We start from the raw sequence: 108,486 nt of genomic DNA on the forward strand, positions 1-108,486 counted from the left end.
AGGAGACAGTATGGCGTCATGTAACCACAGGCAAATACTATTGCTTTTGTTTATCTGCATTTTAAATTTTTCTGACGGACTTCTATGGCACGGACAATCAAATATATCTAGCACAACACCAAGTCAACATGGAAACAATCCTGATTCATTCCTTATCCATCAGCTGTTTGCCACCGAATTATCAAATCTGAAATCTACAATTAATGAACTGACAGAAAAAGTGACGTCATTGGAGCGGAATCGCACGCAATCCGAGGTTCACATCAAGGATCTTCAGCAAGAAATAAATCAAATCAAATCGCAACAAATCTTATGTTAACAAAACTTTCAGACGGCCAAACAAGACATAAGTAATTTGAAGAGTTCAAATGCATATTTGAACAGTTCAAATGCATATTTGAACAGCTCAAATGCATTATGCTTGAAAAGGATAGAGAGTATGGAAGAATTGGTGAAAATGGTGAAAAACGATTCAACTAAATGGAACGATATTGAGAACATTTTGAATGACCTCAAAGTCCAAATTCGATATACAAGTTTGTCTCTACTAGACGTGAATGCTGAAACCAATTCATCTCTACTTCACATCAACCGTCTTTTGTCCAGCTTTCAAAATTCTTCAAAGAGTCAAATTTCCATACTTCAGAGGAATATGACCTCAATACACAAGATTATTTCCGATCTTTCTATTGATGTGAGAGAAATATCGAGCAACATTACCAGAAGACAAGCTGAAGGCAAGTCAAATGTCTTAATGCTATTATAAAAGGAACCCTTCAAATAATGTGATTATTTGTTCTGCATCATTGAAACATATCAACTTCAAATTTCCTTGTATTCACAGACATGTATTATTCTGGTTTTTATTTACCGTATAAACATAATTCTTAGCAAGGATCCAATATTAGCTTTATCAAGAGAGCGAAAATTGCATAACACTAACTATTCATACCGTTATTTTATTGAAGAGAAATTATTCATCATTTTTTTGAATTGCAAGCACTGATTTTAAAAAAAAAAAACTGCAAAAGAATCTATAGAGCCTCGTTCAATTTCAATACTAAAAGATGCAAATATTTTTTATTTTATTTCGTAAACAGTAAATAGAAATTGATTTCATCGCGCAAGGATTCGCTTAGCAACATACCGACGAAGTGTCGACCGTAGAGGAAGCCATTGTGGTTCTTCGCACCTCGGAGCACACTACTTTATCAAATTTGAAAACGTATGGTGGAGTTTGTAACAAATTTTGATAACAGAAGACATGCGTAGGTTACACATATTTGTAGGTTATGTAGGCCTGATATTTCTTCTCAGTGCAAGATCAACTTTGAAGTCGGTCCTACCAGGGGTGCTTGATTCATTAGACCTCGTAAGCTACATGTACATGTACACGTCGTGCCAAGCACAAGAAAATGCAATATAGGCCTAATGTGCTATTTTTGATTTAATAAAAGATTTAAACTACAATATAAATTACCATAGCATGCAGCATTATCGCCAATACGCTAGTTTCAAGATAAGAGCTCTCCTGTGTAGGAGGTAAATTTAGTAGAACCTTGAGTGCCTAAGTGGGACAGAGTGAACCTACAGTCAGTGAGGAAGACGATAAAATGTATTAAAAGCGGTATATCTTTAAATGTGTAAATGTAGGAAATACAAAATACTATCAAAAGAAATGTTTTACTAAAGTTGAAACATAAAAACAATGTCATATTGTATTGCTTATGGTATATTTGAGATTGGTCACTGTTAGTTATCTTCACCTTTCATTTGAAAATAATATCCTGGATATGATACCTATGACCAACGAAATCGTGTGATATAATAAGAATTACATCTATTTAATTACTTAGTTTGTGTATCAGTTGAATTTGGGTGATGAAATGACGTATGAGAAACTTACTAAGCACATTCACTTATGCAGTAATGAATATTCGCCCCACTCCCGCATGTAAACAAGTTGTTTCGCGCCTTACTATGTACGAGATTTCTTCAAAGGGAAATAACTCGAACGCATCGCGAAACCGGTGTATCAAATCCGACGCACTAAATTACGTAAGCAATATTCACAGATAGCGATTTACATATTAATCGATGAGACATGACGTCATCTGTTAATTCATGACACATATTATGCTCAATAGGCGGATCAAGCAATCCCCCACCCCTAGTAAAACATAGTGAAACGGCAATTTTGCAAACACTTGATATACCGTTTATTATTTCAGATTTGACATCGTTGTACATATCGGAATTTGTTTTTTTTTAATTTTTACCGTTAATGTTTTATGTAACTTTAGGCCTACTTGTACAAACAAAGACTGTAGGCTACATATGTACGTTTCGTTAGTAAATAATGGGGGGGTGTGTGTCAGACAAAACAGTATTTCATTGTGCAAATCTAATTTCATTGATTATCAGTTTCATATTCCAATCAACATAACAGTGCTCCATCGTGCAATGTAAATTTAGAAAAGAAAAAGTAGTGCTGTCTTGGTTGTCAAGGGGGTGTGTCCCCATACCAAGTTACATTTATACAATATAAACGATTTTTTTTTCAACGTGCTCAGCCAATCAAATTGTGTTTACACGTAAAATTAAATTATTAAAGAAATAAATTTCATTTTAAAAATACTAGTATGTATAAGGGAAAAGAGTACCAATTCATTTCCCATAGACCTCAATGTTAACCTTTGGCCCTCTCACTAATTAACTATATCGATTTTAAACAAATGACCGCAAACATTTCAAAGTTCATTCCAAGTGTTGATAAAAAATGACAAAAAATATATAGGGTCCCGTGCCTTTTATAGGTCATATTTGTACTTTTTTACAACACATAGCAATCTGCAGTAAATTACACACTTCATTTTAAGCACACCCCTACCATGGTAATTTCCTCAGTCATTTCTCGATTTTGTGCGATAATTTTTCATCCTGACAATTAATTTGAACCTCTATAATATTTCTTTCAATTCCAAATAATTTCACTCTTGATATTAGCCAATCACGCAACACCTAGACATTTATACCTCCGCTCAATCTTGGGGTAAACTGCGTCCGGGTTACGCATACGGGGGTTTGGTACTCTCATTCCTATACTCATAATGTTAACGACCTTAAAATAAGGCAAATTTGTTATTTTCAAAGACTTTACAAACTGAAGTGTATATGGATGAAAATTTAGTTCTGTAACTTCCATGTGAATGATTCTGACACCTGTCCCAAGTTCGCCATCTAGCTGACGACTGTAATAAATATTATATCTGTAAATCGCATGTGATTTGTTTGTTGTGGAATATACAATCATTTTAAGATAAAATTTTGTTCATATCTTCATCAGGGTGGATTCTACCCGGAATTTGAGAATGACCCTAAATTTCCTGAAAATTCCACAAAAATTGCTGAAATATACTCTTATATTAAGTAGTAAATGGAGAATTCTGGATACTTTTACTATATTATGAAACTTACACTATATAGGTACCCAATAAATAAAATGGCTATTACCTGGTTTCCTGCAGATTAGATTATATGATAAAACTTGTACCCCACCCCCTTCCGTAGAAATCTGCCTCCGAGACAAAGCAGGATCTCCAGGCCGATACACAGCCTTTAATGACAGAAATGGTTGATATGTAAGATACTAATTCATTTCCCATAGACCTCAATGTTAACCTTTGGCCCTCTCACTAATTAACTATATCGATTTTAAACAAATGACCGCAAACATTTGATCACGTACCAACTTCATGTCATATCCCAATAATAATATTTTATTTCTTATATTTTCTCTTTTGATTTGTGTTCTTACCGAGCTTCCATGATTATGTAGCAGATGACCGAAATAACGATCGTAGAACACAAGATATAGTTCGTTAAAGTTTTATCGAATAAAAAATTAGGAACAATATCAAAGAGAATATAAGATATAGATCTCTAGATATTTAATTGAAAAGGTTAAAAAAAAAAAAAAGACGAAACAGGTGTAAATTAAAGGTAATTTAGAGCGTAAAGTTAACTGAAATGAAGACAAGAAGAGCAGAGTAAACTACATTCGTGATGTGATTTGGTCGCGATCAGCGATGGAGAAACTGGCGTTGGTCTAGCCTACTAAGTTGAAAACCCAATTGTTGAACACAGATTTCGACAGAAATTCAAAGAATCTGAGAGAATTGATGGAGGATATGATGGGTTAAGTTAACGTTAAGCTCTTAGTCAGGTTTTTTTTTAAAAAGAAACAACGGCATGTTCATCGTTAGGACTCGCGGTTGTAGCCATGCAGGAGACGATTCGAGACAGTAGGACAGATTTAGACAAAGAGCAGGTAGGTTGCTTCTTTTATTTACCTTCAGTGTGTGTAAGAGAAAATAAAAACGAACTGACGGAGTTTTTGTTCACTTGAGAGATTTCTGTTGTAGGATTTTAATGAAGACTCGCACCGGTACCCTGACATGAACATAATTTTTCGAGCCTCGAAACCAGCCTCGCTTATGATCATGCCGAGTCATAGCCGTGATGGCAGTTGCCAGGAAACAACAGGTTAACTTTTCAACATAAAGTAAATGGGTTTATAACTCTGCCTACATTTTTTTCGCTTCCAATATCATAGAACTTTATTTCATAAATTCGCCATGCAGAAGTTGCAGACGGTATTTAAAACTGTATAAAATGAAACAACAGAACGGTTTTATAAATTGATGAAATTCTTGTTTGTTTACAAAATAAACTCTGTATAAATATCCTGCTGCGTTTGTTTCTGTTATGATGCCATTGCTGTGGTGGATCCAGGGTTTACGAAAGGAAATGTGTGAAAGTCAAGTATTAGCCAACATACTCGGCCAATTTGGGTGCCAATCTGGAATTTTACTCACAATATATCTATTATTTAGATTTGTGGCAAAATGGAAGGGGTCTAATCCCCACTGCATTGCACAAGCAAGAAGCCAGGTGAAAGTACAGGAACTGACTTTTGAAGCGGTGGTTGTATTCATACGCAAGAACAAACTGATCACATGACCAAATTCATGTTACACGAAATTGAACATCGATTTCATTAGTACTGTCATATAAGGAAGTGTATTGTCAAATGTAAATATTGCAATATAACAGGATTTTTTTTTCCTCAACAATTAATGAAGCTCTTATTCATTGGTGTGTAGGCAATAGAAGAGTTGCATGTTATTGTATGACATATTAAGAGTACAGCCATCCATTAAACTGTGAGATGAATAAATTAGAGAATAACTATCATCTTCTCATTTGCTGTATGCGACCGTTAATGCTGATTTGTTGCAAAGGTCAAAAGAATGCTGGTATCATTATTCTACGATGATTATAAGAACATTGATAACCATCTCGCTTGCACTTCGAGTTTTGCTAATGCAACCATAAAGTTTATGACTGATAATTCAATTTTGTTATCACAAACATCAGTCAATATATTTTGTAAAACAAAATAAATGACGAGAACATTTGTGATTCAGTATAAACAATCGCCTGCATTCCGAAAGCGATGCATATGTAAACATGGCGATGCACGGACAAGTTTTTCTTCAACTGTATTCAAAGCAATTGCTATAATCCGTTAACATCAAACTAGATACTTGAATTTTTTGAAATAGATTTAAAATACCCCTACCATCTCACCTTTTTCGTCAGCAAAATAAAAAAAGCAATATGTGGGCCGTTTCGGAAACTGCCAAGACATCACAGTGACCTAATTCGTGGCTGTATATAGAAAAACGATTGGCTGTATATTTCTGAGCCGTAGTAGATTTCGTTTTCGAGACAACTTAATCTCCATCAAAAAATGTCAAATTTGCACAGCAGTGTCCGTTTCATTCATCAATAGTATACCCCATGCACATAGCGATCGGAGCAAGATAACTGACGTAACTGGTGATTTACTTCCCCTTGGGACTGTCGTGATTTCTGCCTGTTCCATCAGTGAAATATGAGGCGCGTGTGGTACTTCTTAAATTGAAATAACTTTGTAGAAAATCAAGATATTTCCGCAAAAATGGTTTCATTAGAAAGAAGAATGATGAAATTTGATATTTCAATCACTTATTAATCCTAAATTAATTTATAAAAAAATAAATAAATTGATAATTATTTCAAATTTCATGTGAGTGAGATCTTTGGTTTTGTGAAAATATTCAATTTTCGGTACTATAATGGAATCTGCATCTGGTCAATTTGGTATCCTAGAAGACGCTTAACAGATTAATCCAAGTTGATATTCACGGGTGATTAGTGTTTCAAATAATGGCCCCCTGATCTGCCAGGGGTTGTGCGTACATGTATTTAGCTTTTCTTCCAAGCAGGGGTAACACATTAAAAAGACTAAATACTGGTTAAAGCAAATAAATAAGACTAAAATCTGGCTGGATAATATGACGTTTTAAAACGTGTACATAAATCATACAGAAATCATCCATGCAACATTTCATTACAAAACATTTAAGCTAAAACATTTCCTAAATTTTGGTTCTAAAGAAGATGTAAGTCAAATATCAAGGGCGCCAAGTATAGTGACACTGAATTGCAAGTGTTCAAAATGCTCAAAACGGTAAGAATATTTCGTGACAAACTTAATATGCAGGACAGAACACAAATTTTTGGTCAAGGCTTTAGAAGCCAGCAATAGAATTATGGCCTACGCCGTCAAAGCCTTGATATCCTGCTACGGAAATCATGCCAGAAATATTACTTCGCGTGTTGGGCCCTTAAAACAAATAATTTGACATCTCCTGTGTTAAGGAGACATTTTGATGTTCATATGAGTGACCTTGACGAGCATTTACCATGAATTATCTGAATTCCTCTTTAGGACATAAAATTAAAAATAAAATAAAAGAGGTGTTGCACGTCTCATGTTAATTTCCCTAAAGGTGTTGCATGGAAAATAGAAAAAATTAAGTTATTCAAATATATGATAAAACTAATTGGAACGTATCTCTTGATTCAATAATTTTTGAAAATAAGTTTTAAAAACGTGTATTGACTAAATTAGCCAAAATATTTCGAGTTTAAATCAAGCAATAAGCGATTTATATGATTTTAGCGTTAAAATGAAGGGGTATCTCCGAATTTCAGAAAAACTGCCCCCGTGAAACAAAATAAATTTAGCATGAACATGTTCTTCGAGTTTTCCTCTAAAAAACTGTCGCTTTGAAATTTTGTTTCACGAGGGCATTTTTTTTTTGTAAATTTAAAAAAATCGAAACGACTTCATTGGTATTATTTTCAACTTCACCTATACATTAATTTTCCTTAGTAATGTATGGTCTACGGCGTGGTCCAGTGGGTAAGGTCGTTGACTCTTATAGGTAAAGGTATATTCTATTTTTAAACGACCGGGTTCGACTCCCTCAAGAACACATTTGTTTTTCATATTACGTTTTCCATCTAGATTTTTTTTCTTAATTGAAACACGCTTCTAGTTTTTATATATGTTTCATGTCAAATCTCTGTTTATTACCATTTGCCGAGTTTGAAATAAGCTTCCAACCAGGACACTGTTTAGTTTGTGAATAGGACTCTCAACAAACACGCTGAATACAGCATGCAATACCTGTGTTTTAATAGTCAAGGTTTCTAACGAGAACTTGTATGTTTTTCTGAATGAAAGTTGTTGACAAAGGCATGGTGCCTTTTACGAAAAACCGTTGTGAACTATGCAAAGCTTCGGAAGAAAAACTTTAAGGCCAAACAAGGTAAATAACCGTTAAACAGTTTGAGTTTATATGTATTCCAGTAGCAAATTGCTATATTGAATCATTTTTTTTTACAGGTGCATGTACTTCGAATAATGTTGGACTTTATTAATGCGTATTAAATTCCCATATTTTGTTTTGTGGTCAGAGTCATGTACAGTTGCCAATTGTTGGTTGTAGAAAATAATACATACGAGTATAAGAGCTTCTGGACTGTAGTAGAATAGAATATTAAATATTTGATACACTCGTAACATGTAACTGTATACATTGTATCTGATATTCAGAAAAAAAGAAGACAATTTTAATTTTCACGATTTCAAAAATTATCTTTAGACTACATGTATAATGTATTGACACATAACATGTTTTAGGTATTCAGGTATTTAAATGGCAAATACGCAATGAGTATAAATATGAATGAAGGTCAGTTCTACGTCACGAGTGCTGGCACAGAGCTCCGATTTGGGAAAATTTCCGCTTCGGTGCAACACCCTCTTTCTAAACTCTACGCAGAAATATGAAATTTCTTAATTGGGTTAATTTACAATAAGGACATTGAATCAGGAAGTCATAGAGTCATGTATGATGCTAATGAATGTCAAGAAAAGTCCATCTAACGGTTGCGCAAGGCAGGAGGAGGGGTGGGAGTTATTGTGCAATATGCGTATTGTAAAATCGATGTGAAATTTTGATACGTCTTTTGGATGTGTTAAGTGTTAAAACCGCCGGTGTATGATATGTAGATGGGTGTTTATACAAAAATTTACGATTTTCTAGCTGTATAAGGCAAAAAATACGTTGTTCATACGTATTTAGATGTAATTGAAATTTCGCATTGTGTATTGCGTCATGTTTCTTGAATGACCTATTAAAACACCGTTTTGTTTTTCAAACCTCGTATTTTGATATCCAGTGCTGATTTTGAGCTGATGAAAAGGGAAAGAACTGAGAAAAACGGGAAATTGTGAAATTCACAACTTCCTTCAAGGTACCACACCGGTAATTATTTTCACTATATATTACTATAGAGGGGAAAAAAATCATTAAAAATCAGTTTACAGAATTGATGCCGAATAACGCAATCAGACGCGTTCTATGTAATCTATCTCGTCTGCCGACACCAGAAAAACAACACCCTACGTGGCATTTTCGAAAAAAAAAATTGCCCGCAAACAAGACTACCCTCAAATCCACTTGTTTTTCACATGTGTGTAAACAGCCGAAGTGCACCTCAGGAAGTAGCCTCAGCTACTAACAGCAAATAGTTCCTTTGTATACACTTGGTTATTTCTACAAATTACACAAAATTTCCTAATCAGGGGTACAAAAATTAAGAGAAAAGAAGAAGAGAAAATGAGAAAAATTGCGCAAGGAAAAAAATATTTCTTTAGATATATGGAACTACAATTGACTTAAGTTCATTTTGATTGGACAATTACCGGTGTGATACCGTCATGCATGTTGCAAAATAACCTCCCTGGTCTCGAATTGTCTCAGCTTTTATATTTCAAATCAACATTTCTCGACCTCGGAGGTTATCCTGCAACATACACGAAAACGCGATAATTATTTCTTTTAAAATGAGAAAGGATCATTCCCATTCTAATGCAATTTCGCATTAGCTTGATGTTTACGTCTTATTTCAGTGAATTGTACTAATTTGTATCGCAAGCCCTTTTACTATAGCTATTTATTCGAAAATAAGATCTCTTTGAATTATCTTTCACGAAGAGAGATATCTCTTTCACTTAGAGAAATTTCACTTTCACTTTCAGAGATATCTCTTTTACTTTGAAATCTATCTCTTTTGCTTAGAGAAATATATCTTACACTTACCGAGATATCTTTTTCAATTAGAGAGATATCTCTCTCACTTTGAGAGATATCTCTTTCACTTAAAGAGATATCTCTTTTACTCTGAGAGATATCTCTTTTACTCTGAGAGATATCTCTTTACTTTGAGAGAGAAATGTAATATCTCTTTCAGTTAAATAGATGTCTCTTTTTGAAAATTTAAAGAGATATCTCTCTAACTTAAAGAGGTATCTCTATTTACATTGATAGAGAGATATATTTTTACACTATGGAGATATCTCTTTCTATTTGAGAGATATTAGATATCTCTTTCTATTTGAGAGATATCTCTTAAAGCTAAAAAGATGTCTCTCAAAGAGAAAGAGATATCTCCCTAGCGTAAAAAGATATCTCGTTCGTTTGAAAAGATATCTTTTTACTTAAAGAGATACTGTATCTCTTTTGTTTAGAGAGATATTTCTATTGGTTAAAGAGATATCTCCCTAGCCTAAAAAGATATTTCTCTAACTTACAGAGATATCTCTACAACCAATAGAGATATCTCTGTAGTGTAAAGAGATATATCTCTTATTTAAAGAGATATCTTATTTTACGAATAAATAGTAAACGGACTTGTCATAATTTTGTTTTATGAAATACGTTACGAAATGCCTACGTTTGACACACTGGCACTCGACATTTTAAATATCTATATCAAAAAATTGTCTTACTATAAATAAACTGTTCACAAGGTATAGCACGCCGTCATCTTGGTTTTCTTTTGTACCAGCTGCATGGCTTGCAATTTTCGGCGAAACGTTCGATATAATATGATAATTAGACCCCTACCGTTTCTTAGCAACTCTGTCAAGGTCTTATCGTTCGCATCATCATGGTGAACTGGAAATAAAGTTCATTTATCGGCTATAATCAACCGTCAAACATCGTCTACTGCTTCTCAAATGCGAAAAATCGGTGAAAAGGGGACAGAAGTTCACATAATTATGCAAATGAGAATTCCCTTGCCAACATACCCTCTGACGCTTGTACGGGGGCGGGGGGGGGGGGGGGTCGGCACTGAATGTAGGGTAGTGTGCAGTCCTGCAAACAATTGTGTGGTTTCGGGAAAGGCTGGTACGGGAACATTCGTAAATCTATCGCAATGCCAAGACAACATTGGAAATGCTCATGACACCCGAACACCCCCCCCCCCCCCCCCACACACACCTTTTGCTTCGACTCCAACTCACCACGTTTTCTTGACAACACTAAAACTTTACTGACATAAAATACGGGGAAAACCATAATACAAAGAACTGACAGGCCGTGTAACTGTTATAAAGATACATTTTATAAGTGAGTAGTGGTGCGTGGAATTGAATTGTGTTAATTTGAAGAAGAGTAAATATCTTTGAAATGATGTTTGACGTCATGTATCGTCGGAAGAAAGTGATAAATTGCTCCGTGAACTACACCTGTAGCAACCTGCCGTGTAAACGTATATCAATGTATCTTTTTATTTTGCCTAGATAAGCATGATATTTTGAATTCTAATCACTAATTGTTACAACTTACATAAAATAAAACCCACACTCCCATGCAACATTCATTTTCTCGTAATTTAAAGCGTTTGCAAACTTTTCAAACAGTACTCGTACACACTTTTACACTTGTATGTGTATGGTTATATTACATGTATAGTAGATTCTTCAGGACTTTGTAATTTTAAATACTGATAAGACTAAATTTTGTTTTGTTTTGTTTTGTTTTTATTTCTAGCCACATCACCAGAAAGAGAAACCATTCTTAGAATTATTTGTTTATGAAATATTCATTTCCAGACATGCTAAAAAAGGTGGCCTTTACTGCCTCCGTGCCATCCACAAGTCCTTCCTGGAACACAGGTACCTTGGTGTTTTCCGTGGTCATCACTAATGTGGGAAACGGATACAACCCCAGCAACGGAATATTTACCGCTCCTACCAACGGGAACTACGTGTTTTTCGTGAATGTGCAGAGTTATGGTACTAAAATCATTTGTGTAGATATTGTGTTAAATGGATCAACAAAAGTCAGAACTATGGCCTTTAATAATATTGGTAGTGGTGATTCTTATGACGCTGGCCCTAACTTGGTAGTCTTAACTCTTCAGAAGGGAGACTCGGTGTGGGTCAGATATTACGCTGGAAAAGGTTACTTCACCGACGGGTATATGACCACATTCTCCGGTTTTCTCATATGATTGAATTGTTAAAACAATTTTTCTGTACAGTGTAATCAATAATATAAACTATCCATTTCAGCATAATTGATCTTGTTATTTCTTGTAATTTGCCATCTATTTGTGTAAATGTGGCTATATACCGATAACAAACATCGTGTGTTAAACCTTTACAGGGCATGTTATGCTTCACTAGATTTGTATTATATCAACTATCGGTAGATGAAACACCGCGCAAGCGTGGTAAATCACAAGTAAATAATATTGCAGTTTTTAACGCGTGTTTGAATCGTTGTGCACATAAATCAAATGAACGATATCTTTAATTCAAATGAATTTAAGAACAATTTTATGAATACTTACGTGCATTAGTTCTGTTATATTTATTGATATCATATACAGTAAATAAAACGTGATTATTAGGAAGTCACTTGGACCTCCTTACATAAATGGTCTCTCTCCGTGTTGAAAATCAAATGATTTTACGAATGCAATGTAATCTGTCATGCCGAATAGTTGACAAAAGATAAAACGAACGGTCGTTCATAATTTCAAAATTTGAAACTCAATATTGCAAATGTGTTTATAATGGTAGTTTTTGTCCATTGCGAAACTTTAAGGGCAACATTATGAATACAAGTCGTTTCTTCTCGTCAAACACAATAATCAATTAAAATATAATGCACTATATGAATGACAAACAAAAAAACTGCTATATTGTAAACAGTGACCTGATTTCTTGGACATTGTCAGATAGTGTACAACCTAATTTCGGTAAAATCTCTTAACTTTAAAGTTATACGGCGCAAACTTCCCAGAACAGCCCCGGACCATAAGATATCTGGCATACTGTACAGTTCTTAACTTAATACTTACTTTCATGATATGTTTCATCAACAGCATGATCAATTAAAATAAGACTTTTTGTGTTGGTCCATGTGTTTGTATATTATATAAGTAACTGTTGTTAAATTATTACAAAAAGTCATAACAGTAACTTCTATAATCACGGGAAAAAATTAAGAACAACGAAAATATCGGATAAATATCGTATTTAAAAATCCATCGATGTAGTAGATCGTTGGTCTCGGAAGGGGAGGAGGCAGCGGCGGATTTATGGGGGGGGGGGGCGCAGCCTCACCCCCACCCCCACCCCCCCCCCCCCCCCCATGCATTTTCAAATTCAAGGTAAATCGTGGTCTCTCCTTTAGAACAATGCAAACGATAAAAGAAGCAATAATTTCTTTCACTCTCGGAGAAATAAATGACAAATTCTTTTGATATATTGAATTACTTTTTTGGGAGAACTTACTTTTTTTCCGAAACCCTTAAAATTCACGTCATTTTATTAATTTCACCTTATTAAAAGTGACAGAAAATAATAAAATTGACTACCTACGAGGCATATTTCAAGCCCAATAAAATCTGTAAAATCCTGGAGCTTCAGGGGGCTTCGCCCCCTGGGGGCCGCCTTGAGGTCCCCAGACCCCCTGCCTCGTAAAGTTGCACCCCTAACTGCCATTCCTGGACCCGGCCATGGGGTGCACGTCCTTCCTTTAAGTTTTTCATAAAAGGACAAATATGGGCCTAGTCAAAAGTATTGTAATGTAAAACTTATACGGTACCAATTTTGATGCACCAGATGCGCATTTCGACAAATAATGTCTCTTTAGTGATGCTCAACCGAAATTTTTGAAATCCGAAATAACAATAAACTTGTAAGAGCTATTTTAGGGGAAAGCAGAGTGCCAAAAAGTGGAGTCAAATTCGTCCAAGGATAAGAGCTATGCATGAGGGAGATAATCCTTAATTTTGAAAAGAATTTCTAAATTTTATCACAGCAATTAAATATACATCCGTATTTTCAAGCTAGTAACGAAGTACTTAGCTACTGGGCTGTAGAGACCCTCGGGGACTAACAGTCCACCAGCAGAGGCCTCGACTCAGGGGTCATAATGTCAAACTTATACGGTACCAAATTTGATGCACCAGATGACTAACACTGAACACTAACACAATTTTATGCTGATCATGTTGCAAACCAATCACAACTTCTCGGTTTGCCGGAAATACCCGAGAATGTGCAACTGCTTGTGATATATTGCCTCGTTCTTGGCGCTTCGTTCTGGAAATTTCCATAAGGCTGATTTCAGACTAAAATCACGGACTGAAGAATGAACAGGCATATTTTATTTATTCAAAAATTCTCGCACTTAATATTTTTAGCTAATAGAGAATTAGTGACCGCAGAACTCCAATCCTAAATAGGGAGGACTTCTGGCAGTTCATTTCTAAACTAAATACTTGTATGGCTTAACATTTAGATTAATAATGAGATGACTTAATTAATTCTATTCAAGCATAAATTCTGTGTTAGCATTTTAGCTATTTCATATATTATGAAATCAATCTGCTAATCCCTCTTACTATGGCTCGTAAACTTCACCCTAGTGAATATTGGTTCTGTTTCAATCTTTCTTTCCCGCTGTATTTCTTCAGTTTTGAACAACACTAATCCGCAGGATATCGGTATATGTTCGAACTTTCACATAGATTCATCCCAAATCAGGCAAACCTTTTTTCCACACCAGACTCGTTCGCTTTGAAATTTGATGAGATACATAAATGTATATTGTACCAGGTGTAGAACTAAATTCAAATTCAGTTATCTTAAACATATCTAGTTCAATTAAAAGCACTTTCGATTTAAAAAGGCTATGTTTGGGGGAAATTGTTCAAAAAAATATTTTATCTTTTACAATGTTGTTTTCGGGGGGGGGGGGGGGGGGGTACTTTTTATTCATTGGATAGGCTCATAAAATCTTTTCTTCAGGTAGCAGCTAGAATAAAGTAATAAAATTTGAAAGAGGTTCAATTATAATTCAAAGTCGTTTTCAGTATGTTTATCTTATTTTCTTCTTCATTTGTGAAACACCATATAGCTACAATCTCGGGGGGGGGGGGGGGGGGGGGGGGCAAAGCCGGTGAAAAGGATGGAACCAACAGGTGCTTGCTTAATATTCTTTTTTAGCGTTTTAGCAACACTCCGCATTTTCAGGGTAGTTCATCGAAAACGAAAGTAGTTTTTTGACAATAACTAATCAAGTAAGATTCTATTATAGCTTAAGGATCTCACCTCACATATGGAATAATATCAAAGGTGCAAGCAGTAATTCTGGAGAAAGCGTTTCGGTGTTTATTGGCAAAAATTGTTTCTTTACAAGTATCGATCAACTGAGCTTTCAGAATTTTACTCTGCATTTGTGCTATTACATGTTCCTTGGTAATAATATTCTTACCTACACAGGCTACTGAATACAAGGAAATATTCGCCCCCGTTTAATTTTCGTTCCTTTCACCTTTATCAGTGGATACATTAATAAGACTGGACGAAACTGATTTCTCTTTTAACACAACTGTGTCTGCACGAATTTAAAACAGGACGAAAGCGGTTATAAGTGTAGAAGGGCGAAAAAACGCGACGCGAAAATAACTTTGTATACAGTATATGTCGTTTTGTGAGTATGATACATATTTCATGACTATAGCAAGCCCTTATACTATTTATTCGAAAAATAAGATATCTCTTTAAATTAAAGCGATATCACTTATTTTAAAGAGATATCTCTTTAAAATGAGAGAGATATCTTAATCTTAAGAGATATGTCTCTAAAAAAAGGTATCTCTTTCACTTAAAGAGATATCTCTTTAAAATGAGAGAGATATCTTAATCTTAAGAGATATGTCTCTAAAAAAAGGTATCTCTTTCACTTAAAGAGATATCTCTTTCGCTTAGAGATATATCTCTTACACTTAAAGAGATATCTCTTTCACTTTAAGATATATCTCTTTCACTTAGAGAGATATCTCTTATACTTTAAGAGATGTCTCTTTCATTTAGAGAGATATCTCTTATATCTCTTTTACTCTGAGAGATATCTCTTTTACTTTGAGAGATATCTCCTTCACTTAAAGTGATATCTCTCTTAAAAATTCCGAAAGAGATATCTCTCAAAGTATAAGAGATATCTCTTTAATCGTTGAAAAAGAGATATCTCTCAAAGAGAAAGAGATATCTCTTTCCAATACTTTTATTAGTTTGAATACTAAGGGAATTCTCCCTAAAACGGAACCCCGCCAAAGCAAATCTTACCATGATGGCTGGGGTGTTGCCAAAACGCAGAACGGAAAATTGAACGGAAGACGGAACGGAACGGAAAACGGAAAATATATTATGCAGTAATGTTATGAGGAGGTCAACATTTTGCAAAATCTAAAGGCCTATTATGAACAAGGGATGCAGAAATTACAGAAAGAACAGGAAGTCATCCTCAGAATCCACCATTTCATGCATTATTATGTATTTTGTGGATGAATGTACCAACAGGCTCTTGCTTAATAATTTGCATAGTAAGTTTTAATAAAAATATCAAGCAAGCGCCTGTTGGCACCATCTTTTTTCCTGGCTTTGTCATCCCCCCACCCCCTCAGATTTTGACAGTATGTTGTTTCACAAATGAAGAAAAAATAAATAAGATAACATACTGAAAAAGACTTAAATTATAATTGAACCCCTTTCAAATCATATTACATTATTCTGACTGGTATCGTAAGAAAAGATTTTATGAGCCCATCCAATGAATAAAAGGTACACACACCCCGAAAACAACATTGTAAAAGATAAAATAAATTTTTTGAACAATTTCCCTCAAACATAGCCTTTTTAAATCGAAAGTGCTTTTAATAGAACTACATATGTTTAAGATAACTGAATTTGAATTTGAATTTAGTTCTACACCTGGTACAATATACATTTATGTATCAAATCAAATTCTAAAGCGAACGAGTCCGATGAAGAAAAAAGTTTTGCCTGATTTGGGATGAAACTATGTGAAAGTTCGTACATTTACCAATATCTTGCGGATTAGTGTTAAACCTGAAGAGATACAGCGGGAAAGAAAGATTGAAACAGAACCAATATTCACTAGGCTGAAGTTTACGACCAATAGTAAGAGGAATTAGCAGATTGATTTCAAAATATATGAAATAGCTAAAAAGCTAACACAGAATTTATGCTTGAATAGAATTAATTAAGTCATCTCATTATTAATCTAAATGTTAAGCCATACAAGTATTTAGTTTAGAAATGAACTGTCAGAAGCCCTACCTATTTAGGATTGGAGTGCTACAGTTACTAAGTCCCCTGTTAGTTAAAAAATAATAAATCAAACACAAGATGTTTAACTTGTTGACTAAATAAGATCATGAATTATTTTTGCTTTATACATATCACACTCCCTGTTGTAAGTACACACATACACGGTATTATGTGTAAATACATGTACATGTGCGTTAATGACGTTTTGCCACGGGGGGAGGGGGGTATAAACCACGTGTGTTCTTTTCATTCTTTACCCATAGGTATCACTGCTCGCTAACACCTCTGTCAATGCCGAAATTTCAAAAATCTCGTAAAATGCCTTGTAAATTCTTATACTAACGTTTAACTAAATTCGCTTAATCAACTTATGATGCAAAATTTTAAGATAAAGTTGTTTTATCGCTTGTAAACAATTCCCAAATTGTTGATTTTAATCAAAATGAATCACCCCCCCCCCCCCCCCCCCCCGATTTTTACCGTTATCTACATTAATCATTCTAATTCTTAAATTCCGTTCCACGTTTTAGCAATACCCTGATGGCTGCAATCCCGTGGGAAGATTTTGCTTTTACCGCAAGTGAAATGTATACAGGTAACAAATAACAAAGACAATAAATTGATGAATTATGCGAGCTAGACTAGATTCCGCCTCTCGGCAACTTGACAATGTCACCCCAACCACCTCTTCAACCTTTCCCGCCATTTGTACACTAGAAGTATTTTGCTTGGTTAAAAAAATAGGGTTACATCATTTCAATGACAATGCAACAGGGAGAAGTCATTATGATCACCGGGGGGGGGGGGAGGGGGGGGGGGGGCGGGCGGATCTAAAGAGATATCTTCTTAAGTTAAAAAGATATCTCTTTCAGAAAATTTAAAGAGATATCTCTCTAACTTAAAGATATCTCTTTTTGCATCGATAGAGAGATATCTCTTTACGCTAGAGAGATGTCTCTTTCTCTCTGAGAGATATCTCTCTAGCTTTGAGATATATCTCTCTCCAGCGTAAAGAGATATCTCTTTCACCAAAATGATATCTCTTTTGGTTAAAGAGATATATCTCTAGCGTAAAAAGATATCTCTCTAACTTACAGAGATATGTCTTTAACCAAAAGAGATATCTCTCTTATTTAAAGAGCTATCTTATTTTACGAATAAATAGTAAAAGGGCTTGCCATGCATGACCAATAGTTCTGAATTTGATTTTTGTAAACCATCTGTGTCATCGTACTCACGTGTGCTTATATTCGCTGTCGAGTTGACTCAAAATTATTCCCAGCTTTAAGTGCAGATTCATGATGACTCAGTGATATTTTCGTTTTCGTTTTATTATCGTTTACCTTGAAATGATCAATTCTGTTGCAGCTCGGTGTTGATGTTTTATAATGGTTAATTTAGTGCACTCATTGTTATATATCTATTCAACAATCTACCATAAGAATACATAAATTGTGTATCTTTAAAGCATTTTATCAGTTTTTTCATTACAATTTGTTAACATGTACTCCTATATTTTTTTCCTACATCGTACAAGTCTGTTAAATGAACTCTCATTGGAAATTTGATATAAAACAAAGCATGCATCTCTACCACAGAAGATTGATTGATTGTACATCGTTTAACGTCCCTCTCGAGAATTTTTCACTCATATGGAGACGTCACCATTGTCGTTGAAGGGCTGCAAAATTTAGGCTTATGATCGGCGCTTAAGGCCTTCCAGCAGTAAGGAAACCTATTTCAAGTTTTTATATCAGTTGGTATCAGTGGCGTAGCTTCCATTGTCGATATCTTCTGGGGGGCTGCGCCGCCCCCCCCCCCCCCCCCGCCCCCCCAGACCCCTTGCCTCGGTAATATTCGAACCCAAGCTACGCCTATGGGTATATTGATTGGGAAAATTCGGGGGAAATCGATAGTTCGGTCATGATTACTTACTTCTAAAACTTTGGTCTTAATCATGAGTTCTGTGAAACAGGAACCTGAAGGCGGGCTCCTTCCTTTTATTTGTTTGTTTGTTCTACGTCCTTTCGAGAAATGTTTGCGCTTATATTGAAAAGTCATCAGCTGTATGTGAAATACTTTTAAACCTAGGCTTAGAGCTTAGGGCCTTAGCAGTGAAGGTTCTTTGACATGTCAACGTTGGAGATTTGCAAACATTTAGCACATGGATGGACGCTGTTTCTAAGGAATAATATTGAATTTAAAAAATTCAACTGTATATAGCGCGAAATCAAATTTCTCTGGGTTGAAGATGATGCCATTATGTCAACATAGGTGAATTAATGACACAATTATTTATTGAATACTCTCCAGTAAAAGAACTAATGAAACAGTATTTATTGAATACTCCCCAATAAAAGAACTAATGATATTCATTCACTTTATTCTTTAAACCAACAGGTTCATCAGATTGACGGTATGTGTGTACATTTGAACACCATAGACAAGTAAGCCATGCAAGTAATACAAGTTATCAGTAATATTCAATCAATGCAGTACTTTGTAGCACTTTTCGTAGCAAAGTTGCTTTAGCTAAAAAGAATTCCCTAGGTTACATAATTTGTTCACACTTTGTATTCAGTAAATTGAATAATTTGAACGTGCTTGGTCTATGATGATAATATTTTTAATATACATGTGTATTCCTTTCTGATATCTGATTAAAATGGACATTTCAAACAAACAAAAAATACCTCATCTACTATGTCCTTATAAGCACATAGAGTACATATTATCGGGGGGGGGGGGGGGGGGGTATGTTCCTATAGCTATCAACTTCGAAATTTAACCTATGATTAGAAATTCTACACTTAATTATTTGAAATCAGTTGCTTTCGTCAAGTATGATTTCACCATATTGAAAAAGCTGCCCAATAGGAGAACGCAATACCATAGAAAAAAATGTTTTGTGTGTGTACATCAAATATCCTATATTGTGTAATATTGCATATAGAATTAAGATTACTTTTGTCGATATTATCCTATATGCAATACAATCCTAACTTTGACAACTCTTCCTTAAGCTTTATGTTCAAAATGCAGCTATCATTTCGTGAAATCAAACTCTCATAACAGGTTTTCAAAACACAATTAACTTCAATCAGTATTTAAACATTTTTAATGAATAATTGAGTTAGTGTGTGCTATAAATTGAACGACAGCGTGCTATAATTGCATTAGAGATATCTATCATATGATAAATTGAGTCCTTTGAACTAATTAAAACAAAGATTTATAAATGAAGTACTATTATAAGCAAGATATTTTAGTTATAAATGTACATGTATATCCTACTCTTGAGTATATACCTGTAAATATAGTGTAACCTAACACCCGGGGGGGGGGGGGGTATGAGGAGTGTTTTCTTGCTTTTACACTAAACACATAAAAATTAGTTTAATCTAAAAAGGAAACTTTCATACAGTGATAGGCAATTAATCAAATAGTGAATAGAGAACAACTTTTGAATTTTCAGCAAAGGTCGTAAACACCCCTCTGGATCCTCCATTACAATAAATTCTCCTAAAGTAATACTAAATGGCCAGGCATATAGTAGCTTTTCAGGAGGGGGAACCTACTGAGGGGTGGGTCTACTCTATGACACCAAGGGAGTCATCCCTTGCCCCCACCAGGGCTTAACCATGGACACACTAGAGTTGTAACAGCGGGCTCGTCAGACCCATTGCCTCTGAGGATTGGTCCACACACCCTCCCGTCCCCCACCCCTTGTATCCACTCCTGATTGCGGGCCATGATAGAATATCAGATTCCTTTAATCAACTTATGATCACATAGATTGGTTTTAATGTGACGTTTCAAAATGAGGCTGTTCATCGGATATCAAGAGTCAAGTTAAAATATGAAATATTCATTGTTAACACAACCCCGTGCACTGTCTGAGAAGTCATATCGACGAATATAAAATCGGACTTTTGAAAGGTACCTAATTTCTGGACATTACTTGTGGTAAACTATAAAAGAAACTATGCTTGTTTTTCAATAAACACATGTAAGTTATAGGGAAAAGAAATTGCTATATATCTAGATTTCCGGGGGGTCTCACTATAAGGCCAGTCTTCCGAGGGGAACTCACACTATATAGCCAGTCTTCTGAGGGAAAGTCACACTATATGGCCAGTCCTCCGAGGGGAAGTCACACTATATAGCCAGTCCTCTGAGGGGAAGTCGCACTATATAGCCAGTCTTCCGAGGGGAAGTCTCGCTATATAGCGCCGGTAAGATATTAGTTGGTTTGACTATATAGAATAGATATCAAGCTGAATTACCCACAAAATACTACTTTTCTCAAAAATAAATAAAATGTTTTTGTTTGGACTTAGACATTTTCAGCTAAATTGCCTATTACAAGACAGTAGAACTTAAACCAAGATAGAGAGTTGAAATGGTCGATTTCTCCTTTTCTTAAGCTTCCTTTGCGATAAGTTTTCTCCTATTTCTTATCTGGTGGAACTAAAAACAAGTACGTATTCTCTAATTGGATTCTTTGCAATATTTTGTCGAAAAATTAGTTCGCGACTGAAAACATCGCTATTAACAAATTCTGAATAATGAACAAATTCAGATTGTTCACATACTTAGTTTGTCGAAAAATTAATAACAAAAAGAAAATTCTGGGGTAAGAAATGGTTGAAGCTATATATGCCGTATTCTTTCCAAGGATTTTACCGTAGGAATAATCAAAGTACTGAAAGTACTGATGGGAGTTGATTTTATGTAGATTTGCACCACATGCTTCATAAAAGACTCTGCAAATATTTTTTTCTGATAATTTAAACAATTGTGTAAAAATAAGAAAACAAGTGAATTTGTACTTACCACTTGCGTTATTTTACGCTGTCTGAGATTAATATGTACGTCATGTTGGAATTCCCCTCATGCGCGCGGGGCTATTTATAGACGCATAGCAAACAATGCTTCGAATCGGCGAAAAATGACAGCAGTCCTTAAAGAACAGAACATACGTTGAACAACGTAGGAAGGAAAAAGTTGAGATATCAGAATTAACTGGATACGATCCATCTGTATACTGGACTCCATGCTTTTGTATTTGAATCGAATATGATACCCATACACAGAAGCTTCCACCAAGAGCAGCAAATGTATTTATGGGTTCTCACTATAGTTACAGTTACTTTTTAAATAATCTTCTTACTCTTTTCTTTTGCATGCAAATATTTTCAAGCATGTTATTAAGGGAAAGTTAATAACTTTAAAACTAGATCAGTTGCATTACAGTGGTTATGTACACTTTGAAATAAAATATAACAGGTGAACATCGGGTCATACAGTTTTAAAGGATTCCCCCCATCTGTGCTAAACAGTGAACACCTATTGTGCCCACAGTGGTCATGGTTAGAACGACTTTGTATTTCAAGTGTAAAAAAGAAGCATTCTTGCAAGTTTCGGCTTTTCTAATCAAGTGGTTTGCGAGAGATTATTGATATATCCATTTTATTTTAAGCATTTCTTGATTATCTCCCTTTGCAATAGGGCATGGGACTCATTTGAACTTGGGTCCACTTTACGTAAGAATGCTTGCTTGCATTGGGCCTAGTGGGTTCTTGAATACATGCTGCTATGAAATGTTTATAATGCTCGCGTAATTAAGTAAAAGAAACAAAACTCTATTGAACAGAAACGATTTTAATTGTCCACCTGCCCACTACATAACTCGTGTGTTTCAAAAGTGCCGTACGAAATAAGAATTCTCTCTTATAGAATGACAAATACTAATATGTTGCCTTGCCTTTCCATTCCTTGTTTCGAAGATTCTAAAGAATTTAGATGTTTCACTTATTTGTACAGTAACCGTATGTCCTACAAACGTTTGATAAATCATTACAATGCGACACATTTTAGACTATCTATTTAGCTAAATAAACATTTCAAGGAGACTGCATCAAGAAAGAAATCAAAGTACTGAAAGTACTCATGGGAGTTGAACATTGTGGAAATTCAGTTAGAACAGATAGCACTGGAAGGGTAGGAGGATAAATGACTGAATATTATCATGATTTTAGATATAAATTAACTGTTGTTGTTTTTCAAAGCGTTACAACAGCAAACATGGATAATGGAAGGCCCATGGGCCACAACGCTCCTCGAGTAACTGAAGTCGTGTTGTTGTTTTCTAGAATTTCACCCCTTTATATTCTCATGAAAAATGTGACCACATATTATGGCCCAAACATTCAAATAAATATGGTTATCAATGCCTTGCAGTTATGAAGAAGTTTTTTTCCCTGTATATATTCAAGTTTAATCCTAGTTGTAGCTAATTCTAAGGATTCATTACTTGAAAAGGTAGTCCAATATGCTAAACTGTCACCTGAGTATACTACAGTCCTGTAGAGGATCAATGGAATGGTAAGTAATTGTATAATAACTCAAAATAAATGAAATGCAAAAAAATTAAAAATCGTCCGGCATCGGAGATGCACAAGCCGAGTTGCACAAGGAATGGGCATAGAGGGAACCGGCAGAAAAGTTTGCAAGAATTATCAAGCAGGGAGCAAAATTTTGCGTACATAAATTTCAGCCGACTTAAATCCTTTGTGACCTTGACCTTTAACCCTTGACCAAAATCAATAGGCTTCTTTGTCTCATCAAGGGCGATAATCCATCTAAGTTTAATTGAGATCCTATAATTTGTTAAAAAATTATAGTGCAGAAAACAAAATTTTCTCCAAATTTCAGTCTATTTATAGCCACTGTGACTTTGACCTTGTGACCCCGGAATCGATAGGTTTCTTGTCTTACTGAGGGTGACAATCGATCTAAGTTTAATTGAGATCCTATAATTCGTTCAAGAGCTATGGTGTGGAAAACAAAATTTTCTCCAAATTTCAGTCTATTTATAGCCAGTGACCTTGACCTTTGACCTAGTGACCCCAGAATCGATAGACTTTCTGGTCTTACTGAGGGTGACAATCCATCTAAGTTTGATTGAGATCGTATGATTCGTTCAAGAGCTATGGTGCGGAAAACAAAATTTTCTCCAAATTTCAGTCTATTTATAGCCACTGTGACCTTGACCTTTGACCTAGTGACCCCAGAATCCATAGGCTTCCTCATCTGATTGAGGGTGACAATCCGTCTAAGTTTGAATTAGATCCTATAATTTGCTCAAGAGCTATGGTGCGGAAATGAAATGTTGATGCGTGCCTGCCCAAAGGCACTTCATCAGATCATAAGCCGAGTTCGACTTCATCGCAACTCCGCTAAAAATGAAACACTAGTCAAATAATGTTATTTATTGCCAAGGTATTTGGGATATTATACTGTGGCTCAAACTGGGGGTGAATGAACCTGACAGTATGGGAAGCATATAGTGGAATCAGACTTGTGATGCTGGAATCTATAGTGATTAATAAACTATACATGTACAAGATCCGTAACTTTTTTTTTTTTCAGTTTGTGAGGGAGAACCCTCATGTCTCTTTCATCTGTAGACAAATAAACTGTAGACAAATAAACAATGTGTTTTGACCAGAGCAATTTCCAATCCTTTTTGCAGCATAAATTCAACATTGTGGCAACTGGGTTAAACTTTGATAGTGAAGTAATACATGGCAGCACCTTATCCCATGCTCTTAAAATTTCTGTTTGACACACACTCATGACATCCACTCAAACATTACAGAGTGCAGCAAAATCCCATTGTAATAGGGGATTCAAAATGGATAACTGGTACAAAATATGGTACATACTATTCGAAAAGGATAATGAATTTGACATATTGATGTCTTGGAAAAGGAAATTCTGACATCGGGGCTCTAAGCGTTTTCAAACATTGTCATTTGATAAAAGTGTTCTACATTTTTAAAAATAGAGATTAATATGTCTTTACATACATAGGTGAGAAAGTTTCCATTATTCCTAGCCAAGACATACCATGTATGCGCAAAAAATTCATAAACAAATACCAAAATACTCACGTAGAAAATGTGGACCTTACCGTCATCTAGCGCTGCGAAACACGCCATTTCGAGATTTTCGCCGACGAAAGCTCGGTAACAGTAATGAATAAGGTACATTCATTTTGTATCTATTTTGTGACTTTCTTTATTAAAAGGAACAATTCTCTAATGTGTAACGTGCAATTACTACGTAATTCAATAACTTGAAGCATGAAGCAGTTTCACTTTGCAACCGGATATAAGAAATTTTATTTCGTATTCCGATCCCGATCGAAAGTTGTTGACTGGGAATGACGCGTTTTAATTCAATATACATGTAACATCAAGCATTTTTTATATCACATTTAAAAAAAACCAAATATATACACATACACAATGTTGTAGAGTTATTTCTTGTAAATTTTCTGAGGTTTCGCACCATATTCGATATTTCGCGCCACGGTGTCAATAGGTCTTGTGTGCAGTTGTCGTTCGTTTCCCTATCAATGTTTATAGGTGACGCTGCGCTACAAACGACAATTTTCAACCTTATCTTTTATTTTTCCATGTATGTCAGTATCAATTTGATCGAAATCTTGTATTCAAATTGAGTTGAATACAATATCATTGCATTTACTTACATGTCAATTATCAAAATTAGATTAATTCAGAAAAGTTACATGGATTATTTAATGGCGGATGTTTATAAAAGTTTATGTTGATTTACCTAGGAGTAAATCAGCTGACACAGAACCCCCGCTGACGACCACTATACAAATCAATACAAATTACTGCGCAGAAAAGTGCGTGATGATCAAGGGAGATTGAACATAGTTCAACTCCCAAAAACATACATGCTTGTATCTGCACAGCTCTGTTGACGATAACGGTATGACCTCACTTGTAAGAACGTGACATGCTTTTATTGTTCGTTTTGATGATTCAGAGATAGAGACAGACTTTTTGATGTCAGGAAGCAAATTTATTAGTCTGCACAAATACTACAACCATCCTTCATACCCTTATTTCCGGTAATCGGGTGTAAATTCAGCAATCATTATAGCACGTTTTATTAGTTCATTTTTAGTCTATTTACCATATCTGTGAACTGTATGATACCATCACTCTGAAGACAGTTCTCACAAAAATGAATCGGATATTTGATACCAGACAATAACAGTAAACAGTTACCTAGAATATAAAGACTGTTACAGGAATACACTGATAACAACAGAAATATCTCAAAGCATCAGAAAAAGTTATTATCTTTCTTCGTAACTAGAGAGTATATATAAGCACGCCCTTCTGTTACGGGATCAAAAAGAAATACGAAACTTAGGAGAACGTTCCCATGATGATTTGCCTCTGTCTCGTCGTATTGTGTCTTTTCTCTTACTTCTGTACATGTTGTGGGATTTTGATACATGGACCCTCTAACTCATCGCATGCAAACGGGATTACTTCTCATGAAAGTAGCACAGACTATTCATCAACTCAACAAAAGTTAGAACAAGAAGTGACTGAACTCCAAAATATAGTTGCTAAATTGTCGGCAAAAATATCAGCTGTGGAACAGAATAATATTGAAATGCAATCCTTGAAGGCACAACAAAACGAGTCAATCAAAAAATTGTCCGATTTGGAAAAAGAAAATATAGATATGTGATAAATGCGTCGAAGCAGATTATTCAGCATCTCAACCGTAGTTTTACGTTACAACAATATGAAAGTAGAATGTTAGCAATACAACTTGCCTCCATGGAATCTGACTTGAGAACATTGAATAACGCGTCAAATAAAACGAATAACGATGTGTCAAATTTATCCAACATAACATTAGATATCAGGCACACATTGGGGGAAAATAATGAACAGGGTCAAAACAGTACGGGACGTCTGATCGAAATCGAACGCATCATGAATAAAACGAACAATGATGTGTCAAATCTATTCCACATAACATTGGATATCAAGCACACATTAGGGAGAAATAATGAGCAGGATCAAAACAGTACGGGACGTCTGAACGAAATTGAACGTGTCATGAATTATCTGAAAGCTCAACTTCGGTCTTCTGCTGTATCGTTTATTGACATGGAGAGGAGAACAGACCAGATGAACAGTTCCATGGTATTACTGAATACAACACTTCTAAATTTCCAGAAAGGTTCGTATATTACAAGATTCAACTGTTCTTTTTATTTATTGTCATATTCTGAAAAGAAAGTAAAACTGAAGCACTTAATTAAACACGCATAGATGCAATACAACATACTAAAGTTTTGATTATGAAGAATACTAATGAAGCTGTTCTCTATTGATATGTAGGTGCAATTATATATTTACTTATATTAAGTCGCATGGGTCTGAAAGGACATATTGCAGTACCCAAGTATCACGCAATTTATCCCGATATCAGAGATGTTAAACTCGGAGAGGATGTCGATATTTGCGTCATTTCTTCATATTTTTCTCCATTAAAATAATATAGCCATGCCGGACAAACATTTTTAATTTCTTTATTATTAACTTAAATCTTGAATTGTATGTCTACTTTTCAAAACGTTAAGCACTATATTTATAGCTTATTGACTTGATGTTCAGAAAAATGTCCTTCCACGGTCATTGCGCAATAATGACCGATGTTGGAAAAATCAACATGTTATAGTCACCTGGAAGATACGTACGGAGAGGTGAAAATAGCATTTTTTCTAATGTACTGGAAAACTCAGTCAATCGGAACGCTTATATATATATATATATATATATATATAATATACTAAGTATATATATAATCACTAAGTTGTCGGATCCACAACGTCGATATAAGGTCAAATACAAAAATTATACAAAGCACTAATTTGGCCAACGACACGAACAAACCAAATTGTCAAATTTTCGGGACGACTTGTCTCTTATTCAGGACAAACGAAACGTTTTACATGATATGGCTAATAGTAACAGAGAATAGCAAAACAACAAAAAAGTACGCCTAGCACTAAAACTAAACTAAATCTACATACGTATTTACACCACAGACTACATGTTTTTAATTCTAGGTTTGTCGATCAATGTTAAGTACGGAGCGAATTAGGACATGTCCTATTAGGTAATAATAATAATAATTGGTTTTATATAGCGCCTTTTCCAGCGTATGCTGCTCAAAGCGCTTTACAATAATCAATATAATACCCCGGTATACCTTATATCAATCTAGAACTTTCTCAGCCTCCTGCAAGCTGCCATTACAAGCGCTAGAGCACTAACATTCTAACAATATCTTTCACTGTCTATAGCCAGGTACCCCTTTAAAACTTGGGTGGAGTGAGGAAATTCATGTAAAGTGCCTTTCCCAAGGACACAACGTCAGCTTGCCGCGGCCAGGACTCGAACCCACGACCTTTCGGTCGAGAGTCTGACGGCCTAACCACTCGGCCACCGACGCCACATTCACAATGTACGAAATAGTAATAATAGACTTAATTAATTTCAGGTGGAACGAGTTAACTAAGTACGTTAAAAAGTTAACTCGTATTAAGAATTAATAAATAATTTATAAATAAATGAAATTACTAATAATTGAATGGAATGAAAATGTGTAGCTACTGGCAAATATTTCTTGGTTCTGATAGAGGACCGGTGGTTGTTGATCCGTCTGCGAAGGTCTGTTGTTTCTCCTACATACTGTTTCTGGCAGACATCGCAACTGATGAGATAGATGCAGTTATTACATTTGCAGGAAAAGTTTTCCAATATTTTATAACTGCGACCTGCTAGAACCCTTAGTGTCTGAGCTATATTTGCATTATTGACATCTGAGGTATGAGCATGTTTTGAAACCTCCATAAGGTAAACGGTTATCCAGTCTAGTCCTTACAATTATGTCTTCAGGTTTCTGGGGCGTCTGAAGGATGCCATCGGGGGGTTCTTGAAAACGTCAGCCATTCATTTTCACTTTCTCATATGTCAATGTGAAATAATTTGTATTATTTTACCGTCTATATCAATTGTAGAATATTCCGTAAAAGTGGCCTTTACTGCAGGAATGCCGTCATCCAGCAGCACCTTTTCAGGCGGAACGTTGGTGTTTCCTTCCGTCATCACCAACATTGGAGGCGGGTATAACCCAAGCACCGGGATATTTTCAGCTCCCAATGACGGTCTCTACGTGTTTTATGTCAGTGGTCTTGAAAGTGGTTCAAGACATCTTGGATTAGACATACATGTAGTTTTGAACGGAGTATCTAAGGTTAGATTAGTCGATGATAGGGTAGCGTCTTACCAGACAGTCACCAACATGGTGGTGTTGAATCTCCAGCAGGGTAACAGAGTGTGGGTGAAACATATGAATGCTAACGGTTATTATTCTGAAAGTGTGCCTATTACGACATTCTCTGGCTTTCAGATACACGTATAACTGTTTAACATAGATGCTATCAGCAAATAACTTAGTAGCAAATGTTAATTTGACAATGTACCCTTTTCTGACTTTTTCCAAGTTGTACATATGTTTGGGTCTATTTTTTATATGCCAAATATGCGATAATTTGTCACTAGTCATAATATGTCAGATGACACATTTTTTGTTCTCAGGTGCTAATTTTGAGATGTGACAATTTGTCATTATACATTGTCTGTACATTTTACTTGTATGTAACTTTTACTTATACAAATGTATTTGAATCCTAGTTTGTGTTCCATTTACTGTCATTTATTGTATATGTATTAAATGACCTATTTTATTCTAAAGGGTGTGATGTTTTTATTTAGTACAAGCAGACAGGTATAAATGTATTTATGGTCAAATTTGATAATTAAGTTTGATAATTAATGAATTTTTAGTTGTTACGGTTGAAAAGTTTGTTCTGAACTAAGCTGCTTGTATAATGACAGTTTTGCACACGTCCTCTCACCTCTGCTCGGCACGGGTTCGAATCCCGCTCGCGCCGGTAAGTGAGAAAGTTTCCCAGTTTACATGCGGAAGGTCGGTGGTCTCTTTCCAGGTACATGTACATTGTAGGAGAAGAACCCGTAAGTTGCAAGGAACTTGTTTCTAATCCTTTTGTATATAGTATATACAATAAAATATGTTCAAAACAAAAACATTGTATCTGACATCTCTCTTCCACCAATAAAAACTTGGCGCCACTATATAACTGAAAAATTGTTGAGTATAGCGGAAAACATCAATCAATCAAGATTATTTATTGCTAGGAACTGCTGCTCAAGTGAGCGATATGGTCCATAGGCCTCTTGTTTTCAAACTCAAACATGAATTTAATTCAAATATTCCTTTAAAACAGGTTTTTAATTCAATATTTTTCTTTGGGTACTATCAGTTCTTTGATGATTTTCCCTAGCGACTGCTGGTTAGTGATTGCTAACTTCAACAAGGGCCACATCGCTCACCCGAGTTGTCTTGGCCCATGTCTTTAGACTTTCCATATATATTTGCATGTAAAACCTTAGTCCGTATTGCGGCCCCAACCTACCCCTGGAGGCCATGATTTTAACAAACGTGAATCTGCACTATGTTAGGAAGCTTTCATGTAAATTTCAGCTCTTCTGGCTCATTGGTTCTTGAGAAGATGATTTTCAAATATTTTCTCTATTTATTCTCAAGTAAAACTTTGATCTCTTATTGTAGCCCCATCCTACCCCCGGGGGCCATGATTTGAACAAACTTGACTCTGCACTATGTCAGGAAGCTTTCATATAAATTTCATCTCTTCTGGCTCATGGGATCTTGAGAAGAAGATTTTTAAAGATCTTCCCTATATATCTCTATGTAAAACTTTGATCCCCTATTGTGGCCCCAACCTACCCCCGAGAACCATGATTTGAACAAACTTGAATCTGCACTATGTCAGAAAGCTTTCATGAAAATTTCAGCTCCTCTGGCCCAGTGGTTCTTGAGAAGAAGATTTTTAAATGACCCCACCCTATTTTTGCATTTTTGTGATTATCTCCCCTTTGAAGGGGCATGGCCCTTTATTTGAACAAACTTGAAAGCCCTTTACCCAAGGATGCTTTTTGTCAAGTTTGGTTATAATTGACTACGTGTTTCTTGAGAAGAAGATGAAAATGTGAAAAGTTTACGACGACGACAGAAAACGGACAAATTTTGATCAGAAAAGCTCATTTGAGCCTTTGGCTCAAATGAGCTTTAAAAAAGACTTGAACTTTCAGGATAACCTGGATTCAAGAGTTAACAATAGTTGACTTCCATATGGGTGATATCTGAAAATCTATGGCATATCAAAATACCTTATATCACTCTTTGTCATATGGGCAATTGTAAGTTAGTAAGATATCTAATACAAACACAGTTTCTTTAGATATTTACGAAAAACTTGAAATTTCAGGTTACCAGCAATCAAAAGGTAAAAGTAGCTGACTTCCTTGAGAGTGATATCTGAAAATTTATGACATATCAAGATACCCAATATCTCTACTCGCCATACGTATTTTTGTAAGTTATGTTGCGATTATGATTTTCCTTCAAATAACTCGTCACTACTTTTTAGTTATATCCACATTTATTAGGGAATTCAAATTATTACAAGTGAACACTACAACTATAACTCTAAGACTCCTCACAAACTCATGCACATTGACTCATCTCATCTCCCTTAACTCCTCCCACATTTCTGAAGATAACCAATTAAAGAGTTCGAAACTGAAATTGCAACATCAACAGAAAACTGGTTGACATTAATTTGTAAAGAATTCTCAAGACAGGAAATGCTTTGATAAGGCTAAACCTTTTATCCTTGCGATGAATGTAAATCTTATAACACTGTCATTGAAACCGTGGGACAGGAGGGGGAGAGATGTCAATTTGAGAAATGTAACACAGATGCTAAAACATCAAAGCAAAAGTAGAATATACAAATTCACTCCTTGACAGTTAGTTAAATGTATAATATAAACACAGAGTTCCTTGTGGTATTCACACAGATTTTGAAATTTCTTTGTACCGCTCATCAAAATATATTATCATATTATTATAAGTAGCTGATTTCCATTAAAAAAAAGATATCTAAAAATTGGTGGTGTATCAAGATACCTGAAATCACTTCTTGTCATATGTATAGTCGTAAATTCAAATTGAAATTTCAGGGAAACTCGAATCAAATTGTGAAAGTAGCAGATATCTCAAAATGGATGGCATATCAAATGAATGAAGGTCTGAATTCAATCCGTATCATTTTCAAAGTAAACACTCAGCTGGAAAAAGTTTATTCGTATTTTCATTGCAAAGTTATATGTAACTGGAGAAAATTGAGCATGAAATTTCATACGACTCATCGTCATCTTTCGAAATAAACCTTATAGATAATAATTTTCAAACTCAGTAACCTTTATCTGGTAGCTGGCTATCAGTAATTAGACAGGCTCAGGTAAACCCATTGACAATGATAATTATGAATAAAGCTATTTTTGAATAGTCTGACAATATTACCAGTCTTGCGTAAAAGTCTGTTTCTTTTGTTCACTTATTGGACAGTGTCGGGTAAGTAATCTTGCACTGCAGGTTTTATATTCACTCTGTAGTGCTGAGCCATATCAACATGTCGTCTTGATGAGGAGAGCATTTTCTTTGCACAATCGATTTAAGGAATTTAATGAAAGTACTGCGAATATCATCTTAATGAGTGTTATATTCTGGATATGGAGGGTGAGAAAGTTATGGAGCCAAATTTTGATCCGAAAAGCATTGTTTTCTAATGTTTGGATGAAGAAATAATTAACGCCAACCAAAAGAACCCATTACGCCCATCTCGTGAAATGAAATTATTCATGAAAGCGAAAATAATAATTCAGAATTAGGATATGCTAGTAAAGAAAACATAAAATAGTGTTGTGAGGAAATGTCGGAATGTGCCTCTCGATCAAGCGAAATTCAAATACAGCATGGAAATATGTATGTCAAATTTTAAGTTTTGATGCGATATATTAATGGACAATGGAATTTTTAAAACTATGCGAATCTTAAAGTTGGAGCAGAGAATAAGTGTTTCAGTGATTTTTCCTATATCTGTGTTGATTCTTACTTGTAGGGAATTTAAGATTAAATTTGTGTCTCTTTGAAAAATGTAGTGTCTTTCTCTTATTTTCAGCCTACCTGTAGACGTCTAATAAGTTATTGGGTTTGTATGGCAAACCCTTTTACTATTTATTCGAAAAATAAGATATCTCTTTAAATTAAATATATCTTATTATACAGAGATATCTCTATAAAACTATATATATATCTCTAAAAAATAGATTTCTCTTTCACTTAGATATCTCTTTTACTTTTAGAGATTTAGAGATATCTCTTACACTTTGAGAGATATCTATTTCTCTTAGAGAGATATCTCTTTTATTTTTAGAGATATCTCTTACACTTTGAGAGATATCTCTTTCACTTAGATATCTCCTTCACTTTGCGAGATATCTCTTTCACTTATGACGATATCTCTTAAGTTATACTTTAAGAGATATCTCTTTCAATATCTTTTACTTTTAGAGATATATCCTTCACTTAAAGAGATATCTCTCTAAGAATTATTAGAGAGATTCGTTGAAAAAGAGAGATCTCAAAGAGAATGAGATATCTTTTTCCAATATTTTTTCATTAGTTTGATTACTTAAGAAATTCCGCCAAAGCAAATCTTACCATGGTGGCAGCCGGGCGAAGATTTTGCGTTTAACGCATGTGAAGTGCATAAAGATAACAAAAAAAACAAAGACAATAAATTGATAAGATATGTGAGCTAGACTGGATTTAGCTTCACAGCAACTTAATAACGTTACCCCAACCATGCACCTATTCAACCCTTTCCGCCATTTTTACACTAGAGGTATTTTGATTGGTTAAGAAATATGGGTGCAACAGGGAGAAGTCATCATGATAAAAATTCTGTTTAATTTAAAGAGATATCTCTCTAACCTAAAGAGATATCTCTTTTTACATTGATGGAGAGATATCTCTTTTTTCCTAGAGAGATATCTCTCTAGCTTTAAAAGATATCTCTCAAAGAGAAAGAGATATCTCCCTAACGTAAAGAGATATCTCTTTTGTTTAAAGAGATATCTTTACTAGTTTTAACCTTTAGAACAGGCCACCAAACTGGTCTAGAATGAAGAACAAGAACAATCATAGTACACCTAGATGAAATTTTCTCAAACTCAAGTAATTCAATAATGGTAAAAAAGGTGGAAACATGTAAGGCTATTTTTTCTTTCTCTATATCTATATAATTTTTTATTTTAATTATTTTGACTGTAGAGAGAGAGAGAGACAGACAGAGATGATAGATAGATAGATTGATAGGGTTTTGACATAAGGCATTCTATTTGATTTAGTTTAAGCAATACTTTTCACTGTAGTATATGAGTATCACCATACAGACAATGCGAATATATAAGATACAGAAACAAGTGACCAGGCTTATTTAAATCCTACTCTCTAAATTAATTACTTTGATTTATTCTACTGTGCTTTGTTGCATCTCATTTTTAGGAAATATTAGTTTGCACATATTGATTCATTGATCATATATTTTCGCAATACTTAATTATTATATCATACATGTATGTACTTGGATTTTGATTACATAATGTAAATAAATGACAATTTTCAATCCCACTAAGATTTCTGTTGTTCTTTGGCCAGAATAATCTAAGAACCACTCATGTGAGGTTGTTACAATAAATATATTTATATACAAAGTACAACGATCACAAATACTTCTTTTTTTATATAATTACATGTGTAACAAAATGCAGTTCAAATACATTTGCAATCAAATAGCAATACACAAATACCATAATATTTCTATAAAAGTTGATGAATTGTATCATTAATTATTTTCAAAAAAGTGCATTGCTTTGAATGCATGTATATCACAGGTCCATATTTTGCACTTAAGAAAGTCCAGCTTCTGTAATAAAAAAAAGGGGGGGGGGGGTATTCAATTGAGAAGTGCCTTTTTGATTAGGTCTTTCCTGTCTGGTGTCAAAGACGTGGGGAATTCAATGTCAAATTCTATCACTAAATCTCCCTTCTTCTTGGGGTCGGCTGAAATTGGCATTCCCTCCCCTGGAACAATTTTTGTATATCCTGGCCTGAAAGTGAAATGTTATACATGTAACTGTAATATACAATTTCTGGAAATATTCACAATATAATAATTAATAGATGGTATTATAAATGTTAATCCCAAAAGAAAATTTCATTCCTTTTAGAAAACTATCATTGAAATATATTCATTGAGTGTAAGGCATTGATGCAACCAGTTTTAACAGTGCCACATTATATCAATAATTAAACGCAATAATTAGCACCATCAACTAAAAATATTGCTGGGGAAGATTAATAAGCGAGTTATGTAAATGAAAATCACTCACTTGATGATATCATTGATGGGAATATGAAGCACCCGTTCGTCCAGAGTGATTATTTCCACTGTGCAACCAGTCAGAGATTTTCCCAGCGGAACCTTGGCAGTGTGGATCAGATTAATTCCCTGTCTGCGGAATCGGGGGTGAGGTTTATCTTTCACAATAAATACTATATCAGCTGTAATTGAGAATATAAAAAATTACAGACACTGTACATTGTACGTTAAAATACAATTACATCTATACTAGTCATTCAGTAGATATTTTTACCTGTATCAATTATGAGTAGAATGTTTGTAGAAATATTGAAAATACAGTTTGCTCCTTAATATGGATATCTGATTCAACAAGACATCAAATATTATAAAACGATATACTTTAGAATCTGCCGGTACATTTTCCACGTATACAAAGCGATTATACTTTATAAATCCCCATGATTAAAAATCAAATACATGTACAATGATATTTTTCACAGACTCAGAGGACATAATGTTGAATTGTGGGGTTTTTCCTCATTAATTGTACAGCCCTACACTATCATTACTGGTTTACCTGGAACATTGTTAGGACCCTGGTCACCCTCCTCTGGGAATGTGATCTTTGTTCCTGGCTTCCAACCTTTCTTGACTGTGATGGTTAAAATTTTCTCTCTTATACTTGATGTGTGACCATCCTCATTCATAACCTGTAACACAAATAATTACCATGTCTGATCTCCCAATAAAAATATCTTAATTGTCCAACACATACACATATTATCTCTTCTGTTAAATTTGTCACAGCCATTTCCTTATTGATTCATACTGTAAAATTTATTTTGTCAAACTCGGACATTTTATTTAAGAAAGGTATATGATGAAAATGTTTCGAGAAAAAGCAATCTGACACTATAACCAAATGATAATACTTGATATTAACATATTGTACTCATTTTATAGCATTCGAAATTTGGCACAATCAGATCTGATGCACTCTATGGTATAATCATAATTTAGCCCTTATTTTGTTTTTGATAATGGAACTCAAAGAAATTTTCATATTTAAGCGCAACCATAAATAAGCATTCTTACTTCACAACCAAAGGTGCTAAAATATGAATCCTGCTAACATAAGTATATTGTACAGTAATTCGTGAATTTGCTGTTGTGAAACGATGATAGATTAAGAACAAAGTGTTATGATTCTATCATACCCTCCTTGTAATTTTCATTTTCTTTGTGCATCCATGGAAAACTTCCTCTAAGGATAAGACAAGATCTCTCTCTATAGGAGGATCCTGCTTCTTTCTCCCTCTCCCTTGTAATCCTCCAAATCCCATGCTGAGATCACCATCGACTCGGTCATAAAATTCTGATAGAAAAAAAAACCATTGTAAAGCAAGAGATACTTTCATACAAATTTCAAAACCTGTCAACTCTGAAGCTGGAGTGGAACCAGAAATTTTCAAAATGTGGATGTGACCTGTCTATAAATTTCTCACTAAGATGGAGGTAAAAATTGTGGAACAAATACTCAAAAAGTTATGAATACAGCTACAATGTGAAATCAGTAAAAGAAATATGTGGAATTTTGTCAAAGTTAAATGAGATTGATATACTGCCCTGTATGTATTTTTCAAATCTGGGCATATTTGACATGCCAACCCTGTAAAAGGCGGGTTTTTTTTTCTACCTTGGAAGGGATTGTCACCACCGAAGAAATCTCTGAACACCTTTTCTGAATTTCCATGGAATGTGTATCCTTGCGTCCAAGCTCCTGCTTCCCCACTTCCCTGAGGGACACCATTTTTCAGACCTTCTTCCCCAAACTGATCATACGTTGCTCTTTTCCGAGCTATAAAAACATAACAGTGTTAAGTGCTACTGTACATCAAACATTAAACATATACATGAACAGTGTTACAACTGTTTAACGAATTAAACACATACAACAACAAATAAACAGTACTGTATGTTAGAATCTACAGTGTCTGCAGTTCACAAATTTCATTGAATACATAATCATGTAAGTGTACATGTACTGCAGTTTCTGCAAACTATAGCTGTGTTGTCTGAGTATGAAATTTGTGACATATAGACTATATGTCACAAATTTCATACTCAGACAACACAGCTATATATAGTTTGCAGAAACTGCAGTACATGTACACTTGTAAACATTATGTAGCAATGACAGGCAAAATTTTTAGTTACAGTACAATGAAAACAATATATGCAGCGGTCCTTTTATAAAGCCCGACCTCATCATTTATACCAAATACTCCAGTAAACTATAAAAATATCAATAACTTACGATCACTCAAAACATCATATGCTTCTGCACACTGTTTGAATTTATCTGAAGCATCTTGATCTCCTGGATTTCTATCAGGATGATATTTCAGTGATAATTTTCTGTAGCTGTAAATACACAAAAATATAACAGATCAATATGATATCTGTTATTTTGCATGACACCGATTCCTTCATCAGAGAATTCAAGTGATTTCAGCAATTTGAAGTGTCAAACAAGCTCGAAATATTAGAATGTGCTTTATAAAAAATTAATTCTTACTTTTTCTTTATATCTGCATCTGTTGCACTTCTCGTAAGCTTTAATATATCATAGTAATCGACTCCCATGTTTACAATCTCTTCGTGACTCCAACTTGTTTACGAAAAATGGCGGATCACATGGCAACATGACAGCTCAACAAAAAGAGCGTCATTTTCGTAAATAAGTCGTGATTGCTCTGTTATTATCAATGGTTATTTTATTTTTTATAAATAAATTTTAACGTATGAAAACTCATTTTCAATCCATCTGATTTATTGCATGCATATATTATGAAAAACCAAAATTCGAAAATACCACTAACTAAAGAGGGTTTGGAAATCTCCGAGCAACAGCGTCAAACAGTATGGCCGAGAATTGATACATTTTTCACGAGGAATTTTAAAGTCAAAAACAGAAAGGTCATATGCTGTAAAAAAACATTCTCGTTCACCATGGAGGGGGATGTTTCGGGGGTTAGAATATCCCCACCTGTTGTTGAATTTTACGACACAGAACCAAATAATGTGCATCAATTAAATGTGACCGTAAAAAACATTAGCAAAACAAGCAAGAGCATTCGATTCTATGGACCTAAAACCAAGGTAATGTTGAATGAATAATAAGCACATTCACAGCGGTGAATGCATATGAATATGCAACACAGGTCGTTGAAGTTTGTATTTGCATTTGAATTTTTCTTTTTGGTAGTATTTTCAACTGAGAGTGAAAAATCCCAACAAACCTATAGCTCCAGGGCTATGTGTACCTGCTGTTGTTGAATTTGAAACATCCGAGTCAAAGGAAGTGAAAGATAGGCTTGTAGTTACCATTGATGGTGATGTCTTAGAAATTCCTCTAATAGCGTAAGTGTTGACATATGTTATTCTTCCCATTCGAAATGAATTTATTAAGCCATCGATCAGTGTTTGCTTCAGTCGAAATACATATAACACTGATTTTGAATTCTAATGAGAATACATTATCACAAAACTATTTACACACCACTAAATGTTATGTGACTATCAATGCAAATGAAATGACAATTCTTAAATGCGAGATAGAAATCCTAAATTTAAAGTTGTGAAATTAATTCTTTCAGTAATATTTATAGTCTTCATTATTTCATTCCTGAAATTGAAACGTGCATTTGTGAAAATTTACATTAGTGATTATGTAAAATATGCAGCAAATGTGCATTTAAATAATGAAATATTACAAATATCTTAAAGTCTATCCTTAAGAGTCATTGCAGTTCAAATTTCAAAATCATTGGTATTCTTCCAGTTACCCATGTCAGCCTATTTTGGAAATTGAAGAGGAGGTATATTTCGGAAACCTTGTGGCCAACAGCAAAACAATATCAAAGGAGATATCACTGTTTAACCATGGATCCAAAGCAGGAGAGTTCAAGCTGAAGTACTCTGGTGACAAACCCATCGCTATAATGCCAACCAGTGGATCAGTGCCACCCAAAAGTGTACAACTCATCAAGGTATCTTCAAAATCTAGGGGTGGAGGAGATGTGTTCGAATTTTTTTTTTTTTTGCTACAAAACTTCACAAGGTGCAATATCAGAACTATTATTTTGTCTCTGATTCTGTTGTGGTTTTTTATATATAGTATGGCCAACAACATGTTTTTGGGTTAACTTGGGAAACTTTCCAGTGAACAAGCACATGAAACTAGATATATCAGATATATTGAGTTCAGGCACTTGTGTACGTCTTTGTTGAAAGTGGAAGGGTGGGGGCAGACCAAGAAAACAGTTGCTTTCATATTTGTCTGAAAATTCATAGTTAGCAAAACAAGTAGTTCTGCCTAAACCCCAATATTGTGGGGAGGGGGCGTTTATCCTTCAGTCAACTCAGCACAGGAGTTTCAAGTCATCAATCCAACCTTGCATTACCTCTACCATTTGCCACTACTGTAAAAAGTGACCAGCTAATAAATCGATATTTGCATGTAAAGTTAACATATCATGTGTATGATGATAATGGAAAAAGTACATTACATTAGGGGGGGGGGGGGGGGAGGTGGAGGTCCCCTCACTGCAATGTGCCTGAAGATTGATCCATGAAATGTTATCATTTATGATATCATTGCATAGCGGTCTGTTGTTATAATGACTCAAGAAAATCTAACAAACTGATTAAATATCCACATACAGTAGAGGAAATGCATGTGACTTTGCCTTATTTTTGAGTCGCCTTCCCCTACCAAACATCAGAAATTCAATCTAATATAACTCATGTCTTGTGGTACAAGTATATTCACTTACAACATTCTGCAAGATAATCTTCAAATCAGACAGATATTTTTGTATAAGAAATGAATCGTCTTTGTTTACAAGAGTTGCCCAAGTGAAGCATAAACTTTGTAACTTCATTTTCTGAGGAGTTCCAAAATTTTGAAGTTTCGATATTTCGTATTTCAGTGAGAAAATTTATGTTTTAATAGAGAAATTCAATGTAACTAACTGACATAAAACTTCTGAATGGCCCACTTGATGCACTCAGTCTTACTGGTAAATCTGCATGCTAAGGAAGCATGCTTAATATCACAACAAATTGCTTTTTCATTGCAGATTGAGTATGTTACAAAAGAAGCTGGAAAAATAGATGAAATAATAAAGTAAGTTCTTTCAATATTCTCTGTCATCTAAATTTTTAGTCAGTGCATAAGGGCTTAATATCACTAAAACAATAATTGTGAATTTTGGGGAAAAACATCACACTCAAGTGAAATAAACTGTGGAAGAATTTTCTCAGAGAGTTCATCTTGGACATCCATTGCTATGTTCAATGTTTACTTTTTTGTCTTTCTGCCACAACATGATTAAAAGATATAAATGCAGTGAAACTTGAAAAAACTGGACACATTTAGTTTTAAAACAATGTTTGGCACAGACAACATCAAGAGAACAGGACACGTTTAATAATCAGATGACTTTGGTATGAAGTGTATGCACATATTTTATGGTACAAGTATCATATTTCATACAACGACCAATCAGATATGTTATATCATGCTTTAATACAAAATATTTTAATACCGAATTAAAATACATAATTTATTGTTTAATAGGGTGAAATTAGAAAGGCAAGAGACAAAATCTCTGATGGTTCGAGGTGTCCTGGTGGACCGGGCGATTGAGGTTCTGTCCCTGGAGACGGAGGAACCCCTGGGCTGTGTCAAGTTTGGGGAGGCATACTACGGCTCAGATAAAACAGAGTGTGCAATTCTATACAATAACGGCCCAGAATCTGTCAACTTTGTAGCAGTATTAGACGAAGATGCTATTGCACAAGAAATGGTAATTTGTATTTTTCTCAAAATCACAATGAAAAATGTATTTTGTATAAAGTTGCTAGAGACTGATGGCTCCTTTGTTTCTGTTTGCAATGCAGTTACGCTGAGGCTATAAATGCTATGTTAGAAAACATTAATTGTGACTAAAAATGTATGAAATATGAAGTGTACACACATAATTTCTGAATGCCAGGGTGTGGACTTGACTCGCAGTACAAATGATGCCCTGGCTGACCAGTATACCGAGGGGGAGAAAGCCAAGGGTAGCACAAATGTCATCACTTCACTGATTACAGCCATTCCAAACCAAGGTGTGCTCAAACCTTTTGAGAAAATCCCTGTATTCTTCAGATTTAGTCCAAGGTGAGGACAAATTTAAAGTATTTTGAATTGTACATTCTGAAGAAAGCTTTTGCTTAGTTTGCATCTGTCCCATCCACTGTACAGCCAGTAAGTGTGAATGTCTTCCCAAGTGGGTGTTTTTGGTTTTTGTTTTTTGTTTTTTGGGGTTTTTTTGTTTTTTTAAATATTGCATTTTATTGAAATGTAAATTAAATGAAAAAAGCACCATGTCATTTGAAGACAGTTTCTCAGGGAGAAATGCAGAATTCTATGTTCATGATCACAATTTTGATTGCAGGTGGAATGCATCCAAAGAAGGATGGAAGAGCCAAGTGGCCCCTCCCCCCAGGAAGGACTTTGCCTTGTTTATGAGGATACAGATCATTGGATCAAGTAATTTATCAGACAGCAAGAGACCGGGATCAATGACTGCTAAAGATGGTATGTAGCTTTGTATCTTTGGGAAAAACACCTCTATCATTACAACAAATTTACTTAAAATGTGCATGCCCCTAATTGATGGTAATACCATAATATTGTATGTGTACCTATTTTAGCAGTACATCACTACATGTATATTTATTTTGGTGCCTTTCACACATTTAGAATTGCATTAATTACTAACTGACACCGAAACTTAAAAGTATTAATTAACTCAACACTGACAGTGCTATACATATAATTTATGACTGTGACAAATACAGTCCATGGTCAGAAAAACGCCCCCAAAATTTTGGTATTACACTGGGTACACATACAGATTATGTAGATAGATTTTGGACATTTTTTTATTCTTGTGTTACCTTTCTACCAACATACACTCTGGAAATCAATGTCTGATGCACAATGCAGAACTGTTTACTTGTAAGGATTGTCCTTATTTTCCACTGATTTTAAAGTCAAAATACGCTCTACAGATTCACGTTAAGAATCTATGATTTTCCACGAATCTGGAAAAAATTCAGTTTCCGAAATTTGTTGATCGGTATGATAAAAAAAACCTTGTCAATTGAATTAAACTAGTTCCTCGCTGATTAGTCCGAGGAGAGAAGCGAGGTCAATAGGGAACCAGTTTAGTCAATCAAAGTTACCATTGTTTAAAGCGCACCATTGATACTGATTTATGTCAAACTTTTAAAAAAGCATGGATGGCGAATGTCAGATTGACGAGAATGCAAACGAAACATCAAATCCCATTCAGAGGTTCAAAACAAGAAAAAAAATATGCCCTAATTCTAAAGACTCATACAGAGTGCTTTGGCCATGCCTCCAACAATCGAAGGAAGATCACATGGTGTTTTCATGGATATTTCTAACATTACTTCAATATATTTATTTTCGTTCCATATTTTATCAAGTTCAAATTGTTTTGAAATTAAGGGATAAATGGTATGGATGTAGGGAATATAATTTAAATGAAATTTATTGAACAAAGAGCAAGGTCAAAATTAATACAACCGGCAACCTTTAACCTCGTGGACTCTATAAAAAATTATTTTATCAAAATGCTGTGGTATTTTATAAAATATGACAGATTTAAAGAATGATGGAAAACCATGATAATTACACATTGCAAAATGTAAAATACAAAAGCAACAGTAAACAGCAACATCTTATTTATATGACAACAAGGAGTTGTTCATATAAAAAAAGGTTTAACAACCCGCGTAGCATTTTTTGCTATATTCAACTTTTATACTGACAAAGTGCTCAAAATACTGACAACTTGGTTCTAGAATACTGACATCAGTTGGACGGGGTAAACAGGTCTGACAATGGATGTGTAATAATGGTTACTCCTATTTCAGGATCAATGGTAGAAGTAGCCATGACAGGAACAGCTCTACCTGTCCTTCTTACCATCTCTCCATCCTATAAATTCAACTTCGGAGAATGTCCAGTGGGAGAACATGCAGATGTACTGTGCACCATCAGAAATGAGTCCAACGTTCTGCCGGCCATTTTTCAGTTCAGAAAGATTGCTCATTTTCTCACCCATCCCCCCAATGGTAAAATACCCCCAAGTCAGAGCCAGGATGTTATCTTCTCTTTCTCACCCAATCAGATAGGTAGGTCACGCAGTGAAATCTACCACTTAATCTCAGTGTACAGTGAAATAAACATTATACAGTAAAATATGCTTATAGTGAAGTGCTGGAGACAATCAATGATTCTGATCATTATATCCAATAAGTTCATATGTTTTAAAACTACAGGGAATGAAAATCACTTCACTGTAAGCAGGAATTCATTGTAAGGGTGTTCACTGTATCCATGTTTTACTGTTTATGTATATGATTTCTTATTTCATGTACATGTGTCTGTTATGAATTAGATATATTTTCACATGAAAATCATGTAAGAAGTAAACTCCGTATAGTTTGTTAGAAACTAGATCAAAACATGTATTTACAGAATATAAGAGTATACATAATATATATATCCTTCAGTCATTCAATATTTCAAAGCTTAAACAACTTTAGTGTTTGGATATTTATGAACTGTTCAGTTTGGTTTTCAAAAAATCCTAAAGCAAATTAAATGTCTGTGTCAAGTGATGAATTTTCACCAACCTTAAATTAATACCCAAAAATAACCCTTTTGTTGTAGGATCTTTCAAGCCCAAGCAACTGTTGGACGTCATCGGTCATGTAGCAGACAACCAAAACCCAACCATTGCTCATATGCAGGTCATCCATACGTACCCCATCCTGTTCTCCGGCCACAGTGACCCAATCCCCATAGAGAGGAAGGCCAGATTTAATCCAGGTAAACTTCGGTGAAATTTCCGTAAGATTTTGTCAAGTTGATAGTTAGATGTAATTTTTCGAACAAGTGGCTAGATGGTTAATTCTGAGAGCCACAAAGGTTGGCAGTTCAAATTCCAAACCACCACGGTGGTCTAGAGGTAGAGCGTTCGCCCCGCATGCGGAAGGCCGGGATTCGAATCCCGGCTGCGACAGACCTAAGTCGTTAAAAACAGGTAGTGACAGTTCCGTTGCCAAACACTCGGCATCGGGTGTGAATGTCACGGGTCCTCGGAAATGACCTTAAAAACGGATGTCCCAGTAGGTGTGGAACGCTAAAGATCATGTGTTTGTTTTTTTAATTGATATGATAATTTTTATAAACATTTCTTTCAGGACTTACTCCATACATAAGCAATGAGGTAGGAATGTTTGCCGACACCAAGATTTCAGACCTGCAGGGTGTCCCAAGGAATGCAGTGGCAGGTGGTCACAAAACTCAAATGCACAAAGTGGGTCACTATGAGGAGGATCCCGAGGCCAAAGTGGCATTTCCAAATGACCGGGCACAGAGTATTCGACCAGAACATGACAAGTACAAGTAAGTTTCAACAGGTGTTCACAAACTGAATAAAAAATACCTCAAATAAATGGGCAGTGGAATGATAACCTCAAATAAATGGGCAGTGGAACAGTCTTGTGCAGATTTAATGAAATTTCAGTGTTAACATGACTGAAGTATTCATACTACTTGATACATGTGTATACTTATAAATACATGACATTTTATTGTGTAATAAACTTAGATGTGTTGTTGGGGGGGGGGGGGGGGGGGGTGGCCATTGAAGACTGGAAGTTCCTTTTTATAACTCCCCGTAGAAGAGTTATGTGCCTTTAACGTCCAACTTTCTCTTTTTTTGTTTGTAGACTGTTCATGTGTTGTAAGACAAAAAAATTAGCTTGAATTAACCTGTATTGACAATCAATCAAAAATCCACTTAGATTTACTCTTCCATATTGATGAAATAAGCCTACCCTCTCTGCCTACCAAGTGATGGATTTCATCACTGATAATGAGGATGAATAGAATTGTGTTGTATGTTACAGGACAATTTTCACTCAGTCTAATAGACACGCCTACACTGATCCTGATTATATGATGACGGAGGAAGAAGGAAGAATTAAGCATTCACACCGCGACAGTTATGTCATGATGCTTAGAGAGATGAGGCAGAAACGACTGAACCGTATCAAAGCAAAGTAAGTTAGCCGTGACCAAAATTTACGTCTGTTGTGGATCATTGAATTTTTTGAGGTGTGTGGGACAGTAGTTGTTTTCAATTCTATGGTAGTATATTCTTATTGAATATTATAAGTAAGTGAGACTAAAATCATATTAAATCTTTTTTGCATATCAAAAGCTAAGCTTATAAAAAAAAACTGTGTCTAGACAAGGAATTTTTTCATCATAAACGCTATTTTTTGATAATATATATGATTAATTCATCTTTATGCTCAAGACAATATTTGTTCCATTCATTAATCATGACATATGCTCATCAACAGTAATGATTTAACATTGTTCTATAGGGAGTTCAAAGTGACCAACAACAGTGTTGATATCGGAATAAAATCTGCAGCAGGTCTGAGACCAAAAGTGCTCACTCAGCAAGAAATACAGCCAGACCCAGAAAGTTAGTGAAGTCATGCAATTCTGTTTTATTGTTACAAAAAAATTATCATAGCACACATTTTTATCGCATACAAAGGAAAAATAAAGTTTGTTCTTCTCTAAAATAACACAAGAAAAGATAAGTGCTTTACAACTATTTTATTCTTGTTAAAGCTCCACGACCTCCCAATGCCGAGTTCAGACTTCTAAGCTCCAAAGAACTAAGTGCAGCGGAACAAGAGACCACTGCCAAACAAGTTAGTAGAGTTATCTCTCTTTAATACAATGCTTCATGAAATATCACTCACTTATTCAGAGTTAAATGGTAACTATGTCAGGATACAAGACTATTGACTTTTATAATTCTTGATGAGAATATAGGTTGCTAACATTTGAATTATTTTTTCCCAGCATTTAATGTACCTGAGTTGATTTGTATAGTATGCATATATTTATCTCGTATTTGTGAAATATATCACCCAATTGTAAAGAATTATAATGGCTTTATCCAACATCTGTTGTAAGCACAAGGGAACATCCGTTGGATAATTGTACTTCATATTGTCACACAATGTAAGGAAAAGCATCACATAATCTTTTGTGAAATTTAATATATGTAACAAGGACAGAGGAAAAAATTAAAAAGTAGTTGATATGAGATAATTATAGAACCTCTATAACTGTACAAATTTGAATTTGTTTTATCCAACTCGTTTAAGTAGTGTATATACAGGTATTTGTCTAGCAAAACCTGGCAAATATATACACCATTTCAACTCATTGGATAAAACCAACATAAAATCAGACTAAATACTTTGTACTGCATTGATTATTCTTAAGTGACTATATATGGGGAAAAAATCCTCACTTGTACAGGGAAATATACTCAATGATAAACCTACTATAACCACTGGATTGTCATTAATCTAGGTGTGTGAGGGTCTTAATGCGGTGCCCACAACAAAGGTGGAGAAAGCGGACTGCACCAAGTGGCTCTCTCCACAGCAGCTCCAGCAGGTGGTGATCGGTCCCGCCACGCTGGACTTTGATAAAGTCTGTCTACGATCAGTGGTGAACAGAAACCTCAGCATCATTAATAACCTGAACCAGTACATACACATAGTGGCTGAGGTAGGTATAATCAGGGGAAAACATTTTAGAGTATCAAAATTGATTTACAGAATTCTTTTTGAAATTTTGCATTAGAGGTTAGTTCCTTTCACAAATTATTTTTATGTATTTCTTCATTTAATGGTTTTTTTATCATGATATAGATAATCTACAAGTTTAAGCATGGTAGCATATATATATATATATATACAGAAGATAATTTATTATTGATCATGAAAAGTTTGAATCTTTCTCTTTCTGTAAGAATCTGCACACATTATGACATACAATTATTTGCAATTTTTTGAGGGATACTTTAATCAATGATGTAAAAGATGTCATAAGATTTTCTTCTTCTTAGATTGATTGTCGTGAATTGCGTCAAAGCAGCCCACTTTCTCAGGTGGTGCCTCCTAAATCCAAGGCTCACCTGCCCATTGTGTTTGAATCCAATGTCAAAGGAAAATTCCAAAGGTAAGCCAATAAGCACACTGACAGCTCACCATATACTATCCACTATGATGAGTATTTTCTACCACTATGTCGAAAAAACCCAGAGACATAGTGTTTTTATTTTGTCAGTCTGTCTTCCTGTCTGTCCAAAACTTTAATCTTACTCATAACTTTTAAATGATGAATGGTTGGGTTGTCATAATTTGATTGTGACAAGGCCTTTCTTTTGGTGCCAAAGTTTTGTCATTGTGACCTTGACCTTGGAATTTGACTTACTTTTAAGAAAAGTTAAACTAGGCAATATCTCCTGAACTATTTCATGTAGGGATTTCATATTTTGTACATAGGTTCTTTTTGACAAGACTTTTCATTTGATATCATGAACTTTGATCTTGTGGACTTGACCTATGAGTTTCACCTAAATTTCAAAACTGTAATCAAAACTTTAACTTAGAAACATGAGTGATAGGGCAGCTCTCATATTTTGTGAGCAGTTCTTGTGACAGAACCTTTATTTTAGTAGTAAAGTTTTTTACCTTGTGACCTTGACTCTGGGGTGTTACTTTGTTGCCACAGGAGCATGGTGTTAAACAAACACATCTCGTTCACTATGAACTTTATAGAAGCAAAAAAGGAAAATTTCTGATATATTGGTATTCATCTTCAGCAAGTTTTACTACCCTTCCCTAATTTACAATGAAGAAAATTATACAGTGTGTTTCATTCCTGTGTTTGTAGGTCTGTGTCATATACAGTAAATGGATTTTACAAGCATCATGTTACCGTGGTAGCAGAAGTAGTTGCCGTGGCATTGGAACTCTCCACAGAAGAGCTTGTTCTGTACCCTTCCTATGGAATGCCAGCAGAAGCTGGTAAGTTTTCAATTTTGAAAAAGAATTTTGAAAAAAAAATTAGTGTATGCAGAGCAATGGTGCATGTTTTACATAAAATAAATGATTGCACCATTCTGCAGCATCCTTCCTAAGCTGATCACAGTTTTAGAAATGTATTAAATCATCTGGATCTTCCCCTCATGCCCCCCCACCCCACCTGATATTCGGAATGCACCATGTCAATGTTTCGGAGCTTTGAATACCATCCTTTTTTTTTTTCTCCAGGTCTGAGGGGAGTGATAACTCTGAAGAATACCCTGAACTACCCAGCAGAGTTCACCTGGGCCCCCAATCTGGGAGAGAAAGGAACAGCATTCTCCATCAGACCTGCTACAGGTAATAGTCTCTTCCTTTGATTTCACATTTCTGGTTGTAGAACTTTGCAGTTTTGTTCACTGGAGAATCATCATGTTGCTGTTCCTACATTTTTTTTAATGTCAGTCTGTTGGTCAAGTGGTTTATTGTTAATGCGTTTTGTTCACTGGAGAATCATCATGTTGCTGTTCCTACATCTTTTTTAACATCAGTCTGTTGGTTGTTAATGCGTTTTGTTCACTGGAGAATCATCATGTCGCTGTTCCTACATCTTTTTTAATGTCAGTCTGTTGGTTAAGTGGTTTATTGTTAATGCGTTTTGTGTTTCCCCCAGGAACTGTGGATTCATACAAAGAACTGGACTGTGAAGTGGTGTGGCACCCGTCGTATTTGGCTCCGGAGGACGGCTCCTTCTCCCTGATGATCCACGGAGGATCCACGCTACAGCTCCAGTGTCGAGCCGAGGTAAGGGAACGGGAGTCATTATAACTACATTCCAATTGGCAGTACTGTTCTGTTCTACTGCCGGGGGGGCGCTTCACGTTGCATTGCTCATATACACAAGTTAATTAGAATTTGTATATATCATACACATATACATGTATGGAGACCCAGGGATTTGGGAACATTTTGTGTGGTCAACTGTTATAAATCAAGGAGTCTTGGATAATTTGAGGCTTCCTAGTTTGTAACAGTGAATCTATGTATATTGTTTTACCTCCATGCACTGTATAAAGCACTTTTCTCATCACTAAATACTGCACCAGTACTGAAAATAAACAAAACTGTCTGAATGCATTTTGTTTAAAGAGAGTTGGTGATCTAAGTTCAGAAGTGATTTGTGTGTTTACTTGACAGTTGGGGTCAACAAATGTCCAGTTCGTGGAGAGAAGAATCATGTTTGGTCAGACCCCCATCAACATCACAACAACCAGAACAGCCCTGCTGGCCAACACTGGACAAACACACGCCTACTTCCAGGTTAGTGATGCATTTAATTATCAAATATCAACATAGTATCAGATCTTAATTTTGGACTTTTAGTAAGTGAAAATGTAAAATATATGTTAATTAGCTTAGATTTGTACCATCTGAAATGATAAAATGAAGTGTCATTTATCCCATGTATATACGCATGTTGTCTTCATTTGCACAATTTGATTTACTCCGCAGAATTTAAAACATTGCCAAGTCATGAATAAAGATGACAGATGATCTATTTCTGATTTTTCCAGGTTCTGGACCCCAACCCCTTCCCGGGTCTAGCCATAAGCCCCATCCACGGGGTAGTACCTGTGGGGGGACATGCTGAGCTGAAGGTCCAGCTGACCCCTAGTGCTATTCTGAAGTTTGACACCAAGATACAAGTAGCCATCAAAGGAGGACGGACCCTGGAGTTACGGATGGGCGGTAATGTGGAACCACCCACAGTGGATATTGATGTGGTGAGGACTGATGAAATCTTTATTACTAGAAATGTTAAAATTAAAGATTTTACTGAGATGAATTATTCATTTTTGATTGCTTCAAACTATAAACATCTGGTGACAATAATTCTTGTATTAGTCATCGACCCTCAATCTTGTTATTTATGCATTCTAAAGTAAAATACTAGCTCTTAAAATTTTTACATCTTTGACAAAGGGACCTTATGTATTTTAATGAGTTCTCCAGTTATGAGGTGTTTTAAGTTTGTCTTATATGTGGAGTAAAAGTTTTGATTCTGTAACTGAGTTTAAATTTTGAAATTTTTCTCTACAGGCCACTTTTGACTTCAGTGGAGTGTTTTGTGGATCAGGGTCCACCATTACTTTCAAACTGACAAATCGGGTAAGAGTTACTTCCCTTTATACAATTAATTCAGCCTATATGTTACATGTTATGCATAACCAGGAAGAAATTTTATTAAATGATCAATATTGGGCCAATGCTGCAGTAAATTTCAGAAACAGAATATTATTATGAGAACAATATGAGGTGTGAATAAATCAATATCTTTCTTTTATTTTTGTAGGATTTTATTAAATTTTTTCAAAATCTTGATATATGCTGAAATATATTTATCTTGTTACTTTTTTCAAGAAAATTTTCTTTATGTTTACATATGTTGCACATTCACAGAATTACATATTCTAGGAAAACACTCTTCAGAAAATCTACCCAATAGTCAATTCTGTTCGTGATTTCATCCTAACAGGCAGTGACAAAGTCTAGGTTGGAGTTCGACCTGACGAGGTTTCGTGACTTTACTCTCAACTTTCCCGGCTACCAGACACAAGATGACTACAGCTACCAGCTCCTCAATCCCGGAATGTTTACTGTAACCATGGCACCTGAAGAAACCATCGAAGGCGAACTGATATTTATGCCTACAGAGGTAAATGATAGATTTTATGTTTCATGACAATGGATCGGAAGCATGATTCATTTTCATCCTAATTTATTTGTTTTTTATGGAAAAGTGATTTAAGAATCTAATTTCAAGTATTTTCAAAAGTTAAGTAATCTAATCGAATATGTGCCAAGTAAAGCTTTGACCCGTACAAAAATTGACAGACCCATTCTTTTGGTTGATAAAAAGTTATTAATATTGTATAAATTAGGACGATCTGATTAAAATACAGATTTCTCAGACAGTATGCACAACATTGAAAGTGCTGTGTTCTCTTTGAGAGATCTGTATTTTAATCAGATTGGAGTTAGGGACATCTCTGCCTTTCATCTCTCAACAGGGAGACAGCACTAGTACTTTATCATACATCTTGTGATTGAAAATGGCCAGAATAATACCAGATTTGAAAAAAGAAAATTTCTCATCGTTATTGATTTTTTTGTATGTTCATTCATTGACATGTAAATATATTTACACTGGTATTGTTGGGTTATTATTGCCTTTTCATGTTTAAAAAAATATATATATTTATAGATCGTTAGGTTAGGCTGTGTATGTGTATACATGCACTTGTATAAATTGCAAATTGATGATGAAACTTTAAATAAATGCCTTTTTATAATAAAACTATAGTAAACATTTCAGGAAACTTTTCTCTGTAGTTATTGAATTCTCTTTCGTAGGTTGCTGCATATGACTTTGTGATGCCTGTTATCATCAATCAAATTGGTGCCCCCTCGCCGGCCCCCACACCTTTCCCACCCACTCCAGCCCCATCCAATAAGAACGGCCTGCAACATATCATAAATCCCCGCCCACAGCCTCCTCAAGTAGCAACGCCACGGAAACACGTCATCGCCACGGCGCTGAGACAGCCCCTTCAGTTGTCAACAAACAAGATAGAATTTTCTCTACCATCTACGTTTGAGGACCCCACTGCCTCAACAGGTCTTGGTGTCACAAAGGTACATTTGCCTGTTGCACTGATTCTTATTTAAGAATAAAGATTTTTTTTTTCTTTTTATGCATTTTATAGAGATGCATTACTAATTCACTGTGATTTGCAATTGAATGCCACAACTGTTTGTACAATAGTTATGCTATGATTTTATCTCACTTTAATTTTTTTTTTAAGTGGTAGAAAATTTCGGTTTCTTTCAGTGCACTGTAAACACATGTACTTATTTTTGTTTTCAGTTTAAGTTGATGCAGGTAAAAATGCCTTGATATACATAATCTTTATATATCCCTAGGCTTCCATCATATAATTCAATTATTCTGCTCTTCATACATATACCTCTATATTAGAAATACTTCAATACATATGTATTTCTCACATCAGCTGCTCTGTTCTGCAAAATAAAGCTTTCATGTATTACTGGTGTGTAGTTTTCTCCATATCAAAGGGAGAGAATCTGTTTTCTCCCTCCAACACATACTGTATTGAAATTGTCACGATTTGGAATAAGTAAAAACAAAAAAGATAAGCTTTGGGTATAGATAAGATTGTTCTTTATTCTGTTTTTGTTGTTGGGTTTATTTTATCATTATTATTTCTTATTATAATTTTTTTGTTCACTTTGTTAAAAAGCAAGCTGCAGTTATAAACTCATGCTGGTGATGGTAACATTAGTTTTTGCACTGAAAATGATCAAAGGCTGAATTCATTTGAACTTTTGACATCTTCTATCTGAATTGCTGAGATGTTTGTTTTGATTTTTCCTTTAGTTTTGAAAATACACTGATTCTAGATTTACCCTTAAATTAGCAGTTTTCCAGTTGCTGCCAAGGATAATAGCCAGTCTATGAATTAGTTTTATTTCCCGCTAAAACATTATAACTCTGTATCTGTTCTTTATTCCTGTAACTAACAAGATATACTTCATTGAAAACAACTTCATTATTTTCATGCAGTATTTTTGCATAAGCTGAAAATGTATATCAATTTTCATGTATACATGTAGCTCCATGTAATGAATATAGTAATTTGCAGTGTATATACGCACCTCAGTCGATTTCTTACAATTAAAGAGCCAGTTAAACTAGAATGTAACAAAGAAGACATCTTTCAACTTACTACATGTATATCTCTTTTATATTAATTACTAAACAAATTAACTAAATAGAATTTATTACTAGTGATAGACAATTATGTTCGAAAAGATTTCTTGTTTAACTTTATTTTGATTTTTCAGGGTACAATTCTTGTTAACAACAGTGACAAGCCTCTGAAATGGCTTTTCAATTTGACGGAAAAGAATGAGGCTCTAGAGGAAGGATTATTTAAATTTACACACCCCTCTGGGGTCCCCTTCAATGTAATGGGAGGATCAGATAACAAGGGAATTGAAGGTGTACTGGACCCTGGAAAAACTCAGCAGATTTCTGTGATATTTTGTCCAAGTAAGTGTTGTGAAGAATTCAACCTGCAGCTAATGAAATCAAATGTTCAACCCTCACCCCACCAAAGAAAGATGTGTTTTGTTCCATTTATATAATGACAAGAAAGGGTAATTAAAAATATGGAAATATGTTATCATAATTAAGTTTATGAATTTTAAAAAAGAGAGAAGTGAAAGTACTAGTATATAACCCAAATATTCTCCATTCTTTAATTTGTTCATTTTTATTATCACTTAATTTCACTTTCATTTCAGAGAAACCCGGAAAACACGAGTGTGTGATTCCTATCTACATTAATGACATTGAGGACAAACCTTACCAGTACCTCCAAGTGATAGGGGAAATGAAAGCACCCAAGGTCTGGTTTGACCCCCTCGCCATAGTAATGACCCCAGTTCCTCTCCTTACAGAGGTCACCACAGAGTTCACCGTCCTGGCTTCTCAGTACACAAAGTTAGTGTATACAATAGTCTTAATGAAAAGAAATGAATGATCTGTTTGCACATAATATGGGTACTCTGATTAAAGTCACAATTTAGAAATTGCCTCTGAATGTAGTGGTTAAAAAAATCTTGGATCTTCACTCATGATATCTTAAAAGAATATATAGTAAATAAGAAGACATGCAGTTGTCAAATATGTTACTATGGAATTAACCTTGACCTTTTAAAACAGGGCCAGCAATTTAACTGTGGAGGTACCAGAGGTTGAAAGTGAGGATGGCAGTATTATTACTCCGTTAACAGTCAGCTGGCCTGAGGGGTCGTGTAAGTCTCATCACCTCCATATCAGAAACTAAAAACAATGAATTTGAAGAATGTTTTTTTCAAAATACAAGAAGTTGCTTATCTGTCAGATTCCATTTGATATATGGTATACCAGACAATATTGTGTAGATATCAGACAAAATTTAGGGGATATCACACAAGATTTAGTTGATATCAGACAAGATTGAGTAGATATCAGATAAAATTTAGTAAATATCAGACAAGATTGAGTAGATATTAGACAAAATTTAGTTAATATCAGACAAGATTGAGTAGATATCAGACAAGATTGAGTAGATATCAGATAAAATTTAGTTAATATCAGACAAGATTGAGTAGATATCAGACAAGATTGAGTAGATATCAGATAAAATTTAGTTAATATCAGACAAGATTGAGTAGATATCAGACAAGATTGAGTAGATATCAGATAAAATTTAGTTAATATCAGACAAGATTGAGTTAATATCAGACAAGATTGAGTAGATATCAGATAAAATTTAGTTAATATCAGACAAGATTGAGTTAATATCAGATAAAATTTATTAGATATCACACAAACTTTAGATATCTGACAAGATTAGATATCAGACAAGATTTTATTGTAATAAATTTCATGTGCTACTTTTACAATCATGTATATTCCATGTTTTACAAACATTCCCTTGTTATTGATGTAGCTAAAGTAAATCTGTTTTATTTGATTCTGGTGTTACATTACCTGAAGGAAAATATCTCTTCTTGAACTCAGAGGTATCTCAGCAGCTTGTGTACATGAACAGGAATAATTCTGAGATATTTTCACCATTACAGCCGAGATCAAGCCCTGCAATGGAGATGATGGTCAGATTGAACCGTGTGCTCTCTCCTGTAAAGTTATCTTCTCTAGTCCTAAACCGGTCTCCTTCTGCCAGCCAATCAAGTTTATTGATGACAATGGGAAGATGTAAGTTGTAAACAATTTTTCTTAATTTGCTCATAACATCAACGATAATTGTCTGTCACATTACAGGTTCTGTATACAGCTTTAAATTTCACTTTTGGTCATATTCACGACTTTTTTGTTAAAATCCATTTCTGTTCCTTCTGCACAAATGTTGCAGCAAGGTTATGATCAATGCAGTTTTAAAATTTCATGCTTTTGGGCAACAGTAAGAATAGCAAAAATAAATTGCAACAAAAATAAGACTGTGCAATATCGGCATACATTTTTGCTTAAAGCATGATAGTTAGTTTGCACCTGTCAAAGAAAATACCTTGTGATAGGTTCTGATAGGTATATTAATATCTTTAAAATGTTATTTCCATTGTGCATTACAGCTTTAAGTTGATGGTGACAGCGACTGCTGACAACTGTCTACTAACATGCTATCCATTCTTGGCTCTCCATAGAACAGATTACCAGATAGTCTGTGAACAGGTTAGAAATCAAAGTACCACAAATACTAAAAGATGGTGAAGAAACTGTATCAGTGTTTTGTAGACTATAAGTAGAATGGAATGGAAACTTAGAAAATTGTAATATGCAGATCAGGAAATATATGGAAATTTCCTCCTGTCTTGGCTCTTTATGTAGCATTAAATTGACATTTAAAATTTTCAGGGAGCATCTCCAAAGGGGAGAAAAGTTTTGATTTCAAAAGAGAATCAAAATGGAGGAGAAGCTGTCTTCATTCCATGTGCCTCACCCCAGCACAACAGCCGACCCTCAACAAGTGCAACAAGTTCAAATTTTCAAATTTCATCCTCCAGTTATGAATCTTCAGCCAGTGTCACGGGTAAAATACGTTCTTACTGCTTTGAGTGTTGATCTATATGTTTTGTGTATATCTAGATTATATACTATATTTACCAAACATTTTCAGCATCTAAAAATCATCAGATTTTAAAAATCAATGATTTATCAAACCCTCCCTCCTTCTCTTTAGACTCAACTGATGACAGCACTCCACTGAACCGTGAAGGAGCTATGAACAAGCCTCCATCTGGATCAGAACAGAATGTTAGCCGGGGTCAAATGGACCTTGCTTCAAGGTCACTGGGCTCAGCAATGTTCCCTGATGAGGACACAGAAGAAGGAATTTTTCACATGGAGGTTCTTTTGGCAGTTCAGCGGTGGTTCTCCTCCCAGGGATGGCCAGGGGGTCAATTCCCGATTATAATCCCTCACTCTCTCCGCTGGTAATTACTGAACAGAAAAATTTCAAATATTTAGAACACACAATGTTTAGGAGAAAAGAAGAATTTCAAGGGAATTATCAAGTTTTAGAATTTTCTTGTACAAGTATATCCAAGTTCTGTTAAAAAAATGATTTGTAAACTAATGCACGTGATTCGGTAAATGTTCAGCCAAAAATGCATATATTAAAATTACACTATGTTTACATGGCAAATACTACAAGTTTAAAGTATTGTGCCTGACTATTTATCAAAGTTTTTCCCCCCTGTTTTTAAAGCAATATTTCACTAGAGAAGTTGTCTACAGAATTCTTCTACTGTATAATGTTTTACATATATGTAATCGAAGTAGTATTTTCACCACAGAAGAAAACAGATTTTGAGCTTTGTTATCTTGTCTGTTTTAGCGGAATAAGCAGGAAACCAATAACAGATGATGCACCAAGAGCAGCCAAGGCTGGGAGCTGGGACACCAACAACCTGAAAAAGGAATTTAAAACAATCTATGACATGGTCAACAACCTGAGTGGCCGTCCAGTCCCCGGGATTCCCATTAACTCCACCCTCCCTTCGGACCCTATAGAGAGGGTCAAACAAATCTACTGGCAGCATGCTACTCTGCTCACTTTTCTGAGGTAATTCATTTTAAGTGATCTTGATGGAGTTTTTTAGCATATTCTTTCTATAACCTTTTCATTATAACAAATTTTTATTTTTCATCATTAATTTTTAATTTTTGTCAGGAATCTCTGACTTTACAAAATAAAAGTAACTAACTATTTGAATAAAAAGTAATTTAAGAAATATGTTTAGTGAACAAGTTTAAGACTGAGAGTTCATGTAAGGTATGAATACAATGCACATAAGTTATTCTAGAAATATATACCAGTGTAATAAAAAAATAAAATGTTAAAGCAATTCCTAAGGCATCTTATAGCAGTGTTGATGTAAGCATTTTATTGTGCAGGTGCCAGGGAGCTTGTGTAGCCTCCATTAAACCTGAGTACCTGCTGGAACCCCGTGACTACCACCTGTGGAAGCAGATGCAGAAACAGCTCAAACTGGAGCTGACTAAACAAGGGGAAGTAACTCAAGCCAACAATATGGAGGAGGAGGAAGAGCTTGAGGAGGATGTTTTTGAGGCTGTGTCCAAGCGGGCATGGACGGACATCCTGTTACAGCTCCTCAAGGTGAGTACTGTAGTCAGTCAGGAAAGAGGTGAATACTGTAGTCAGTCAGGAAAGTGGTGAGTACTGTAGCCAGTCAGGAAAGTGGTGAATACTGTAACAGTCAGTCAGGAAAGAGGTGAATACTGTAGTCAGTCAGGAAAGAGGTGAGTACTGTAGTCAGTCAGGAAAGTGGTGAGTACTGCAGTCAGTCAAGAAAGAGGTGAGTATTGCAGTCAGTCAGGAAAGAGATGAATGCTGCAGTCAGTCAGGAAAGTGGTGAGTACTGTAGTCAGTCAGGAAAGAGGAAAATTACAGCCGAGAATCAACAGAGAGGGAATATGTGAACTCTGCAAAGATGAAAGTTCTTTTCAGGGATAGGAGGATGAAATAAAAAGATTGGAGGTTCTCTTTAGATTTTGGAGGAATTTGATATTCATGATTATATTTTGATGAAAATTTAAGGTTCAGAGATTATGTTATTTTTAATGAAAGGATTTTAAGGCACTGTAGCAAGGATAATCTCTATAAAATTTTAGTGATCCACATTTAAGGTTCTGATAATATAAAAAGATTTAAAGTTCTTTTGAGGAAATGGAGGGATAAAAAAATGTTTGCTGCAAAGATTTGTTTGAGGGACTGTTCATGTGGACCATTAGGTAATCTGATGATAAAGTACATTTTGAGTTTGATATTTCTTTTGCAGACCCTTATTTTGGCCAAGGTGACCCCACGGTCACTGAAGAATACTCCTTCACCAGATAAAAACATTGACCTACCCAGCATAAACCAGGACCCCCTGAGTTCCAACATTTATGGCGTGGGAGAGAGGATCATACTGTCCTGGTTGAATCATCATTACGAGACCTACAGAGAGCGCATCTGGACAGGGTGTACTAAAGGTAAATTTTACATCCAAGTTAAACAACGAAAATCCAGTTGTCATTGGGATATGGAGATAAATAATGATCCTTTGTTTAAATCGTTCAGATGTATGAAATATATATATTTGATTGGGTAATTCCACTCAAAGGATTTTATAAAATGACAAAAGTTCAAATAAAAGGAGATGGTCGTGGCTGTACATTATATTTAGATAAAAAGAATCTGATGCAACATAGTAACAATGACTCTTATTTTTGAAGGAAAAAAAGTGGTAAATGAGGTGTGTAACATGTAAATGAGGTGTGTAACATGTAAATGAGGTGTGTAAGGTTTTTTGCTGTACTGTAGGTGGAGTCCCTCCCTCCCGTTGGATTGTGAACTACGACTTTGACCTGTTAGACGGCTTGGTCATTGCCGCTGTGTTAGGGGCACATCTTCCCTTCCTGGTCAGTAAGATTAGAGATGATTAAAACTCTATTGTTCTAAGGATTTTCTTTGGCATGAATTTGTCTGAGTTTGTGTAAAATAGATTGTTTTCATTGTCCGTTTCATAGATCAGATCAGTCGTAGCATGAACAAATTTTGAACGATTTAACTGCACAGTGCACTTTGGAAACAGTTTACAGCAGGACATACAGTCAAACCTTGTTATCTTGAACTCAATGGAGTAGAGAGAAAACTTTGATATATGCGAGAGTTCAAAATATTAAGGTTAAAATACATTAAAAAATGTAGTTGGGATTTCCAACTCCCTTCGACATATCCATGGTATTTGAGATGTCGATGTCTGAGCTACTAAAGTTCAACTGTATGTTCAACCAATAATTTTGAAATTGTGTTCCTTAATGTTTCACCCTATTGTAGAAATTGATTAATTATCCCATTACTATAAATTTCTGTCGTTGATGCAGATTAAGACCCATCTTCAGGATATGTACACCCACCCCGCCACTGCTGAACAATGTTTACACAATGCTCTCAAGATCGTCAATGCCATGAGACATGTGGGGTTGGATTACGACATTCAGGTAAATAGAAGCTTGTCACACAAATCATAAAACACTCCCCTCTCTCTTCCATGTGAATTAGAAAAAGAAATCTTTCAATCTGACATAGGATAACATTTTCTTCATGTCACCATGATATTAGAATTAGATTCAATAAAGAGAGACTCGTTAATGCAGGGAGTTATTCATGTGACATCTTTTACAGGCTATAGACATGTGACATCTTTTACAGGCTATAAACATGTGACATCTTTTACAGGCTATAGACATGTGACATTTTTTACAGGCTATAGACATCACAGACCCTAACCCTATAGCGTTGCTGATGCTGTGTATATACCTGTACCAAAAGATTCCCCAGTATCTGCCAAAAGCCACCGTGGACTTCTCCGGCCGGCTCCACGCCACTGTGTGTAGACAGGTCAGTGTGTGAAAATCAAGGACAGGGGTCAAATTCAGATATTGACCAGTAGATGAGGTGACAGGCAGCGCCCACATCATAGCTACAACTGTTATTATGATCTTTCAGTTAATTGATCCCTTAGAATGGGAATGTTAGTATTTATATCATAGAAAGTGGTAAGGGGTGCTCATTTTAGCTCAATTGGATCACGCGCTTGTCCTTTTCCGTAACCAGTAAGAAGACTCAGACATGGATCGGCGCAAGAATTGCATCAAATCGATGCATTTCTTTGCCGGAAGCGCACCGGTGGATGAGGTTAAAAGGCCAGAACCGAATCCCTGAATAATGTGTTATTTATATTTTCACCACAGATTCAGTTTTGGTATCATTAACATCTTATTCACTCTAATAAATAAACATGTAAGTGGAAATTAATAGTGATGCAATACCTTAGATGTGTATAATATCTTAGATGCATTTGAAAGTTCACGTTTCATAGTATAACATACCAACTCTGATGGCGTCGATCCACATACGAGGTTCATTTGCGGTTACGGAAATAGCGGAGTAGTTACGATCGCATTTTAGCTATGAGGTTCTAGCAGCACCTTCCTGGTGTTATCTTCTTATGTCATATACATGTACAGTCAAACCTCATTATCTCAAACTCAATCAGTCCAAGAAAAAACTTCGAGATATTCACGATATCGATGGTAAAATATTTCAAGAATAATGGTTGGGACATCTGAGTCACTTCGACAAATCCATGATATTCAAGATATCTGTGAACGAGATACCAAAGTTTAACTGTACATGTACACTTGAGTGACAAATGGCTACAGACAATGTCAAACCGCACGTATTAAAAATTTCTCGAGTGAAGTAAAACGTTGATTTAAATATAGCTCTAAGTCGGTGTTTCAGTGAGTGCTCAATCTAACTTTCCAGGTGAAGCTAAGCAACCCCAGTAGCAAGCCGCTACAGTACCAGGTGATGGTCGCAGGACACGATGCTCGCGACTTTATCATTCCAAAAGGAGACCACGTCAGCATACCCCCTAGATCTACCCTTCATCTGAATGTAGAGTTTACCAGTCGCTTCTTAAGGCCAGCAGAGGCAATGCTGGTGCTGGTGGGTAGAAGACATGGATCTGCTGTGGGTTCAACCTTGACCTTTAACCTGCGAACTCAGATTGACAACATCACACCAAAGGTATGGTGGTTTGGTTTTGGGAGGGGTTTTTTCTCGTTTGAGCAAAGGATCTTTGAGCTGCTAAGCTTTTACAGCAATTCTGAAATGCGAGTTATGTGGTGATTGGTTTTGTCTTGATATTTTTTGGTATATAAATAATTTTGTTGGCATTTTATTGTTAAAGGGTGGAGGATTGTTTTCAAACAATAACTTGATGGTATTTGGTGCAGCAAATTGCTGTGTGCACTGTGTTTGCATTTTCAGTAACTTGGATGGATATTTTTGTGATTTTATTTTTTTTTTTGTTAGCTCTAACTTTTATCATGCTTTATATCATGTTTCATTCTCCATCAGTTTTTTTTCAATATTTATTTGTTTCCAGCATATGCATAAATCTCAGGTATTTCTTCACCCTGTACTCTGTGTTGGTTTCTGTGATCAGTGATTAGTGGCAAATTATGTCTATGCATGGTAGAGCTATGGGAGGGGTCACACATTTAAAGGGAAATCAAAGTACAATAGAGAAACAAAAATCTCATCTTGAAAAATTAAAAGTGATTTTTAGAACTTGTTAAGTGCAAAAGGAAACAATGGCAATACTTTAAAAAAATCAAGTTAAAGAGATGGCTTTTTTCATCCCAACTTTAGGATTGTAGGTTAAATATGTTGTTCTTCTGACAAAAACAATGATTTTCATAACTGATTCACCCAATGTTTACATATCAACAGAATTTCTAAGAAAAAGACCAAAAAAATAGAAAAAAGCACCACCAAAACAAAAAACGAAAACCTTTAGCATCATAGCACTGTAATAAAGGCCACTACGTGTAAAAACATGTTTCCCGGTCATCAGATTCCCAGCCAATGACAATTCATGTTCACCATAGATGTTTGATGTATGTGTGGGGAACAGTTGTGTGTCTTAATGAACTAAAACAATCTAATATGTGGTGATTAATTTCCAGTCTGCTAAGTGATTTTCATTTAGTTTTTTGTTATATACTTACTGTGTGAAAATAATCATGCATTTTGAAATTGTTATGTACTCATGAGTGAACAACTTGTCAGTGTACATTTATTAATTGTATTGTGGCTTTGCTGATATTAATTAACAACAACACATATACTTGAGTGTGTGGTGTATATTGTAAAGTCATTAATTTTCATGGGGATTTTATGTTTGTGTTGAGGGCACACTCATGAATTAAACGCCTGCACAAATTAGAGAAAAATGAACACCTATAAAGAATCCCTACATTCAAGCTTATTTTTTCTCAAACCATGAATATTGAAACCCATGAAAATGAAAATGATTTTACTATAAATCATATGTATAATTATTTTTTTGTGACAAATGATGTATTATATGAGGTACTGTATATATGTTTAAATGAATAAATTTACCAACACAAAGAAAGTTTAATTTAAAAGTTCATTCGAATCAGGGTTTTGAATAATTTGAAGAAAACATTCCCTTTTCATTATAGCACACTATCAAAACAGAATCCCCCTGCTATGAGCTAGAGAAGATCCCACTTAAAGTGGTCAATCCTTTTGATGAGGGCGGGGAATTCCGTGTGGTATTAGTGGAGGCCAGTGCTGATTTACTGGACCCAAGCAAACCAGCCCATCTCATGAAACCCAAGGAAAAGAAGCGCAGGAAGATCAGAGCCCGGGTGGACCATGGGCTCAAGAGGCCCGAGACTCCACCCACTCCCCCTCCCCCACGAGAGGAAGACTCCTTTTTTAAGAAAAATGGTATGACATCACTTTGTCTTAGAAAATTAAACTCTCCACGATATATTTTTGCATACATAATCAATGTACATTGTATATGATTTGTAAATTAACAACCTTGTTGTTAAATGTATCAATGCTCCTACGCACTAAAAAAATACAAGATAGCTGTTTGAATTGTGCTTTAATTTTATTTGTCAGAACAACCAATGATGAGTGCTTTCTACAGCCCAGTAGCAAGTCTATATATAGAGGCACAAGGTTCAGCTAACATTGAGATCCACTTTCTGCCCTTCAACATTGGAGAGCGCCAGTGCTCTATTATATTCCTGAATGAGTCTATTGGAGAGTTTTTATACTCCATTGAGGCCACCGCCACTTTGCCCCTGCCGTCAGTGGTGCCCTTCCTTCGCACACCACACAGTGTCCGCATTACCAGTGCAGCCGCTGCAGGTTTGTAGATTTGGCATTTAGAAATTTACTGCCTCTGCCAATGTGGATGGGTAGAGTTAAGGTATTCACATGAGTTTTGTTTGCATATATTCCAAAAGATACCTCAAAAAGTTACCAACAGATTTCAGTGAAATTTTGTGATTGGTCACTGATGGGCCATTAAGGAGATTCTGGGCTATTTATGGAATTGTATACATGTTCAGTTATATATCTGTTTTTGAATGTTGATACTGATGATAATATTGTTGGGTGTGCTGTCTTCACTTTATACTGTTGTTTTATTCTGATTTGGAGGAGTTGTCTGTCTTTACAGGAACTGGGCGTGGCCTATTTGGAGGAGATGACAGGGTTGTGTATTGGAAGTGTGAGGCGGGACAGACTCTAAAGGAGAGCATTCTAGTGCCAATCACAAACAAGGTCAAAGAGCGGGCTCTGCTCATGGCCGCTCAACAGGTAAAGAAACTAAACTAAAATCTACTGTAGGAGCTTATTGTTTTTGTGTGAGGTAAATTTTAGTTGTTAGAATTGAGAAAATAATTTGTTGATGAGAACCTGATTCTATAATGAAAGACTTTTTATTCTTTGTGTTAAGTCTCCTCTCTGATCTTTGTAAAGGGTTTAAATTCCAGGGTTTGACCGTAACATTTTAATAGTATTGATCAGATAAATTATCCCTCCAAAACAATTGGTGATTTTGAAAACCTTAATGTTATAATACACTACAGCATCAAGTTACAGCATAACAAACAAGGAAATTTACATCACTTTATAAAATATTCACAGTCAAGTGTACCATTATATGCACATTAATAATTGATCTTTGAACAAAATTTTTCATGCATAAAGACCATGAATTATTTATTATCACAACTGAATTGATTGCTACATAAAAAAGCATTCATGACTTCACTTTTCATATTAATGATTAATTTTTTTATTATCACTAGTTTATAGAATTCATCATGTATAGAAACTAATATTTATGGCTTCACTTTCATGGTAACCTATAATTTTTTATTATCACTAGTTTATAGAATTGATCATGTATAGAAACTAACATTTATGGCTTTCAATTTGCAGCGTATGTCAGATAAGGAGCTTCATCGTCGACTGGTCACAGGCACTATCAACACTTGTAGCGTGACGTCCAAAACTGTAACACTACTCTCTACAAACGCTCAGCAGAGTATTAGCCAGGCCAAGGTATGGCTACAGATATAAGTATTAGCTCAGCAAAGTATTAGCCAGACCAAGGTACGGCTACAGATATAGGTATTAGCTCAGCAGGGCATTAGCCAGGCCAAGGTACGGCTACAGATATAGGTTTTAGCTCAGCAGGGCATTAGCCAGGCCATGGTATGGCTACAGATATAGGTTTTAGCTCAGCAGAGTATTAGCCAGGCCAAGGTACGGCTACAGATATAAGTATTAGCGCAGTAGAGCATTAGCCAGGCCAATGTATGGCTACAGATATAGGTATCAAATCTTATAGTATAATCTGAGAAACGGGTACGGCTGAGTTAGATGATGATGAATTCTTGAATCATCTTTAATGGTCAATTGGAAATGAGATATATGCCAATGGGAGATAACTCAAGATTTATTAAGAAAATATATAAGATTTTTTGTGTTGCGAACACATGATTATTCAAAGGTTTCTTTAATACTAATTTTCTCCTTTCAGGCCAAAGCTCCCCAAGGAATCACCTACAAAGTGAAAAGTGATTCAGAATTCTACAAACTGCCAGAAAAACTTGTAGTCCCTGCTACCAGTTTGAGATCTAGCAGTGCACCAGTCTCCAACAATGGTAAGTCAAACCTCATCAGCTGTAATCAAGCACAAGAAAATTCCCCAACCCTGATACAAACTTCTTAGTTGCATGAATTTCATTTTTCTTAACTATGGTGTTTTCCACATGAATTCAGGTAAAGATTCCTGTGTGGAACTGCCCATACAATTCACTGCAAGCGAACCTGGGCACTATCCTTGTCAGATAGAGTTATGTGCCCCTGATGATGTTCGTGTCTACAAGGTGGAGTGTACAGTCAATCCAGAGGGCAGCACTGCAGAATTAGACTTTAAGGCCCCCGTCCATCAGTCAGTCACCCAGGAAATACCGATTGTAAGTTTCATAGCAGGTTGTGGGATGGAATCTATAAACTTTTACTGATTTTTCTGTGGATATTCATTCATATTGATGATCATGATCATATTTTATAAGCTGAAAAACTTTGAAGCCTTATCATCATAAGTTTTCAATTAATGTTTAGATTTCATTCATATATTTTTAGCAGTTATGCTTATTGATTTAATAGCATACACAATCAAATTCCAGGTCCTGACTGAAATAGTCTCTGTCAGTGTATTTTCATCTTTTCACAGGTAAACATGACAAATCATGATTGGCCCTTGAGGGCTGCTATTGAGGGCTCCGGCTTTTTCGGTCCCCCAATGGTGCTGGCCAAGGCGTACAATACTACCAAGTATCCACTGGTTTTCAAACCTCAGAATGAAATTGTAGTTCAGGTAAATCAAGATAACACTTCTGAAACAGTAATGGTCTGTAGTCTTTTTATATGACTGCATGGGACACTATTGTGAAAAATAATGCTTAGAAATTATATAAAATAGGATTTACCTGCTTGGTGCTAAAAGGAATTGTTGAGCACTGTGAAATGTGTGGACATTTTTAAGGTTACTGTCATCATCCTCCCTCAGAAACCTACAAACAGTTGTGTTGGAAAAACACCACCTTTTGAATCCCCAATCAATAAATGAGAAAGAAGCCTAACTCTTGTTGGTTTTAAAAGATGACGAAGTAACAATAAAAAATTTTGAAAAATCAATCATCGCAGAAATGGTGTATTGATATTCATTATGACATACTTTGTGAACCGTCCACTTTTATACAATGTTTTGTTTCTTTTCTACTTTAGGGCAAGTTAGTTTTGTCCAACACAGAAGATGGAACTGACCATGTGTTCTACCTGTGTGGCAAACCACAAAAACCACTGGCACTGGATCATGTGGTCATCAAATGTGAGGCTAAAAAGGGGTAAGTCTATTCTTCTCTTTCCTTCTCTTTCCTAAACTTTAAAAATATGATGTTTCTTAATATATTTTGTGGTTTTTCATTCTTTAGAGCCCAGCACATCTTGTCTATTCCCAATGTGACAAAGAAGAAGCTGTGTTACAAGGTAAATTGTCCAAAAAAAATATTACTTCCATGGTAATTTTTAAACCAGTTTTATTTTGTTTGAGCTGTTAATTCAAGTTGACTTCAGCTGTTAATTGAATTCTGGATTTTGAGCTGTAAATTGAACTGAACTTGATTTGAGCTGTAAATTGAACTGATTTGAGCTGTTAATTGATTTCTTGATTTGAGCTGTAAATTAAACATGATTTGAGCTGTAAATTTAACATGATTTGAGCTGTAAATTGAACTTTATTTGAGCTGTATATTGAACTTGATTTGAGCTGTAAATTGAACTTGACTTGAGCTGTAAATTGAACATGATTTGAGCTGTTGATTGAACTTTACCCTGTTCTGCTGTAGGTGGAGTCAGACTTTTCCTTTGTGAGCGGTAATAACTCCCTAACAGTGCTGCCAGGACAGACAGGAACCTACGGCATGGATATCACCCCCAGTCGGCGAGGAGTGTACAAAGGAATTATTGCATTTATTGCCAGCAAAAACCCTGTAGTGTAAGTATATAGGGATGCAGTGTGAGAAAGGAAGATAACTAGAAAAACCTTCCTTTTTGTCGGAATGATTAGAATAAATCTTAATTACTTTGGTCATGTATATCTCTCAGGTGATTGTGATTCATCTTTGTCAGAGTTCACTAACTTACTGTAAAATAATATTCTGCAGGATTTTGTAATGTTATTTGTAACATGCATGTTTTGCTTTCACCCCATTAATCAAGGGGGGGGGGGGGGTAATTCTCATCATTTTGCTTTCGAATTTCTTCTTTTTTCATCAATTTTCATTTTTTACCCTGGCTATATTTCTTTTTCACTCTTTCACTTTCACATTGCAGTGAGGTTGACAGTGATGGTGATGAACTTCCTGATGATGAAGACGAGGAGAGCAGGAAGTACTATGGCTACCGAGTGTGGTACTCTCTAGAAATCCACGTCAAGCCAAGTCCCCCTGAAAGAATCATGGCTGTCGAGTGCTGTTGTCAGGTATAAAATGGTTAATTTCCATCAATCTGTGAAATTTGTAAAATCATTGTCAGTTTCAAAGAAAACAAATTCATCAAAATTATTGCAAATATGTACCTTTGGATAAGGAAACACGTTCATCTATGAAGTTAATGGATTTGTATGTGATTTGTAGCTGTACAATATTGTAATTTATACCTTACCTCTCAAGTGATTTTTATAAAAAGATACTGTAAATATAAATTGCTGGGAAAATTTTCTAGTTAATATTATAGAATCTCAGTGGACTGGCGTTTTTCAATGCGATCTCCTTAATGTGACAAATTTTTGGTTCTGCAGAAGAAAGCCGTGCTAGAAGTCATTGTGAGAAACCCCACCCCTGAAGACATTACCCTGGAGGTCACCATTGAGGGGCGTGGTCTTCATGGTAAGGATTCCATAACCTTGAAGGCTGGGGAGAAAGATGTGTACACACTGACATATGCCCCAGCTGTTGTAGGAAAACACAGAGGAAGGTATGAAATCTAAATTTTAATTTCAAATATTTGTTATCTGTGAATAAACTTCTAGTATCTACATTATCTAACATGTTTATTGATTGATTTTGCATTTGATTTTAGTTTGATATTTTACCATAAGAGTGTTGGGGAATTCTGGTATGACCTCCGGCTAAAGGCAGATCCCCCTCCTCCTACAACCCTGCCTCACATGGAGTGTGATCTTGGACGGTATGAATCATGTCTTTTGCTTTGTATCAATATCATTTAGATCAGCATCGTTTAAAGAAACACTCCAAGAGAATTGAATGGGTTTGCAAAAGATATAGAAAAGAGTCTGTTTTTATTTTTCACTGAATGATGTTCTTTTTGCAGATGGACAAAGCAGACAATTGTGCTGAGCAATCCCACAGAAGAATTGCTCGAATTAACACCCACAATTTCCAATTCCAATAACTTCACCCTAGAACGGGATAATGAACGGCCCCTTGTACTTAGACCCCAATCTCAGATTGAGGTTCCAATACATTTCATGCCATCTACGCTGGGTCAAGGTGACCATTTGGCCAAGATCACCTTCCACAGTGAGCAGGTAATTAATGTGCCGTCTCTCTCTTTATGAAGATTATATAACACATGATAGTAGGTAAAATGTATTGCATTTATCCTAAAGTTTACTTTGTTGTCCCCTCCATTGTATCTAATCCCCATACATGATGAAATACAGCTCAACCCCAATTATCCAAATTTCTTTACCCAACACAACATTCATAAATTCACACAGCACATCGATACTTTTTCATTTTATTTATGCCGTGTTCACAAAATCAATGCATTACGTGGCATAAATAAATTTTTGGCATTGTCCACTCTACATATAATTATGTGTGTCTTGTACTTTAATGACAGCTGGGAGAGTGGGTGTTTGTGGCCTCGGGGACAGGCTTGCTGCCTCAACCCCAGGATGCAGTGAGTGTATACACAGAGGCTGGCTCCAACACCACCATGATCATCCCTTTCAGGAACCCCATGGATCATGCTGTCCTAGTCGATGTCTCCTTGAAAGGTTGGCCTCAATTTCACATGATTTTGTCAGTTACTTGTTAAAAAAATTTCCCTTTGGTAGAGCACTTTAAAAGCATGTTATAATGCATTCAAAATTTTGCTCAGTTGTTGGTAATGGACTATTCATCGTAATCACAAATTAGCACCATCAGTGACATGTGGCTATATTAATACTTAGCAATTAGCATTGATCAGAAATTTGCCCACTTACAACTGGATCAAAACACCAAAATTTATATGCCGCCAATGTAGGTTCTCGTATAATATTATCAAGCCTGTGTGCCTTCAAGATTTAAGTTTCCTTCAGACACCAGCTCAGAGATGGATCAGATACTGAACAGCTACCCTGCTCCAGACGCTGCCTTCTGTCTCCTCCTCAAACAGAACACCACAATCAGGGTGGGCCCCAAGTCTACTCTAGACATTCCTGTCTGCTTTGCCCCGACAGAGATGACAAAGTATGAGGCGCTGTGTTCTGTCATCGTCAGGAAGGAAGATGGCAGCAGGTGGCAGTATGCTCCTAAAGACAGCGAGGGGTAAGTAGGGAAGAGGACCACGTTATTGCTTCATAGAATCAAAGCTAATGGCTGCATTGGAACACTAACCTGTATGAAACCTCTAAAATCATTACCACAAAAATACTCATGTTCCAAATATTTCAACAGTTCGTGCTATTCTACTTTTAGCTATCAGCTGTCAATCTCAGGAAACGAGGGTCTTAGAGAAATAAGATGGCTGTATCCAATCCAAGGAATCCCAGAGTCTAAACCCATCAAGGATTCCCAGGGGGCAGTGGTGGAGTGCAAGGCCCGGGACAGATTGGAAGAGAGGCTTGAAGTTACCTTGTCAGGAGTGGCTCCGGCCTCCTCAGGGCCACACAAATCTGTTTTCACCCGGTCCATTACGCCAAAAGGAAGCAATATATCCGATGGAATTGTGGTGGGAGAAAGTAAGAGCAATTACTAAAAATTCAAAGAAATGTTAAAAACTCTGTTTCACTGTGTATACAGTGATGCCTCATTAATTTGAATAGTTATATCACATTCAGAAAAGTTTAATGGAACATCATAATTACAACTTTAATAGGATGATTCAAGTCTCGTCACTTTCAACTGATGAGCACTGATGATGTAAATGAATGAAAGGTTGATTTAGAGACTGGATATTTTAAATCTTACTCCACAGCACTCGCTACAGCCAATGAATTTGAATACGAGTTGTCATTCCCTGACCGAGACTCGCAGGACAATCTCCAGAATTCGGTGGCCCTGACACTTGTGCGAGCCCAGAGAGAGGAAATCTCTGGGCTGGTTGTGCTTGTGTTTAATTTGGTCTTTGCTCCTTTCAAGGCCATGAGGTGAGATAGCATTGCATAATTATATCATTTCATAGAGTTGTCAACGGAAAAGGGTCTTGTTCATCAATTGGTACAACAGATGTTCAAGATACAATGAAAGTATTATCACAAAATGCTTTTGCATTTTATAAATTGATAAAATTTTCGCTGTTAAAAGTAAATCGGTAAGCAAAAATAATGCCACTATATGTGTCTATCAAGCAATAATAGCATTTTTCCAAAGCTTAACATGAACAGTTTGACATCATTGATTTTAGCCACAATGTGGAGCTGGTGGTGCGAGCAGCCACTGGAGGGTTGTGGCGATTCCCTGTGAAGTTTGTGGCGGCAGAGCCCCCAGTGGATGATACCATTACTATTGAGGCAACAGGACTCAACAAAGAATCCAGTGTTGGATTCAGAATCACAAGTCAATCCAAGTGAGGGACCTATAAAAACTCTTATTATTAATAAACGTTTTACGTAATCTATTAAAATATTCTGGATTAGTTCAGATGATTACATTGTTATGACTGTGTACATCTATTCCAGACATCCTGTTGTGTACAATGCCTACTTCAGTGCTGGCAGCGATCCAGAGTTCACGGTCAGCCCCCAAACTGGAGAACTTCTACCCCAGGGCACCAACGGAACCCTGCTGGCCATCAAATTTAAACCAGCATTATACGGAAAAATTTATCAAGCTAAACTTGTTATTCAGGTAAAGCAACAGATCTTTAAAAAATATATGGTTCAGGACATTTTATATACATGAACTGATAATGGAGCAAAAGTAAATTTTGTGCAGAAAAAAAGCAAAATTAACCGCCAAAAAAATCAACACTTAATATATGAATTAGAAACCACATTTTACGGTAAAAAGGAATGGATCTTGAACAAACACGACACACTTGACCTGATTGTAGTATTTACTAATTTTACACTATACCTGATTGTAGTATTTACTAATTTTACACTATACCTGATTGTACTCTCTACTAATTTTACACTATACCTGATTGTACTCTCTACTAATTTTAGACTCCTGATATGCAGTGGAGTTACGACGTCAAAGGAGTCCTACCCCAGTATTCCCCTCCACGGGGCAAATCTGCCCAACCCATGGCAGGGCCCCATCCAGATCCCCGTTTCAGGGGCGATAAACTGAACTACATCCGTGAAAACCTGAGGCTGAGCACCACCGCAGCCTCTTCACCTATCAAAGGAGCGCCACTGTTGACCAGATCTTTGAAGTTGTGAGTTTTGTTGCCAGGATGAACTTTTCAAGGAATTCTTATTCTTTATCGTAGCACATGTTGTCTAAGTGAGCCACAATTTTTAGGGGTCATAAGGAACACACGAGTTCTGCTGATCTTATATTCATCCAGAAATGTTTTCGTCAGACCGAGAAATAGTCGTTTCTGGAATTATTGCATCAACAGCTTAAGAATTACATTTGTTGTAGAATTTGTCCTTGAATATTGTCATAATATTAAATATAAAATGTGGAATTATTGATCAAGCAGGGTTCTCCGTCCAAAAATATTGTGATACAAGCATGAACATTGATGCCAAGTGTTTTATTCAGATTTTCTTATGTATAAGTATGTCAGTTTTTTGTAAATTTTATTTTTAACTTTGACTACTTATTTGATTATTTATAAGAAATGATGTTTGATGTTTGTAAGTGATTTGTGAATGTCTGTAAAGAATTTTTTTATGCACTGTAAGTGTTGTTGTATATACAGCATTGCTGTGATGATGAAAAACTTCAAAGTCAAAATTCAAACATCATGCGTGCGTCTATTGTCATGTGTACTTAAAAATGAATATCTAGTGATTCAAACTGTCCAAAATGACAAGTTTGCCAAACAGTTTACTGCTTTTCTCTATATATATATGACTGTGATAAAACTCAAGTTTTTGTTGACAACTGATTTTATTATATAGAATGTATTTATATTTATTGTCCATAAACCACTTTTAATAAAACTGAAAATATATGAACCTAGGTTTCTGTTGTGTACTGTTAAATGAATTATTTGATCATGTCAATATGTTTCATGCTAATACGATGTTGCGTTTAACGGATAATTTGGTCTCAAAATGTTTCATGCTAATACGATGTTGTGTTTTACAATTGGTTTACATATACACACATTTCAAATGCATAGAATTCAGTGTGATTTTTATGCATTCCCAGTTCCGAAATAAGCAAAAACGGGTGGGGCTACAGTAGAGGATTAAAGTATTATGTGGGAATATATAGGGAAATATCTTCAAAAATCTTCTCCAGAATAGGTCAATGATTAGTTATATTGATATGCAAGCATCTTCAGGTAGCATAAATTTAAGTTTGATCAAAGTAAGGTGGGGCAATAATAGAAGATCGAAGTCCGTCCGATATGGGAATATACAAGAAATTAAAATAAATCCTTTTCAAGATTGGCAGGACCACACTAAATCATAAAAAATGCTACTTTGAATAGTTCAGAAGATATTGCACAAGTTGGGTTTACCTTAAGAGCAGGTCAAAGTCCAAGGGTTTAAAATTAATTTTTGTGCCATTATAAGGTTTTGTCACAAGGAATGAACACATGAAATATATGCGAGTACTGTCACTTGCCATTTAAAAGTAATGAGTAAGGTTAAAGATGCAGACAGACAAGACAATTTAAAACAATTTGCCCCCAATTTTAGTCACTGGGGAATGAAAAAAAAAAACTTAATCCACACAATAGGGTACATTTCCATTTGGATATGATTTAGTGTGGCTTTGCTACTCGTGAAAAGAAATGTTTTTTGGATTAATTTTCTGTACACGATTTCTTTTTGTGGCTCCACCCTACCCAAGGGGCCCCTGATGAGAACAAACTTGAATAACATGTATGATGCTTGCATATTACCTGTAATGTGTCTAACCATGGCCCTGCTCTTGTTGAGATGAAGATTTTTAAAGATGTTTCCCTTAAAATTCATTTTTGTAACTTTGATTCCCTACTGTGGTCCAATATAACACGATCCCCTGATGTAGTCCCACCTACTTTCAGGGACCACAATTTGAAGAAATGTGAATCTGCACAACCTGGGGATGCTGGCATATTATTCTGACTAATTATGACCATGTTTTTCTTAAAAGATTTTTTCTATATATCTGCCTGTAAAACTTTGACAACACTTACTGTTCAAATGTTATTAGCAAGGTTAAAGTTTCAGACAGAATTACAGACAGGACAAAAACAATATGCCCCCCCCCCCCCCCCCCGGACCTTGGGGGGGGGGGGGGGGGCATAAAAAGGCCCCCACCCTATTTTTACCTTGGTGATTTCCCCTTCCAAGGTAGCATGGTCCTTGATTTCAATAAACTTGAATTCCCTTTACCAATAAATAACTTGTGTCAAGATTGACTGAAATTGGTCTAGTGGTTCTTGCATTTCCAAAAGACCCACTCTTTTCTTTATTTTTCCCTTTGGAGGGAGCATGACCCTTCATTTTAATAAGCATAAATCCCCCTTTACCCAAGGATGACTTCTGCAAAGTTTGATTGAAATTGGTTCAAGGTTTCTTGAGAAAATTATTAAAAGATGCCACAAATTTTCGCCAATTCTTAATTATAAGAATTATCTCCACTTCAAAGAGAGTACGGCAATTAATTTCAACAATTTTGAATCCACTTTTCCCAAGCATGCTTTGTGGCAAGTTTGGTTTAAATCAGCCCTGTGGTTCTGGAGAAGACATTGAAAATGTTAATAGTTTATGGACGGATCGACACTTTACTGCATACTCGCTGAACTTTTAACTATTTTATGAACTAATGATAAAACAGATTGTTTTCAGTAGCTTTATTTCTTCTCAGTTGAAACATCAAAGAGACAACATAATGAAAGTTCTCCACATTCTCTGCAGTAAAATCCACTGATATTTAAATTCTCAGTGGTAGTAAAGATCAACAGGTGCTCTGTACTGTCACCTCTCCAAACAAGAACACAAATGTTACAGAAGTGTGTTTACTTCTACTCATCTTTTGTGAAGGTCTGAAATACTGTATACAGCCTTATTTTCCCTGCAGTTTAATTTATGCTATTTTTACTACAACTGCAATGAATAACATCTACCTGGAATGAGCATAAAATCGTGAATTTAAAACGGGGAAATCAAACCTAGACAAAAAATTGGGAAACAAACCAGGAGTGAATTTACACTGTATTCAGTTGTACGTATAGTGTCTGGACAAAAGTCGGAAATCAGACATCTTCAGAAGGTGGTATACAACTAAGTCGTGCTTGTGACAGGAGTTCATGATAATATATATACGCATGATAAAGCATCGACAGAGTTCAATGAACAGATCCATGATCAACAAATCGACATAAACATTATACATCAGTAAATCACAAAACACCTGACATACCAGCATGTCATTTAAGGCAAAAACTTCACATCAAAATACACATTGGTCATTTCAGTTACTCATATGGAGAAAAGCAGATCATACTGGATTCCATCTTAAATACACCTTCAATGCAATTCTCTTCAATATTGGACTGACATAATGTTCCAAAAAACTTTCAATCTGCATTAAAAAGTATTAGGTGAACAAATGTGACAAAAAATTTCTAGTTTGGTCAACATAGGACTTGGGGTTTCTAGGTAAAAAAAAAAAAAATAACCAATACATACTGTGATGATACAGAAAGTTTCTGTCAGATATAGACATTCAGCAACAGGAAATCCCTAAATGCATCAATCATACAATTACAAAGGAATGGACCTGACTAAAAAAGTTGAAAACAAGGGACATCGACAAGAAGGCCAACAGAAAATCATCATCTCAGCATGTTAAAATTTAATGTACATATCTCTAGTACAATATATTAACATCATTTTGTTATCATTTACCTTAGCAACGGACAACTGTGAACATATACTTTGATATAACTTTTAAGAACTGGCTGTAATCTCTCTATTTTCCAGCAGTTATAACAACAATCTGTAGGTATATCAATAAAAATCTTGTTCAGAAGTTTTGCTCTAGTATTTACAATTTAAAAATCCAGAAATCATCATCACCACATTTAATTTGCTCCGACTTACTAGTTGGAAACACAGTTTTTCAATTAATTCGTGAACAATTCGAATCTGAAACACATTTATTCACTGTCAAATCTAATGGAGTAGACATTTGTGTCTATTGCTCCACCTGCATAACTTCCCCGCTTTTTCTTGGTTTTTTCATGCCTGAATGATTTGCCCTGCGTGTACTTGAGGTCACGATTGGCCTTCTCTCCCCAAGACCCAGACGATCCTTTCTACAAAATCCAGAGGATATCATTTTTTTTTATTACCCAATATACATTTTACATCAAATTTACGAATACTAAATAAAAATATCAAAGTTATGATAAACATATTCTGCAATCCGCACATGTACCACTCTCCAATCAAATGTATCATAGAAGAATTATCAAGGTACTCAATGTATAACGAAAGGAAACTGAACAACTTTGAATGATTTAAATCAAGAGAAACATTTATCGTTAATAAAATCGAAGTAGATCAAATTCACATGACTGGTAAATGATTAGAAGCAATTTTTTTTGCACTTGAAGTTGAAACTTTGGATGAGTTATCTATCCTTGATAAATATAAGAAAAATTTAATTTTCTAAAAATATCAGTGGTAAATGATTAATTTGATTTCATATTTTTAAAAAGAGAAAGTTTATGAAACTTTTTACCAAGAGATTTGTATGAAAATACAATGTCGTTTAAAAATATTTTAACAAAACAAGCTCTTCCCATTGACTTCAAATGTAAAATTCTAGGTGAAATAAATCGAGCAGTAATCAAAATTTTGTAACTTTCTATGGTAGATTATTATTATTTGATAAACCCTTTAAAATTATACCAAAGGATTACAAAAATCACAACATCGATTTACTATAGATATGAAATATGATTATTAATAAACATTGAATACCTTAAAATATGGACAATCATGGAGTTTCTTTCATAACAGAAAATCCTTTTCAAAAGTGATCCCTACACTTGCAGTTAGATACAAAATCAGCATTTAATTTTAATTACAACTTCCTGTGTTACCTTGGCTTCAAATGAATTGTCTGCCAGCCTGGGATCCACCTTCATTCTCTCTGCCTGCACTCTCCGAAACGGCGTGTTGGGTGTTTTCTGAATCATACAAAAAGTTATAGTACATCTGTGATTCAAATACGATATTTCTTATATCGAGTTTCATGCATCTAATGCGTATGAGAACATCTACATATGCAACAGTAAAATGTTGATATGAGGACAACATAACAATGAGATGTACACCGAGACTTTTGTCATCATTTTTATTGCTTCCTTTTTTATGATATTAAGAAACACTCCAAAATGGCAAATTGGAGCAAGGTTAAATAATTCAAAATGGGAATTTCCGAGCATCAGCATGGAGAAAACAATTTTCCCATTACATCTATTCCCTTACTAGTATGTTCGACATGTACATTGAAACTTGAAGCATAAAACTGTAGTCACCTTTGCTGACCCCTTATTCTTCTTTTTCAATGAATTATCAGAATTTTCATCCTATAAAAGAAAACACCAATGAAAACTTTATTTTCACGTCAAGATAACCTTGTATAGCTGCACAGAAAACGTAGTTCTCACATCAAACAGAAAGTGATATGCAGTATGAAATTTAAATTCTGTGTTTCAGAACTTCCTTAGATTTGACCTCTGATAGTTGTCATCTTGTGTTGCTTACTGCTTTACTTGGTATTTCCACAATATCTATTTCACACCAGGACTGAGAAGGGATTTTACATTTGACCAATTTACATCTGACAACTACTGCATGCTACACCAATAACTTAGGCCTACTGCTTGGCAGCTAATTTTAACCCCTCCACCCACCTCCACAACAAAAACAACAACAAAAAAACAGTTCATCATCCCTTTTGCAAAATATATTTTTAGCTTTACTTAAATATGCTATCATCAATTTATACCTGTAACAATAATGGACAAAACACCATACAAGTCAAAGGAACAAATAAATGATAACTTATTGACATTTCATAACTAGTACTCTGTAACGTTGCTATGACAATGAACAATGGTCATCACAATACACCGACTTTGCCATACCATACGTCTGGACATTTTTGCAAAGATTTTTTGTTTGCAATATTGGGTCTTAATTTATTTTTGTGACAAATTTTGAAAATTATCAATTTGTTGAATTTATAACTAAGCAGACTTGCTCTTGATCTCTCCAACTTCCAATCTCTCAATGTGAAAACTTCCAATCTCTCAATGTGAAAACTTCCAATCTCTCAATGTGAAATTTGGGTCCAGTAAAACATTTCATTGTTCTTCACTCTTGTTTTCTCAAAGGGTTGTAGGGTATATATACAATCAATCAAGCATACAATTATTTCCAATTGAACCTTACCTGGATAATGGTGAATGCCTGTGGGGCTAGTGTGGCTGTGTTAATTAGTGTAAACTTTACACAGGACATGACATCTGTGCTTTGTTTGGGAGGGGAGGGGAGGGGAGGGGAGGGGGGATGTTGTTAGATAATTGATTTACTGTTTAATTGTACAAGTAATACAATGACCTAATAGCCATACAATGCCATGTTATTTGAAAAGGTTGTTTTGACTTGACAATGAGACAATCATTTTGAGAAAAGAATTTATAAACATGCTTATGAATTCTCATAAATTAAGGGTTATTCTCAGGATATTGCAAATATACTACGCTTTCAGTTACCATATGCTATCAGTGAACCATGGTAGTTGGACCTTTATCTTCCATCTCCCGAACTGTCAAAGTTTGATTACTGTAGAATCATTTAAATTCGTGGGGACCAATTTTCGTGGATTGTTGAATTTTTACGGGTTCGTGGGGACGTAATTTCGTGGATTTATATATTTGTAAGACTCTTGTACACTAGTTGTCTTTATTCGTTGAGGATGTAAATTCGTGGGTGAGGGGTACCCACGAATTCCACAAAAATTGAGCCACCACGAATTCCAATGATTCCACAGTAGGTCCCTTAAACTTTGAGTTATCTCGAGTCACCGGTACATAGCAGAATGTGACTATAAATTGACGCCTATCTAGTGAGTCTAGAAGACATAAAACAGACTGAACTAATGAAACATGGACATTTCTCTTACCTTGTTGGAAGTGAACACTCCAGAATCATTGTCTGACCCAAACCCATTCACAGCACCATTTGTCACGATTGGTGTGGAAGTGGCGGGAGCTTTGGATTTCTTGTTTTTGCTCACCGGAGTTTTCCCCTCAGTGTCACTGGAGTCAGAGGAACTAGAATCACTACTGGAACTTTCTTTTGTTTTTTTAACACTCGCAGATTTGTCACTTTTCTTGGCGCCTGTTTTTACACTTTTAGTGGGTTGTTTTTCATCCTCATCAGACGAATCACTACTAGAGCTGTCTTTCTTCTGCTTGGTTACTGTTTTAGATTTACTAGATGAAGGTTTACCTGCTGTCTTGGGTGTGGCCTTTCCCTTTGTTTCTTCTTCAGAGGAGTCTGAATCACTACTGGAACTTTCATCCTTTTTCTGTCCTGCTTTTGACTTGACTGCTGGTGATTTGGGGGTTACCTTGGATGCAGCCGATTTCTTTGTTGTTTCATCATCGGACGAATCTGATGAATCGCTGCTGGAACTGTCAGCCTTCTTTTTCTGCGCTGGAGTTGTTTTGGCTGGAGTTGATTTTGCCGTTGTCTTAGGAGTTGCAGCTTTCTTCACTGGTTCCTCATCAGAAGAATCAGATGAATCACTACTAGAGCTCTCAGCCTTCTTTTTCTGCGCTGGAGTTGTTTTGGCTGGAGTTGATTTTGCCGTTGTCTTAGGAGTTGTGGCTTTCTTTGCAGGTTCCTCATCCGATGAATCCGATGAATCGCTACTAGAACTTTCTGCCTTCTTTTTCTTCGCTGGAGTTGATTTTGCTGTTGCCTTAGGAGTTGTAGATTTCTTCACTGGTTCCTCATCAGAAGAATCAGATGAATCACTACTAGAGCTCTCAGCCTTCTTTTTCTGCGCTGGAGTTGTTTTGGCTGGAGTTGATTTTGCCGTTGTCTTAGGAGTTGCGGCTTTCTTTGCAGGTTCCTCATCCGATGAATCAGATGAATCGCTACTAGAACTTTCTGCCTTCTTTTTCTTCGCTGGAGTTGTTTTGGCTGGAGTTGATTTTGCTGTTGTCTTAGGAGTTGCAGATTTCTTCACTGGTTCCTCATCAGAAGAATCAGATGAATCGCTACTAGAGCTCTCAGCCTTCTTTTTCTGCGCTGGAGTTGTTTTGGCTGGAGTTGATTTTGCCGTTGTCTTAGGAGTTGCAGTTTTCTTCACTGGTTCCTCATCAGAAGAATCAGATGAATCACTACTAGAGCTCTCAGCCTTCTTTTTCTGCGCTGGAGTTGTTTTGGCTGGAGTTGATTTTGCCGTTGTCTTAGGAGTTGCAGTTTTCTTCACTGGTTCCTCATCAGAAGAATCAGATGAATCACTACTAGAGCTCTCAGCCTTCTTTTTCTGCGCTGGAGTTGTTTTGGCTGGAGTTGATTTTGCCGTTGTCTTAGGAGTTGCAGTTTTCTTCACTGGTTCCTCATCAGAAGAATCACTACTAGAGCTCTCAGCCTTCTTTTTCTTCGCTGGAGTTGTTTTGGCTGGAGTTGATTTTGCTGTTGTCTTAGGAGTTGTAGATTTCTTCACTGGTTCCTCATCAGAAGAATCAGATGAATCACTACTAGAGCTCTCAGCCTTCTTTTTCTGCGCTGGAGTTGTTTTGGCTGGAGTTGATTTTGCCGTTGTCTTAGGAGTTGTGGCTTTCTTTGCAGGTTCCTCATCCGATGAATCCGATGAATCGCTACTAGAAATTTCTGCCTTCTTTTTCTTCGCTGGAGTTGTTTTGGCTGGAGTTGATTTTGCTGTTGTCTTAGGAGTTGCAGATTTCTTCACTGGTTCCTCATCAGAAGAATCAGATGAATCACTACTAGAGCTCTCAGCCTTCTTTTTCTGCGCTGGAGTTGTTTTGGCTGGAGTTGATTTTGCCGTTGTCTTAGGAGTTGCAGTTTTCTTTGCAGGTTCCTCATCAGATGAATCGCTACTAGAGCTCTCAGCCTTCTTTTTCTGCGCTGGAGTTGTTTTGGCTGGAGTTGATTTTGCCGTTGTCTTAGGAGTTGCAGATTTCTTTGCAGGTTCCTCATCCGATGAATCAGATGAATCGCTACTAGAACTTTCTGCCTTCTTTTTCTGTGCTGGAGTTGACTTTCCACTTGGTTTTACAGTTGTTTTGAGAGGCTGTGGAGTGACTGCTTTTGATTTTGGTTCATCATCAGAAGAATCTGACGAGTCGGAACTGGAGCTTTCTTTCTGTTTTTTAGATGGAGTGGACTTGGAAGAGGGAGCTACTTTAGTTTTTTTCTTCTTAGGCTCTTCATCCGATGAACTGGAAGAATCACTGCTAGAGCTCTCCACTTTCTTCACAGGAGTTTTCTTACCTGGTGTAGTTTTGGGTGTGACCTTCTTTCCTTCCTCCTCATCTGAAGAATCAGATGAGTCACTGCTTGAGCTGACAGCTGCTTTCTTTGCAGGAACATTTTCTTTTTTACCTGGTTTTAACCCCTTCCGAACGGCATCTTTACTTTTGTTTAACGCAGATGGCGGTGGTACAGCATTGTAAGATGTGTTACTATCATTTGATTTCTTTTCATTCTTTGCTTTCTTTAGAGCCGTTTTCTTTGCTTTTGGCTTTTCCTTTTCAGCATCTGAGCTTTCCGAGTCTGAATCCGAATCGGATGTCCCACTCTCTGTTTTAGAAGCTTTCTTTGCTTGTTGAGCCCCTATCTTCTTTGCCTGAGGGGTTAACTTCTTCCTTTTTCCTGGCTTAGCATCTGAATCTGACAAGCCTTTCTCTCGTTCTCTCTTTTGAGATGGTTTAGGGGTTTCATCCTCAGAGTCACTGTAAATGACAATTAATAATGAGAGATTAATGTTATATGGGAAGATTTTACACCTGAAAATTTCTATAAACAGGCTTTTCAGCACTTCCATAACAAACTTGCATTGTGTCCATAATCTGACAAATGTGAACAAATTGGGGATATCTAATCAGCTCTTGTAGACATTATAACAATCATTTCATATTTTCTTTAAAGCCTCTTACGGTCTCTGAATTTTTATTCAAATGAAAGAGAAGATGCAGGTACAACACTTAGTTTATAATTCATGGTATGCAGACACAGTACAGACAATTGTTTCTGTTATTCATACAAAACAAAAGTTGTACACATTTACTTTATCATAATTTCATCACTGCAGTTTGTCACTATTTCACCTCTATATGAGGCATCATGATGAACAAGTGTGTTCTATGACTTAAATTGATAGATCAGCTACCTGTAATCTCAGCTGGGATTCAACTCAGCTGGATATTTGGACTGATGCCTTCACCGATTCTTGGAGAAGTCCTTCATAATTAATTTCTGGAAATTCACATTCAACTTCAACTGGTTCAAACAACTAATGTGCACTTAGGTGATACAGGCATTTGCTTCAACTAAACTACCTTTCTATCATTTTTAATGCTGCATTGCTTACTGTCTAGGTATGTGTGGCAGAGTCATTTCTTATCTAATATGCATATAATGTATTCATATATGCATTGTTATTATTTCATTTTATTTCAATTTAATGTCAATGTTATGAGTATTGAATTATATAATCCTTCAATGGATCTGCAATTCAATATTCAGTCAAGCATAACACTTAGTGAGTTCTTTGGTATAGAGTGCCTGAGGTGCCTAATTATGTCTTGGTCAAGTTGTCCATAAGTCTTTTAATTTCATTGGTGTTTTAGTTTTGTGTCTTGCATTTTTATTGGTTTTGGGGATTTTTCCCCTCCAAAGTTCTTTGTGTCAGTTCAGTTTTTGTCTGAAATTTGAAGTGACCAGTCCATAGATCAGTATATTAGTTTTGACTTTACATAGACCTGATAGTACTTCCTGAGACTGACTTTTCCTCTCAATCAGTAAGTTATTTACTACCGGTAATGATAATATACTTCTAATATATATCTAAAATGGTAAATCCTATACTTTTGCATTAAGATTAATTTCCTATGCACTTCATCCTGAGTAAAAGTATATAGTGAGAGAGAATCATTTATTTTAACTATAAAGTGTAAATACATGCAGTTCAATTGTCTCACTATGATGTATCTTAATTAATGGCCATATTTTTATGATAATTGCATTATCACTAGTTGTAAGTTATTTGATTAACTTGCAGGTTTGAACTTTATATGGTGACATTTATTTATCACGTTGGCAGTTCACCATTGTATATATTGGCCTATTCCCATAGAATGGTATGTATGAGTATTTTGAGTTACTGACTTAATTATTTCAGTATTTCTCATAGTAACGGTGTATATTTTATATCAAACTAATAACTGTAATGTTTATATTATGATAAGTGTACAGTAAAGATTTTATCCATAGGCAAAAGTAAATATTGGGAGATGCATTTGTGTATTTAATGTTACATGTATAGCACTTCGTGTAAGTCAAAGTTATCTCCCTTGAAGTATGTAAATATTGCTACCATTAATTGTATATCAATTAGTCTGTAAAAGTAACATTGTATTTTATGAAATATTGTATTTTATGATTTATACATATGTTTGATTCATAAGTAATTATTTATCTCCTGATACTGAAGAGTTCCTATACTCTCTTGTTCTTTAATAGTGATTTATATGTAGAAGCTGCCCATACCTTCTGAATATATTTTGGGATTTACACCTAGACAGTAAGCAATGCAGCATCAATTATAGAGAGTTAGTTACTTATTTGATGTGGACGAGAGAGTCACCCAAATTAATTACTAGCACCGGCCGAAGACCTGTTGAACTACTACAGATTTAAATACCATAGTATTATAGAAACCTTGCGTTATGTGTTTGTCAAATTTCTGGGGGGGACAATGACAGAAAGTAGAGCATGTGTGACATGGTACGGTATTGATGACCGACATCTTTTTAACAGAGCTCGTCTCTACACACCTGGAGGAGTCATCTGAGGAAGAGTTTTGTTTAGATCTCTTTAATGCTGGACTTCCATTAGATGTGTTCAGTTTCCTCTTGTCACCCAATCTACAAGACAAAGAGTGTAAATCAGTTTTATCAAGTTTGAACTGGTAATGCCAAACCTTATTACCGTGTGTATTAGTATAAAATAAATATTACGATACTAGATTTTAAAGATGTTAATTCATTTGTCCAACTTCAGAATACCAGCACTCAATATTGCTAGGTTTTCAGCTCCATTTTCCAATCCGAATCTCACCAATGCAACCTGATATAAAATCCAGTTTGCCAAACATATACAGATTGATTATTCATCATCTCGCACTTTTTAGCTACATTTTGTTTTTCATTATGTTCTGGAATATGGACAGATTCTGCATTGTGCAGATAGGTACAACTGTGATCATAATCTTGCATACAACATGTTTATTGTTACTAGTGCCACACCCCTCATTTTATTGGGAGGAAGGTTTAAGGAGGTACTCTACATCGTCCTAATGGCTGACTTCCTTTTAAAACATGGAGGAAAATATAACTATCAGCAATATTTGTCTACTCATTAAAAAAATTCTCGCCTAGCTGAGTAGCTCAGTAGGTTAGCAAGTCGACTGAAGACCTGTAGATCGCGTTTCGAGTCCAGCAGGGGTTTTAATTTTTCTCAGATTGCTTTCAACTAAAACTGCATTTTTTGACTAAATAAAGTAAATTTGAAAGTTTTCAATTTCAAAATAATGTTGTACATATCCTCCACTTTTCATCCATATCAAATTTCTCTGGTGTAGCATACCTCCTTAAGAACCAGACCTTGTTATGATATTTTCATTAGATCAGAGAAAAGATCACCACATTCGATCTGTAGATTTACAGCGTACCTTTGAGAGCATGCAGTCATTACCAAGCCAACCTAGGCAGCAAGTGTCATTTCATGAAGCGCTAAACATCTCAAAAACTGAGGTTCGTATCAAGGGTGGCATGACAAAGAACCCTTACAACTAAATGACCCAAAGCTAACCACAATCGATTATCGGCAATAATCGGACACATGTAATCATCGGTTATAATCGGAATTGGCATTTAAGTGTTTTCCCCTCAAATTAGATGTAACAGAATCATTAAATGTATGGAAACAACATTTGAATTTTTCTTTGTTTCATTTGTTCACTGGTAAATAAATCAGAATTCCAATATATCAAGTAATGGAATTTATCTATAATCTCAATGTATCAAAGATATCAGAGATAGGCTCCTTTATTTGACTGTTGAATGTCATTGTTGTTACCGTCCTTCATATCTCCTGTCATTCTGTTTGCTTATTTTTGATCAGGTTTGACATACAGAAAATAAAATTTGAACAAAGTTGAAGTGATTTCCAGATTTTGTTTGGTCAACGATGTCGGCGACTTTTATTTTGTAATCGATTAGTAGCATCGTAGGTCTCTGAATGACCGACAATCGATTATCAGCGACAATCGTTTCATCACTACCCAAAGCACCTACCACATGGATCAAAATTTGTGACATTCACTTAAAGCTGGTAATGTTAATAATTGAGTGAAAGCCAGATTATACAATGTAGACACGTATACTTACATGTATATATATACATGTATGCCTATAAATGGGTCTAAGCTAGGTACAAATTAAATGCATCTTGCTGAGGACAAAGCCTTCTCAACCCATACCATGATAGGGCCTGCGAGAATGAAGCGTGTGTGTGTGTGTGTGTGCATGCATGATCAGGGATTAAAATTTACGGTCGCCCGAGGCGACTACATACTGGTACGGGTGACGAAAACTTCGTAAGGCACTGGCCCAGTTGGCGACCAGAGTTTTCTCTATGTCCAAAGTTGTAATATCGATGATAAACACAGTTTCTCATTGAAATTATAGTTTGTGTTTATTATTTTTTTAAATAAAATAATAAGAAATACGATCTGCGAATCTCTATACAATTTTTTTTTAACAAGGAGTGTTACGTGTTAATATTACGGAATTTTAAATGGTGCATTTGGGTATCTACATTTACGTTGCACGATATGTTTCCTGTTAGTTAAGTCGCACATAGGAGAAGATTAGCCTACGCCCGATTAGGAAAATCCGAAAAGCATCATGTGGGGATTTATTGAAAGGATTCCACAAATAAACGAAAGAGAATACAATAAAAACTACGAACTAACAATAAAGAGAAAATTTCAAATTTCATGGAAGGAAAACAGACCGTGGTTGGAGTTAGACGATGAGCTAGGCATCCCAACCATGGAAAAGGAAATAGAACTTGAGTTAGAGTAAATGCAGTGAATAATAAATAATAAATTGAATATTTCTGACAAAATGTGTTCTTCATTATATGGGCTAGTAAATCTCATTCTGGGCTAGTGAAATTTGGAAGTTGGTAGTCCGTTTGGCAACTTAATTTTTAGGGTTAATTTTAATCCCTGTGCATGTGTGTTTATATAGATCTTCTTTCCAACCAAAGTGTACTTATGCAATATAAAGCTATTGTTTGGTAAAAAATTAGGACAATGCTTAGCTGTAGCTGCCTGAGCGTATCCTACAAAGCAGGGTCTCAATTCTACTGTCTTGTCAAACAACATGGATCATTCCATTGTACTCGTACAAATTAACATCATATTGTTTTTACAATTTACCACAGAAGTGATGCCCTGTTAACTGGCTCTATTCTCCCTTATGATTAAGCCATAAAACACATTATTTTTTTTTGCCTCTTTTTATCAAAAAGTTAAATACTTACTTTTCAACAGACCACTGTCCATATATCTGTTGAAGTTTTGGTGAGCCTTTCGGTGCAGGTTTCTGTAAAGAAAATATCATCATTCGTGTTCTAATGCTTATCTGCTTAAATCTTATCCAATACAAAGATAATTTTCACCAACACACCTACTTATCTGAATTTACTGTGTAGGCTATTATCTACCTATCTTAAACTAAATTCATTATGCAAAGTTGATTCACAGAAAATCTGTAATCATTTTACATTTCCACGGCATACTGCTCCTGACTTCACGCGCCACGCCTCAGCCAATCCTGTTCCTAATATCTAACCTTAGCTGTACAACACAAGCTGCCATTGCCCAAACTATTGACTGTTATTTTACCCACTGTTAGGACTGTGATGCATCAAAAATTTCTGTGCATCACAGTTCATTTTATTCGATACAGTGCATTGAACTGCAATTCAGGATTTTGAATTATTTTCTGCTGAATATTGAATTGTGCTTTAACCTAAATAGTTTTAAATGGAAATTGTATCCACTCTCACTGTTGAACATGACATAGGAATACCAACCTTAATGACAATTTCTAACTTAAGAACGTGATGAAGATATTTACATCCCGTGTGCACATCGAATATTGTTGAAATACTCTGCATGATTGATCAATGATGATCAGAATCGATTAGGTCATCCATTTCACTTTCAGACATTTGCCAAATGATTTGGTGGCAAGTTCAAGTTAAAGAGACTCAAAAGTAAGTTAGTTAGCGATAGGTTTATTTCTACTAAATTTTCTATGCAGGGTAAAAGTAGATAAAACAGCTAATTAGAAGTAAATCTAACTATTGACGTAAAAACTGGCAACGTAGGTATGAGTAGCCTTTGTACTGGGTCTGCAGAAATACACGTGGACAGCTTCCAAACACGTGCTTTTGTTTTGGTGTTACAAAAATAACTATTTTCTTCGTTTACTGTCAATATTACACATTTTGATAAATCAAAACATACCGTTTTTAACTTCCGTTTGAAGGACTCTGCCACGTCTTGACAATATTCTTTTAGAAAGTCATAAACTATGGGAAATAGAGCCTTGGAATTGCTTTCACCACCAGATGCCATTTTTAAAGCGTGTAAAGGACGGTGAAATTTGGAGTGACTTGAACGCTTACTTACTACAACGATCCATGGGCGGATCTAGGATTCGCGCGGAAGGGATATCGAAGGCTAAATTTATACTGAGGAGCGAAGGGGTAGGTGCGTGTTCGGGGGGAGGGTTCCCAGCAAGTAGGTAATTTATTTCCAATTTTGGGTCCTGGTGGTACATACAATAAATCATAAAAGAGTGATTATCCAAAAGAAAGATCAAGTAAGAAATAAAAATTATAAAATCAGCAGTTTTCTCAACTTAAATTGGCAAAATTTTCAATGACACTGTCACATTCGTTGCTCATAACCAGATAAACTTTTCCCTGGTACATAGGTTTATAAAATTCTTGCACAAAGTATTCATCGACTCATGAATGGTTTTCTTAGGTGTTGGTATGCTATACAGTCAATTAATACAAATTGGAATTCATCTTCTTCACAGTCAGACTTGCAGACAGTACATTTTCTCTCATTTACACGTGTTTGTGTGTAACGTCCAGTTTCAATAGCTAAATAATGAGAACTGATTCTGAAATTTGTGAAACATTGCAAGATATGAGGGTTACGAATTAATGAAAAATATTTTTCTCTTCAGAATCTTGTTTTTATATAATGCATATGTTAGTAATTCATCACATTGTTTGTCTGCATTGTCCGAGAGGGCATTACACCATGCATATTTAAATCTTTCATATAACTTATTAGTAACAATTGATTCAATATTTTTATCATGTATTTATAGGACGTTGTATATATAACTTATTACATGTAGTAACAATTGATCCAATATTTTTACCATGTATAGGGCGTTGTATATTCAGGGGCGGATCCAGGAATTGCTGTTACGGGGGGGGGCTACTTTATGAGGCAGGGGGTCTGGGGGCCGCCTTGAGGCCCCCAGTGAGTCCAGGGCAAAGCCCTGGTGGGGGCCCAGGGGGGGAGCTCCTAGATTTTACAGATTTTATAGGGCTTGAAATATGTCTCCTAGTTAAGTCATTTGTACTATTTTCTATCATTTTTGATAAGGTGAAATTACTAAGATGACGCATTTTAAGGGTTTTTTGAAAAAATTAAGTTCTCCAAATAAAGTAATTCAAGAAATCAAAAGATTTTGTCATTTATTGCTCCGGGAGTGGAAGAAATTATTGCTTCTTTTATTGTTTAGTACATTTTTCTAAACAAGATACCACAATTTACTTTAAATTTGAACATTTTAGGGGGGGGGGGGCGCCGGCTGCGCCCCCCCCCCCCCCCTTAAATCCGCCACTGATATATAACTTATTAGTAGCAATTGGTACAATATTTTTATTATGTATATATATAGGGCGTTGAATATATAACTTTTTAGTAACAATTGATACAATATTTTTATCATGTATAATAGGGCGTTGTATATATATAACTTATTCAAAATATAATGAATGCTACTGATCTATGCAACTTGTATGCAAAGACCCAAAATGATCCATTCTGAGAGCATTTTGTATAATTTTATTATAAAGCTTAAATTAACTATAATTCAAAAATATGTGTCGTGTGTAATTTATGATGCAAATTAATATTTTAATATTATCTCGCTGTAACTCCACCCTCATGTGATGTTTTAGCAAAATGTTAATGAATTGGTTAAACTCTGTATATGTAGCCGTGTGAAAATTTTGTAAATAACTTTTAAGTTTTATGATTAAAAAGAATTGAATTTGCAATTGATAAGATTGTATAATAAAGTTCTACTAGAAACTTATGCCAAAACAATGGCAAGCAGTTTTGATTTTATTAAATTTCCAATTTGATGTAATTAGTATTTTCCCGCCAAAAGTTTGGTGAGCGTTTGGCGCCTCTTATAGTCATGTGACTTTAGACCAGGGTTGGATTTTTTCATATTGTCCAGTGGGTTTGAATTGTTCAGACGTTTGAGTTTTAGTTATAGTTGGAGTTATTTCGCCATCATGGTATGTTTGGTTTTTTCTTTGTTTTTATGGAAGCAATAGCATCGCAGTTGGCGCTATTAATTATATTGCTAATATCTAACAAAGTGCATGTTTAACTTTTATTGCAGTTGCACCAAAGAAGCTTTGAAATATAGCTTACAGCTTTACTTTTGATAAATATCAATCCTAAAGTCCATAACTTTGGTAAGTTATACTATTTAGACTGTTTAAGCAATATAAAAGTCAACTAAAGCAATAATATAAATATTTTGTTTTCAATCTTATTTTTCTCACTTATTAAATATAAATAAGTTCGGTGGATCACTTTTATAAAATTGTGATTAAAGTGCTTGAATATCATTTGATATAACTTTATGCTAAGTTTCAAATGATACAATATATGTATATATAACATGTATAAAATGTATATATGTATTTGACGTGATGTACATTTTCATGTCATTTTGATATGCGGCTTTCTGTTTGTTACAGGGCATTTCAATTTATACTGTTTGAATGAAATAAAAACACGAACTTTTAAACAAGGATTTACGCTGTTGTTGTATTTCTATCAACGCATCGTGAGTTACATATATTATAAAGGAATCTTATTCAATGCGTACGAATTTTGTTTTTAAAAACCTGGTCAACTATTGATGCTGTTATTTCGGTAGTTTTAACGCATGTTTTTCCAGTGGTGTTTTATTTCACCAATTTTGCGATCACTTCAGAAATAGTTCACGAATCTCAATATGTCACAACTCCTTTTTGGCGTGGCGTATCACTTTTAACGACTCTTGTCTTGCGCGACTGGGGTTTCATGTATAAATATACCGTAGTATAGACACTCTGATTTTGTCCTAGCCTTTTTAACAATGTTAGTATGTCTTCGTTTTTATTACAATAATTTGACTTTTGTTTCTATGTAAATGAGAATTTGACAATGCCATGCTGCTATATTTTAGTGCTTAATATATCTTTATTTATTTGACCTCGTATCTATTTTCAGATCCGACACTTGGGAGGTTGAGTGCTGTGTGTTGATGGGGTGGGTGTGCATAGGCGGATCCAGAAATTTGTGAATGGGGGGGGGGGGTCTAGCACTTCAGTATTATTCGCAATCTCCACCCCGCTCCATTTTAAATACTAAAAAAAGGCTCCCAATAGGTCGGGGGTCTGCGGTAAATGGTACAAAATCCTGCATTTTAAGAATTTTTAAGTCATTACTTGTATATCTGACGAAAATATCGTAAATTTTACATATCAGTGTTTCGTCTTATTTATCCTAGAATTAAATGATATACTGGTGTTTGAATGATGCAATTACATGTAAGTATCCACCTTTCATATCATGTTGGTTCAGTCTCCTTGAAATTGATAACTTAAATTTTTGGGTCCGCAAAAAAAAAGGGGGGGGGGGTCCGGACCCCCCCCCCCCCTTCTGGATCTGCCCTTGGTATATGTGTGGGGTTGCGTGCGTGTGTGTGTTGAGTAATTTGATGAAAAGTGCATGTAATACGGTTATTTACAGGTATTGCATTAAATTGTTTCAATCGAAGACAGCTTGTGTTTGATCAACTAAAGGTCATATATGCATGACGTCACATTGACTACCTAATTATAAGTAAGTCAAATATATATCTAACACTTCCCCTCCCTACCTATTTGGTCTCCGTGAGTAAAACTTGAGATATCAATATCAAACTGTTAGAATTTTGTATATCAAACATGGTATAGATGCAACATTGGTTGCTATGGCTGTGGGGAGATTAATTAAACAACTCTCTCTCTCTCTCTCTCTCTCTCTCTCTCTCTCTCTCTCTCTCTCTCTCTCTCAAATACAAATTATGACAGACCACATTTTGTGTAAATGAGATTTGTACGTGTCACCGAGACCTGTGATACATATGACTGATAACATTAAACAAAGGGGGGTAATGTGATAACAATATTATCTAATACTTTTACTGGTATTGAAGACAGATGTTTAATTTACCATCTGGTCAGCATACTTCACACGGGAAAATGACAGAATAAACAATCTTTACATATGAGATATGACTGATGAGTGCTATGGTGTTTAATCAAATAGCGATAGTTTGATCATACCTGGCCGATTTTCCACAGTGTCAACATGATACCAAAATAGACAGATTGCAATTTGTCTTTTAAAAATTTGAAAACTTTCGATATATGGTATATATTTTTTTAAAATTTAAGTTTTCAATTTGAAAATGAAATCTATCAACACATACAGTACATATCGTGCGTGGGTTTTTTTTTTTTGGGGGGGGGGGGGTTTAAGCGCGGTTCTTTTAAAATGATATCCATAACTTCAGCCGTGTCATCTGGGTTGGTCATATTATATAAATACAATAACAATTAAGGCTTACAAAAATTTAGGACTTCTTAAAAAGCTAAAATTTACTTTAGGAAGAAACACTCTATTAAAAATGTACACTACTTTTATTAGACCAGCTTTAGAATATGCCTCAGTGGTTTGGGATGGTTGTAATGCATAATTATGATAGTGATTTGTTAGAAAAAATCCAACTATGTGCAGTGCGAATAATTACTGGCCTTCCTATATTAGCATCTAGAGATTCTTTATATTTAGAAACTGGCTTAGAGCCTCTGTCTTTTAGACGAACAACCGCTAAATTAGTTACCATGTTCAGAGTTCATAATAATGATGTTCCTGAATATCTACAAGAAACGATCCCAAGAAAAATAAATAATACATCCAAGTACAATCTCCGTTATGGAGACAATTATAAAATACCAAAATGCCGACTTGAACTTTACAAGAAATCATTTGTACCTGATGCTTTATCAAAATGGAATTCACTTGATATAGAATCAAGACAAGCTACTTCAGTTAAGCAATTTCGTAAGAGTGTTAGCTCCAAAAATATCAACAATCCCAAACCACCGGCATATTTTTCCTATGGTACTCGTTTTCTGAATATAATTCATGCCAAACTTAGACACACCTGTATTTAGCTGCAGAACTGTAGCTCTCTGAAAAAATATTTTGACATAACAGAGAAAATATTTTTTCAGAGCTACAGTTCTGCAGCTAACCTGTATTTTGAATTACGATCTATATAGACGCAATATTGTTGATTCTCCGTTATGTTCTTGTGGTATGAAAGAAGACGCTTATCATTTCTTCTTTATTTGCAGTAAATATTCAAATGCTAGATATAAATTAATGGATAGCTAATTGCTGGGGTTAAATGATCTAGTTATTATCGATGTCCGCCTTCTACTTTCGGGTAATAATGCTTTATCTTCTGAGTTAAACAAGTGTATTTTTTCTTATGTTCAGTTGTTTATTCATGAAACCAAAAGATTCAATTGATGTTCAATTAATATTTTTTGTACATTAATTTTCTACAATAATATATTGTTATATTTTTAAGGAGAAGAACTCGTAAGTTATTTGAACTTGTTTCTGATCCTTTTGTATATCATGTATGTACAATACAATATGTTAAAAAAAATAAACGTGTCATCGTTTTAATTTCTGAAGTATTTGGACAATAAGTATTTTGGAGTACATAAACATGGAAAATCAAACCTACGATAAAATCCGCTAGCTTTCATTTTTGAGTGTGCATGTGTTGAACACGAGTTCCCTTACAATGGTTTACATCGCGTAACACTATAGCGCATGGTGGTATTTTGACATTTGTCGCTTGCATAATCATAATTTTGTTTGACTGATAAAATGTTTCAATTGCATTTACAAACAAAACCAGGGGGGGGGGGGTTCTATCTTTTTCTTTTTCATGGCCTTTTTATTATTATTATATTATTATTATTTTAGATTTAAACGGTTTTGAACCGCTGGTCACGCGGGAGGGGGGGGGGTTTAAAATATTATTATCAAATAATAATTTTAATTATACTGGTGATTGATGTAGCGATTTTATTCATATTCAATGTTTAACTCTAGGTTAGGATTCGTCTAAACAGTGACCCATCTCGTGAATCCGACAGAAAGAAGCAGGTATAGACTACTGTCTTTACATGAGATGCATGGTCAATAAATGCCAGCTGGAATTATGGGAGGCTGACAAGGGCGAAACAGGATATTGAGAGATGAAGACAAATATACTGATGGAGGAATTTCTTGAATAAATGTAAAGGCAATAAATTGATACATAGATATTAATTAACGGCAAACTAACAACTCAGCTTTGTGACTAGTGGGATGACTTCAGCTTTCCCATCGTCAGCTTTCCATATATTCCATTTTCACCTGCATATGGTGTTTATGTCTCTAAACTGATTCGATACACAAAAGCTTGTTCTGCGTATGTTCATGCAGTTTCTAAATCGAGACAGACTACTAACAAACAAGTTGATGTTACAGGGGTTTCAAAAGTCTCACTTAAAGTCAGCATTTCGCAAATTCTATGGCCGTTATAACGATCTAGTATGTTAGTGCAACTGTACTGGGTCAAATGCTGTGATATGTCGTGTTTCATACCAATCGTTAGGCCCCTTCTTTACACACCGATTTTGATTGCGGATTACTCCGTTTACCTGATTGATATATAGGGCTCACGGCGGGTGTGACCAGTCGACAGGGGATGATTACTCCTCTTGGGCACATAACCCCACCTCTGGTATGTCCAAGGGTTCGTGTTTTCCCGACTCCTGACTCTTAATTTTGTATTTCTTAATATAGAGTTGTATGAGATTGATCACTGTTCGGAATCTTCACCTTTTCATAACCAGGAACGACGGAGATGAAACAAGAGGCTTATGGACCATATCGCTCATCTGAGTCACCTTAGCCCTGCTTTTGTTCAGCTATTGAGATTTTTGCATGAAATGATTTCAACGGGTCCTGACATATTTGAACATGAATTCACAAAACACCAATATGGCCAACATGACCTTGCTGTTCTGAGAAAAAATCAAATTCACCTAGATCATGGTCTGATGAGAATGGTCTTGCCGTAAGAAATCTATATACAAAATATAAATTAATGTTTTACTTTAAATAGTTGAGGAAATATCAAATAAAAACATAAATTGTTACATTAAATATATAATATAATGACATGACATTAATACCCATTTAATGGTGGGCAGATGCGTATCATGATGAACTGTGAGAAAAGGTACATAATTGCAGTTTAACATTTATATTTCGATTTTCTTCTGTCGTATGCATGCAATGTGATATGACGAACACCGATTGTTCAAGTCTGGCATGCAGTGTCTGAATGAAACTGCATGTACACCGTATAAATTCCTTATTTAGCCTTGATCTGCCCTGAGTTGGCCAGAGGACATTGTAGTGATTGATTTGACCTAATTAAGCAGTTTGCAAAACTCGCTTAGAACATTCTGCATTTGCTGTACCTCTTCCTTAGCAAACAAAGAGTAAGCTTGTAGTCGTCTCCAAGGTGTAGTAAAAATTAGTCGTAAACCATCCCTGCAGCATCCCTTAGTGGTTCCTGCTGCGTTAGTACATGTCTGTTATTCTCTACCCAGAGTTCCGTGCGCTACTAATTTGCGTAAAGCGCCCTCTGGTGAAAGAGTGCATGCCTGTTAATCGCTCGGGATGTTGTCCCGTACTCGTTACAGAAAGGTGCTTTGCGAGCCCGACATTTGGCCCACTTCTTGTTAGCGCTTGGTCGTTGGACGTAAGTTTTCGGTACTGACACATCTCGTCTCCGTAAAAAGTAATAAGCCCACCTATTTCTGGTAAAGGCTTAAAAGAGGTGGAAATCATGTGGTTAGTAATCGCCATATTGTTGGCCTTCATTCATGTTCGAATGGATTATCTCGGATCCGGTTTCACACCCAGGAAAGGGGCTTGCTTTTCACACACCGATACTGACACATTCAAGTAGATTTAAATAAACACAAAGTATACACATTGCCCCCCCCCCCCCCCGGCTTAAGCATGCATGTTTATGGAATTGATGTCTCGTGGTTGATGAGTTTTCAAATTCAATTGGTTTTGCTTCTCTTGTTCGTCAAGAATTCATATCACGGGTATGTCTATACTATGAATACAATGAAAATTATACATCACAAAATTAACGATTGGCCAGTACGTAGAATGAAAACAGTAGACTGCTAACGATTGGACATGTAGAATGAAAACAGTAGACTGCTAACGATTGGACACGTAGAATGAAAACAGTAGACTGCTAACGATTGGACACGTAGAATGAAAACAGTAGACTGTTAAAGATTGGACACGTAGAATGAAAACAGTAGACTGTTAAAGATTGGTCCGTACGTAAAATGAAAACAGTAGACTGTTAAAGATTGGTCCGTACATAAAATGAAAACAGTAGACTGTTAAAGATTGGTCAGTATATAGAATGAAAACAGTAGACTACTAACGATTGGACACGTAGAATGAAAACAGTAGACTGCTAACGATTGGACACGTACAATGAAAACAGTAGACTGCTAACGATTGGACACATACAATGAAAACAGTAGACTGCTAACGATTGGTCAGTATATAGAATGAAAACAGTAGACTGCTAACGATTGGACACGTACAATGAAAACAGTAGACTGCTAACGATTGGACCCGGACAATGAAAACAGTAGACTGCTAACGATTGGACACGTACAATGAAAACAATACACTGCTAACCACAGGGGCTAAGCCCGTTTTGGGCCCGAACCCTGTGATACCATACATATCTATATTTATGGTATCACAGGGTTCGGGCCCAAAACGGGCTTAGCCCCTGTGTTGCTGACGATTTATCAGTACATCGAATTAATGAAAACAGTAGACTGTCATAACGATTAGACAGTACGTAGAAATACGGCATGTTTTAATGACAAAAAGATTTTATTTGTATTTTAATTAAAGTGATAAGGTTCGACTATTTCGTAGATACCTTCAGTAAGTATACCCACACTTTCTAAAAACATTCGGGTATATACCATGTATGTCTGTCTGTCGTACCTCAGAACTTGTCGTCAACGGAATTCCTCCACACTGCAGTGTAGGTCCCGTGTAGGGGCGAGAATTGCTTGAATTTCTTTGAATGCAATATTGACGTTGGTATGCCTACTACATTGAAAGGTTCATGATTTTAACTTTGTGATTGAGTGGCCTTGTATAGGTAGAGTCCCAGCTTCACATGTAATCAAAATATCAGCATATCTCTACATCTCCTCAAATGACATATATAGTACGCTCAGTAATTCAATTATTGTGTGCATGACATGAATTATTGCACGCATTAATTCATTTTGGTGATATCTTTAAATGAATTAATGGGTGCCGTATTTCAATTGTTGCGCACACATTAATTCATTTAGAGCTCATTGTAATTTTTAAGCCAATAATTCAATAAGTCGATCTAAACCCCCACTTCTTAAGGAAGCTCCACCCTCCCGTGACTTATCAAATTTAATGGTTCAATGTAGATAAATTGCATTGATTTCCACTTTATATAGGTTAAATTAATCAATAACCAATGGAAATATATATGTTGCCAACCTTTTAAAGATGTCGGACATACCAAAACAAATGTTTATAATTGCATATTTTCATTGAACAGCATGATAAAAATACCCCCCAAATTTTTTTTTTTAAAAATAGATAAATAAATAAATAAATAAATAAATAAAATAAAATAAAATAAAATAAAAAAACAAAAAAAGAAAACCGGTTGAAATGACAACATTTTAGTTTCAACAATCAGTTTTTAAACTCTCTCTCTCTCAACTCTAAAAACTTTCTTGAAATATTTCGACCTTGTTACCGGCCTTCTTCAGTGAAAACACGACTAAAAAAAACGGTAATACGGTCGAAATATTTCAAGAAAGTGTTTAAATTAAATTAAATGTTTATTCTGTATATACATACATACAAACAAACATACATAAATACCAAGGATAACCCATGAAAGTTCGAAAGCTTATTTTCAATAGGGTCTTTGATGCACAGATGTTTGCGCTAGGGGGTCATTTATGTGGGAGGAAACCGGAGTACTCGGAGGAAACCCACGTGTCCGAGCGGGCGGCCGCCATACCCTCTCACATACAACCACTGCCGATCACGGGGATCGAACTCGGGTCGCAGCGGTGAGAAGCGATAGCTCTAACTCTGCGCTACCCGGACACGCTAGAGGTGTTTTTTTTAATTTTACCCCGAAAAAAGGAGACTTATATATATATATATATATATATATATATATATATATATATATATATATATATATATATTTAAATGAGTTTAGTTGTGGATATAAAAAGCATTGTATAATGGACATGCAATTGAGAAATACCAGCATAGGAGTTATTGCCCTTGACAATGATTTTTTTTAGTACAGAGAAATTATTATCTATAGAAAATATAAACCTTTTCAATATCAAATAGTTTACCAGAATTTTTTTAATATACCCAGTGAATAAAATTCCCCCAAAAGAAATATTTTTATCACGCACAAATTTTGATAAAATAAAAAAATTGCAATTGAAATCCATGACATCATTTATGAAGATGGATCTACCTTAAAATTTGAGGCAAGACATTGTCAATTTTGTACAATTTTACTGTCGATACTCCTTGTAAAGTTTTGCGTATATTAAGCGTAAAAAGGTAATTATTTAAGCATTAAATCTACATTGTTAGAAAACATAACTATGTGTTGATTTTAACGATTGATTTGTTTTGCTTATATTGCTTTGACATTGACAAACAAAACTAGTTTATGCGAATATTAAAATCAGATTAAAGTAGATTCTAAGTGCAGGAAGGTCACGTTTAACACAATGCAGTCTCTGGTCTTCTTTCAATGATTCTCCTTCAATGTAGAAATTTAAAATATACTTCCAAAAGAACTGACAATAGGTTCAAACATCTTAGATGAATTATTGCATGCATATATTAAATATATAGAATAAATGTTTATTCGGTATATACATACATACAATCATACATATATATACATAAATACCAAGGATAACCCATGAAAGCTTATTTCCAGTGAAGTTCTTTGATGCACGGATGTTTGCGCTAGGGGGTCATTTGTGTGAGAGGAAACCGGAGTACCCGGAGGAAACCCCACGTGTCCGAGCGGGCGGCCGACATTCCCTCTCACACACTACCGCTTTGTTTAATGCAGAACTAATTCATATATATAGTAACACTCAATAATTCATTCAATGTGCACAATAATCAATCTAATTAATCTATTATCAATAAATTACAGGCAACAATCTAATTATTATGTGCATTAATAGAATTAAAGATATCTTTAATTCTATTTTTCGAGCATTAACTAAGAAAATGAATTGGAAATATCTTTGATTCAGTTATGCACACATTAAAAGAAATAATGATTTAAAGTTATCATTGATTTTAGTACTGTACAATTGAATTAAAGATATTTTCAATTACTTAAAGATAACTTTAATTGATTATTGCACACAATAACTCATTTGAAGATACCTCCAATTAATTGAGTATAGCTGCTAATATTGAGTTACATATGTATTAATGTCATAAAGTTTCAGGTGATGCAAATGATCAGGCTAGGTTTTTGAAAGCGGTTCAATTCAAAGTATTAGACCATACTCTGTAGGCACATCAACAATTATTAATTATTACAAGTGTGTCGATTTTAAAAATAAATTGATTTAGAAATTCTGATATTAGGTTAGGTGTAGCTGGCCTAAGGTAAAGATTTTTTAATGCAAGAGTTATGGCTAGGGTTATGAATATAACGTTGATAATTAATTGAATTTGTCGTCAACAGTGGTTGTTTGAAATATAGTTGGTTGGTTGTAAATTGTTTGACGTCTCGCTCGAGAATCTTTCACTCATATGGAGATGTCAAAATTACTGGTGAAGGGCTGCAAATTTTTGGCCTATGCTTGGCGTTTACGGCCTTTGAACAGGGAGGGATCTTTATCGTGCCACAGCTGCTGTGACACTGGGCCTCGGTTTTAGCAGTCTCATAATCCGAAGGACCACCCCGTTTATTCGCCTCTTACGACAAGCAAAGAGCACGGAGGACCTATTCTAACCCGGATTCCCACGGGACTGTTAGTAATATAGCTGAATGTTCTATACAAGCGTGTCTCAGAGGTGTGACTGACTACCCTAAGAATGGCATTGTTTGACCTCAATAGATCTCTCCAGCTCCCGGTAGCTCAGCGTTCGCTGAGATGGTGAGTTCGAGCCCCGCTCGTGCTACGACCGTCAAACCTAAGATGTAAACATAGATAGTGATTGCTCCTTCACCAAACGCTCGGGATTTAAGAGTCAGAATCACGGGTCTTTCAAATATGACCTTAAAAACGGAGGCCCGTAGTCGCGGCAGGCGTTGTCACGTTAAAGAGTCCTTACTGTTACGGCCGGAAGTGCTAAGCATAGGTCTAAATTTGTGGTACTTCACCTACAACTGACAGGACGTAAAATAAACAACCAACCAAGCAGCAATCTAATTGAAATTAGATGTTGGATCCGCTTGCATACTCGCTACACATCTAAAAACATCCCATAGAGGGTCACGTCAGAGGTCAAATTCGGTATCACTCTAGACTTATCGGTTTCAACAAACATTCAATGATTTTGCCAGCGGTGATTTCATTGGTCAATCGAATTTGACCTCTGACGTGACCCTCTGCGGGATGTTGTTAGATGTTTGTGTAGCGAGTATGCGAGCGGATCCAACATCTAATTTTAATTAGATCGACCAAGCAGGTGTGGAATGTTTCATTTCTAACTCGACATAGATCTGTAATTTCTAGCATCGCGACCCATGTGAGTACAATAACAGAAAATTACTTGTTCGTGTAATACACTGTAACACTTCATCGACTAATGATATCATTTTAGGATATCAAGTGACACATGGTATCGTGTATATTCTCCTTATTTTTACTGTAATATGTTATCACTCAATAGTTTCACAGTGATATCATCTTTTAAAAATAAACAGTTAATTATCAAAGTGATATCACTAACTAGCATTCAGTTTAATAAGTGATGAATTAAACTATTAATTGTGTATACCATATCACTGCTGTAAATAATTAGTATTAATGATATCACCTAATTCTCTAAGTGATATCATCTATTCAATGAATACCACCAATGTGAATTGATGATATCACCAATTTGAAATTAATAAGTGATATCACCTATTTGAATAAGCGACTTGCAGACTTCAACCTGTGCAATAAACAAACTGAATATAGGTAACACAGTATTAACACACAAAAAGATCCACAGAGCTACACGGATATCACCAAACCACACAACTGAAAACCAAATAGACCAGATCTGAATTTTAAAAATCAGAAGATCTTTATACTTGACATTAAGGTAAAAGAGGCAGGAAATGCAGCTTCAGTCCATCACTTATTGGTAGCAGGCACCAAGTTTTAAAAATACATCAGAAATAATCTCACTGAGATGCAGATACAACGTTAGACCCCTCAAAAGATACCCAAATACTACAAGTATAAATGTGAAGTACTACAGGAAATTAATGAGCAAGGCCCAATAAATTCTTCTTGGAGTGACATGAAGGACACCTTCGTCTCAAGTTATCACGAAGTACTTGGTCCCAAAAGTGGATCATGAAAGAAACACTTGGAAAAATAAAGGAAAGGGGTGATCAATTCCAGTAGAACAAGAGCTGAAAAAGCAAAGGAAGAAGAGAAGTATAGAGAGGTAAACAGAAAGACTAATAGCGTGGAAGCTGACAAAAGGGTGAATGATTATTTAATTATTAATGAAAGGTGAAGATAACGAACAGTGATCAATTTCATGAGTCCTATACGGAATAAAATAAAGAGTTGGGCAAACACGGACCTCTGGATATACCAGAAGTGGGGTTAGGTGTCTAGGGGGAGTAAACATCCCCTGCTGGGTGTTGACCGGTCACATCCGTCGTGAGCCCTATATTTTCATCAGGTAAACGGAGTATTTCGTAGTCAAAATCAGTATGCACTGATGAATTAGAACAAAAAGCAGAACAGGTAGCCAGATCTGGGTTTCAAAGTCCAACCCCACGTCCACGCCATGGAGCCTGGTAACGACGCATCAGTCGGCACGCAGGGCCATGGTGAAGTTAGAGGGCCAACCACCCATCAGTGGATAAATCCGGTTATCGAAACGACTACAGTAGCAATCCCCCTTACTCATCACAGATTTGAGGAAGAGAAAAACATTGAACCCAGACAACATGGACGATGCATGACACGAGGGCCGACAATGTTGTTCTCACCCAAAAATTCCATCAGAATGGGAGCATGGAATGTAAGGATGTTAAACCAAGGCGAGAAATGTCAATAATTGGCAACGAAAAAGGACAGGTATAATATTTAAGTTCTAGGAATAAGTGAAATTAAATGGAATGCACCAGGAACGACCACTTTATTGTCTGGACACACCATCGTTTACTCGAGGGCAACCAAAGCAAATATTATTCATACGATAAAGGAATAGGATTTATGCTTCTTAAGAAAGAAGCAGGAGTTCTACTGAAATGGAATCCTGTATCATCTAGGATTATCTCAGCAAGATTACAGACTAATTTTCAGAAAACAACCACCATTCAAGTGTATGCTCCAACATACCATGCAGGTGAGGAGGAGAAGGAAGAATTCTACAAGTCCTTACAGGCAATTAAAATACTGTGCCAATGTGTGACATCCTTTTCAATATAGGGGATTTAAATGCCAAAGTAGGATCAGATAGAATGGGAAGATAAAGTGAAAAGGGACCTTATGAATGAGAATGGTGAACTGTTTGTTGAATTGTGTGTCACGAAAACAGTCTGGTCACTGGAGGGATTTGCCTCCCGAATTAAGAGTTGCCATAAATTAACTTGGGTGATGCCAACTGGTGATACTGAAAATCAAATAGACCATAGAGCTATTGGTCAAAGTGGGGTCGTTTCTTTAAAAAAGACTTGGTAAATAATGTGTGAAAGACAAGGAATTAAAATATATTTGCAAGAACAAGGCAACACAACATACAGACAACGGCACAGTTTGTGAAAAGGGACGAAGAAGTGAAGAAGAGATGCAAACAGGACAAGAGAGATTACGATGAGCAGCTGACACAAGAAGCAGAAAGTGTATGTGGAAAATGTGATATCAAGTCCCTATATAACATCGCAAGACAACTCGGAAGATATCCACCAAACAACAACTTTCCTGTAAATTACAAAGATGGTATGTCTCTTACCAAAATTCGAAGACAAACTTGCAAGATGGAAAGAACACCTTCAGGGGGTGTTAGATCGAACCCCTCCAATAGATCCACCAAACTTAGAATTCACCCCAACATTGAACATCGACGTTGGAGACATTACAGAAACAGAAGTCATTAAACCAATAGAACACCTAAAACGGGTAGGGGGGGGGGGGACTGACAACATACCTCTGGAAGACTTAAAGTTCATGGACACAACTCAATATCCCATTTACTAAACAGAATATGGAAGTAAGAATACATACCAAAAGATTGGTAAAAAAAAAAACCATCCCTGTAAAACTACCCCCCAAAAAGAGATACTTTCTCATGATGCAACTGGAGAGGAATTTCGCTGTTATTGATCCCCGGCCCCATATTGTCAAGGATGAAAAAGGACGTAGACAAATGGCCGTGAGATGAACAAGTGGACTTTAGGCAAAAGTGACCCTGTGTTGACCAGATCGCCACCTTAAGAATTATTATCGAACAGACAACAGAGTGGCGGACATCACTATACCGAAATTTTATAGACTTCCAAATGGCATTTAACAGCAGAAACCATCAGGTCCTTTAGAAAATCATTAGACATTATGATTCCACACAAACTATATCCACAATACAACAACTATATGACGGATTCAGATGCCAAGTAATGCACGGAAGAACAGTGGCAGATCCATTCCCAGTATCGAACAGGATGAGATAAGGTTGTTTACTTTCTTCTTGTGATTGACTGGGTTAGCAGAACGGCATAAAAAAAAATCCCAACTGGCATACAGTGAACAATGACATCACATCTAGAAGACATAGACTTCCCTGATTACATTTGCACTCTATCTCATCAACTGCAAGATTCTCAACATCAAGTCACCGGACTCGAAACAACAGCGAAACAGACTGGCCTCTACATCAATGCACAGAGGACTACAGTGATGAGAAACAATGCCTATAAAACAGATTTCACCTACATAAGAAGCATAGTTAGTACATCAGGGGGACACAAACGAAGACATTGAGACAAGGAACAGAAAGGCCTACCAAGCGTTTGTCATGTTAACACCAGTTTGGAGGAGGAAAACATTAAGAAAAAGTGAAGAAATCTCATAACTTCTATGAAAATACAAAATTATGAGTAGTGCAAACATGGACCCCTGGACACACCAGAGGTGGAATCAGGTGCTTAGGAGGAGTAAGCATCCTCTGTCGACTGGTCACAACTGCTATGAGAAAAATATGAGAGCATAAGAGGAATATTAAAATCCCGCGTTAGACATATTTTAAAAAACAAAAGTACGTACCATCTATCCTTCTGTGTTTAGTAAAGCAGAAGTGATAAGAGAATTAGATAAGTTACATGAGGAATATGCTTTGGTTCCAGCTAACAAAGCTAGTAACAACATTGTCTTTGTTTGTCAGGCTCATTATTACAACTGTATTTTAAACGAACTTGGTATTAATTCCACTTTTGGTAATCGTACTTATACTCCAACTGCCCTTTCAAAAGATGAAATTCTTCAAAACCATGCTTCAGTTCTAGACACATTTACTATCAAAGTCGAATGAATATGAGTTACCGTACCTATACTGGATTCCTAAACTACATTAAAACTCTTGCAAACAAAGATACATTGCTGGATCCGGTAAGTGCTCTACCAAGCCCCTATCTTTGGTCCACACAAAAATATTAACGGCTGTGAAGGAGAAACTTCAAACTTACTGTGCGACTACATATGCCAGAAGCGGTGTTAATCAAATGTGGATTCTAAAAAATTCAACTAACTTTTAAAAGACATGAAATTGCATAACTTTTCCCAAATCAATAACATCAAAACCTATGACTTTTCAACACTATACACGACCAGTCCTCACGATAAATTAAAGACTAGACTTTTTGACACCATAGACAGTTTCTTCAACAAAAATGGAAAGAGGAAATATTCATATCTGGTGATCCGTTATCCAAAAACTTACTATGTTAAACACCACTCTGATTCCACGCACAAGTACATTCTGTACTCTGAAGTTGAAATAAAAAAATATGCTAGAGTTCCTCATTGACAATATCCTTGTGGTCTTTGGTGATCAGGTCTTCCAACAGTCTGTTGGAATTCCCATGGGCACGAATTGTACTCCTTTGTTAGCTGACCTGTCTCTATATTCATATGAAGCAAAGTTTATTCAAAAACTTAATTCTACGCGAGAAGAACAAATCTCTTGCTATGGCCTTCAATTCGACATTTAGATATATCGACGACGTTTTGTCTATTAACAATAACTTTCATTCATATGTCGATTCGATATATCCTTGTGAGCTCGAAATAAAAGACACCACAGAGTCGTCCTTATATTTAGATATATTATTGAAAGTAGACATTAACGGCAAACTGACAACTCAACTGTATGACAAACGGGATGATTTCAGCTTTCTCCATCGTCAATTTCCCATACTTATGTAACAATATTCCATTATCACCTGCATATGGTGTTTATCTCTCTCAACTGATTAGATACGCAAGAGCTTGTTCTGCGTATAGTCAGTTTTTAAATCGAGGCAAGCAACTGATAAACAAGTTGATGGTACAGGGGTTTCAACACTCTCGATTGAAGTCAGCATTTCGCAAATTCTATGGTCGTTATAACGATTTTTTTGGAAATTCGAAATAACATTAAACTTGTAAGAGCTAAAAGGAAAACGAGAGTGCCAAAAACTGGAGCCAAATTCGTCCAAGGATAGGAGCTATACATGAGGGATATAATCCTTAATTTTGAAATGAATTTCTAAATTTTATCCCAGCAATTAAATATACAGCCGTATTTTCAAGATAGTAACGAAGTACTTAACAACTAGGCTGTAGAGACCCTCGGGGACTAAGTAACAGTCCACAAACAGAGGCCTCAACCCAGGGATCATAATGTAAAACTTATACGGTACCAATTTTGATGCACCAGATGCGCATTTCGACAAATAATGTATCTTCAATGATGCTCAAGCCGAAATTTTGGAAATTCGAAATAACAATAAACTTGTAAGAGCTAAAAGGAAAATTAAAGTGCTAAACACTGGAGCCAAATTCGTCCAAGGACGATCTAGTTCTAGTTCTAGTTCGTCAATACAACCTATCATAGGGCCAAATGCTGTCTGACGTGTTTCATACCGATTCTTAGGCCGTTCTTGGCACACTGATTTTGATTACGGATAACTCCGTTTACCTGATCAGTATATAGGGCTCACGGTGGATGTGACCGGTCGACAGGGGATGCTTACTCCTCCTAGGTACCTGATCCCACCTCTGGTGTGTCCAGGGGTCCGTGTTTGCCCAACTATGTATCTTGTATTACTTATAGGAGTTATGAGATTGATCACTGTTTGTTATATTCACCTTTCATGAGCCCTGTATCTTGATCAGGTAAACGGAGTAATTCGAAATCAAAATCAGTATATGTAAAGAATGTCCGAGCATTTGGTATGAAACATGTCAGACAGCATTTGACTCAATGACAAGTTGTATTAGCACAAATACAAAACTCACAATATTTAATACCAATATGACGTAAGATCCGAATCTAGGAGGGAAACAACATCATCCTTGAAACTTGTCCATGCAGGTATTTGTAATCTTGGAGGGAAACAATATCATCCTTGAAACTTGTATTTGTTAACAGTGCCCGAAAAACTTCCTGGGGATACGTTGGCCAGATACCATCAGCAATGCAGACCTGTGGAAAAAGACCAAACAACAACCTGTGGTAATATTAGCATCAGACCAGATGGAGCTGGATAAGACATGCACTAAGGAAAGTGAACTCATCATCAGGCAAGCTTTATAGTGAAACACCTAAGGGCAACGGAAAACTTAAAAGGGCATAAAATACCGGACAGTGAGGATTAACATCAGACCTGAGGGAAATTGACAAAAGCTGGGAAGAGGCAAAGAGCACTGCACAAGACAGAAAGAGATTGAAAGCAACTGTAGTTGTTATATATCTTCCCGAGATACAGTGGATTAAGTCAGTCAGATAGCCAAACCTTAAAAAAAACCATGATGGACATAGAAGATGTAACCGAGTAATTGGCTGGTAGGTTAATAAACAAGAAAGACTGATCAAAAACAAGACTGGGAGAAAAGTAATAAAGCCTCCATGTATTACACCAGCCGAGGAAGACTTAGAAATGGACTGTAGATTGCTGAACAATGAAAAGTTGAAAGTAGAGAAAAACAATTGAGAAATGACAAATCAGCAGACCTAGATAACATCCCAGTAGAGACACTGAAAGCAGACATGGACAGCTCGGTAGACACACTGTATCCACTCCTTCAGAGGATTTGGAAAGAAACCATACCTCAAGAATGGAAAGAGGGTATCTTATCAAGATTCCTAAGAAAGTAGATCTCAATACCTGTACCAATTATAAATGTATCGCTCTCTTAATTGACCCAGGGAAGATTTTCAACAGAATTATACTAAACAGAATGAAAATAGAAGTTGATGAAAAGCTGCGTGACCAACAAACTCGCGACAGTGTAAATAATCTACGCATCATTATTGAACAGTGTGCAGAATGGAAATCCTCTTTATATGTATTTGACAACATGGACAGCGAGACAATATGGAAATTTCTCTGATGATAAGGAATACCAACAAATATTGTTAATACCATACATAATTCCTACAAACACCTGGTATGCAGGGTCATATATGGAGGACTTCAGCTCAATGGATCATTCGAGATGAAGACTGGTGTCCAACAAGGATGTATAATATCACCCTTCCTGTTCCCGTCTGCAATTTAATGGGTTCTGAGATCATCCACAGACAATAGAAGGAAGGGAATGAAGTGGACATCTTGAATTCAGCTGGATGATCCTGTTACATATACTGTTGTCAAAATGCTGGAGAAAATGAAGCAGAAACTTTAGCACAAGTAGATCTTAACATTAACAGAACAAATACAACGATACTATAAGAACAAACCGTACCTCAAATACTCCTCCAGATTATATAGAAAAAAATTGAAATTTTTACCTACCTAGGAAGTATAGTTGATAGAAAGGAGGCACAGATGCAAACGTTAAAACATTTGGAAATGAAAGGAACGGTTGGTTGGCTGTGTATATTGCTTGTAGTCGTCCCGCTCGAGAATCTTCGAATTCACTCATATGAAGACGTCACCATTAAACCGGCGAAGGACTGCAATATTTAGGCCTATGTTCGGCGATTATGGACTTTGAACAAGGTGGGATCTTTATCGTGACACACCAGCTGTGACAAGATGCCTCGATTTTTGGGGTCACATTCAAAGGACCGCACCATTTAGTCGCCTCTTACTGTAAGCAACGGGTACTGAAGACCTATTCTAGCCAGGATCCCTATAAGAAAAGCAAGAATCTATAACAGCAATTATTATATAGGAATCTTTTACATCAATAAATCAAATATTTAGTATGAAGATTAATGAAAAAACTCTACTGATTTAAAGAATAGCGCACAGAATTTTTATATCAATTCGATTATTTGAATTATTGATAGATCTACCATGTTAAATTCTTGATTTCAATAAATAATTTTCAATATAAAAAAAATTTGATATTAAGAATTTGAATTGTTACAGTATATAGTTTTTAAAATGATTTTGATCTTAAATAAGACTATAATTCTTGATCTCAAGAAATAAGCAATTAATAGTAAAACGGCACACCATAGATATTACATTGAAGTGATACAATTATATCACTTCCTCGAAAGCAAATATGTAGGTATATCAAATAGGTGATATGTCATTTAGTCATAGAGAAATACCTAAATAATATTATCGCCAATTTAAATTAACATATATATGCTAATGCATACTTCAAAATTCACAACCCCTCATCTTAATATTCAGTGGGGCGAATCCACTAGGCTAGATCAAGATTGAAAAAAATATAGATCTATACTAATAAGGTTGTGTTTTTTTTTTAAATCTACAATCAAGAAATCCATTCTTGTCGAGAAAGAGAGAGAGGGAGAAAAAAAACCCACCCCAACAACCTATAAGAATACTATCCCTTTGTCATATGTTAGTCTACTCTGACTCATATTGCTCCTATA

At 35.6% G+C, this 108,486-nt stretch overlaps 5 protein-coding genes across 8 annotated transcripts; 3 read left to right on the forward strand and 2 right to left on the reverse strand.

The window, feature by feature from the left end:
• Window positions 1-340: 340 nt before the first annotated feature.
• Window positions 341-12,667, forward strand: LOC125675863 (complement C1q tumor necrosis factor-related protein 3-like). Its single transcript, XM_056158525.1, has 4 exons — window positions 341-573; window positions 5,280-5,303; window positions 7,037-7,079; window positions 11,365-12,667. The coding sequence occupies exons 1-4, from the start codon at window positions 440-442 to the stop codon at window positions 11,761-11,763; spliced, it is 600 nt and encodes a 199-aa protein (XP_056014500.1). The 5' UTR covers window positions 341-439; the 3' UTR covers window positions 11,764-12,667.
• Window positions 12,668-26,192: 13,525 nt separating this feature from the next.
• On the forward strand, window positions 26,193-29,482 carry LOC125675874 (multimerin-1-like). Its single transcript, XM_056158526.1, has 2 exons — window positions 26,193-26,986; window positions 28,833-29,482. Exons 1-2 carry the CDS (start codon window positions 26,554-26,556, stop codon window positions 29,234-29,236), a joined length of 837 nt encoding a protein of 278 aa, XP_056014501.1. The 5' UTR covers window positions 26,193-26,553; the 3' UTR covers window positions 29,237-29,482.
• Window positions 29,483-34,553: 5,071 nt separating this feature from the next.
• LOC125677332 (dnaJ homolog subfamily B member 13-like) lies at window positions 34,554-37,907 on the reverse strand. Its single transcript, XM_048915341.2, has 7 exons — window positions 37,768-37,907; window positions 37,507-37,613; window positions 36,886-37,047; window positions 36,407-36,564; window positions 35,767-35,899; window positions 35,218-35,389; window positions 34,554-34,935 (listed from the first exon to the last, which is right to left on the reverse strand). The coding sequence occupies exons 1-7, from the start codon at window positions 37,833-37,835 to the stop codon at window positions 34,782-34,784; spliced, it is 954 nt and encodes a 317-aa protein (XP_048771298.1). The 5' UTR covers window positions 37,836-37,907; the 3' UTR covers window positions 34,554-34,781.
• Window positions 37,908-38,099: 192 nt separating this feature from the next.
• On the forward strand, window positions 38,100-72,248 carry LOC125675287 (cilia and flagella-associated protein 47-like). Of its 3 annotated transcripts, none has more exons than XM_056158528.1 (60): window positions 38,100-38,351; window positions 38,458-38,612; window positions 39,034-39,241; window positions 40,334-40,380; window positions 40,834-41,062; window positions 41,252-41,421; window positions 41,699-41,841; window positions 43,209-43,469; window positions 44,011-44,169; window positions 44,544-44,748; window positions 45,255-45,407; window positions 45,738-45,841; window positions 45,994-46,076; window positions 46,750-46,950; window positions 47,291-47,403; window positions 48,121-48,254; window positions 48,501-48,611; window positions 48,925-49,055; window positions 49,449-49,571; window positions 49,826-50,035; window positions 50,352-50,420; window positions 50,788-50,967; window positions 51,666-51,947; window positions 52,180-52,194; window positions 53,178-53,385; window positions 53,640-53,838; window positions 54,061-54,152; window positions 54,966-55,098; window positions 55,473-55,572; window positions 55,756-55,930; window positions 56,081-56,333; window positions 56,738-56,965; window positions 57,298-57,520; window positions 58,203-58,398; window positions 58,730-58,827; window positions 59,293-59,409; window positions 59,675-59,809; window positions 60,740-61,003; window positions 61,167-61,199; window positions 62,470-62,740; window positions 62,921-63,172; window positions 63,486-63,625; window positions 64,253-64,375; window positions 64,857-64,980; window positions 65,099-65,295; window positions 65,556-65,699; window positions 66,110-66,228; window positions 66,316-66,370; window positions 66,730-66,878; window positions 67,217-67,364; window positions 67,683-67,858; window positions 67,964-68,071; window positions 68,216-68,432; window positions 68,750-68,906; window positions 69,213-69,441; window positions 69,592-69,854; window positions 70,091-70,262; window positions 70,520-70,681; window positions 70,794-70,962; window positions 71,283-72,248. In XM_056158528.1, exons 1-60 carry the CDS (start codon window positions 38,202-38,204, stop codon window positions 71,499-71,501), a joined length of 9,684 nt encoding a protein of 3,227 aa, XP_056014503.1. In that variant the 5' UTR covers window positions 38,100-38,201; the 3' UTR covers window positions 71,502-72,248. The 3 variants fall into 3 exon arrangements, with proteins under 3 accessions (XP_056014503.1, XP_056014504.1, XP_048768771.2); XM_056158529.1 differs by lacking the exon at window positions 61,167-61,199 and adding an exon at window positions 61,365-61,382; XM_048912814.2 differs by lacking the exon at window positions 61,167-61,199.
• A 1,820-nt stretch (window positions 72,249-74,068) lies between these two features.
• Window positions 74,069-87,251, reverse strand: LOC125674251 (nucleolar protein dao-5-like). Of its 2 annotated transcripts, XM_048911362.2 has the most exons (7): window positions 87,109-87,251; window positions 86,118-86,179; window positions 83,342-83,431; window positions 78,433-81,238; window positions 76,781-76,831; window positions 76,343-76,429; window positions 74,069-75,550 (listed from the first exon to the last, which is right to left on the reverse strand). In XM_048911362.2, exons 1-7 carry the CDS (start codon window positions 87,217-87,219, stop codon window positions 75,392-75,394), a joined length of 3,366 nt encoding a protein of 1,121 aa, XP_048767319.2. In that variant the 5' UTR covers window positions 87,220-87,251; the 3' UTR covers window positions 74,069-75,391. The 2 variants fall into 2 exon arrangements, with proteins under 2 accessions (XP_048767319.2, XP_048767320.2); XM_048911363.2 differs by lacking the exon at window positions 76,781-76,831.
• Window positions 87,252-108,486: the final 21,235 nt, after the last annotated feature.

Source organism: Ostrea edulis, chromosome 3, assembly GCF_947568905.1.
Source record: "Ostrea edulis chromosome 3, xbOstEdul1.1, whole genome shotgun sequence".
NCBI lineage: Eukaryota > Metazoa > Mollusca > Bivalvia > Ostreida > Ostreidae > Ostrea > Ostrea edulis.

Coding starts and splice junctions, on each gene's coding strand:
- LOC125675863 (XM_056158525.1), top strand. CDS start 440: ATGGAAGAATTGGTGAAAATGGTGAAAAACGATTCAACTAAATGGAAC. Junction 574..5,279: donor GTGAATGCTGAAACCAATTC/ATCTCTACTTCA, acceptor GCTGTATGCGAC/CGTTAATGCTGATTTGTTGC. Junction 7,080..11,364: donor TATATGATTTTAGCGTTAAA/ATGAAGGGGTAT, acceptor TCATTTCCAGAC/ATGCTAAAAAAGGTGGCCTT.
- LOC125674251 (XM_048911362.2), bottom strand. CDS start 87,219: ATGGCATCTGGTGGTGAAAGCAATTCCAAGGCTCTATTTCCCATAGTT. Junction 86,180..87,108: donor TCAAACGGAAGTTAAAAACG/GTATGTTTTGAT, acceptor TTTTCTTTACAG/AAACCTGCACCGAAAGGCTC. Junction 75,551..76,342: donor ACAATTCATTTGAAGCCAAG/GTAACACAGGAA, acceptor TGGATTTTGTAG/AAAGGATCGTCTGGGTCTTG.
- LOC125675287 (XM_056158528.1), top strand. CDS start 38,202: ATGGAGGGGGATGTTTCGGGGGTTAGAATATCCCCACCTGTTGTTGAA. Junction 45,408..45,737: donor CTGAACCGTATCAAAGCAAA/GTAAGTTAGCCG, acceptor ATTGTTCTATAG/GGAGTTCAAAGTGACCAACA. Junction 57,521..58,202: donor TCCTGTTACAGCTCCTCAAG/GTGAGTACTGTA, acceptor TTTCTTTTGCAG/ACCCTTATTTTGGCCAAGGT.
- LOC125677332 (XM_048915341.2), bottom strand. CDS start 37,835: ATGGGAGTCGATTACTATGATATATTAAAGCTTACGAGAAGTGCAACA. Junction 36,565..36,885: donor TGGTGACAATCCCTTCCAAG/GTAGAAAAAAAA, acceptor TTTTTCTATCAG/AATTTTATGACCGAGTCGAT. Junction 34,936..35,217: donor CCCATCAATGATATCATCAA/GTGAGTGATTTT, acceptor TTTCACTTTCAG/GCCAGGATATACAAAAATTG.
- LOC125675874 (XM_056158526.1), top strand. CDS start 26,554: ATGTTAGCAATACAACTTGCCTCCATGGAATCTGACTTGAGAACATTG. Junction 26,987..28,832: donor ACTTCTAAATTTCCAGAAAG/GTTCGTATATTA, acceptor TATCAATTGTAG/AATATTCCGTAAAAGTGGCC.